This window comes from Homalodisca vitripennis, chromosome 5, assembly GCF_021130785.1.
Source record: "Homalodisca vitripennis isolate AUS2020 chromosome 5, UT_GWSS_2.1, whole genome shotgun sequence".
Taxonomy (NCBI): domain Eukaryota; kingdom Metazoa; phylum Arthropoda; class Insecta; order Hemiptera; family Cicadellidae; genus Homalodisca; species Homalodisca vitripennis.
The window spans coordinates 60,715,433-60,859,611 of NC_060211.1; the positions used below are offsets into that span (position 1 = coordinate 60,715,433).

At 31.7% G+C, this 144,179-nt stretch overlaps 2 protein-coding genes across 2 annotated transcripts; both read right to left on the reverse strand.

The window, feature by feature from the left end:
* Positions 1-6,632: 6,632 nt before the first annotated feature.
* Positions 6,633-9,099, reverse strand: LOC124363852 (neuropeptide CCHamide-1 receptor-like). The gene has a single exon (XM_046819114.1). It carries the CDS (start codon positions 9,094-9,096, stop codon positions 7,975-7,977), a length of 1,122 nt encoding a protein of 373 aa, XP_046675070.1. The 5' UTR covers positions 9,097-9,099; the 3' UTR covers positions 6,633-7,974.
* Positions 9,100-12,597: 3,498 nt separating this feature from the next.
* LOC124363489 lies at positions 12,598-68,015 on the reverse strand. The gene is made up of 3 exons (XM_046818738.1): positions 67,865-68,015; positions 63,718-63,804; positions 12,598-12,731 (listed from the first exon to the last, which is right to left on the reverse strand). Exons 1-3 carry the CDS (start codon positions 68,013-68,015, stop codon positions 12,613-12,615), a joined length of 357 nt encoding a protein of 118 aa, XP_046674694.1. The 3' UTR covers positions 12,598-12,612.
* Positions 68,016-144,179: the final 76,164 nt, after the last annotated feature.

Genomic DNA, 144,179 nt, shown 5'->3' on the forward strand with positions numbered 1-144,179 from the left:
TTCCAGTGCACATCTACTGAAGCTCGGATAGTGTATAATTTAATGAAATATTTTTGATCTTATGAAAATGGTTGTTTTTAATACTACTTTTTAATTTTATTTTCGTTCAAATATATAGTTTTCTCAGCTTTCTCTCCTACCCGCTGTCTAATCAGCATCTATAATGAATATTATTATAACCACTATGATGATTATGAAACGCAAACTAATTTGTTTTATAATACTCTTGTTGCGATTGCAGAAAGACATATTGATATCTAACTAACACGTTGTGGTACCTAACATAAATTCAAACCAAGTCCAGTCTTGTTATTATTATTTTTTTATCTGTGTATTACGAATTTTCCTATTTTTTTTTAATTAAGAAAACCTCAAGAAAAAACTGGTTATGTTTACAAAATGCAATATATGATAAGCTGTCTGTGAAAAATTTAAATAAATTGAAGATAATTTTGTAGATTTTTTTAATTAACGTAAAAGTCATGACACAAGCAATAAATAAATATTATTCATACCTTCAATTAACTCTTATGGAATACAACATTTTCTCTTTAAGTTTCCCTTACTATCATATTTTAATATGATATAAATTAACTTCATATTATATGTTTTTATATTGTTACCGATAATTCCAAAGTCTTAGGCTATGTCGTGGAAAAGTATTTAATAGCTTGCGTTGTCATATATTATATTTACATTCTCTCATAATAAGTAATCAAGTATCCCACAGCACATTTAGAGAATAAATAGACATCATTTAACTTTAGACTGAAGTCTTAAGCTAATGTTATAACATAATATTTAATGTTTTGCAAGTTAACGTATTATTTTTATAATTGATCTAATATTGAGTAATCAAGTATCCCACACAACAGTCAAAGGAGACAGACATCAATCAACATCAGACTGAAGTTTTAAACTATTTAATTATAAAATCTATAATGGTTGGCATGTTCAAATATTATTTATTGATACAATGGTACATTTAATTTAATTGGTACATCCACTTAAAATAATAAACAAATTAGTTGCTTCACAACCGTACATCTCATAAATTTAAAATATATCGAAATATTTATCATGAAACTAGATTTTTAGCAAATAAATTGTTTCATTGGCTTTTTGGCAAATAAATAATCATAAACAGCGTTTAAGAATGATTTCAAATACGAAATTCCCAATATTAATATCTCATGTATGGGACCGTTTTATGCCCTAACATATGCAAATGCATTATGAACATTTTCATCTTAATCAAATAGAATTCCCTGAAGTAAAATTAAGTTTAAGTTTACAGGGTATAAGGCTGCTTGGGGAAAACCATCACTTCAAAGATCGCCTCTGGGGAATGAGGTGAAGGCGTCATCTGAGTTGTTAAATTTCTCTTCATTCCTAAAATGTATTCGTTGACTTTCTTTCGGAAGCCTTTTATGCATTCATCACTGCTTAGTCATAGATTATGAAATATTAATAAATATTAACCTGTAAGTTAATAACTTCTTTCTTATGTTAATGTTGTCTAAATTTTGATTATATTTTAATTAAAATTTATAGATATATCTATAATATTTTATTTAATAAGTTGAAAAATACACATAATTCTTTTACTCGGACATAAATGACAGACAAAAATAAGGTAATATTAATGTTTTATTATTAAATATAATATTATGTAGTAAATAGTCTTAAGAAATAGCTTGATTAAACTTCATCTTTCGTTACGTAGAAAAATATAAAAATTTGAATAATGATGGTTAGATTTTTATATATTTCTTTCAGTCATTTTGTGTACTTCTCTTGCCAAATTAAATACTATACAATGCTTCAAAAAATTACATTGCAATTACAATAATTATTTAATCATAACCGAAGTTTTTGAAAACATTCTATGTCTCTACTTTCAAGTTCCTGGTGTATAATTACATTTATAACAAATATAATGAAAATCTATTATTTTTGGAACTAATCCAATTGTAAATATAGATAAACAACGTTTTAAGCAAATGTTGTAAAAGCATGTAAGCATTGTATTAGTTTTGTTCTGCCACCTCTGCGTAATATTTACAACAATGTTTCACTAGTATAACATTTTATTTCATTGTCGAGAGTATTAGTTTTTTATTTGTATGCTTTATCTAATACTCTTTCAGTCCTTTTTTCGTAAAGTGAAAATAATACAGTTATTTGGTCTCAATAGCATTCTATTTTCATTTATCCTAAATTGCAATGTATCATCGTTATAAAAGGCATTTTTACACAGTTTGCGGGCCAAAAATGTCTCTGTTATATCAGGAAGGTAGAATGTTTAGCAGTTAACATTATCAAACTTATGAAAAATTAGGTAATACAGTATATTATAATAACATGTAACTCTTTATATAAGACAACTTATATTTTTATTAAATTAAAATTTACAAATAAATATTTAAACGTATTGGATAGTATTTTTGTAATAAATGTCTGATTTCAAGCCGATAAAGGTCGAAATTATTTTCCACTGTATTAGGAAAGTATGATGTTTAGCAGTTACATTCATCAAATTTGTGGTATTTTTAAGTATATTTTTTTCTATAACTGATTATATCTCTATTTTAGAATATTTTCTTTTACAAAATTGAGTATTAAGTTATTAAATTTTATGGTTTAGCCTAAAATACAAAGTATAATCGTAATGAAAGGCATTTGCAAGCAGTTCTAGGGCAAAAAATGTCTCTGCTGTATCAGGGAAGCAGAATGTTTAGCAGTCTACATTATCAAACCTACGAAAAATTTCGTAATAACGTGTTATAGAATAACATGTAACTATTAATAAAAGATAGATTGTAATTTGTATTACATTAAAATTTAAAAATGATTACATATTTAAACATATTAGATAGTATTTTTGTATTAAATTGTCGGATTTCGAGCCGATAAAGTGCGAAATAAATATCCACTGTATCAGGAAGGTAGAATGTTTAGCAGTTAACATTATCAATCTTATGAAAAATTAGGTAATACAGTATATTAGAAAAACATGTAACTATTAATAAAAGACAGCTTGTAATTTATATTACATTAAAATATACAAATTATTACATATTTGGACATATTACATAGTATTTTTGTAATAAATGTCTAATTTGAAGCCGATAAAGAGCGAAATAAATATCCACAGTATCAGGAAGGCAGAATTTTTAGAAGTTAGCTTGATAAAATTTATAGTATTTTTTATTTTATTTTGTTCTATAACTGATTATATCTCTATGTTTGAATAATTTCTTTCACAAAATTGTGTATTAAGTTATTAAATTTTATGATTTAGCCTAAATTAAAAAGTATAATCGTAATAAAAGGTAATTTTTAAACAGATAAAGGGCGAAAAATTTCTCTGCTATATCAGGAAAGTAGAATGTTTAGCAGTCAACGTACCCAAAATTATGAAAATTTAGGTATTAAAGTATATTAGAATAACATGTAACTATTAATATAAGATAGCTTGTAATCTGTTTTACAACGAAATTTAAAAATTATTACATATTTGGACATATTAGTATTTTTGTAATAAATGTATGATTTCAAGCCGATAAAGGGCAAATTAATATCCACCTTATCAGGAACGTAGAATGTTTAGTAGTTAGCTCGATCAAAATTATGGTATTTTTAATTATATTATGTTATTAAATAACAGTTTATGTTTCTATGTTTGAATTTTGTATGTTGGAAAATGGAATTTTAATTGTTATTGTAATGAATTAGCTCAAATTACAAAGTATAAACGTAATAAATGGCATTTTTAAGCAGTTTAAGTACGAAAAAATTAATCTGCTGTATCAGGAAGGTAGAATGTTAAGCAGTCAACATTATCAAACTTATCAAAAAATTAGGTATTACAGTGTTATAGAATAACATGATTAATAAAAGACAACTTCTAATCTATAATTACATTTAGATTTAAAAATTAATAAATATTAAAATATATTCTTTGTTATTTTTTATAAATGTCTGATTTCTAGCCGATAAAGGGCGAAATAAATATCCACTGTATCAGGTAAGTATGATGCTTAGCAGTTAACTTTACGGTTCCATGCTATGTCCCATAAGCTTCTTAGTGAAATCTCACTTAAAACCCTAAAATGAATAGCAACCTTTTTCTTATAATGTCTGAGAAGACTCATTATGTTTAAGAAAAATTGCAAACTGAGAGCACATAAGCCTCAACTGGAGTGCAATTCTAAAAAAATGCAGGTCATCGGTTATCGGTAAGGAAAGTATATACACAATGATGAGTGCTATTCAATGAAATAAGATCTCAATTTACAATTATAAACTGTCAGAATATTTAGCTACTAATCTGGGACTTAAGTAATGGAGATTCCTAAACCTGTAACATAAAAGACTGTCCTCAAGTATAAAAAATATATTTTTCAAATGGAACTTGAATTACATTAAATTAGCTGATGTAAAATTATTTAACATGACTGCATGAGTATGTTATCTAATCTCCTGTTATAAACTTAACAAAAATATGCATTCTGAAATATAAGCATTGGCTATGCACGGACAAACGGACGTCGGTTGTATTCTATAATGTATATTATTTCTAAGACCATCAGTTTTTATATTGTTGAATCTAATCTAAAAAATACCTGTTACTTCCTTAAAACGTTTAACAAAAAATATCAAGGCCTAATAGATCATTAAATAAATAAATATTGTGATATCTCTTTGGAATATACAGGTTAATTTAGTTTTCACGAAAATTGAGGCGCATATCTTGTACAAGATGTTGCACAATATGATCATATAAATATTACCCTGCCTCAAAATTTACTCTTACTTGCTTAAATATAACACTATAGGAAAGCACTTTTAAGACACACAAGCAGTTTTAATTATTATTTATTACAAAAATATCAATTAACACATACAATCAACAGTAAGGATAACAGCAGTCTTTGAAACACATATTAACTGACTCTTAAAATAGAATATTTACCTTGACAGTATCATGAAAGAATTGTGAATGTGAATGTTGTGAGTGGTTTAGTAGGAATGAGCATGTCAGGTTGAACATATCTGGTGGAAGTGTAACACATTCGTAAATTAATCATCTTACCGTGTATAGTACACATTGAGATTCTATGTTAATCTAAAAGTTAACTTAATGCTTTTAAAATTAAAATTTTTCTGTTTTTAGACTAGTTATTTTTGTATTATCATTCACGTGCGTATTCTAAATATAGGCCGAATTACCAACATTTAAATAATTTACATTTAAAATATTTAGTGTACTCGAATTAAATTTTATTATTGTTTTTTTATACTTTACTGGAGCAATAGAATTAGTTATAATTGTAATAATGCTTAGTAACAAAAAACACTAGTTAATTACATTATTTAATAAAGTTACCTGAGTGGTGATGATGCTAAGGAATGTTTAGAATCAAATCATAACCTAATCCGTCAATAAAATAACATTTTATTATAATTATATTTAGAATTAATAGTTTTGTTTTGTTTAATTTTAAAATAAATATCTATAGTGTAAAGAAGTGTATTACCCTAAGAAATTGCATAGAATTTGATTAAAGGGTTAATGTGTAAACCTATTGGTTTCAGCCTATTAAACAGATAAAATACACAGTTTAGACAGGACCGCATTATTATGATATCCTTTCAAATCATCAATTTAATATATAAAATATGAAGAAGCCATGATTTGACGCTGCATTACTCATGAAACAAAGTGATTTAAAATGTTATAAAAGCTGTCATTGTAATTAAAGTAATGTGGTTATAAGATGTGTATACTCGTATATGCCCTACTAATATGTAGTAAGTATTAGTTTGAAAGAGTTTAATTTAAAGCGTATGTACCCCGTACTACACTAAACAATGTACGATTGATTGATATATGGTAGAAAGTTATGGAATTCACAATTAATACAATGTACACAAAACTATCTACAATGACAGTAATGGAACATTAAAACATTTAGAATAAACATTAAAATGACGAATCACACCACGTACACATTTCTGTAGTAACAAGCGTCGTTTGACAGGTATGAGAATTAGATACATTTATGTTAAATGTACGGTCTGTGAACAAGCTTCGGTAGAAAGTAATGGAGGAGGCAGAGGAAGAAAGAACAAGAATATTGTGCTGAAAGAATTTTATAGGAAATCAATCGATTGCAAGAGATAGTATAATGGATTTGATTCCATGTGATAGTAAGTTCAAATAAACAACTCTCTTAATGTTTGTGAATTGCAGCATTGGTTTTAAGTAAAGTCGCTAAAAATGTAAGTTTTGTAAGCAGAACCCTTTGCTTAGACGCGACTTAAATAGTTTTTTTTTATTGAAATACTACCTTCTTATAAAGACAGATATAATAATATTTGATAGATTCTAAAATCTGTTCCTTATGGTTGCACAAAAACTGTTTTGCCTAACAAATATGTTTGTTGCAAACTCATAGAGCAATAACAATAACTGTAACAATTTTACCTTTAAACTAATCTGAAATTCGTATGAATCACAAGACTATCACAATTTATAAACAAGTAGGTAACTTATATATATATATATATATATATATATATATATATATATATATATATATATATATATATATATATTCCTTTTATAAATATAACTGATTACCAACCAACAGTGATTTATTATTTTTCCCATGATGTACTTTTGGAAACTACCATAATTCGCTTTATAGTACAGAGTAACTATTTACTTATTTTAATCATAAGAAAACATTGAAACCTCATGTACTCGAGAAGAACTGTCCATGAATGAAAAATTTTAAATGTCTTACAGGATAGGTGAAAAGTTATTGATGGTACTCTTGACAGGTGTAGCAAAAGTTATAAAATTCGGAGCTTAACTGTAATTGTTGATATAATTTTAATACAATACATGGATGTAATTTGTTTCTTTTGATTGATTACTATCAAAGCTTTTTACACTTATTATGGCTTTTTATTAAGATGGAATGCAGATGATAGAGCAATAAAATAGTAGTAAATTGTGACCTTATATTTTCACAATATTTATTATATTAAAAATTGTTTTTGCGATGTCTCTTCTCACTTGCTCTGCCCACAAGGACCTTATTTTGAGCAAAACATAAAAAAGCTGAGGTAAAAGATAAAAACTAATTTTACAATACTTACTGCTAGAGGAAGTGAAGATATATTTAAAATAATTTTCAGAGCTCTCTCTTCAAATTATCTCTTAATCAAATGTCTAATTGGTAACTGAAAATCTAAATAAGAGCTTGAACCATGTCGTTTAGTTACAATTACCCAAAAGGCGTTTATATGACATGTGGAGAATTTAGTGTATTGCTAGTTACATATTAAATTTTTAAACTCAATCCATTTAAATAATTTTATCAAGCAATAACACTAAATCATGTTTTCATGGCTAATTATTTTGTATACGGTACTATTAATATATGACAGAAAGTTACAAAATATTCAGTAGATTTACAGCATAATGGCACGAAATAGTGAAAACTGCTGCTATGTTAAGTTGTTTTTTATAAACCTTTCTTTAAAATACGTATATTTACATTGTAGTACTGTCGGTAACCATCCCACTCTAAATGCTCAGACAGCCTAGGTAACATTCTCCAATCAGAAATGGTAATTAAAAAACCTAAAATTTTTATTCACTTACTCATGAAATTTTCATAAAAACTGTAAAAATATAATGATTAATAAATATTAAAGATTTGCTGAATTTAAGGTTTATTAATGTGGTGCGATAAATTACTATGTAAGGTAGATATCCAAGGCAAAAAGGATCAAATATATAGTGAAACGAAGAAGTTTCATTTTTACCAATCACATACTACCTGTATCAATAGACTATAAAACGTGCTGATAGTTGTATTACTACAATACATGCTAAAGTAAACCAAATAATGTCGGTCAGTTGCGGTCGAGCGTGGTGACACACCATACGAATCGTCAGGACTTGTCACTGTGGCTGATCGAGTAGTGACTGGTCATCACGGAGTTGTGTCTGCGGAAGGTCGAGCTGTTGAGATGACTCAGAGTATTGTCACCGATTTCGTTGGTGGGCCTCACACAGCAGAACAGGTACTGGTTGAAGTGTTTGCGAAACGCTTTGCTCACAAAGTACAGAGCGATGGGATTGATGCAAGAGTTGATATAACTGAGGCAGAAGCCGACGATGCGGAAAGCGTGCCAGAAGTCGTCGTAGTCGTCATGTGAAGATGGATAGAAATGGAACCACAACATGAATATATGATAAGGCAGAAAACACATTATGAATATGATAACGAAAGCTAGGACCATCTTGGCGACTTTCTTCCTCGCCTGGATCTGATTCGACTGGCTCTTGCAGGGGTTGTGTTCGCCGGGTAGGGTCCTGGTGCTGAGCATGAGATGCCTGGCCATGAGCACGTAGAAACCTGCGATCACACACAGAGGAATTGCGTAGTAAGCAAGGAATTTAAAAAGGACCATTCCTTTCTCGTACGTAGAACCGTATTCCCTCGGGAAGGGCGAGCAGTACAAGATCGTATGGTTGTCTTGCACATCCGCAGACTGGACATTGGAGAATATGGCTGCAGGTAGAGCCAGTATCAAAGACATGATCCAGATAAGTACTGCCGTGATGATGGTGAGCGGCTTGGAGGAGATGTGACTTCTGATGGGGTTGACGATGGCACAGTACCTCTCGGCACTGAGTGCGGTCAGAGTGAACACGGACACGCCGATGGAGACGTCCTTGGTCGCTTCGGACAGTTTGCAGATCAGCTCGCCCCAGGGCCACGACTCTATCGTGTACAGAGTGGATGTGAATGGCACACAACTAACGATTACGAGCAGATCTCCCAGAGCCAGACTGAATATATAAGTGTTGGGAACGTTCCTCATGGTGCGGTGACGCGCGAAGATGAAGACCAGTGTACCGTTCCCCAACACTCCCACTAGGAAGATGATCGCAAACACTACTGGCACAATGTACGTCTCCGGTCGTTCAGAGTAAGGAACGTAGCCAACCAATTCAGTATCATTCTCGTAACCGTGCATCCATCCAGAGGCGTTTCTCTGGGAATCCATAGCTGGTTCTGTAACAACAAATTGAATAGTTATTAAAATTATGATTAAGTTGTAATGGAATCTATAATGAGCTGATATTATAGTATATTTCTTCGTTTACAAGATCGGTTCTAAATTCAAAAATGTAAATTAAACAAAATAAATCCAAGCATTAAATTCATGTTATTCAGTTGTTTTATTCATAATTTAAATATTGAAGTCACGGGAGTTATGTTATATAGCCTGACTTCTTTCATTAATCGGGATTCATATAAAATCCTAACATGCACGTGTTCTCTCTGTATATGATGGGGAGCTGCCTGATTTTATTTTGATTTGTTTTTATTTCCTCCCACGACACTAATTAGGTGAACACGTAATGTTCTTGTTTTCTTAAAGAGAATTTTTAAGGATTATAATTGTATTTTTTTAGCACAGTATGTAAAGATACTATTATACGATTACCTATGTGACCACACTTGTTCTAAAAATCAGATTTACCTATGAAATCCTCGCGGCTTTTTATTTTTATTTATTTATATAGTTTTAAATAGGTATTATCATTTTTAGAAAAAATCTTTTAAAAAACAAACTTATTTAGTGTGAGAAACTATTTTTGTATGATATTTTTTTATTTTAAAATAACATTTTCAGTCAGGTACCGTCATTGTTCGTTCCTCTGTATTACTGATAAACAGAAACTGTGAGAAATATTACAGTTTAATGTTATGTATATGATTTCATATAACCTAGAGATAATCAAGAGTATAAATTGCTACTTGTGGTATTATTTTAACATTTCAATATAGAAAGCACTGCTATTTCATAATTATTTTCTCTTTCTTATGCTACGATAGATATCAGTTAGTTACCGTACTTTTGTGTATATTAAACTAGCACGATAAAAGTAGTGGGCTTGGTGCCAGAAAGGTTATACGGTGCACATATGTTAGATGAGGGATCAATAGAGAAACGGTAGACAAATACAGGCGGGCTGTCATTTGTCTCACAGTGAGACAGCATGTGGCTGGCTGATTGACACAGCTTTGAAAGGCTTGCAGTGTTTAAACAACGATTAGGAGGCAATTGTCTCCTGATTTTGTCACTGTTATTCATGAAACAAAGCAGTTCAAATTAAATTACAGTGGTTAGCTTATTAATGATATATTTATAGCCCTACATTGAAGTGGTTGTGGTGGAGTTCCTGTTTTCCTTTGTGTTTTGCCAGTTAGGAAGATGTCTGATTGTTTTGTTTCCTATGGCTCTATTCCTCAAGATATTTATTTTAAAGTGCTCAAAATTGTTTAAGTAAATATAATTTTGAATCTGCGCAAAGGAAGAAGACAAATTGAGACGTCATTGAATAAAAAAAAGAGAAGCATAGAAGTGCAAGAATTATATTTTAAGTTAAGCCGTAAAATAGTAAGCATGATGCTCCTAAAAAAGTTAATGATATGCGAACATTCCTGGGACTGGAAAAATTTCATATCTGTCTATCTGTCTGTCAGTCTATCAGCACGATGTTTTAGATTGACCTATAATCTTTAAACTATGTATTAAGCTTCATTTCTACATCAGGAACACTAAGCCTGATGATGATGCACGTCTTTCCATGGAATTCGGCTTAGCGTTAGCTAATATTTGTAAATTGGTCTTATGGTTATACGTGATGCAGCAAAAATACAACCGAATAAATAAATAAATCTGTAAAAAAAGCTAATATACGTATAAGAAATTTGAACACATGTAGCCTAATTATCCCAACACATGTAACATAATTTTATGGTAACTGGTTTTGTACACAGTTATCATTTAAACAATAATGTGAAACACAATATTATAATAAAAAAGATTAAATTAAAAACGTAACATATTATATTGAAATTTTGCTTGGAACTGTACTTCTGCATATATAAAATTATTTCTATGATGTTGCATGTCTAACCATGGAATTTGGCGGAGCGATATTGCAGCCTATCAGTCAGTAGGCTTAAACAAGTTTTCTTTTGTTTGGCGGGTGATGTAAAAATTTCTTTGATTATTATGAACCTATATAATACAAAGAATTGCAATATCACTAAAAAAATATATAGACATACACTCTTAACCGAGATCTAATAATAATAATTATGTCTTTCTTTCTGCAGTCAAAAACTAATCCTTGTAACTTCATATTTATTATTTAAACGTAAATAACGTTATAACCTGAGTATTATTATTTGAAACAAACAATAAAATACTAAATTGTTTTATACTAAGTCTATTAAGCTTCATTTTTATTTCAACGACTAAATCATTGATAGAAGGCGAACAAAGGAAAGCAATCGTGTAACAGCGAAGGTGTTTTCTACTAGGGATTTAGTTTGGATTGGATAATGTTCCCACTCCTGAGAATTCCTTATCCCTAACTCTCTCACGGATTTGAGCAAAAGAAATATTAAGTAATTCTTTGTGAATCCTTTGGGATTGATACATTATTTATGAGCAGCCATACGAAGCTGGCGAAATAAATCTCCTTTTAAAGAATAAAGGAACTCACAGCAACCCATCTAAATTTGCTATTATTATCGGTTTATTTATTATGGTCTTTTTATACGATAGCTATTCATATTTGTTGCATGATAGTATGCTATTGATACTTCCTCGCTAAATTTAATAATGTATTTAATAATTTAGATCTTTTAATTTACATATGAGTACTTCTAGCTCAGCTACCTTTAGCAACATCATGAATATTTATAGAGTTATTAGACTTACAAGTACCCAAAGCTTGCAACCACTACTACATCAAGTTCTCCCAGTTAAAATGTTATGAATTTTGTAATAGCGTTATTTAAATTTTTTGGAAATGATAAATATTTATATTGACATATTCTTTCATAGTTGTATAACAGAAATGGGTACTATGCTAATTTACTATAGATTTTACTTAAAAAGCATTGCAATTTGTTGGTATGGATATTTTATATAAATGATAATGGTTTTGAATTATTCATGACTTATTAAGGGAATTTTTAAAATAGAACTTAAATTAGAATAACAATCAAAATAATAACTTTACATTTATTTTCTTAGGTGTGGTTATTAAAAAAGTCATATGAAGGCTTCATAGGCCTTGCCGTCGAATGACCATACAAAATTAAAAGTGGAATAGTTTGTTTTTTACTCTGAATTAAGTGATTTTCTATGTATAATTTAGTTATAAAAGGTCCCATCTTTAAAATTTTTAAGAACAGTTGTACTAAATACAAAGCACGTACCCAAGGTTTTTCTGTTGATAGATTGATTACTGAAGCTGTTTCGCAAACAGATAAACTCATAACCATGGGAAGATTCTAGATATAATTATTATACACTGGTATTGTAGTTGTAATTCGTGATGTGACAATGTTGATGATCTCTAAATTAAAATACTTGTATTTACGAGTTAAAGAAGTAGATTGATGTCTTATTTTACCACGACGTGTTGTTAGGATTAAGAACACAACCAATAGACTAACGATTAAAGATGACTTAGGGACCTCTGTCAGTGTATAGTCAGGCAGGACAGGCTCGTTCAGCGGTCTCCAAAACAGCAGCTTCGCTCGACGTTGCTTGACTCTGTTGTCTTGGGATACCGCCGTACCCGTTATACTCCGTCGCGTCAGTCACACGTACTGAAACAATAATACATTGGGTTAACGTGAAGAAGATTGTGATGAATTCAAATATCTATTAAACTCCTACATGGTATTAAACATTTTCAAATCCATTTGTCCCTTACTGTATGTACCTTTGGTAAATTTCATTAATATTAGAAATTCAAGATTGATTTATTTATTTTCTTCCTAATATTAGATTGAAATAAAATATATGTTAATAGGTGAGTAATAATATAAAGTGAGTTAAGTAAAAGACGGAAATAAGAATTGTGAAATACTCATAGGCTAATAATTAAAAATAATCCAACAATGGAATAGCAAAGGATATGATATAATGTAGCAATAGAGTGATGTACAGCCCTTTTATTTTTATCCCAAATATCAATAGAGTTTTTATACATCAAAGAGAAATTACTAATAATATATGTTTTTAGTAACATGTGTTTGTTTGTTTACATTGAGCCAACATAAATGAATAACAGTACAATATTTTAAACGTCTGGTTGAAACATTATAGCTTTTACATTGACTTTCTAGTTCTTCTAAAGGTGGACTCTCAAGTAAAATCCACTAGTAGAATTTCCATAATTAACAGATAGAGTGAGAGTATTAGAGCAACTAACTCCAGTCATTGTAGCTCTGTGGTTTACAAATATTTCTTTTTAAAACGCCCTTTATTCTATAATATATACTTTCACAACAAACTAAATAAATTTATTATTTTTAATATTGCAAATAATGTTTAAATATTTGAATTCATCTTCATGATTACGATTATTTCTCAAATAACAAATCATTCATGATGATTTAATTTTATACGAATGTTTATAACAGCATTAGAGCCACGAAATTAATAACATTCTAGAGTTGCAGTTTTTAAAACAATCCAAGGATTGTATTTAAGGACTAGCATATTCCACGATGTGGATAAGAACTGCAACAACCACTGACTTAATAACTAGTACAGTACCCGACTGTCCGTGTACTTTCTACTATTCCACCACAAATTACCTGGCAATTTTCTGAGTTAGTGGGTTATGAATAATAGGAACAGTGACATTTCAATAATTCTAGAGATTATTCCCAGTAGACTGTATGTTGAATCTGTCAACAAAATTTATTCTTTAACACTGAGATACAATTTCTTGTTTTCTACAAACTTTTTTATATGCTTGGATGAAATGTCTACATTGAATGAATTGGATCTTGGAGTGCGGAAATTCCTCTGTAAAGAAGATAGGAAAAAGAAATCATGTGTACCCTAAGGGTATATTTTTGGTATAATTCTAATTATATGTATGTGTGCATGTTATACCTAATTTTTTTAGATATATTTATCCAACGGCGATGTGATGTTAGCATTACTATATTGTCAACAATTACAATGGGTATTAACTCTTATTTGAGTCTTTTATTCATTATTATTAGTTTAAAAGATGCTGATTAGCAAATAAGAAAGCGAGTTTATACATTTTATACATACATATCTATTGGTTTTTAGTTAGTCACATTTCGTGTCAGTGAAAACTGCATATATTATTGCTAAATGATTTGTCCTAATAAAAAGAATATAAATAAAATCCTGACATAGACATTGCATAAATATGTGACACTGAAAGATTCCATTTTTTATTTCTTAGCACCATTATTGTAATGGTGTATCTAGAAACAAGAACTAAATAATAGTGTTTTCTTATGAAATAAACACGTTACAGTTGAAGTAACCTTGCATACTTACGATTGCACTATAAGTGTTACCAAGAGGTCTAAAGTGACAAAAAGATCTCTCTCTCTCTCTCTCTCTCTCTCTCTCTCTCTTTTACTCCCCTCTCTCTGCTTTACCCGTGCCTTGAAATCTTACTTTACAATATAATTATCCTTAATGCCACCAGAGAAGAAATTAATTTTTGTCAAGTACATTAAGATGTAACTTTAATCTACTTATTATATATGTAATATCATTTTTCTAAACAATAAATAATACATTACATTTTATTAGGTGTAAAATAAAATAAACTCACATGAATAAAAATCTTACATCTCGTTTAGCACATTATTTCTAGTGCTTTGATGGTATTTGTATCTCTATGCCCCACCCTTACGAAATATTATGTAAAATATTCTATATCAATATATTTATTCAGATTCTAGCACACATATATACTCCGTGTATGACTTTGGCATGTAACAGAAACAGACAGCTTTTCTTTGAAGCGAGGAAAATGTAAGTTACTTGGGTTTGTTACCTTCTGTAGAAAAGAAAATTATATTCTAAGAGCCCCTCTTTTCCTATAAAATACAGTTTATACAGGTATATTGAAAAACCTTCTTCCATCACTTACCTCTGCTTGGGAAGAAGTTGTAAAGAATTACGTTACTAACGTTACTGATAAGAGTCATGTCTTTCAAAAATATAGTTCACGCCATTTCTTCCTACACGCTATTTGCGTCCTGTATTCGAAAGAGACATTAAAATACCCAATATAAACAAAAGAAACACTGTATTGCTTACTGACTGCGTAACATTTATAAACATTAATGAACACTCTCCTATAAATTCCATGGTAAATGTTACTTGCTAATTCACGTTATTTAATATTCTTGGTAAATAATGTGTATTTGTACGATTAATGTTATTACTTTTCAGCCAAACTAATCAAGTAAATAGTTGTCTGTAGCTAATTATACGTTTTAATGGATTACTTATAATAGCAATAACTAACTAGCGGACTTGATTTAATCGTATGTTCTCTGTTTATTGTACATAAAATACGTTTTTGTGTTGATACTCTTCTATGTATCTGTTTTGTGAAGCTACCTAAACATTTACTGCCTTAAAGTTAGTTGTGAAGACAAAATATTAAAAAGTTAACTTAATACGGGTATCTAGAATAATTCATTACATACCGGTGTATTGTAATAAATATTAATACATACATAATAAAAATATTAATAATATAACTAAATATTTATATTTAAAAATTTTACATGTGTTATAAAAAATAAAAACTTACATATTTTTCAAAGATGACGAAATGTATGTATAAAACAACTTAAGTTAATTAATACATAAATTATCAATTATATGATAACATTGTGGTACTAGTGGAGAAGAGTCCAATACAGTTTAATTTTATTTGGTAAAAATTCTATAATAATTTTCATGTAGTTTAAGAATGAATCACAGGGAAAACCTAAGACCATATAAACAGGTAGAACAGACAACCTCTTTATTTTAACGTCAATGTTTAAGGAGCAATTTAAATTATGATAGAGTTTTACTGGTTTTTTTAGTTTAGATTATAAAACTTATCTTGTAATAATAACTGCATAGAACAACAGTAAAATAACAAGTACTACTTATCAGTTATAATGAGGTTTAACTCAAATCACATAACAAGCTTCATGAAATAAAAAAAATTATAACAGAAAATGTAATACTTGAAATGCAGTTTTTTAAAGATTTATATTTAAATTTATATAATTATATAATATAAAAGTCTATTGGTAGCTTTTTCTGTGTTACTCATTCACGTAATAACTACTAGACCGATAGTGCTGAACATATACATTTTCATTGTTAGGATCCCTGGCTAAAGAATTTGTCTTGTTCCTATTTCGTAAAATCCCTCCAGGCTACGCTCCACTGATCTCTACTGTTGCGAAAATCCCATCGTGGTCTCTAATGTTGCATTACAGCTAAAAATATTATTAATTGAAAGAGCCTGTTAAAAGTAAACAAATTTTCTGTGTAAACAACGCGTTATGAATGAGTCACAATAGGGTTATAAAAACAGTTTTATTTTGTAAACTTACATATTCGTTCATTCTTGTTCTTTTGTAATGTATTAGGCATCACTGTATTTATTTATTTGTTCGTGTGATCTCTATACCGACTATGTATTGTCTCATACTTGGGAACGGCTGCTAGAAGAACATTCTGCAGGGTGATGAAGGACTTCCTGGATATCCTCGACGCTATACACAATTCCTATTCCCTATGGCGTCTGGCATGCACCCTGTGGTCTAAGAAGCCGATACACTCCCCCTTGTTGTTAGATAAGATCTGATTTATCTTGCACAGGATAACGCTGAAGCCTTTTGCGGAGGAATTGGCACCTGGCGTTGAAGACCCTGCCCACAATAACATCATTTACCTGTGGCTGAAGGCTTTTGATCGAGAGGGTTCTGATGATGAAGACGTCGGCGATCCTTTACCTATAACTTATACTAAAGCTGCCGCCTCCGTCTCCGGGCTACCTTCTCTGAAATCTGCTGATCCCCAAATTATTGGTTCTGCAGTCATTAAACGTCTCCCGGAATTGGCGTTGCATTGGGTCAATGGCATCATGAACTCCTGTCACTCTCTCTCTCTTGGAAAATTTCTAACACCCTGAAAGCTGGCTAAGCTCGTAGTTATACACAGAGCTGGCAAGGGACCTGCTCCAACCTGAAAACTGTAGGTCAATTTCCCAATCCCCCTACCCTCTCTAAGGTTTTAGAACAGTTTATATTGGCCAGGTTTCCTGAGAACTTCCACCATCAGATACGCAGTGATCAGTACCGCTTTCGCCGGGAGCGCCTTACTACCTCCAACTGGCAAGGTGTAACTACCCTGTTCACTACTACAGGTATCCTGGCTATTAATAAGGCTTTTGACAGGGTGTGGCATGAAGTCTCCTATACACGTTGGTTCGCAGTCCCCTGCCGCGTTAGTTGTTCCAATTGCTTCTCTCCTTCCTGACTGGACGCCGCTTCTGGGTCTCTGTTAGGACGACCACTTCCTCCGTATGACCAGTGAATGCTGGTATGCTACAGCGATCAGCTTTTGGGCCGAACCTCTTCCTGTGGTATTATAATGATATGCATCTGTTGCCAATCATCTCCGTGGCTCTCTACGCAGACGATGTCCTATTCATGGCCCTGTCGATCCGGCTGCGCCAATCATGCATTTAAAAACAGCGTCAAATACATTTATTTGGTCTCTCCATGGGTTTCTTATTGGCGGATCATGACAAACTCGAACCAACGTGAGGCGATTTGTTTCTCCTAGGAGGACTATGGCCCAGGTCTTTGCGAAGTCCTGACTGTCTAGGGTGACAGACCCCAATAAGTTACCTCGGGATGGTACTGCGCAGGCGGCTCTCGATAAAGGTTACTGAAACTCGCAGGATGCAGACTAGCCGGGCGGCATTAATGTCTCTTGCTCCGCTTCTTCGCCTCCACAAGGCTGCTCCTTACACCTTGATTAAAAGGCAATCCATAACCTACGCTAGACCTCTGTGTTACAAATAGCTGGCTGCTACCACCTGGAAACAGCTCTATCATTCCAACACACCGTTGTTCGTTTGCTATATGAAACCCCTTGATTTGCTCTGAACACTATCATGATGAGCTCCGTGAGCACCATGCTCCACTGCACAAACTGCTACGTCCAAGGGCATTGCTAGACGACACTCCCGTCAATCCTCAAACTCCACCGACCATGAACATATTCCCCATTGTTCATCTATTTGTTATAATCTTGACTCCATTAACTACACTTCAGCACTGTATACTGAAATACGCTGATACTTTTCTCTCCATCAGTCGTTGGATACATTTATTTCAGAAGCTGCTTAGAGGAGAATCACCCCGTCTAGTTTAGTTCAAACAACGCGTTATGACAACACAATCATATTCTTAATTAATTTAACCACTATTTTCAATCTTTTTATATTAACAGTCTTGAAAGCACAGATACTATCAACATTTCTCATTGTTAACCTTTTCTCCAACCGATGTTGAGAACATAGTAAAAATATCCAGATAGGAAAATTATGGTTTCGTAAAAGTATTTTATTTATACGTACGATCTAGCAAATGTAAGGTATTCACAATCCTTGGTCAGTCTGTAATACATATATAATGCTTGTAAGATTGTGGATGTATGTGGATATATTTTATTGATCAGAAAACAAAACAAAATCTATTTTAACATACACTATGGGACAAAGAATGGACAAAACATACTCAAACCAAATTAATGACAATGGCCATGAATATACAAGTTTTACCATAAGAGTAACAAATGTAAGTTGTTTTACATAACCACGACGCTGTGACTAAATTATAGTAAACGCAATTAGATAACCGCCGAAGCTACAGGGATGCACGGATAGATATGTATCCGGCATTGTGTTTACTTATTTAAACAGCTTAAGGGTATTCGCCATTTTTTTACAAACTTCTTAGTGTACATGAGTCTTTTTACAGTTACAATTTGAATTAAAAGGATATCTTTTAGCAAAGTGCATGTAATTTTCTAACAATAACTCATTGTAGAAAGTAATAAGAAAATTAATTATAAACACTAAAAATTTACAAAACTTTAGTGTTCTTAGATGTCTAATTTCATTTCATTCGTTTGCATAAATATATTGGAATACAATTCTTTTGAAGAAAATGAATCTTAATGTCGGCAGAAGGGTCTATTCTTAAGAGCTTACTGTTATCATTACTGAGATATCCAATGTAACAAAGAGACCTTTCTTAATCATCCCTTGTGCCCTACCCACGCCCTGGCGCCTTACTTTTTAAGGAGTTCTCCTGGTCTTTAGTTCTGCTGAGTCTGTAATAAAAATAAGTGTGAGTTACTTCAACATTCTTGTATTCCGTAAAAATTTTTTATTTGACATTTTTCTTCAAATTTGGATTTTTTGTAGTCAATCTTGTTTAATTGAGTCCCTCCCATTAATTAATTTGTTAAAAATATTCTATGCAATTCTCACATAGAAATTTTCTGTAATTCTCGGCAAATTTTTCTTCAAGTTTTCTGCAATCGGTTGTGTTAAAATATGATTGATGTAAAATTGATTTTGAAATGTAACAATCTAATTCGCTCAGACCTTTCTGTTGTACCTAGGCATAACAAACCGAACAAAGGAGCCAATTACGAAACGAAGATAAGCTCTTTTATTTCCGAACAAGGGAATGTCTGTTCAATATTTTCCATTTACTCGATTTTTAATAGATCCAAAACTTCTTTGTGGACTTTGTTATATTAAACATTAAATCAAAATAAAATTACATTCAGTTATCACGTTCAAGCTTTCATTTTTCATATCTGAGATTAAAATTTATTTAATATCTTTACGTTTCCTTTTCTCGTCATTTTAGAAATATTGTTGTACTTAAAACAGGGCAATTATTGTTAGAATAAGTGTTTCAAATGGGGTGTATCACATCACTTGTAGAACATATTATAGTAGAAACGTGATATAGCTGGTGTTTTTCACATAACCGATACTTGAGAATAACTTACAAGTAAATTTTAAGTACAAAGCATGAGTAACTAACAATTCAAACACTACGGAATATAGTGCAATTTTATATTGTGCATTTTAAATTATAAAGAAGTAGAATCAAAAAATATATCACATAAAGAGACTACACTCAATTTTATACAGGAAAGGTTGTGTATGATTTATTAAGCATTGATTGGAAGAGTATAAAAACGATGAATAAAATGTAAAACATTGAAATAAAATTATTTAATATAATATAAAAGCGATAAAGAATGATCATGCTCCTATAGTGTCAAAGAGATTAATTATAAATAAAGCTCCTTGGAGGAATGAGGAAATATCAGATCAATCAGAAAAGCAAACGAAGATGAAAATTTTGGATGACAAAATTGCATACAGATAATAACTGCAGAGTCTAACATACTTTAGAAATAAGCTAAATGAACTGATGATAAAAGTCAACGAAACTTTTTTATATATTGACGTGATGTAAAGATTCAAATAAATATTAGAACTGTTTGAATATAAGTGGTGTAGCAGGTAGAAAGATAGTACATTGAATGAGGAGATTAATAATATAAATATATATTTTTCTAGAATCGGATTTATATCCAACAATAGTGTAGAGATTCTTGGGTTATTCCAAAATGACTGCGCTAACGTCAAGTTTACTGTTACAGAAGTCTATCTGTGATGACATATCCATTGACATGATCAAAGGGTAAATCCACATGCGTTTACTCATTTTATAAATGAAACATTTACATATGCAGAGTTACAACATTCTGCATATATTATAGCCCTACCTCTACAAAGAATCAAAATCCGGTTAGTGTCGATCAGCTTCGGCCCATTCTTATGATAATAGAAAGAGTGACTTTACAGCAGATAATAAATTACATGGATACTTAACGAATCTTATAAAACCTTCAATCGGGCTCAGACGAAACCACAGCACATGAACTGATCTGGTTTATATGTGCGGTTATCTGTTTAAGATGCAAGAGACAAGGGCCTATGTAGCACAGTGGTTATGCTAGAATATCCTCAGGCGTTCGAATCTATCGACCATAATATGCAACTGGAGAAGTTTCACTATTTTGGATTTGGCGAGGACGACTTTAGCTGGATTAAATCTTATCTAGAGAACAGGTGCCAGGTGACTAAATTGAATACAGCCTCGTCCAGAACATAGGAAATTAAGAGGTGTGCCTCAAAGAAGCTGTTTAGGACTGATCTGTATCACTCTGTACACGGGTGATATTACTGAATCAATAATTCCACGATACACGCATATACTAATGATTTACAGCTACACATCTCCTACAGTCTTCACTCATTGCGTGTTCCCATTTCGGAAATCAATGCCGATCTTAATAGCATACATAAAAGTTCGATCAGCCTTAATGTGAATAAGTGGATCTGAAGACGCTTGGAGTGTTACTGGACAGTAATCCAGAATTGTTTGATCATGTGACTTATGCTTGCCGGGGAGTTTGCCAGGTTGAAAGGACTATACTGATACAAAACGTTGTTCTCTGAGGCATCTAAGCTGAAATTTTTTAACACCCATTATTCTCTCAGTGATTTCTACTCGTGCGTAAATTATGAATTGTCTGGTTAATCAAAATAAAGAGTACCACTGCGGGCTTTTAGAAATGTATTATAGAGAATTATTGCACGTTCTACAGATTTATATAATCCAAGCAGTTAAGTGCCCATAAGATGCAACAAGCTAAGTTCATTTGAACTTTAACGGTTTCTACCTAAACCCTTAGTCTGCTGAGCTAATTTTTCCTATTCCTCAAAACAAACTTTGCTGTTGAAATACATATTAATTGGAATATGTAAAAACAAAACAATAATAATTGTCTACATATTGTTTGTTTTAGAAAAGATTGTTATAACTGATTGTTATTATTAAAAGCATTTGTAACATCAATTTCTTGAATTTCAAAGAAACTGCCCTTATGGAAATATAATAATATGTGATAACCTGTGGTTTCCAAAACAATTCAAATAAATTAATATTTAATTCTATTTCATAAAAAAAATACAATACTATTAATATTACTCGTAATGAAATACCACAAACCGTTGCAGTCCAATATGTTGAATGCATTCAACAACCAGACCAGACCACATCTAACAGAAGTTTTAAACTCTGGAATCCACAGATTTTACAATGTAATCAGTAATAATATCTGCTATAATAATTTCATTACAGTTCCTTTAAATTGAATGACACATTGACCTAAGCAGGTAGTAAAGCATACCGTTGTATGTGTATTTTATCAATTGACATAACAATAATGTGTTACAATTTTATTATTATTATTTTATAAAACCTACCATTGTGTAGGGCCTAGTAAAGCTTGTGAATTGTGGATCAGTCGTAGACTCCACTGCAGATTATCTATGATTCTCAAGTTATACTGGCTATTTATGTTTACAAAAATGTTGATAGGGAAGCACCAAAATAAACAACAATTTTTAATCTTTATTTGAAATTAATTTATTCAAAAGTGCGTATGAGCTATAACAGCGGTTTTTGATAAACTACAAACTTTAGTATTTTTTCATTAGATCTTAGTATAAACAGTATTTTTGTTTCCATTAATTTATTATCACCACATTAAATTACAGTCTAGCTTAATATTTTTAGTATAAACCACCATTAAATATTTCAGCCAATTTGGGCTCACCTTGGCATAATGGTAAACTTAAATTAATTTGGGACTGTAAACTTTTAGTAATAGAAATTAGTTCCATTAGACAGTAAAATTTGCAAAAACACTATTCCTAATTAGGGATAAAAGTGCTGGACTTGTTCCTAACTAAGCTTCCATGGTACTTGTTGAAAACATTTGTTTGAATTAATCTGTGTTAAGAGTCCTTTAAATGAGGTACCACACACCCAATCTTCATATTTCAAACTTTCCAAAAACAACCCCCAATCTCCAAAAGTAACACGTACAGAATTTTTAGGGGGCTCAAAAATTATAAAATTGTTTGTGCACAAAGTTGGGGGTGGATTAACACTTGAAACAGAGTTTCTATCTCCACTTGTTATATTCCTACAATCAGTGGCAAAGGTGGATCGATTCACTTTAGAATATTAATTATTATCTATCGCAGAATAAAATTAAATGCTTTGCAATTTTCATGTTTAAGAAATAATATTTGTATTTACGTGTTTTTCTATCTCGTAAAATAAACTTACAAATAGCGGCCGTATACAGTTTTGAGTAATATAAAACAATGCGAAAATAAAGTAAAACGCCAAAACAGATGTAATATTTATTAGATCCAAAACGAATTTTAATCAACACATTACACATTATTTAATATAACAAGGCTTTAATGTAGAACTCGTTATCAGTTATTATGCATCGCAGAGCTAAACAAAAAACTTTTTAGGAATTCATAGTAGTTTTAAATAATATTCAAAAAAACTTTCAGAATCATCAGTATTATGCAAATTAAAGTGTTGGTAATTCCCTATAGTTTGACATATCGACATGGTATTCACATGTGAAAACTGCCTTGCTTACGATTATGCTGGAAGATATATTCTTAATTAAGATTGGTTTTATGGTTTGATAGGAAATGCAAGAAAATACGTTATTTCCCTCAAGAACACTGCTTCCGGATTCCCCGGCTTCCACGACCCACCATCAAAACACGTCAAAACATTTCGATCCCATCAGGATGTAATCAGAAGAGAGTTTAACTCGCAACCCACTATTACATTAAATCAAACTGACCTTACTACGAAGAATATATTTTTTAAAGCCTAACACTACGACATCACTTTTTTTAATCTTCTTACATGATTTTTTTTGCTAAAAACCTTTTGTTTGGAACAATTTTTAAAACTACTTTCTTTTTTCTCAATGCAAAATAATGTTTTAAGTGCAAAAAAGTGGGCAACCTAATTGGTTTCTGCATTCGTGACTCATAAAACTGAGTTAGAAACTCTCTTTAGACTCCTAGTATTATTTAATGTAGGAGACCCTGTTATATATGTAATCGGTTTATATGAGGTATTACAAAATAAACCTTTACAATTCAATCAAATAAGATTCCTTCAAACACAATTAGGTTTCAAGGTGTTTACGAGGTTTAAGGCTGCCTGAGGAAACCTATCACGTCTTCAGAGTTGAGTAAAAAGCTTGCCTCTGGCGTCCTAACCGAGTCGGCAAAATTTGCTTCGTCCCTTAAATTTTTTCAATGACTTTTCTTATGATATTGCTCCTACATTCATTATAATATAATCATAATTAAAGTAGACTTTTTTATACGATGTTTATCCTGAAGTACTCATTATTTCATAACTTGTTTATGGTGTTTTTCTTATTTAGACGTATTTTATTGAAATATATTTTTTAATATTGTGCTTTTCCAGATAGTTAATTTTTTTGTCACTATAAAACAAAAATGTTTTAATATTTATTAAAATATCAGTTTATTAATGTGTAAATGAAGTTGAAAATTTACGGAATAAAACTGCAATGGAATATATTTTATATCAGAATATATAAGAAACTTGTTATAATATATTGTTCTATCTAGATTGATTTTATGTCTATTTTATTTTTGTTTCCCTTGAACATCGAATAACTATATATTTCTAAAGCGGTTTAGATATATTATGTTGTACTTATGCCATTGAATTTTTGTACTAAAATTCACTTATAAAAATACATAATTTATTTAGTTTCAAATTAGAAGGCTATTTTAATAAAATATGTAAAAAAATAATAAAGTAAAATAAAGAAAAATATAGATGCAAAGTATAATATTTGAATTTAAAAAAATAATTTGATTACACTAGCAGTTACGCAATGCTTTGAACGCGATTCCTATTGATTAGCAGGTACGTAATAGTCATATCCTTTATAATGACGTGATACATGATAATTCCTGATAATGATTGATTGTTACTAGATGATACTCAAGTCTTCGACTTGTGTATATATGTGTGTATGTGTGTTTAAAAAAAAAAAAAAAACTCGTCGAAATATTAAAGGATTGTTTAAAGTCTTTTTCTTTTATTGTTTAAAGAAGCCTCTGCGTATCGATTTTCTGCATATAGTTTAGTTATTAAGTACACACACACACACACACACACACACACACACACACACACACACACACACACACACACACAGAATTTTTTATTGTCACTTCTTGTCCACTTCAGGAGCCATTGCAAATTAAAATATAAATGCTGTGTAAAAGACCATAAAAATATCTTTAACAACATATGATATTTTGTGCCTTAATTTCCTTATTATAAAATTAAGTTTTTTGTAAGAAATATTTTGTTTCTACATGAAAGCCTTGGGGTACACATATGAGCTGTAGAAGCCTAAATCAGTACAGCATGTGTCAAAGGATTGAATATCCTCTCTGCATATTTATGACTATGACAAGTAATCCGTGTGTGATACGTCCTTCGTCTGCCTGGAGCTGTAAACAGTAATGTAAAACCAAGGAATCTGACTCAATACTTATTCAGTGATAAGCTTTACTTTACGTGACCTCAAGTACAATTGAAACGGTTTTGTGACTGTGCGAACCCGTAAATTGTAATCGAGCTCCTGCAGAACTGTTCCCTCAACTTTTTATATTTTCACTCTAACATTTGGTATTGATTACATTTTTTAGTATTGCGTTCTTCCTCTTAACAGTTCTTATAAAATAAAAATGTTATATAAACTTAGGGCTGAACTAATGTTCCTGAACAGATTTAACGAGTGATTTAATGTATAATATTATCATTGACTATTTATATTCCAGATATCCAATACCAGAAATTCTTAAAAAAGACAATTATTTGTCATCATTTTTATATCTAAACTTTCAATAAACTTTAAAAACTGTTTCTGTACAAAAATTTTGTAATGTACTTTTTATGCTATTGCGGTTTGCAGATAGTAAACAATAAATTGCATGAAAGTGTTGATTGTGTATTTAAATTAATTTTCACCTTTCAAACAATAAGTTGTTTTTGTAAAATTATAAATTAAAATTCACTTACTGAAAAAGATACTGTACTACTGAACACAGTTATGACTAACTTTTGATGTAAGCTTAAATTTTTAAGATACATTTACAGTTTCCATCAGTGTACTACTGTACTACATTCTTGGCCTGACAACACAACACATCACTATCACTATCCTTCTACACGTTTGGCGTGACAACACTCACAGTGCCCATCACTGCTCTACTATATATATGGTTGGCCTCAATATATACAAACACATACACACACACAGCATCCACCACTGTCCAAATGCATGTTTGGCCTGACAACACAAGCAAGGTTCCAACACTGTCCTATTACATGCGTGGGCTGATATATTTAGTTTTTTAAGAATTACGCACTTCAAATAGATTTTTTGAATACTGAGCTAATGTGTCGCTAGATAGAAACACATAATACAAGGTCTGTATGTTTAAGCAAATGCATTGCTTTTAACAACTTATTATCTTATGAATTCCTTTAGAGATTAGTAATTTATAATCGTTATATTATATTAAAATTGTTTTTGCTATAATTATATTATTACTGTCTTTACGTGCCCAAGGAATAACGCAATTTGAGGATAATGATACTCAACACTAAGATGCCTGTAATTTGATGCCAGAGTTTGACCTTAACACATACTCACCTCACTAGGTCACATGAAATGAGAGATTGTTCACACAGTATAAACCAACATACTTTAGACTATTTAAAACCACATCAGAGGCTGATATCATGAGCTCTTAGGCTACTGAAATATCACATACACAAGTATTATAATTCACTATATTTATGGCAAAAAATAAATAAAGTATATCTCTTTAATCTTCAAGCTCCACCCTTTTAGATAACAGTTATGAGCTTGGAAAGCTTGCCTCCAAATATCATGTAACACTTCCTAGTGATGACGTTTATGGTTTCAATGAACTTTACTATACCAGTATCATTAAGTGTTAACATACTTATTGCCGTAATTGCTTTTTGTGTGCTAACGAAGATCATGGCACCGTTGACACCAAGCACACTCCTGGCTCGAGAATCTGTCTCACGTTTAAGAGAGCTCTTGAGGCTTCTAGAACAAAAAAGTGATGCGTGTCCTCCAAGGCAATCTCCATCGTAGTCGAGTAGCTAACGATCTTCTTTCCCAGCTTATTCTGGAAAAACAGAATCGATCTGCTCATCTTAAGCGAGTAACTATCGTGACCGGGATGGACCCAACTGGTTTCCGGACTTTCTGGGGACCACTGCCATCTGGGTCCCGAATACAAACGTGTTGGTTAAAGGTCACGGTAGGTGAGTAGAGGAATTGTATGGGTGAATGCAGCGACACAATTTTTGTGAGCTGCTATTTCTCACCTAATGTTAACAGCGGATTTTCAGAATCAGCTGGTTGACTAGAGGATATTATCTTGACCCTAGGTAACAGTAGGATAATCTTAGCTGGAGACTCAAACTCCAAGTCTGTAGAGTGGGGCATGCCTGCGACGGATGTGAGGGGTTTCCGGATTTTGGAGATGGCAGCCCGGACCGGTCTTAGTGGTCTCTAATGTGGGGAGTGCACCCACTTTCAGAAGACCAGGTTACGGACAGACCATCCCCGATGTCACTTTTTCGTCGGAGGGACTCGCAGGAAGAATCACGGACTGGAGGGTGATAGAGGATTATACCGGTTCCGATCACCAGTACATCACCTTCAGTCTCATCGGGAGCAGAATGAGCCGAATCGTACCAACTCGGGCTTCAGGCTGGAATGCTTCTAGGCTCAGTGCTGAATCCTTGTCCTTGGCGATTGACGAGGGGCAAGGAGACAGTTCTCTCTTTAGCGCCGGGTAGTACCACAGACATTGTTGACGCCACTATGAGTCTCATTGCGCGCGGTTGTGACGCCGCAATGCCGCGGAAAAGATCCTTGGGGAGAAAACAGACGCTCGGCTTACTGGTGGACGGAGGATATCGCCAATCTACGGAGAGTTTGTTTGAGGCTTAGACGGAAGGTCACCCTGGGAAGAAGGAGGGGGGGGGTCTGGTTCCCGAAGCTCTAATGCAAGAGTACAGGGATGCCCGTAGGGGTCTCAGGCAGGCGATCACGGTGAGCAAGGCCTCCAGGTGGAAGGAACTCAAGGACGATCTAAACGCCGATCCTTGGGGATTGGGCTACCAAATCGTCATGCGACGGCTAGGTGCCCAATCTGCTAGCCCTAACATGAGCGCAGCCCAACTGGAGGTAATAGTTGATGCTCTGTTTCCGTCTCACCAGATTAGACCGGAGGAGCATATCGCAGTTCGTCCCGAGGATTGTACCTCCGTTCAGTGAACCAGAGCTGAAAAGCGCCATCGCTTCGATGCGCTGTAGGAAGGCACCCGGGCCCGATGGAAATCCCAACGGAAGTACTTAGAGTAGTGGCTAGTGGTTCACCGCAGCTTGCTGCTTAAATATGTATAACCGCTGCCTGATGGAAGGCGTGTTCCCTCCTCGTTGGAAGATCCAGCGCCTAGTGTTGGTCAGCAAGGGAAAAGGAGACACCCACAAGCCCGTCCGCATACAAACCCCTCTGCATGCTGGACACAGCGGGGAAACTCCTCGGAGCGTTTGATCAAACCTAGGCTGATCCAGGCTGTTGAAGCGGCAGGAGGAACTTTCTGACCGCCAGTTCGGTTTCCGCGCGGGTTCGTTCTACGATTGGTGCTCTCGGCGAGGTTGTCAGAGCGTTCGAGTCAGTACAGCAGGGAGACCATAGTACCGCAAAAACTGGTAATGCTGGTAACACTGGACGTAAGGAAACGCCTTTAACTCGGCCAGTTGGGCTGACATGCTCGGTGCCCTACAGTCCACGTTTTTGATTCCACCGTATCTCTTGAGGCTGCTAAATAACTACCTTAGGGATCGGAAACTGGTCTTTGGAACGTTGGACGGGACCTCGTAGTAGGGAAGAGTGACGGCAGGTGCTGCCCAAGGCTCGATTCTTGGCCCAGACCTGTGGAACATCATGTACGACGGGGTTCTTCGTATGGAGATGCCGCACGACACCTTCCTCGTTGGTTATGCAGATGAAATTGCCGTAGTCATAACCGCGAGAGAGTTGGATGAGGCCCAGAGATTTGCTAAGTCTAGCTCTGAGGCGAATACTTTGTTGGATGGAGAGAAGGGGAGCTGGAGGCAGCTATCGGGCATGTTTCGCGGAGACTCTTATAGAAGAGATGTTGTCCAGTCCCGAATGTTGTCGTGGAACGCTGTCGCTGCGTTCTGCAAAAGGGTGCTAAGGCAAAAAAAAAGAAGAGAGCAGCTATAAAGCACCAGAATAGCTCATGCTGGTGGATTTTAGAATGAAGTAATGCCCATTGGGCGAACGATGGCACCCTCTTGAAGTAGTTGCAGAGATGCGTTCCCGAGAGGGTTTCCAATGCCTGGACTGGTAGGTTTTTAGTGGGTGTGAGAGTCCCACACACCAGGGCGAACACCTGTCCTGACGGTGCATAATGCATTTTCCTATCGTAAAAAAAAAAACATACTTATTGCCGTATGCCGTAAAACATCATAACCGCGAGAGAGTTGGATGAGGCGCTGGGATTGCTAAGTCTAGCTCTGTGGCGAATACTCTGCTAGATGGGTGAGCATGGACTGTCTTTGGCCACCGAGAAGACAGAGATCGTGTTTCTCACCAGAAGGAGGATAGATCCCGTCGTGTAGCTAAACGTCAACACGGAGCTCATCGATACCAAACGCTGCGTCAAGTATCTAGGAGTGAGAATGGATTCCCATATGACATTCTGGGACCAGATCACCTGTGCGGCCGAGAAAGCTGAAAGGATTGTGGCCAATCTGAGTAGGCTCACGACCAACGTCGGTGGACCCACGGAGGGTAAGCGCCGAGTCCTCATGTCCGTGATGAACTCGGTTATCCTCTACGGTTGCGAGATCTGGGCGTATGCCTTGCGGCAGAAGCGCTACAGGAACAAGGTCGTGGCGGTGCAGAGGAGAGGAGCTCTCCGGATTTCATCTGCCTATCGTACAGTTTCGGAGCCGGCCGTCCTTGTGATTGCGGGGGTAATTCCCATCGATCTTCTTGCTCTTGAGCGGAAGCGTGTCTACGATGATAATGGCACTGTCAGCCGTGCTGCTGCCCGTTCGCACACAATGGATGAGTGGCAAACTCGTTGGGAGACGGAGACTTGAGGACGTTGGTCTTTTAGGCTCATAGGTGATCTGAGGGGATGGGCCGAAAGAGAGCATGGAGAGGTAGACTTCTATCTTATCCAGCTTCTCACTGGGCACGGTTGTTTCGGCTTCTTCCTTAACAGAATGGGGAAGATCCCGAGTCCGGAATGCCAGTACGGGGATTCGGATTCGGACGATCCCCTGCACACCTTCTTCAAATGTAGAAGGTGGGAAACGGAGAGAAGGGAGCTGGAGGCGTGTTTCGCCGGAGACGCTTATAGAAGAGATGTTGTCCAGTCGCGAATCGTGGAGCGCTGTCGCTGTGTTCTGCAAGAGGGTGCTAAGGCAAAAAAGAAGAGAGCAGCTATAAAGCACCAGAATAGCTCATGTCGGTGGATTTTAAAATGAAGTAATGCCCATTGTGCGAACGATGGCACCCTCTTGAAGTACTTGCAGAGATGCGTTCCCGAGAGGGTGTCCAATGCCTGGTCCGGTAGGTTTTTAGTGGGTGAGAGTCCCACACACCAGGGCGAACATCTGTCCCTGACGGTGCATAATGCATTTTCCTATCGTAAAAAAACATACTTATTGTTCCGACATTTATGATTCAAAAAAGATTTTAATATAACCTCCAATCAGATCCTTCAGAACTCGGCTTTTACAGTTCCAATACATCTTGTGAAATCAAATACCATAATTTAATATACATAAATTAATGCTGCGTTAAAGGTAGTCACTTATCACTGACGTTGTAATTAAGTAGAAGTAGGTGAATAAGTTAACCAACTTTAACACACGCATACACAAGAATCCGCGTGCATAAGCCTTGCGTTAATGTCTACTGCTCCATGATTTAAATGAAAATTTGTATGGCAATTTAGATAATGTATTTATATATTTTATGAAAAAAATTAAGACATTGGTTCCTTATTTTATAAAGATCTTGAGCTATGATGGTAAAATGAATAAGAAAAAACAATGTTTAGCTTTAGTTTTTTCGACCTATAAGCCTTTAAATGATTGAATATATTTCACAATAACATAATTTAATAATCTATGGCTGGATATTTAATAAAATATTTTGATTTATTACGCAATAGAATTTGCCTCGATAAGTTGTTTACCGGAGTATAAATAATAATTCAACATTCTCAGAGGTTGCTAGTTAAATTTTATTTTCATTTACACTGACGTATACTTATTTGTAATGATATACGAATTGTGTTCTTAATTGATTGGGTAGGTTCAGCTTATTACGTATTTATCAAACTTTCATGAACATCATTATGAAACTGATTTTGTGACTTTATAATACTCGTATAACATAGGTAAAATGTTTTTACTAAAATATTTTTTTAATTAGGTGTAAATCTAGTTTAATAGTCTTTCCTAACAGATTATTTTAATGTATTCGATTTATTTTAGTTTTTATTGTTTCATGCCAATTTAAATACGTGTATTAAACTGTGTTGTTTCACCATGTACACGATTCTACACCTAATGTTTTTACGTCCTTTCTTCTTAAACTTTTTAGTCTCAATCGCGTTGTAAAACTTAAATTCAATTAGTGGAAACGGGCCTTCCACTTATATGGAACAAGTTTGTGGCTTCGCACGGCGATCTAATTTAAAGAAAAGTCTTTTGGATCCCTGAAGTCTGAGACTGAAGTCCCATATTACTGTTTTAATATGGGACTCATGAACTATTCCGTCAAATAATTCTATTCCTCTCCAAAGCTCTCTGGCATGGTATTGAGTAGCCTTTATGATTTCAGTACACTTGAAGTACTTTAGACTAGTATGTAAAGAATCCCAAAGTTGAAGTCATTAGCTTTGCACTTAACGTACTGGTATAATAACTGATGTTTCTTTAGGCTATATAGTTTAGAAACGGGCTTAGGCATATTTTATGCACATATTATGCCAGTGTACCTGATTAAAACTTCAGATGTGAAATAAGCTAATTTCTCTTATTTTAGACTTTGCGCTTGTATCAGCACTTCTAGTTCCAATAAACTGTATTTCCGACGTTACGATTGAGTTTGCCTTGTTTCCCTTATCAATAAAATATATATACCTGCATACACAGATCTAAGACGTCTACTTGAGTAATAAAGCGTCTACTTTCGGCCATAGTAAATTACTTCTAGTCTAATAGCAATTTTGTCTTTGATATCTATATTAGAGTACTGGACAAGCACTTACAATCGCACTTAAGTTAATAATAATAATTTATTTACCAAGCATATAGTTATAAGTCGAATCTACATATTTTAATTACATTGCTGTTTCCAATTTCATACACAATCGGCTCCCCTAGACTTAGCATGACTAGGGCTACCTTCATAAGATTACACGTAAAGACAAAATTTATGCTGTCATTTTCATGTATGTAAAATATTTCATTTAAATTACGCGCATGGAAACTACTGCTAATGAAGTTTTATTATTTTTAGTTCCATCATTCTACACAAAGTATTGACACCCAAAAGCCTACATGCAACATAGATATTTACTTTTAGATTTATAACTAATCACATTAACATACACTATCATCAGTTCTAGCCATTATAGTACTTACTTGCATATAATATATATAGGTGTGCATATATACACTTACACATATACAAAAAGAAACCAGCTAATACAGTACCCAAGTTAGAGACAATATTACTAAATTCCTCGTAATTTAATGCAAAAATTTACAGTTAAACATATTTATACTAAAACCTTAAATTATTTTAATCTGCACAAATTTGTGGTCTGCAGCGATCCCCGAAAAGATTGAAATGCTGTCAAGTGTTGTTACTATCAAGCTTACTCTATGCTTTTAAGACTATATATGAATTGAAACAAATTTAAAATTAGAATAGAATTAATTAATATACGATAGCTTTGTCATAATACAATGTTTACATAGGAAACTTAATTATATTTAAAGGGCTCTTTCAACAGACAACATGTGATTGTATCAATGAACTTTGTATGGACATTTTTGCAAGTGTAGAGGCTAGTAGGGCGGATCCCTGATGTCTAAGAGTAAAGTCCTTCCTTAGTGCGCCTCTAGAGCACAATATGAAGGCGATAGGTGATCAGTATTGATAGTGAGTCGCAGTAGTAATATTTTTCCACCACCGCCCTCATCTCAGCATCCGGAAATGCTCTGCAGCGGTCCATCAGAGTTAGTCTCGTGATAGAGAACTGCAATATTCCTGTATTTTTATAACAAAATAAATCAGTTGTATTTAACATAGCGACTGTCTGGATATATTGTAAACAAACAAGTATAACATTACTAGCGCACAGAGTACAATATCCTACATATTTTAAAGTTGTAGAATATAAAATAAAAATTTGGAAATACTAAATTAGGCTACATGCTAACGTTATTGTTGTATATATTTTTTGTTTATTTTTGAGTATTAAATACAGTTTTACGGAAATATGAAATTGCAATCAGGGCAAAGACTGAAAGCATTCATTAATTCTATATGTAAAGTAAATAAACATTCTCCAATCCAAGTATTTTAGTTTGATTCAAAAAGTAAAGTCGTACCCTTACATACGTTTTGTGTAATACTTTACGTATTACGTAATAAATGTTTAATAATAAATGTAAGTCACACTTCTTTATTGTACAGATGTAAAATTAATTATTAACTGACCCAGAATGTAGTTATCTAGTCGATTTAATAAGTACTAACTTATTGATCTCAACACACTGACTATAAACTATAATAACATTATTTATGTAAAAATCAAACAAAGTATCCTAACCTAAGCTGCTTTTAAGTTACTGTATTAGTATTGAAATAAACATTAGTGTGAAATATAGGACATATATTATTTTCTCAGGAACTGTTAGAATGTTTTTATGACAACAAGTAGTTTAAAAATTAATGTGTTTGAAACTTCGCGAAAGCCTGTAGTTATCTATTACTTTTTCTTCCTTTTTTTAATCGAATTCCACCAATTTTTAAAACCGTTTGCACTGATGTGTAGCAGTTTTTAGAGTTTAAGACAATGTGTCTTCAATGATGCAGAAGTTCCAGAACGATCTTTCGACTTCGGCTGGAACTTGTCTCTTTCAAATTCTACCATAGCGGTGGGTCTTTTTGTGGGTAAGCTTGAAAAAACTCAATATCAAGAAGAGAGCTGTTTCTGACGGCTTATCCCGTATAGTGCTTGGGTTTTGCAGCCCTTTACTAGTTCCTCACAAAACCCTTCTTTTTAGGGCCCCATTAGAAAGAGGTGCTTTCCCGCCTTTTTTGAAGAAAACCTTCCTGACACCTGTTGTGCATTCTCAAGTAAGGCGATAAAACTATATATATATATATATATATATATATATATATATATATATACATATATATATATATATATATATATATATATATATATATAACGTTATTGTTATATACTTGTTCTTTTTTATTGGTATTTTCCAAAAACGTTTAATGGTATTATTAATATTGTCATATTTATTATTGCCCTTGTTACTCGCTATTCGTTCTATACTTTTATTTTGTATGATTCTCATGTTCAAATTGCTCACAGTGTTTGATTCCTTCTTCTTCAGAAACATCTGTAACATTTATTCTAATTGTTTGTAAATTGGTAGAGTACAGTTGATAATTAAATAAATAAGTAAACTAGGGTTTCTTTTTAACCCCGCTCGACCTTCTTGCCAACAGCTGCCTTAGTGTGACACTCTGAGCATACGATATGTATTATATGTAAAAACATTTATATCATTCTTAATTTAAACGTAATAAATAGAATATTATAGCTGCAGAGTTTGGAAAGCAAGGACTTGTGTCTGGCTTACATAATACAATATTTATACTTTGAGTGAACGTAAAAAAGCTATAAAAAGGACTTAAAATAATCTTAAACATTATAATTTTTATAGAATGAATCTTTGTGCCTCAAGGAAAGCAATATTTTGTATGTGCAATTTTGTTGACATTTTTACAAAGCAAGCTGTAAGATGTATACATCTATTATATTTACTTATGTTTCAAAGTTATCGTAAGGCTTCATCAAAATAAGAGTAATTTCTCTAAACATGTTACGATATTTACTTTACGATTCTTATTGTCTACAATATTGTCTACAGTCTACAATATAGTTAAACTGTTACTGACATCGTTAGAACTGTTTCATCAAATATCATGGAACATTACGCAGAAATTTGAGTTATTTCATTATTTTTTACAAGAACTGTTTACTCTCCGAGCTAAGGTTTTGAAACACTGCTGATTAAAATTAAAGTCAGGATATGAGAATATATTTAAATGGCCATAATTAATCTCAATAGTACTGTTTATGCTATTTAAAGGAATATACGTTTAAGTTTAAGTATACCAGTTCTGTTGTTTAAGCAATCATAATCTTATTCATCAAATTATAGATGTATGTATTTAGGTATAACCGCACAATATTCATCAGATTATAGATGCATGTATTCAGATTCAACCGCACACTACTACTTTAAATTTGTACTGTGCTTTTTAACATTGAGGTTAATTAGAATTATTGATTAATTAATTAACCAAAATTAAATAAATTTTGCATTAATTAACCATACAAGACACTATTTTCGGACAATTGGAAGTTTTATCTAACAAATTAAAACTAAATATGTAGTCACATTCTAAAGGGAATACCATAGAACATGTTTCCAAGCTAGATTCTTATCAGGTCAATTATTTTTGGTCTTGGTTGGTTGTGTGTTACAGGTTACAGCGAGCGGGCAGATTGTGAATTGTGTTTATTGTTTTGTTTATATCTATAATCAGTGTTATTAAGTGCATGGTGTATATATAATGTGTATGGCGTTGACACGAATCATTGATGTGTTTTTAATTGCATTGCTTCGTAGCGTTTCAGTGTCTTTTGTTCACTTTTACATAATTTATAGTTATGCAATGTGGATGTGGATTACTTATCCATCTGAAGAAGACATCATATTCCAGATCTTATAGGGTAGTAATACAAATATTGTGGTTTTACATTACAATTGCAAATTTACTGATTTGTTCGTTCGATCATTTGGTTTTAAAAACTTATTTCAGCGCTTATTGAAATAGCTATTAGTTGATTGTAGTTGCCTATTGAAAGTGATTTCTAATATGCTTTAGTATTTTGCTTCATATTACCCTAGTACATTACTTTCTATTTATTCTCAATATTATACGCGCTAAAACTTTTTAAAAGCAAGCAGAGATCATGAAACATGACGCATAGTCACCCTTAAATTTCGTTCCGTCCGATAACGATGTTGGTAACGACCACCTCCACCAGCTAAGGAACTCCACGTCATTATCTGTGGACATCAGTTTCGCTCTTCATCAATCACTGACAAAAACACAACGTAATCAATAATGTTCTTGTCAGCTGCCATAGATAATATCTGAAAACTCTGTTACAGATAACAGTTTTTGACAGTCACAAGACATTCTGGACTTTTTTATTGGTACGTATGTGCTTGTAATAGCTCATTTTATGTAAGATAATAATAAATACAGATATTATTATTGAGATATGAATATAATGACATACACACATTGTGAAGATAAGAATCATCTCACAAGTGCTTAATGATTAAAATAAACACCTACGCAACTTTATAAGGTTATCAATCTACATTGTATATAATTCTACAGGAACCAGAATTTAGGATTATTTAAAATTTTAAACAGATATTTTAAGGAAATATTTACACTTTTATCAAATTCCTAAAATTTCAAATATTGCACACTAATATTTATACTGTCTGGATTGTATTAGTACAAAATGCAGATTTAAAAAAATTATAATTGTATCTCATATGATTATTCCAACTCTCAACACAAATATATATTGTGTATAAAAGATATAACTACAAGGCAGTGTTAATAAAAAATATTTGGAATTCTTAATTTTAAAGATATTTATTGACTGTATAATCTTATAATGTATCAAATTGTAATATAATAAATCTGTATAATTTTGGTATAAAGAAATATACCATCAAAACGTCTCACAATTTGACTACGCATCTAGTAGTTACACGTTCCAAACAAAGACATACGAATCTTCAATAGCTAGCGCTCGTCTCTCTTGGGAGTAGAATGAAAATATAGATAATTTTTCTAAGTAAAATGAATAAAAATTTTCAAATACCAGGATAACAGCAAGGTAATCTATCTAAGAGTACGCTTAAATTACTCACTTTGTATCAAATAAAGAATCCAATCAATGAGATATGCTGATTCTCTTGGTTTTCCTCCGAAAAATGACCCTTAAAATTAAAAATGCTACATCTGTAAACACATTCACGTTTACTGTATTTTTAAAACTATATTTTCCAACCTGAATGGCAGAATATCTTTGGCTATGTAAATTAAATAATTAATGAAAACTTAAAGCTTAGACCTCGTACTTACAACACTTTCGTGGTACAGAAACATACAATTAAATATTTCAACCATTATATTTGACAGTACAGAAACTAAAGGATGTTTCCTCATGAATTTGTAAGATGTTCCAGTTGAGAGAACAAGTGAGTTGAGCTAGCAGTGTTATCCCCTTATTGTATTCAAAGAGAGCATCGTGAGGAACATGACGCGTTCACTCTTCTGAGCTTTACTATTACTCATTTTATTTGCTGGTTAAAATATTTTGCAATAAACAGATAAAGCAATTGTCTGTGATTACATTAACCGTAGTTTCCCACATAAAACATAAATAAAAAAACATGCTATTATAAGATATTGCGTACGTTCCAAAATATTGAAATAATAAAGTCAAACTTTGAAATCTCACTTTGCAAAATATACTAAAATTAAAAGCTTTGTGAACGAAATTACATGAAAATGCAATTATGCTTATCTAGATAAATCAATGTAATTTAAAGTACACTCTAGACTATTTAACTGCACCGTATTACGAGTAATATAAATTAATTTTGGGACACAAAGAACCTGAATAAACGTTTTAGTTTCGTAGCTACTGAAGGAAAATCATTTTCGGTTGAGGTAATCCCATAATACCCTCACACTATTTTCTAATCTACTTCCTGTCCACATGTACGGAACCTCGGGTTGTGTATTCTTCAATGAAATATTCTTGATATTTTGAAAGTGGTTGTTTCATTATTACTAACATTTAATTTTATGTAATTTTTAAATATATATTTTTCTAAGTTATCTCACCTCCTTGCACTCTCATATGAAATTATACTGAATATTATAATAACCACTAGGATGATTGTATCATGCCAATTAATTTGGTTTATTACTGTTGCTGTTACTGTTTGAAGGAGGATTGTACATATGATATCTAACTACCAACACTTTTTATTAACTAATATACATTGTTATCAAGTCGATTCATGATATTATTTTTATTATTAAAAACTCTGTATTACGAAATTGTAAATTTGTTTTATAAAATGAATCCAGACCAAAACGCATTGAATTTACCACTTGAAACACGCTATATATTGTCAGTTAAATTTCTAATAAATTGGGAATATTTCAATAGTTTTTGTTCTTTTACGTAAAAATTATAACGAAAGAAAAATATCATGTATATGATAACTGTGGTTCATACGTATCATTACCGACTCATATTTATTTTCAAATTAATTTAATTTAATTTTTATTTGCGGAAGTTCCACCCTTGTATCTATAAATCCTATCCTTTTAGCAGTGAAGTTAATCTCTTCTACTATTTATTTAGAATCTTTGGCTTGCAGAGAGTCACCCTGTGACCTAATAGTCGAGTCCAGCCATGTTACTCTGAGTTACACACTGCTAGACGGATCTTATCCGAGCAAAACCTTTTAGTGAAAATACGGTAATACACCGACATTTTCACTACTGCTATTTTACTGAAGTTTAGAAGCTGTTTTCCCTTGTATGCAGTTTTATACGGAGTAAGCGTAGCAATTATCAATTTATTTAATATTTAGACTACCAATAAGAAAGGTGTATAAAGAAAGTTATAGTATTAGGGTGAAAAATATTTTCTTGAGGAAAAGTCCAAATCATGTACATGTATCAAAGGATGGGTGTCCATTCTGCATATTTACGACTAGAGCGAGTAATCTGTGTGCGAGACGTCCCAAGTCTGCCTGGGGCTGAAGACAGTAATGTAACACCGCAGGCTCTGAACTCACTCTTTATTTATTCAGGAGAAAGTTTTGCTATCTCAAGTGCATGAAAGGATTCTGTACAAACCTATAAATTTTAATTGAGCAACAGCTTAGCATTTCAGTTCAATTAGTTTTTTTATATTTCCAAATCAACTATTGGTTGTACTTCCACGTCTGCCTGGGGCTGAGAATAGTAATGTAGCATTGATGGCTTTGAACTCACACGATATTAATTATTCAGTGGAAAGCTCTACGTTATATAGCATCATATACTTTAAAAGATTTTGTGGTTTTACGAACCTATACAGTGTAATCGAGGAACAGCTTAGCGGTTCAATTACTATTTTATATTCCACAATAAATTTTAGTAGTAGTTTCACGTCTGCCTGGAGCTATAAACTGTTATATAAGATTGATGACTTTAAGCTCACTTAATATTTATTCGGTAGAAAGCTCTATATTACTGTCAAATGTGTGATATGTGACATGATATGCACAATCACGGAAAATATAATAAAAAATACAACTTGAACTGCTAATTTTATGCTCGAGTACGATTTACAGGATTTTACAGCCATAAGAAATCGTAATAAGTACTCCAGGTGACGTAATATAAAGCTTTGACTGAATAAATATTGAGTGATTTCAGAGCCATCAATGTAAAATTACTGTTTACAACATCAGGCAGCCGCTAACTACTACCGAAATTTATTGTGTAAATGTAAAAAACTAATTAATCTGTAAACCTGTTAATTTATTACAATGTATACCATGTTACAGCAACAAAAGCAGTATTGACACACAGTAGTATAATATATTGAATACTTTCCAAAATATCGAAATAATATTTCACTACTACAATATTCTTTTTCAAAAGGTAAAATTGTAAGCTTTGTGAAGCTTATCTAGCAAAATTAATACAATATCAAGAACACTCTTGAATATTTTACCGTAACGTGTTAATATAAATTAATTTTGGGAAACAAAGAGCTAGAATAAACGTTTCAGTTTCATAGGTACTAAAGGAAAATCATCTTCGGACGAGGTAATTCCATAACACCCTCACAAGTTTCCCAATCTACTTCCAGTGCCATCTACTGAAGCTCGGATAGTGTATAATTTAATGAAATATTTTTGATCTTATGGAAATGGTTGGTTTTTAATACTACTTTTTTACACTTTTCTCAGCTTTCCCTCCTACCCGCTCCTTAAACAGCAACTATACTAAATATTATTATAACCACTATGATGATTATGAAACGCAAAATACTTTGTTTTATAATACTCTTGTTACGATTGCAGGAAGTTTTACGTTTCTTTGTTTGAAGGTTAATTTTATCGATGGAAGGATTGTGAAGGAAACAGGATTTTTCCGGACATTTGCCATCCTTCAGTGAAACAAGAAATCAGTAACACTACGTTTCGAGATCTGCAATCTGATCTCTTCTTCAGGTAAAGAACTAACCTAATACATAATTTTAAACTAGGTTAAAATAAACAAATCTTACCAAAGCGTTGTGGCACGCCTAGGTCAGGAATCACAACCACCATGTTGTTTGTCAACTTCACTAACTCTATAAACATGCACTTAATATAAAACTATACAAAACACTAATCATTATAACTGAACTACGGAATACAGGTCCATTTTTTGGTTTTGTTTTTAGGAGACTTTGTCTAAGAGTGTTGTGTGTTTTAAACGCGGTTCTAAATTATTACGGATTTTCCTATTTCTTTTAATGAAATAAATCAAGACAAAAACTTTTAAGTTTACCAATGGCAATACATGATAAATTGTCCGTGAAAAATTTTAATAAATTGAAGATAATTTTATATTTTTTGTTAATTATCGTAAAAGTCATGACACAAGCATTTAATAAATAGTATTCATCCCTTTAATTAACTTTTATGCAATACAACATTTTCTTTTTAAGTTTCCGTTACTATTATATTTTAATATTTTACAAATTAACTTAATATCATATGTTTTTGTACTGTCACCAAGTCTAAAGTCTCAGGCTATGTCGTTTAAAATTATTTATTAGCTTGCGTTGTCATATATAGTTTTTACAATTTCTCTCATAATAAGTAATCAAGTATCCCACAGCACAGCACATTTAGAGGAGGAATATACGTCCTTCAACTTTAGACTGAAGTTAGACCCAATGTTATACAAAATATTTAATGTTTTGCATGTCAATATATTATTTTTATAATTGATCTAATATTCAGTAATCATGTATCCCAAGGAACAGTAAGAGAAAACCTAGTCATCAATCAATATCAGACTGAAGTTTTAAGCTATTTCATTGTAAAGTCTATAATGATTGGCATGTTCAAATATTATTTTTACAATTAAATTGATAATAAAAAACTTTCTGTACATAAACCTAAAATAATAAATAAATTAGTTGCTTCACAAATGTACATCTCATAAATTTAAAATATATTGAAATATTTATCGATAAACTAGTTTTTTAGCAAAGAAAGTTTCATTAGCTTTTTGGCAAATTCATAAACAGCGTTTAAGAATGATTTCAAATACGAGATTCTCAATATTAATATCTCATGTAGGTGACCGTTTAATGCCCTAACATACGAAAATGCGTTATAAGTCTTTTCAGTTAAATCAAATACAATTCCCTGAAGTAAAATTAGGTTTCAAGGTGTTTACAGGGTATGAGGCTGCTTGGGGAAAGCCATCACTTCATAGACCGCCTCTGGGGAATGAGGTGAAGGCGTCACCTGAGGTGTTAAATTTCTCTTCATCCCTAAAATGTATTCGTTGACTTTCTTTCGGAAGCCTTTTATGCATTCATCACTGCTTAGTCATATATTATGAAATATTAATAAATATTAACTTATTACTCGTAGTTAATAACTTCTTTCTTATGTTAATGTTGTCTAAATTTTGAGTATATTCTTAATAAAATTTATAGATATATCTTTATCTATAGTATTTTATTCAGTAAGTTGAAAAATACACATAATTGTTTTACTCTCCCATAAATGACAGACAAAAATAGGATGATATTAATGTTTTATTACTACGAGATAATATTATATAGATATAGAGTAAATAATGTTAAGAAATTGCTTGATCACACTTTACCGTTCGTTACGTAGAAAATTATTTTTAAAATTGAATAATGAAGGTCCTATTTTTATATATTTCCTTAATTTGCTATATTAAATTGCAATTAAAATAACTATTTAATAATAACCAAAGTTTTCGAAAACATTCTATGACTCTACTTTAAACTTTCTGCTGTTTAATTACATTTACTACAAATATAATGAAAATATATTATTACGTTAGACCTACTTTAATCATAAATATAAAAAACTGTTTGAAGGGAATGTTGTAAAAGCAAGTAAGCAGAGTATTAGTTTCATTTTGTCACACTCTGCGTAATATTTACAACACTTTTTCACTAGTATAACATTTTATTTCATTGTTTAGATGAATTGTTTTTTGTTTGTATTCTTTATTAAATACTCTCATATAATTCTTTCTGTAAAGTGAAAATTATATAAATATTTATTTTAATAGCATTGATTGCTCTACTAACATCATTATTTCGTCTCCAATTAATTAATATCTGTCTCAACATAAATAATTTTATTTTAGTCTTTAGCGTTACGCATTTACCTTCATGTCACCCACATATAAATATTTGTATTTATTAGAACAATTATGTAATATTAATATTACTCTCATAAATATAGGAATTACTTTAACGTTATTAAAGTTAAACTATATTTCTCCTAGAGAACTACCGACTCAATATCTGTGAAAATGAAAACTGTGGTACATACTTACTATTACCAAGTTTGATTTCTTGATAAAGTAATTGATTCATCTAATTTATTTTAGGTTTACGGAAGTATTTCACCCTCGAATTCTACATTCTATCCATCTCTACAAAGATCCTCTCTTTTACTATCCACTTAGACTCTTTTCCTTGCATCGAGTTACCCTCCGACCTAATAGGCGATTCCGGTAATCTTACTCTAGATTTAACCCAGATAGATGGAGCCTATCCTAGTAAACTCTATTTGCTTAAATCCGGGATGGACGGAAATTTTCACTTCCCCGATTTTGTTAAATTTTAGGAGCTGATTTTCCTTTTAAGCAGTTTTACAAAGAGTAAGCGTAGCAGGTATTAATTTATTTAATATTTAGACTGCAAAAAAGAAAGGTATAACAAGAAATTTGTATTGTAGTATTAGGGTGACAAATCTTTTCATAAGGAAAAGTCCAAATCATGTACATGAATCAAAGGCTTGGGTCTCCACACTGCATATTTATGACTAGAGCGAGTAATCTGTGTGTGGTATTTCCCAAGTCTGCCTGGGGCTGTAGACAGTAATGTAACACCGCAGGCTCTGAACTTACTCAGTATTTATTCAGGAGAAAGCTTTGCTCTACATGATCTCAAGTGCATGAAAGGATTCTGTTTCTTTACAAACATATGAATTGTAATCGAGCAACAGCTTAGCAGTACAATTAGTTTTTATATTTCCACACCAAATTTGGTAGTAGTTCCACGTCTGCCTGGAACTGTTAACAGTAATGTAACATTGATGGCTCTGAACTCACTCAATATTTATTCAGCCGAAATCCCTACGTTACGTGACTTCAAGTACTTGAAGAGATTTTGTGGATTTACGATCCTATAAATTGTAATCGATCAGCAGTTTATCTAACTGTTCATTTAGTATTCTTTAATTTGCTTTATATCTATTATGATGGTGAATGTGCAAATATGAAATTTTTAATATAAATGAAGTATTATATTTAGGCATAAATATCAGTATCGTCAGAAATATGTTTTTATAGTCATTAACTTAAAAAACGGAAAAAGACAACATGAGTGATTAACTATTAAGATAGCATATTGTACATACAATCTGGGATTAATGTATAATTATGGTTAATTTAGAAATAAGTAATGATTAGATGTTATTATTTTGACAGGTTTATTAGCATTTATATTTATAGGTAACTAATATTTGATTGTTCATCAACTCTCAGCTATTTTAAAAGTTTAAACATACTACGTAGATTCACTCAGTAGGCTGCCAAAGTTTGTATTTTGTTCTAGATGGGTATGTAAACATTTCATTCCTTGGCTATTTTCTGTCCGCAGGACATCTCCTAGCTATTGCAAAATTTGTAATGCAACGCAAAGCATATTTCGTGTTGCATCCCTTGTTATACACTATTAATAATATATCAAATAATAACTTAAAGGAAATATTTTAATAGGTCGAGTTTTTTTATTAAAGGTCACACATATTATTTCTGTAACTACTGATGATATAACCATTTGCAGATTATTTTTCTGTTGACTTTCTGTTTAGCTAAATTAAATCAATTGCTTTTTTGACGTGTAAATAATTTATTTTTTTAAACATTTTTATGTTTATGTTTTTGGAAATTATCAACCAATATTAAATATTAAGAAATTTCCCCAGGACATATAAAATTATTTCACACTCATATAACAGCGTTTACTATAAATACAAGTTGTAGTAAAAAAGAATTAATTTTGTAAACCTTTTAATTAATCTAAACTTAATTTTTATCTCCCAGGAAATGCCGTAAATAAAAACAATTACTCTTATAGACTTTATAATTAATTTTATTTTAATTTACTTTTAATAAATCATCAACTAATATCTGTTAATAATAATGTTTATAAAAATAAATTTGCACCTTATTGAAGCAGATGATGTGTTTAAAATCATAAGGAGTTCTCTTGATATAACTTTATTTATTTAGATAATTTTAAAACAAATTTTAAAATGTTTTCGGATGTAAATAATCGAAATCTAAGTTACAAATGATAACGGAGTTGTTCCAATTTGCTTTTGCACCACTAAAAACACATAAACTGTTACTCTGAGAATAACTTGAAATCGAATAACGAGTTGAAGAGGTAAGCGTCAGAAAATGTGTTAGTTTAATATTTTGTTACAGAAATTTAATTTTAAAAGCTGTTATATACGTTGTAATATATTTTCCCATCTAAGGGTGAGGGTTATTCAGTTTAATCGTATATTAGTAATGGATTTGCCAAGAGCAATTTACAGTTGAAAGAGGTGTGTTTCATGCAAAACTTATGGTTTATTGTAATAAAGCTTTGAAACAATTATATATTCTATAAAAAATATGACGTCATCTCCTATACGCTATCACGTGACTTATCGGGATCATGTTTAAATGGTAAATACATTGCAAAACAATTTAACAACACAAATTGATTAGGGCATTTCAAATAGTAAAGACAGATATGCAAAACTGGTGTTTTGAGTCTGTACACTTATTTATACAAGAATATACTTATCTAGCTAAAGTGCTTTCACTAAAAGTAGTGAAAGCAAGCACTTCTAATGAAATACAATGCTGCCCTGTGATATTTTTAAAACAGAAGTAGGCATCATTTTTAAACTTAAATCGGGTACAACTTTTTCAGTGTTCATGGTTAAGAGATCTAAGGTTAAGCTAAATTGCAAGTGGATCCTATTTCAGGATTTGAGTTTGTATAAGCATTTCTGGTTCTAACAGATTTTATAACAAATTAAATTGTAATGTGTTAACTAAATTTTCATTAATAATGATAACGCACCACCGTGCATTTGTAATACGAGAGACAAAATATGGGGATAAACTGTCAACTACATCCACAACCATGAGCAACAATTCGTATAACCTGAAAAAAAATTTTAACATCTCGTACAACATCCCAGGATCATTGTTAAACGTTTAACATCGCAACTTCAAGGTATTGAAACTCTGCCTCCTCACATTCCCAAAGTAACTCAAAAAGAGTAATGGTATTCTGGGTAGTGGACATGTGATATATGTAAGATTCAAAGCACTCAACGCACAAGACACGATATTATTCCTTTGCACGAAAAATTCCTTTGTCGAGGCTCACTTTGTTTCTAAGGAAGCTCCTTTTCTCAGGTAACCCTTTATATAAGTTCCTTGGAGAACCTGCACAGGAGTCTGGATCAACCAATTCTCCTGGCACGAGTATGGAGAATATAAATTAATATATTTAATAACTTGCACTAGGAGCTATAAACTTGAAATGAATCAATACCATACAAATTTGTATACATACAAGTTCTTCTAGCAGAAATATGGCGAATAAAATCGATTTTAATAGTTTATAATAGTTATTTGAAACAACTGAAGTCAGTATCATAAGAGATTGCATACAAATATACTTAAGTATTAAGAGGCTGATTATCATTTCAACTTTATAGATTTAGAAACGACATGAACCTTTAGAAATATACTGAAGAAAATGCAGCGTTCAAGATATTTTATTTAAATATCCATGTTGTTATTGCTTATGTTATGGCATGAAGGTTCAAATGTAGGCTAATTGCCAAACCAAATTCTATTATGTTTTTCCACTGAATGTGCTCCCCAAGAAAACAATTTGATTTTATGTCTGACCCGAGACACCCATCCTCCGACTATTACAAGTATAATTACACGTAGATGAGAAAAAATGTTTAAAGTTCTACCTCGATGCCTCATTTTATTGGAGATGTGGAATATTATATTTTACTATGAATAATTGTCCACTAATTCGAAGGAGAAAAAACTTCTCAAAATTCATGTTCTATAAACGGAACAATATAAAAGGTTATCGGATGTGGTAACCGTGTTAGCATTAGATGTTGTGACAATGACGATGGCGTATTGTATTTTAAAGTATATTGTAATTTGTTTTACAATATCGGTATATTACTGTTGTCTGTGGCTAGGAAGCTTTGCTTCCCATCCTATAACTAACACAAATAATTCAAATATTATTTCTCCATGAAAGAAGGTATTTATTAATTTCAGGATGTCGTAGAACTGGACCACAACTTGGGAATAAAATGTAATTCTTGTGGCTATTTTAAATCTGTTGGTAAGGCCTAAAAACTATTTAGATTCTTCAACACGTGCATACAAAGTGCCCACGTGTGTCCAACTGCAGGTAAAACATCTTGACAATTTTCTAGACCCAGACTATTTATATGCTCTGCTCTTTTCTGTAATTCAACTATTCCTTCAAAAGAACAGTTTTGGTGGCACCCCAGCAGTACAGTAGAGTAGTCTAACCCCTCCCCTCATTGTACGTACACAGACGTATAGTTTAGATGTAACAATTGTCGTTTAAAGATTATTTTCGATTTTGGGAAAAGTGTTTCACGATTTTAATTTTGTAACTGATGTTTCGACTGAACTAGAACTGTTTGGACTGACTGTGGTCTGAACTAGAATATTCATTAGTTAACCTAAATGTCATAATTTCTATTTTCTTTCTTACAGAAATATTTAAAAATATTGTTTGTTTAATATTCTGATTATATTTGTATGAAAATGTGGCACAAGCAAATTTTTAGTGTTTACGCTATATCTTATACTAAGTTTTATATATCTCATACAAGAAATCAATCTGATAATTTTTACCTTCCTTATTCTTAAACTCAGTATTCAATCGTCTTGTGAATCTCAAATTGAATCAATGAAACGCGCGCCTCATTTATATTCAATAACCTTACTTGAAATGCTTATTCAAGATGATTTCAGCACTCTTACTATTTCAGTATCACTAATTAATTAGTGAACTAGACACTGGCTTCGTTCATTAGCAATTTAGATCTTGATCTTTGGCAAAGTTAGTAGTAATCATTACCCAATACCACCTAATTTTGACTATTGAATCAACTGAATCTGATTTTGTTGAATTGTCATTTTTTGAGTATACCTAGGACATAAATAGTAGAAAAGTTATTTATAAAGAAGTATAAATAATATTATTTCATTAATTACTATTTATACATAATTATATTGTTACCTAATTTATTAAATTTTCATTAAATATAAAAATAAAATAAAACTGTCAAATGGTTAAAATATTCATTTAAAATTAATGGGTTTAAAATAAATTGAAAAAGCCGCAGTTTATTATAATAAAAATATTTAATAGATACAAATACAAATAACATGATATCCTCTGATATAAATATAAAAGTTGTTTTATGAAAGCTTTGATCTTTTAAAACTGTATTAGACACAAAACTTGCAAACTTCTGAGACTTTAAGTCTCAAATCTATCCTGATTTGTGCCTGAGACTCTCTCTGTATTCATTTTCCTAGAGCCTCTTTAGTATTATGCCTGTTTAACAAATTATGAGGGAATGAGCAGCAATTACATGTTTGGTGATATTTCTGACTATTTGTCACATACATGTAGTCAAAATGACATTTATACAATCAGTTATTGTAATACGGTCCGAGTTACAGAAGTTCTTTTTCCCTATGTCGAAATAGTTATCAGTTGAGCGGGCGAGTACTCAGCCTGACAACGAGTTAGCCGATGCATGTTTATATCAGAGTATAGATTACATGCGACATCATGGGGGTATAAACTATGCGAAGTATCAAGATGTACTGTCAAATTGGTAGGAGCATATGATTATTGATAGATACGCTTACAATTCCACTTTAGCTTTAGTATGAGAAACTTAGAAACATAATCACCGAACCAAAGAGCAAGTGGAAATCTGTGAGTTATCGGCTATCCTCAAAGATTGCTAGTGATGCCAGAGAAAAAGGTATATAAGGTTTTTTGTGACACATGAAGACTCAACTGGATACTTTTGATGAAGTGAAAAGACACGTGGAATGTACTTGTATTTGAACATTCCTGGAATTTTTTGTGTGTTCTAGATGGTGAGATTCTTAAAGAACTGCTAAAGTATGATAAAAGTCAGTTCGGTGGATTACGAAATTATTGAGCATAGAAGGACGACGAAATGTGAGGCTTGACACGTTAATTTGACGCTTTGGAACAATGTGGCAGGGGCCATTTACTTGGAATTCATGGAGTTCAGTAACAGCCACATGGGAAACTTTATGCCATTCTAGAGGAAACAATCATTCTGCAGTTATCCTTTAAAATAACATAGGTATAGACGGCTCACAGGATACCTTCTATGGCTCGCATCAAATCTGACTTGATTCCGGATTGGGTTGTAAGCAAATGAACCAATCATCAAGTGTATCTAAGGGTGTAGAAAGGGAGTAGGTACTAAAAAACAAAGGAGGTAATAGTGATCAGAAAGTATAATTTAATTCAAATCTTCTCTTTAAGCTAGTCATTAGTTTATGGAAACCAAGGGAGCTGAGAAATTATGGTTAACATTGGTAATATTATGGTTAAAAATTCAGGAGATATTTAAGGGACCTTTATCATTCAAACTTCGAGTGACTTAATCCAGTTATTTTTGAGTAATTCATATAGAATGTGTGGTGAGTTAAAAACGCATAGTTATATATGAGTATTGCATTTTAATAAACAAATCTTTTCTGCTTGTTATCATTTTACACTTATAAGTCACATGCTGTACTTAAAATCAATTAATTGATAAAAAACTAATTACCCTTAATAAAATACATCATTTGAGACATTATGATATAATATATTCCTAAAAGAAGTGATAAGATATTTTATCTCACAACAGTATGATTTAGTAATGTTTCCTTATTTAAATTTGAATTTATACTCTTCGCTTGAAATAGTATTTGTCAAAGATGACGTACATTGAAGACGTATGTTAAATCTTAGTTAAATATTTAGCATAAATTGATTGTCAATAAACATGTGGCAATTACTATAAAATATTTCTGAAAAAAAAACTTGTATATATTGATTATATCTAGGGATCATGTAAAAAGTGTTATGTGGTTGAACATTAGTAAAGATATCATTCTTGTAAAATTTCATTTTTTTCTCTCTGTATTTTTGCACGATATCTCGAAACATAACTAACTTGGAACTTTGTATGAAGTTTCATTTCTATATTAGCAACACTGAGTTTGATTATGGTGCCTGTCACCCCATGGGATGTGGCTGAGCGTAAGTCAATATTTTTGTATTGATCTTACGGTTATCATTATTGGAACTAGATAATAGTGGAATACATAAATTTGTAAACAAACTGTGTACTATCATATGATATTTTAACAAGTACCATTTTTATTAATAGAATAAAAAGAAAATACAATAAACTGGAGTCAATGATAGAAGGCGGCGCTTTATTAGAGTTCAGCGCAATCTGGTGTTGTAATACACTTACTACCTTATAAGAATCTTTATTGTTTAAACTCAGCTATAAAAGATAATTCACTTAATTAAAAAATATTTTGTGCTATAATGTAACATGAATTTATCATGTGGCAATAAATCTCGACAAAGATATTATCGGCAGACTTTGCATTGTGAATGAAACTTAATTTTTTTCTATTCACAATGATTTATATGATTATGTATATCCAACCATAGAATTTGACTGAACGTCATTGAAAGATATCACTCAGTAGGCTGGCAAAATTTCTTTTTTGTCTGACGGAGAAGTCACGGTCAAATTTTCTTCTCTGTATGACTGTATATCTGACTATCTGCCCGCAGGACATCTAGATAATAAAAAACTGGTATAAAGATTTGAAACGTTGCATGGAACATTATCGGAGCCTTTAAGTGTTCTCTCACCTTATAATATAGATTTAATTTCTAAATTTACTATATTTACTATCTAATGTACATATATTCATCATTATTTCTTGTATTATAACTAGACTAATAATTTTCATATACATCACATAATTATATGCCAATTATATGATTGGATTTGATTTTAAATCAATTATAGCTCCAGACATAATTTATATTTCTAATAAATACTAACTGACTATAAAGTTTACGTGAGCTTTGGAATAAAAGTAAGCCACATAATATCAAACAGGTCAAGCTTTTTCGCTTGCAATATTTTATTTATTTTTCAGTGGTTTCCGATTTTTTACTTGGAGATTTATCTCCTCTGTGAAAAACTATAGATTTAATGTACTATATATTAACTTGTAACGCGACTTTAAAGTTGATTTAGGGAGAAGGCACATAACCGACTGCTGATTTAATAATCACATTTATAAGCTGATTATTAAATGTATTTTATTAAAAATATTTTAAAATATTATTATTAATATTATAAAATATACCGATACCTATGGTACTTAGTACAAGTTAGTATATTTGTAGTAATAACATAAGAATATTAGTTACTTTTTTATGAATCTTTTCCTGAAACTGTAAAAGCACTAAGAAAATATCGTGTAAGTTTGTATGTATTAGAAAAATGTTTAACAATGTTAATCATGAAAGTTTTCTGTTTATTCATATGCCATATCTCATTCGAAACGATAATTCATTGTGGAGATATAAAATTAGAGGTAAACAATGGTTGTTTACATTAGGTAAACAGTTCCTTATTGGTTAATGTGTAGTGCAACTGAACCCTACCACCCAAACACGATGATTATTCCCTGTGGTTTGGTCGTATTTGTACTTTGATATAGTATTTTGGTTAGGTGTAAATTATGAATGGTTTGGTAAAACTCTTTTAGGGGTTTAAGTTATTTCAAAGTAAAGAGAAGTCATTTAATTGTTTTTGCAATGATTAATAAGAGTATGTTTTGTTTTATATTCTTTTACTTTTTCCTAAAAGTTTTTAATTCTACATTTTTGTATGTTTTCTGTTTTGAAAATTAATTTTATTTATTTCTTTCTTTTTTATGCTTCAAAAATTTGACTTAAAAATGTCTTGTAGGTGGGCAAGACGTATTATAATTTGATATTTAATTTTAGAAGTAAATAGGTTCATTGTATAGTGTTAAAATAACTCCAGTAGTCTATCTAGGCATAAACACAATATCATCATTATTATTAATATGAGTATAGAATATTATAAACTATTATTTCTTGCTCATTACAGTCTTGAAATTTAGTGCATTAAGTATCTGAAGTTTTAAAAATTTGTAGGAAGACAATAGCAAAGTAATTAATATCAAGCTAATAAATTATATAATTTGAGAATAATTTGTATTATACAAAAAATACTAATTATATGTTAGTTTAAAAGGTTTATTGACATTAACTGATAGTTAATCAACCATTTTGTAGAATTATTATGGTGGATTAAGACACTCAAAGTTTGTGTTATTGGTAGACGCACTACATCATTTTGTAGCATCTAATTGTGATATAAACTGTAACCTTGGTAATATATGTAACCTCTGATCGGGCTGATAATAAAAAAAAACATTAAACGCTAAACAGAAATAAATATAAAACAATCACACGAAAGAAAATGTTATATACTTTTTCCTGTTACACCTTACTTTAAGTCAGTGTGTTGTACTCTGTCCAATCGTGGTTTATGCTGAAACTATCAATTTCAGTAAATCCTTTGTAATATTTCCCTTACGGTGTTGTTTGGTTTTTTCCTGTTATTGCTGAATATCCGTAACAAATTACCAACCATCAAATCTTATTAAGTGTTTTTTTCAAGGTTTATATGAGGTACATGTTTACGTTTGTTTGAGTTCCTGGCAAATAAGTTGTTTTTGAAAACAAGAGATTAATAATGTACAAATAAACTAGCAATAAGCAATGATAGGATGGCCGCTGGTACCACTTATACTAACTCCGACTATTTGATCTCACCGCAGCCTTGAAAACCCTTATTCCATTCACATTCCACTTACTGATTTTAATGCCTGCCTTGCTGAACCACATTCAGTTCAGTAAGAAGCAGAGATGTTAGAACTGTTTTCTCCACTATTGATGTTTGTAGGATATTTAGAAAACCACAGTCAGTTCAGTAAGATCAAAGATGTTAGCTCTGGATGTTGTTCCTACTTATGTTTATTGCTTGCCTTGGAGAACCACAGTTGGTCAATAAGAGGGAATGATGTTAGGCAAAATTTCAAAAACTTCACAAGTGACTAAGCTCCGCAATTAAAGTAAAAGAACAAACTTTATTAATTTATATTTTTTACAGAAAGATTATGAAAATTTACCAGTGGCCGAACACTAATTTGTTGAAGGAAGTTTATTCTACACATGTGATAGGTATGGTGGGAAGAATTTATCGATGCGAGTTTAGCTCCTTTCACATTCCGTAAAGCCCAGCGTCTAAATTCTGACACTGTCATAGACTGGATCCTTGGAATCTTTATTCCACGTTCATCTGTAGGGATCCAAAAAACGTCGTTGATGAAAAATTTCAATACTACCTCTATGCATCTTATGGACATCAGAGACACTTGGGCTGCAAAAAAGGTCTATCTGGTTCACCCACGGCTATCCAGTGTAATCTATATGAAGAGGTGTTCTCATTGTCTCACCTGATTGTTTTATGTGCGTCTAATACTGTTTTGCTCCACTACATAAAAATATGAAGTATCAAACTCCGCTTCAGTGACAACGAGATTCTGCCTGCGGTCTAATGTCTAGCCTTGGTATTCCCTAAACACGGAATGTTGCCTATAAGAGAGGAACTCGTGTTTGGGCGATGAACTTTGCGCAGTCCACTGTAACGGTCCAGGTTTTCAAGGTTCATTGTCCATGTCCTCTTAACAACTCGTTCCACTTATGGCTCTTGCTTCTAGTCATCGCTTCCCTCAAAGCCCGCCTCGCTGTAAGGAACTTCTATGTGGAAATATTCAACCTCAGGATGGAAACACATAGTGATTTCCTCGTTCCACAATTACGCTAAGGCTCTGGCCTTTATTTTTACAGAGTCGCCGGCGTCAACCCTCACTTCCAGAACAACTTCCTTTCCCCTGAAGATAATCTCCGTTAGAGTGTCTTTAGTGTGCTATAGTGTCTTAAACACATATAACGAGATTTTAATTAAGTGGGTATTTTCATGTCACCATGTGGATGAAAATACGGTTTTGAATCGACATATGGTTTAGTTTTAGCACAACGGGTAATCTTCGCCTTGCTTCAATATAAAAGGAGGAAGTTTTCCAATTAAACTGGCATAAAATATGTTTGTTAGAAGTCTTTCTGCAATGTAATGAAATGTATTTCTTTCAGGAGGTAAAGGTTTTGAAATTTCACCTTAAACCGAAATAAATGGAATTATATTAAAAGGTGGTTGTTTGGCTAATAAAATACACAAAAAGGATATGTTCCATCAACTTTTGCATTATATTTTAGAAAACCATAATCTTGCGCAATAAAAGTTTCTGTTAACAAAGTCCAATTTTCTAAATTATTTTTATTGTTTTATAAATGGTATTACTATGTGATACTATATATCCCAAATCCACGTGTATTAGTATGTATTTAAAATTATATGTTGCAAGTACAGGGTAAACATTTTTACCTATCATGGTGACATTTTACGTAATTTTCTTACCTCTTGTTATTAATACAGCTGCATAAAAGTTTCAATTTAAAAGAAAATTTTGAAAATTTGTCCTGATTATTATACATAATAGTGAAAAGTAAAACTGTGAAGAAATAAGTATATGCATACGTAACGTCACTCATAGCCACCGTTAAATTTCGTCCTTTCCGATTACGCTTTTGGTAACGACCAACTCCACCAGCTAAGGAACTCCACGTCATTATCTGTGGACATCAGATTCGCTCTTCATCAATCACTGACAAAAACACAACGTAATCAATAACGTTCTCGTCAGCTGTTATAGATATTATGTGACAACACTCAGATAACCGTTTTTGACATATGATGCTTATTGATCCATATAAACGTGTTTGTAATTGCTAATTGTAGGTAGAATAATAATGCATACCAAAGTTATTAGATAGGTATAACGATTTAAACATAATGAGAATATTTATGAAATTAAAGTTTATGCCTACTTGATAATATCAACTTAAAATCTAAATATTTGCATAACTAAGAATCAGTTCAGATGTGGAAATGTAAAACGACATTAAAATTGTTCATCTTTCTTTCCCAAGCCACTTGATAAAACATCTTTAAATTTGAAATGTAAGAAAAATTATAAATGTATAATACTAAATACTTAAAATGTTATACTTTACAAAGTATTATACTTCACAGGACTAAAAATAGATAAGTAATCGTAAGTAATCGAAACGAGCAGTTTTGCATCTAACGAAGGTCATAAAAGATATCAGTTATGTATTACGTACGTCTTGTCACTCATTTATGACTAATAATTATGGCTAGCAATTATAACTAATAATCAGGTCCAATAATTATGTGGTAAATAATTTATTTCAGTTTCTCACACGATAAAATTAATCAGATCAAATCATACAATAACATATTACAAAATATTTAATGTTTTTGAAAAACCTAATCATATTTCAAAATTTTTCACATAATTATACTCAAAGTATATAAACATATGCAATATAAGTGTATGCAATGACGCAATGATTAACATTTTTGACATAACGTTTAGAAGTACATTAGTGTCAACTACAAGCCTGTTAATAATTGCATGAGATTAGCTATATAAATAAAAGAATATAAATAAATAAGATGTAATAATATTGTTTAACTTAAGAGATGATATCTTGAAAGCAGCGTTAGAGTAGCCAGCTAGTTTGTATCTTCTTAAACGTTTTGCTGGTTAATTTAAGTCTTTGATGTCATCTGGGAGGTTGTCGTGTAACTTTACTCCGATGTACGAAATTGATTTTTTCTCTCATAGTTACTTCTTCTTTCAAGCATTATCTTATTTCTTATTTAGTGATTAAATTTCACAGCTAGGTTATTTATATGGCAGTATTGATATTATATGTTTAGGGCTATAACAGTGTTTATGGGGGGTAGTACACCTTTCCGCTTGCATTTACAAATTTATTTCTTGTGCAACTACTGGTATACCTACACATATGAAATTTTGTGGGCAAGTTATATATATACTTCAGTTTATTTTAAAATTATTTTTAATAAAATATTTTATTCCATTACTGAGTTATAATTTTTTTTGATTTTTTACGTAGCTTACTTATTAACATAATTGTAACGCTCAAATTAAAGTTTCACACATAAATTTGGTATCATTCTGTTTTTTAGACCTAGGGCTATGGCATGAACTAAGGATATTGGTCTAATGTTAAAATAAATAATAAAAAAATATAAATTACAAAATAAACATAATTTATTTAAAAAATCATTTATTTACCTTAATAAATTGAGTTGTATTGATTCATTTCTGTTAATCCTACTTCATGCTATAGCTAATGATGTTATAAACATCCCATGAAAATTTGGTAAGGATATCTTGAATACTTTTTGAGAAATCATGTAAAAAGTAGGCAAAAAAGTAACTTTCGGAAAACCACCTTTAAAGTTAAACTATTAAAAATGATGTTTTAACTTACATTAAAAATACCCTGCTGCATATCTTACACCTTCTACTTCTTAAAATCTCCTTTGCTGGTCTAGTCTCAATCTCCTTCTGGCTTCCAAACTTTGATTTTCAACTTTCTTTAGCAATGCGCGCACACGGATCTCATCAAAATTTCTCAACAATTCTTCACAGAAAGTCCCCGGAGTCATGGATAATGAGTAAGAACCTTTAACCTACCTAAATGCCCTTCATTATAAATCAAAGATGCTTCATGTGCTGCAATATTTAAAACTGTTCTTCCAGCAAAACCTTTTTTAGGGAAGATGTTCCAAAGCACATTGCTGTATGACTCGTTAGCGTTTTGGGTCTTTCCTTTTAAACATCTTCTTAAAAGTTCAGGCTTTGTCAGATCTACGAATATTGGTTTAATGAAATCCATTACAGGGTATGGTATTGTATTTTTATGTTTAAAAGTTGTTATTGAGTCATTAGATATAGCCTGCTGGTACTTACACCAAGATTCTAGGCCAGTCGGACAAAAATGGTTTCTCATCCGAACTGGCCTTGTGGTTCCATACTGCCCAAGCAGCCTTTCTCATTGATACCAAGTCATTGGGATTGGATCTAATAGCATTACTAAAATACACACCTAGTTGGTCAATCACAGAGTCTGTCAATCTATTTTCGATTACTTGACACTGAAAACGTAAATTTTGACACTAATCTTCACTCAAGTAATGTAAACAAACAATACATTGAACCAAAGCCATAGGCTTGTAAAATAGAAATAAGAAAACAAATCACAGATTGTAAAGCAAAACACTATCTACTATCAATGTATGCTGTATGAAAACGAAATCTAAAAACAAGAGGAGTGTACAAGATTTGGATTTTGTACAAAAAGCGTCATGTATTGATTTTATTTCTTTGTCATAATTAAGCTAAAAATCAAGATATCATCATAATTTCTTTACTGTATTGATCAAAACAAACTAGTAAACAGTTATAATGAAAAAATAAGTAATGAAATTTTTTGACATTTAACGGTGTACTACCCCCCTTATGCTAAACTGAACATGTGATGTATTTTTGGCATTAAATTTGTGCTTCTAAAAATGCTTTTTGGTGTTTTATAATCATCAAACATGTTTGTTTACCTTTACACACTTGAGCTTTGTGGCCTGATAGTCTAGACTGAAGTTTTTTTAACTGAAGTAATCTGTATAAATATTGGTGCATACACCATTAATTGAGGTTACTGATGTTGTGTTACCCTATTGGCTCAATTTTGCGTCTCACCATATGATATTGTTATGAGTTCCTCAAATTAGGTATTTTTACAGATCTTATTTGTATTTTTTTAAACGTACGAATGTGACTAGAGTGACATTAAGTAAGATTGAGTGATAAATAATAATTAATTATATATATATATATTTATTAATGTTCAAGCCTGACCACTATAAATTATTACGAATGATTGCTATAAATCAACCGGTATTAATGTAAACAGTAGTTTTCACGGAGTTTTCAGTCTTTTAATCCCCTTTCCGCAATAGACCTACGAAATTAGTAAGTACGCATCCTTTATACATCCAGTCAGTAAATTTCATTATTATCCTCCTTCTTTTGAAAATTCGTGTTATATTCGTGTTATCTATTTTAATTAATAGCTCATTGCATTGAGTTACACATAAAAACCAGTATAAACAGGAATGATTTCCAACCTAGATAGAATATCCTTATTTAGCTCATTATATGAAGTATGTTTGAAGATAAAAGAAGTAAAGACCACAATAATACGCTGAATAATTGTAATTGAATTATATATTACTAAAGTAGTGCTTAAAAATATTATCAATAAGTGTAAATATAATATTGTTTTTTTAAATACAAAAATAAACAGTCAAAGGTTTGTCAGAGTCTTTAACTAATAACTATATAATACTCATTCGTAGCTCAGAGTACATAACACTTTTCAGAAATGTTAAAAGTCGACGTACAGTCGTATATAGCTTTAGCGCATGTAGTGAACTATACTTGGCACCTCGCCACTTCTGGATCGTAACATCAGATATTACAGCTTTGTCTGATATTTTTGGCGGAAGCTTTAAAATAAATCAATGTGCAATAATTACCTATGTGTACTCATGTATACATAATATATTATGCATACATATATATACATACATATATATATATATATATATATATATATACACACACAACATATCATGTTATGTATATAGGGTGTTCAAAAAGGAGTTTCACAAACTTCTTTGGGTTATTGTAAACAAAATCCCAAACAAAGAACGTCATATAAACATAGACCACATAACTATATTCATTTTTTGTTTTTTGATTCTCAAAATTTCATACAGGCGCTATTTTGTTAATTTCGAAAAGATTACTATCAATACTTTTTAATTAATATTCTGTTTTATATTACTACCGATGTGCCATGTTTTATAGATGTAACTTTATTGGTTCCAGAGGTATTAATATTTGATATTATATTTGAGTGGGGCTAAACGAGGCATTTCTTGACCTATGTTTATATGATACTGTTTGTTTAAACATATATATCTCTAATAAGGGTGTCACAAAATTCTGTGTGTGATAATACACAAACGTTTAAAAATATGTATATATATATAATGTTTGAATGTAACGTATAAGTTGAATGTATATTACAACTTATTTGATGATTGAAAAGAGTGATGATGTAGAATTTTAAGAAACACCGCTAACGTTTCGCCCTCAAAATTGTTATTGTTTAATAGATTCAAAACATCATAGGTACAGGCTGCATTATATTCCATTGTGTATATTATTTTCCTCCTCATGCTTAAAAATGATAAACATATTTTTAAGCTGTTTTAAAGCTTTAATTTTATACAAAAACTAATTGTTTCACCTTTTTAGGAACAGCCTTTTTAGGAACGCCATAATGTGTTCTCTCAAAATATTCTGAGATACATTATATAAAAAACACTTCGCTTTATAAATATTGCATTTTATTATTAATATTTTCAAAGGACGAGAAATTGTAACCTCACGTATCAATTACACCCCCCACTTACCTACGGTAAAGCAATGTATTTTTATAATTATTTAATGTTTGATCCACAAAATTACACTTCGAAGTTTATTGAAAATCGAGTAAGTAGAAAATATGGAACAGACAGTTCCCTTGTTCGGAAATAAAAGAGCTTATCTTCGTTTCGTAATTGGCTCCTTTGTTGGGTTTGTTATGCCTAGGTACAACTGAAAGGTGTGAGCGGATTAGATTCTTTCATTTTACAACTATTTTTACTTCACCAGATACTTTAAGCCTAATCAGGTGCACACGGACAAATTGATTGATGAAAAATATTAACAGAAAAATCGAAAGACGAGAGTCAATATTACTTACATAAAAATCCCATTATTATAAAATCTCAAAAAAAATATTTTAAGGGCAACGTTGCAAGAACGTCTCAGACACTCATAGTTATTTTTCATTGCAATCTCAGCAGAAGCAAAAATCTGGAGACATATTTTAACAGTAAGGCGCCAAGGCGTGGGAAGGGTAACAAAGGATGATTAAGAGAGGTCTTTTTGTTACATTGGGTTTCTCAGTAAAGATAACAGTAAGCTCTTAAGAATAGTAGCTTTTGCCAACTTTAAGATTAATTTTCTCGAAAAAATTTGCTCTCCTGATCATTTATTAAAACCATAAATAAGTTAATTATAAGACATATAACGTATTGCATGTAACATATTGCATGAGTATAATTTTAGATGGTTTTAACGCAGTATTTATTTGTATGAAATTTAAAAAGACATATAATAATACCAACAGTTTTAGCATTATTAGCAGTTATGATCAATATTCTTCATAATTTACTGATACAAGGTATTGCTAGAAAAATATATGAACTTTAAAAAGAAATCCTCTTTTCACTATGTACCAGTTATAAATGTTTAACTTAGATCTTATAAACCTCGCCAGAAACATTGACGGCTATCCTTGTACCAAATTATGTTTAATTTAGATAATTAATCAGAAGGTAGGATATAAATTTAATTGCGTATTTCTGTAGCTTCGGCGGTTATATAATTCATTTACAACCATTGAAACACAGAGTCGTAATTACCTAAAACAACCAAAAGGTATAAGACAACCCTCTACTGTATAAGACTGCCAGAAACCAGTATTGATTCATAACAATATAACAACAGTTTGCTCAAAAAGGATTGTTTTGCTCTCTTAAAAAAATATTTACCCAAAACATTAACATGTTGTAAAAATTTAACAGAATCTTCCAATTAATATTTCTTTTTGATACAATGCAACTTTAAATACATAGATGGGTATATTATAAATATTAAAGGCCAGTGGCGCATAAAATGGAGAAATTTCCCTTATAAGAGTTAACCAAGGACCCTAAGTGTGTTCAAGTAAAATTTCTGTACAATCGGTCTAGTAGCTTTTACGTGATTGAGTAACATACACACGAATACAGACCATTAACATTTTATATAATAGTACAGATGAGGACAATAATTGAATCATAATCTAAAATAAATCCAAATGACCAAATATCAAGAGTTCGTCATTTACCATTTCTTATGGGAACAGTCATTTAAATGTAGGTAAGTCGAATTTATGAGAAGTAAAACACTACAGTTCTATTACATTGTACTTCTCCATTTTTTTAAAATATGTTTGACACTTTTATTTTTCATGTAAATACTTTATTTATTTGGAAAAACGACAAGCATGCACGAGTTAAAGTCATGCTGGAGTAAAATCTGTTTCTTGAAATGCCTTTGTGTGGACCACCCGTTCTAATCAACCTCAGAATCCCTGTAAATATTTTTCTGTGAACTGTCATTGTTGTTCTAATATTAATTTACAAAAATCTTATATTCCACAGTAAATCTATAAATAGTAAAATATTTAGTTTTATTATTATGTAAAAATATGAATTTATTTCATCTCCATATGGAGTAAGAAAGGGCCATGAGGCAATAATTTCGCCTGAATATTTCATTTTATGTTCTTTTAGAAACCTGTGTCGATTTTCAGGTTTTTACAGCATTGAATATTCTTCCTTACCTGTCCATTAAGAATTCCTTATACGTAGTTTATTTCTTGAAACATAAACAAAGAAGTTGTGTTCATTTACAATTGCTCTTACATTAACCGATAGAAAGTCCAGGTATTTCTATTGGTTTGCTTAAGACGCCCTTTTTTTAACAAACAAAATTCACTTAGATTATCAAAGACTCATCAAAATAACAGTCTTCAACATTAAACTATAAAATGAACACACCTGTTAAAACTTCAGTACAAAATAAGGTAAACATAGTATAGATAAAATTTCTCTGCCAAAGACTGGTGCCTCAAAATATCAATTAAATAAAATAAATCTGAAAAAAAACCTACATGTTTACTCGTCAAATCTAAACGCTTAACTATGTTCGAAAATAATATATTTCTTACACAATATACAGTGTATACATTATTGTATCCATTAGTATAAAAAATTAAATTTTAGTGTTTAGTAACAACTGTTGGAAGTATATTTGTAATTTTCAAAATTCACTTTAAATCAAAACGTTACCTAGGAAAATGCCATATGTGTTTTGGTTAAATATAATTAAAACATTGATTGGGGAAGAACTGACTATGCATACCAATTACGAATCATAAACAATGTTTCTATTGTAGGTTGACTAAGTTCACCCTACAGACTAGTGACGAAAAATAAATCCTCGTATCTAGTGTTTATTTTGTAAACTCTGTAATACTTTTTTATTCATGGATCACTAGAACACGTTATAAGAGCTATGGTATTACCATGTAAAATTCAATTTAATTTAGTTTACATGAATATATAGAATATAAAACTATAACTATGAAAAAAGAAGTGAAAACAAATAGGAACAGAAGAATTACAGGATAAACAGAGATAAACTAATTGGTCTTTTAGGGTGTTTACCCTACGGTTTTAATAATATTTTAATAGTGTGTTAATATATTGGATTATTGAATTAATTTGTTTTGTGCTTAACGTACTGTTCAGACTTCGATTATAACTTATTTAGTCTATTTTAATTTTTTTCATTAATATTAATTAAAAACCATAATTAAAAAAGGGAGTATTAAAACAAGGCTTAAATTAGAATATACGCCATGTAATTTATATTAAATGCAGTGAAATCTTGAGTATAATTAAAGATTTTATAATGATTATCATTATTATTCCTAATAGTATAAACTCTTTATAATCTTGTTTTTATTAATATGTCTCCCAAACATGAGAGTAATCGTCAAAAGCATGATGACTATTTATTACTAAAAGAATTTGTACAAATGAGTTTTAAATTATATTAAGTTATATTTATTATTTTAAACTGTTCTTTTTATACCCATGCAATTTTATAACTATAGTAAGACTATTCGTTTTAGACACTGAAAATAATAGTGTTATTGTCTTTGTCTTTGAATTACTTTATGGCAAGAAAGTACTAAAATCTGTGTGGAGGTTACTACTTTTATAGGCAATTTTACAGCTTTGTATTAGAAATAAATGATTTATGTTAACAAGTTTATTTTTCCACCACACAATACAATAACAACACACTCTAGTAAGCACTTTTAAGGTAATACAATTTTGTAAACTATATCTATGTGACCATGATGAGATAGATGTATATTTATAGTTTTGTTTGAATGGCTCTGGCCCGAAATTTGACGGAAGATAGAGAGAACCGTACTGAACCACTGTAATCCTACGTATTTTTATGGCTGTTATGTACTACACTTACATTGATTTATTGAACCGTATAATATAATATGTAGATAATTTTCTCGCTACTTAATATATATTTAGAAATACAAAATAGAAAATAGATTTATTTATGAATGAATAAATTATAATTGAAAAAACTATAACATTAATTATTTTGAAGGGACAAATAATATTCAATCAAATTACGTTACAAAGCTAGGATAATATCATAAGTAGATTCTAGACTAACTTTATAGTTTAATTAATTAACTTTAATCATCTAGTTAGCTTGAGAATCTTTGAATGGAATTTGATAATTGGGATTCAGTGTATTTGTAAGCTTTAACTAAAAATGTTATAGCACAAACATCTTACCGGTTGTTATCGTACAATCCGTACTAAGAAATTGAACAGCTGATGTTGAAGGTACGACGGTCGCGTTGGTACTGAGTGTCTCCCGTCCTTACCCTTGCCACCCACTCCGGCCGCCTCACGTACCCTTACTGGCGTGTACCATATCCTGACATGTATTTCATGGAGTGCAAAATCTACAACATGCAGTACTTACTGAGTGTTAACATTATGTTACCTCTAGTGCAGTTGCAGAATTTACACTTCCTACTTGGAGATAAAAATGTATTTACTAACCGTTCACAAATCCCGCTCCTCCTCACGTACCCTTACTGACCTTGTACCCATATCCTGACATATATTGCATACAGTGTATAATTTCTGGCATTGTAATTACTGAGTGATAAAATTATGTTATCCCTAGTGCATTTTTAACAATTTAAGTTTTTGAAATAAAAACTATTATATATATATATATATATATATATATATATATATATATATATATATATATATATATATATATTTATATTTATATATGGATAAATCTTCCGTAGCCTGATTATAAAGTATTAAATGTAGTAAACTATATTTATTGTTTTAAAATTACAGGCATTTGGGTATATTTAAAGTGTAAGTATAATGTATATTTATTGCATTTTCATTTGACTGAGTAAAACAATGTTGCCATGCGGATTAATTTTGTGTTCTAAACCCTGGTATTGCCAAAATAAATAGGCCTAGTTAATCCAATAACGTACTACAATATAGTGTGCAAGATTTTATTCTGTACACTCAATCCTATTTACTTTTACTTGAAAAATACGTGACATTTTAAGTTAGCTTACTAGGCTATTTACAGCTTTGTACAACACAAGACTTAGTTGTTGTGCTGTAATCGATCTGTTAGTGCTAAGAATAACTTTATTCTTTGTTTTTGGACTATATGGAAGTGCCCATACGAGTGAAGGAGATCAAAGACTTAAAAACTGGTCTTCGCGAGTAGTTTTGCAAAATTTATGGAAATTCCTAAAGAAACTATCTTATGGGCATTAGTGTCTTACCCATGGAAAGGCGCCGGCATTGCTCTTTTGACGATCCAGCAAGTAGTAGACGGTAAGCAACAGTTTCCTATCCCGTTCCAGATCAGGTTGGAAGTATAAGAAAGGTATGTAAGAAAACCTTTTTAAACATATTTGGAATTTCTCCACACAAAATCACTTTGCTTCTTTAAATTAAAAAAGGAGGGGAAATCTGTATACATAGAAAAAAAGGTGGGCCAAAACACATCCTAATGAACGATAGAGTGCTGATTCGGGAACACATAAATTATTTCCATCGGCAAGAAATCCACTACGGCAGAAATCAAAATGAAAAAGAGTACCTCAGTCCTGATCTTAATGTTTAGCAGGCTCTTTTCAGCATTTAAAGCAAAGTTCCCTGAAATTAATGTAGAACACAAATTGTATACAGGTCTTTTTTAAATATTTCTCTTTCCTAAGTTTTAAAAAAACCAAGAATCGCTACTTGTAAGACCAGTGATCTTTTGATGTGAAGTCTAAAAGTAGTTCTAATCCAGATTCTAGAGAAGCTAAACTGAAACTTGACCTACAACAGGAAAAAGCTAATAAGGCTTTTGAAACTATGAAAAATGATGCAATTAGTAGCACTAGACCAATAAGTACTACTACAAATATAGTTCTGGAATTACAAAAAGAACTCTTTCCCATCCCTAAGCAAACACATAGTGACAATTATTATAGCCGACAACTATCATGCTACAATTTCGGTACCGTATCCATATTAGTAATACCGCAGATGCTATTATGTGTGTTTGGCATGAAGGCCAATCGGGCCGTGGTGGCAATCAAGTGATATTTTGTCTCTTTCAGGCAATAAACTCTGATCTTCTATCCACTGACAAAATAAATTTAGTTGCATGGTCTGATAACTGTGCAGGTCAATTGAAAAACAGAATGTTATTTTTTTTATAAATACTTGGTAGCCATTGGTATGTTTGACACTATCGAACACAAGGTTCATGTGACCGCGCGCAACTTCTCCCGACAGAGATTTGATGTATCAGAAGAAAAGTATATTACTACAAAAAAACTGATTATTTCTTCTCTATCAATGATTAAAATCTGCAAAGACGAACCTGACAATGGTGTTTAAAACATCATTCTTTGGCGATTGGAAAACACCTTATGTACTCAAGAAAGGAGTAAACATTGAGGGTCTCACCACCATGATCTTAGAAACACTTCTGACAATAAGAAGAAAGATCTACGTGGGATGCTCAACTTTATTTCAGAACCAAACAGAGGATTTTATGCTACTTTGTGTGCCTAAATCTACTGGACCTAAATGACTTTGAAAGAAAAAGGCCTTAGATATAGATCTTTCTGCTGACAAGATAAATTAAATTTTTTTTTACCTCTTGATCATTTATTGATATTGTTTTTTTCGCCACGAATACTTGCTTTTATATTTGTAACTTATGTAAAAATAATTTTTCAAACTGCCAAAATCTAATATTTATGAAACTAGGACGTTTTCATTGATTTCCCAATAGTTTATATTTTACAACTTAGATCGCTTTGAAATTAAAGCATCCATATATAGGTCACTGGCATCGACATTATCACGTAGGTTTCACACTAATCAAAGTATTTACGCCGACTCTACAAAGAACTAATTGCAATAAGCTGATAAATGTGCCAGTCTGTCACTGCAATCACGGATATTGAAGCCGCTGTTAACAGGTCTCCCATTGTTGATTGGAAATACATAAACAGATGGAAATTCTTTCGTGACTTGAAAGGCTATAATTTTATAAAACTAATTAAACCCAATAATATGGAGAAGAGAATGAATAAACTGATGTAACTAAGAAACTCTTTTAAATAATAGTTCAAAAGAACTATAAGGTGTTATTTAATGACGCGATATAATAAAAAAGAAGGAGAACCGAAGCATTCCAAAACATCTAAATATTGATAACATAAATAAATAATAATTCTTTAAAATTAGGAATGATTCTAAAGAAAGTAGAAAAAATGCAAGCGAAATTTGTTTAATTTTTTTCACGTTACAGAAGAGAAAGTTAAAGCAGCAATTAATGAAATTAAAAGCAGAGCAGTTTGCAGTGATGGTCTCTCTCAATAGGTGCTTACAGCTGTAAGTCCGTATGTGTTAAAAGCGTTTTATACATCACATGAATAAGTCATTAGTAGATTGGAGCTACAAAAAAGCTGGAAAATAAATGCCACTCTCTACTAAAACTAATTACTCCTAGAAATGTCCAGCAGCTGAGTCAAATCTCGATTTTACCAGCGTTTCTAAAGTATTGCATGTATTATTCCTTTTTTTAATGATAAAAAAATTACACCAAAGCTGAAATCTGGATTTAAAAGAATCACAGGCCCTGAAAAGTCCTAGTAAATCTATTTAGCGATATCTTACATGGAAAAGACAAAGGATCGAAAAGCTTACTGGTTATATGGTTCTTCGCTTGCCTTTGACACAATCCGCCATGACTTTTAATTGGCCAATATGAAATCTTATGAATTTGGTATGGGATCAGATGACTACATTGTATCTTTTTTTGAGGATAGAAAAGTAAGAAGTGACACTCTAAAGCTCCCACCAGATAACTTAACATATATTACATATCCTAATCATAATGAGAGAGAATTATAAATATATAGAAACTTAAATAAGTAATTTTTATCATGTACAATAACAGGTTTCTACCTTAAAAATTAAATGGGCAAATAATGATACATCAGGAATATAACTTAACGGGATTTTGCTTTCTTATACTCATCCTTTATGAGTGATCGATGCGGGCCACAGTAACCATTTGTCTGTCACTTTTTACAACCAAGCGTAGCGTATCCCTAACGTACTGTTATCATATACACTACTGTGCTACAACTAGTCAACCGGAATTTATAATACCATCTATTCCTTTCCTTATATAGCTTACTAGCAGTTATAAAAACAAACATGGTTACCTACATGTATTGTTGAAATATGTGGATGCCTTAGACTCATTCAGTCACGAGCTTTTATTAGCCAATATGTAATTTAATGAATTTGATATGAGATAAGTTAACTGAGTTAAATAACATTCGGAGGATAGAAAGGTGAGAGGTGACACTTCTACTATTCCCATCAGGTGAAGAGGTATGCCGCAGGGAAGCTGCCTGGTACCGGTGCTTTGGTCTCTTTAAATTTGACTTCTCCAGCTTTGTGCAGACTGCACTGTACACAAGTACGAAGATGATAACAATCTCCACCTGTCCTATGACATTCATCGATCCCTAATTTATGAACCACTTAAAAAAATTAGTATTCACAGTAATAAGGTTACAAGTAATGACCTTAAAGTTTCGTTACAACCAAAATTAATATAAAGAGTTGTAAATATATTAGATTTATGATTGTAAGTGTATCTTTAATCGGTAAAATTTTCACTTTCGTAAACCGTACGGTTAGGGGGAATACTGAAATAGGACGATACGAAATCTGTAAATATGTTTAAAGTTTATTACAGTAAATATATTTTAGGTATTTAACAATTTACCTCTTACAAAGGTAAACGTATTTAGTAATTTTAGTCTATTTCAACTTATATCCCTCGGTTTAAATCATACGGTTTTTATTTAATTATTCTAGACATTTTGGTTGAATGCAACCACGTAGTCGTGGCTGATGTGAGTGATCTAACTATAATGATATAATATAACAGCAATACTGTTAGTACAAGAGTGTTCAGCTCGTTTTCTTTTAAATTCAATACTAAATTACAAATTAAATTTATTAACCCAGCCTGAAAGGCTTTGCACTGAAGTCCGTTGAACATATAGATATGTAGCGAGGCGTTCTCGTAATTCAGGCTTAGCCATAACAGGTGCTACATTAAAAAAAAATTGTTCAAGAATGTATACAGTTACGCGATTTAATGAACAATTTTTAATTTATGTTTCCATTTCCCCTCACAGATTCATGAAATATTCTGTATCTGTTTATATACTCACTACAACGAGTGAACGAATCAGTATAAATGCAGCGTTGAGTCTATTTACACAAGTTTATCACAATGAGTTTTGTGTGTCGGTTGAAATGAATGGGACAGCTTAAATTATAAACAGCCACGAAATGAGTCCTTTGTCATCGTTGCAATGATAACAATAGGATTTTAAAAATACCATGGTCTTTAATTATTGTTCTATAAATGGCGTTCTGTTGTAAACTCACTCGAGATTTAGTTTACATTACAGAACTCGTCTAAGAAACTGATAAATAAACATATATTAAGTCGTAATGAGATAGAATTTATAAATGTACAGAAAGTTTGATAAGTAATTTTTCCCCAATACAATATCAGGTTAGTCACATTTCAAAGTGTTGACTTCAAACACTCAAAGAAATAAAAAATAAAAAATAATGGGATTCTTCGTTTTTACACTACCATTGTGAGTGATAGATGCGGGCTACAATAACCATTTGTCTGCCACTTTTTCCAGGCAAGCATAGCGTATTCCAAACGTACTGCTCTCATATACGCTACTGTGCCACAATTGGTCAACCGGAATTTATGTTACCATCTATTCCTTTCCTTTTATATAGCTTACTAGCAGTTATAAAGACAAACGTGATTGCCTCCTTGTCTCTTTAAAATGTTTCCCGTTCGATACCTAAGACCCACATGAAAGTTAAATTCAAATAGCAAATTCAAGATATGTTGGTGAGGGCAGCTATGATATTTACTTTTGATAAAACGTAATTTTATTGCCATCTTGGTAATGAGAACGTATAAATATGTTCGGGTAGTGGAATGAAAGATTGCTAACCTTACAGCTTTACGTTTTAAATACTTAACGAATCGATGGTTTATTTAATAGTATATACGTAATAGATACTTATGAAACATATTTAAGAGCACAATTTTCTAATGAGATTAATACACATGTTAACTGACAGCTAGGTGGTACTGAGCTGTTCCAGCTATCAAGGATTGTTATCAGGTAGTTTTCTCTCACGGTAGAATCAACATTGTCAATAGTGGCCCTGTCCGGTCTGTCGTATCTCCAGAACCCAAACTAGATCCACATTGGACGGGTGTCCAGAACCAATCTAGATCCACATTCGACGTATTTCCAGAACCCAAACTAGATCCACAATGAACGTGTTTCCAGAACCCAAACTAGATCGGTAGTGAACACACTATTGTTAGAGGCTTACATTTGAACAAGCTTCATATTCATTTAACTTTCCAAAGGTAGCATTAATCCTATGTCTATGCGGCAGATGTTAACCTTCTACAACAGTCGGTGTCAAGGCACGTTTGTACAAGTAAATCACCAAACGATAACGCATTTAAGTTGACATGCGATGATCACGATAAAACAATGAGAAATTTGATTCTTTGACTGTATTTTGTTAGCTAGAACCCGCTTAGGCGTCAGAATCTCAGAGAAGCATGGTAGCATTGACAGGAGTTCATATTGACAAAAGTCATACCTGAAACTATCATGTGGACGCAGTCTGTACCAGAGTGTCCCAAGGCATCTTGGACATCTTTGCCTTGACGAAATTAGCTGAATTTCGTGAAAGTATTGAAAATGGCATATTATGTCCCTGTGTACAAACATATTTCATATGTCATAAAAGTGTCAAGAGGATGTGCAAATCCCTATTTCCAAAGGTCTTCCATCTTGTAGAAGAAACAACCCAAATAGTGTCAAAAGAACGAATCAGAGAATTTTGCAGGGATTACTTTAAAAAACCTACATTACTAACATTCCGAACTAGAGAGCTTGTAGAGACAAGTACGAGACTGCCTTGTACTTATGATAAAAGTTCGAAGGAACGAGAGTCAGAGTGCGACACTAGAGGGTGGAATGCATTGGGATCTCAGTACAGGCCCTGCCATTTGAGGTCGGGACAAAACTTATTAACTTATAAAGTTGCCTATTTATGTACGGACTGAAAATAGGAAATTAATGATTAAGAGGAAGTTGAAGCACCTATTATTTTAAGGGACCTCTTACTATGTTGGTGAATTCCTACGTAATTAATTTTAGTTGGGTCGGCATTTGAATGGGATTGTTGAGCCATACATTGTTTAGGGAAACACTATACTCATATTATGTTTATTTTAATACAGAATATCAATTATTTTATTTGAGACTAGTAATTATAGTATTTCTTACATGAATTTATATTATCTTATTCGTGTAATTATTTAACACATGCAATGAAATAAACATTGTGGATACGGCGATAAAGCCGTAATATATTTACTATTAATATAAAGTTGATAAAATAAAACAAACAATCTAAAAGTCAGCAGTCTTACAACAGTAATAACTCGATTATGTATTTTAATGTGAAGGATGGCGTTTAGTGAATTCATCACTATTCCATGGTTACTATCACTGGCTCATAGCAAAATAAAATGGTATTAAAATTGTAACCTAAAAATGCCCGATTTTGAACTATTACAAAATACTCTTAAAATGTCCTATTTTTTAGTTATTACAGTTAAAAAATTTTGAACAGCCATAGTTTTCAACCTAAAATTTTACTAAACCTAGGATAGATGGCAACAACCTATAAGCTAACTTAGTCATAATTAAACAAAATACCTACAATTCTTTAAAAACTAAATCTATAATCTCATGTTGTTAAATATGCAGGCACATATACCCTATCAACCGGTCGGCACTAAACGTTAGAATTTGCTTCTCTTGTCTGTAATATCAAACGGTATATAACACTGATATTTTCAAAGAATTATAAAACAATGTATACTTAAAATGTTTGTATATTTTAAATTTTAGAATTAAAAGTTTATGTTCAAAATATACCTAAACCACTAAAGTGCGTACAGTTCTTTTTACTTTTTCATAAAATAATACTTAAAACAAAATATTTTACATGATGTTGATAAAATCTCACGAATTGAGAAAAGATGGTAGAAACAAAACAGAATAAAAGTTTGCAAGTGCTTCTTTATCCTGTGAGCACACAATGTGTGAAAGAGAACAATGCTTGTTTAAGCTGCTTTACTTCCAGGCCGAGAAACATTCTAAGTGTTAAAGTACACTGATTTTTTTCATATTTAGATTACATTTAGCTTGTTGGCACAAAAGGTCTGGTTATAAATATTGCATTTACCAACTTCTAGTATTTACATATTGATTTTAAAACAAGAATAGCCTAACTATAATGTAATGAAGAGGAAATCACACACTAAATAAAAAATACATGTGATAAACACGTCTCAGTTACATCTTTATTTAATTTCGATCTGTTACTGATCAAAAATTGTACTTCAAACTGTTCTACAAAAGTTATTCTACAACATTAATAGCTCTGTTTTTTTATAGTATTAGATATAATTTCAATGTTAGATTAATGTTCGAAAATTTTTAGTTTTATACATAATATTTAATGGGCTCCCTGCAACAGGCCACATAGAAGCAGAATCAGGTAATTGCTCTTTGACTGGTCAACGCATTTGACAGTACCCCTCTATCTAATAATGACATTACATGATAAAGTGTATAGTTACACTTATTGGAAACTGACCATAACTACACAAATATTGAAAAGAACATCAAAAATTTTAGATATTGAAAGGAAAGAAGAGAAATTAAACACAAAAGAAGAATTAAATATTTATATAAATTATAATAAAGATCCTCAAAACATTTTAAATAGTAATCTAAAAAATAAGCCAAATCCAATTTTAGAAAAAATTAAAATATTAAATACAGATTACTAATAAGAAAACTACAACTGTGTCATTTAAATGTAACATATTTAAAAGGTTCACATGTGTATATCTAATTGTTTATTATTTATTTATTTATTTAGAGGTTAATGTACACTGATGATGGTTAAAAACCGAAACACGAGTATGTCAATAAAAAGATTTTTAAAAGGGTTTTAGTTACTTTCATTACGTTAATACAAACACACACACACACATATATATATATATATATATATATATATATATATATATATATATATATATATATAGATAACCCTATAAGTGGAGTTAATAACATTATTTATTTAAATATATAAGTTTATATATTTATATAATGTATATATATATATATATATATATATATATATATATATATATATATTTCAATAAACATTGAATCGCAAAAAGTACTTGCTCCGCCGGGAGTCGAACCCGGATCTCTCACTTGCCGGGTGAATGTGCTACCATTACACCACAGAGCGCTTACTTTTTCCAATTCAAATATTTAGTATTTGGCCGTATCTGTCACATATGTGTTTAAATAAGCAAACTAACATATGATCGGAAGACCAAATACCTGTCAAACGACTTATATTTACTTTAAATTGTATAAATGGCAATAGCCTTATTTTATTTCAATAAACATTGAATCGCAAAAAGTACTTGCATATGTATATATATATAATATATATATATATATATATATATATATATATATATATATACACACATTTAATATGAGTTTATTAGAAAATACAAAACTTATTTTAGTTTTTTTTCATTGTCATGGTTTATATAAAACAAAATTTTCAGAATAGAACCTCAGTAATGTAAGCTGTATGTTTAACTATGAAAATTATTACGAATGAAAGCACTTTTATTAAGGGGACCCGGACAGTAAAAAATTTGGTAAAAATTACGTTTTCACTTTTTTATTTATTTTTGTAGACAATTTTCTTGTGAACATTTTGATATACAACACTTTATATTTTAAATTTTATTAGCACTCGTAAAAAAATAAATTCGAAAGTGTGTTTACGTAAATATGGCAAGGAAACAACACCTCATAGCTGAGCAACGCAACTTATTTGTTGTAGTACTCATTACTTTATCAGTAAAAGAGATGATGCCTTATGGAGCAGATGTCCTAATAGACAAATTAGATTGTATTAGACACATACAAAAGCGGATGGGTACTAGGGTACACAAACTAAAGTCCTATAATAATTCCATAAAACTTGCTGATGGTAAACCACTGAATAGTAAAAACCGCCTTTCATCAAGTGCTATAGACCAGCTCCAGGCCTATTATGGCCAAGCCATAAGAAGGAGCAATACAGTTGAAGAGATGAAGCAAGGAATATGGGCTTTATTTCATCACAAGTCATCCAGTGATGAAAATCCTCAACATGGTCTTTGCCCAAAAGGCGCTGAAAGTTGGTGCAAGTATCAACGACCTCTGGTAACTGCTGAGACATACAAATATAAAAATAATATCCCCTCAGTTATTATGGAGTTTATTAGGCCAGTGTTTAGGAGCCTGTTAGATCCTGATCTCTTGAAAAAGTGTTTACACAAAAAGAACTAAAACCCTAACGAAAGTGTAAATAGTGTGATATGGGCTCGCCTCCCAAAAACTGGATTTGTGGGTATAAAGACCTTATATTTTGGAGTTTATGAAGCCGTTTCAACTTTTAATATCGGACAGATTACTAAAATGTAAGGTCCTACAGAAATTGGGCATTTCAATTGGCAAAAAACACTGTTTCTACAATGAAATTACTAGACACCGAGAGGCTTCGAAATTCAATGCGCGCTTCTTCTGAATTATAGAAAAGGGCAAGGCAGACCAAGAGGCAATCTAAAAGGAAGCTGGAGGACAAGGAAGAAGACACAGACAATCCAAGTTATGGGGCTGGCCTGTTTTAAACACAATTTGTAGGTAAAATCAGTTGTTTTACAACATTGAAATGGTACGCATTACTTTAAATCGCGATTCCCGAAAGTTGCATTTTTTTACATTGTGGAACACTTTTTTCAAGAACCATTTGAGATATCAGACTGAAATTTTTACCACATCTTCTAGGCTATTATTTGAACACTTTAACACGAGGATTTGTTAATTAGCACATTAGTTAATATTTTATAAAATATTATATGTGAAATTTTAAGTAAAAAATTAGCAGCATATAAAAAAAATTAAATTTTTAAAACAAATGTGTATTTTTTAAAATCCCTGTGTTAAAGTGTACTAATAATGCCAAAGAATGTGTGGTAAAAATTTCATTTGGATATCTCTAATAGATTTTGAAGAAAGTGTTCCACAAAATACACAATTTAACATTAGCGTAATAGGACTGTCCGGGTCCCCTTAATTTATAAAACTTAACTTTTAGCTAGTTTCATCCATATGAATGGTATTGTCAAAATCAACTATCGATTGGTGGAATTTATTTGCTGAGAATACACAATTTCCAGCGAAAGTTGTATATTCCTAACACATGAGATGGGTGATGTAGTTCCATGCGGATATAAGCAATATGTTTCCAATACCACCATTAGCGTATCGCCGGGAAAAGGGAGGATCAGGGTCTTGTGATTGATTCTCAATTGAGAATCTTGAACCTTATCTAGGATGTCTGGGGCAAACCTTACACTTGTCAATCATCGATTTATCTTTGCTGTCCCTATTAATAATACTAATTCCAGGGAGGACAGCAAAAGGGTTAAGTTTTTCCTGTTAACACGATGCTTTGTATAAGTTAGTTACTAATATCTCTAGAAACTTTCGGACAGACGACCTACAGATATTATTTATGATTATTTTTAATTTAAAGACCTTACTCTATGAAAAACGGCTTCGTCTTCATATTAATATTATTTAACCCAACAGGTTTTGGATATAGAATCTCTTTTTACTACAACTACTAACGTTTGAAACTATGAGTAATGTGTTTCTTTTCCTTCATAATTATATATTGCGGTATATAAGGTCAGGCAAAAAAGGACTTTGATCTTATAATGATTATGGGATAGTATGTACACTTTCTCCAAAACGAAGGGCCGGATAGGCTCCCGCAGGGCCTTATTGGCAGTTTAAAAAAGCAAACCGCGACCATATTCATAGTAAAAAATGAGAAAATCCCTAGCTATGGCATTACTATCGAAATACTCCTTTATTTTAGGACGATAAGTAGCTATTAGCTCAACGTAGACTTTTGTTTGTATATTATAAAGTTAAATATTGCTTATATACCTTTAATCAATTTGATGAATTATGATTTGTTGTAAATCCATGTTTTTTTTAATCAGCAACCAAAGGCTAATTTTGCATGATGGTCAAATGATTGATTATGATAAAACATTTTTAATGAATGATTGCGGAGTCGCTGCACATTTTAAACAAATATAAACCAATAATATATAATACCAACCACCGTTTCCTGATTTGACGATTGCTATTTACTATTGGCCTCTGGCCGGTTCTCTGTGGTTGGTCGGTCAGTAAAGACCTATTGTAACCGTATTATTTAAATAATTTTGAATAATTAGTGTTTGATTTTATTATATTTTAAAAATCATCAAGTATGATTTGTTTATTTAAACATAAATTAGTTATATGTTCGATTAATTATTCAACTGAAAAGGAGATCATATTGCAAATTTGAAACCTTCTGCTTCTGAAAATTTTTATTTCGATAGCACAAATGCCCGTAGAATTCAATTTCCTTCACGATTCTTTTCGCTAAAAACAAACTTGCCAGAAATACCGGTTTCAAAGTTAAACAATAAAGGGACATTACTAGATTATTTAGACTTTGTTATTTCTGGAGTATAAAAGTTAATATTAAAAACATTATATTTTTTATATTTTTTATAAACTTTGATCAATTGCACTTGAGAATATAAATATAAATCTGCTTTTTATTAATTCTTCTTGGATACTACACTTAATTTGCATTAGTTTCTCGCAGTTTTTGTTTAATTTATTTAAAATTGTGAAATAAACCATTGGTGATATATTTTTCTAGGGAAAATTTTCATACTCAAATATTTCATAGAGCAAATTAAGTTCACGACTGCATATCTGAGAAGTATATTATTAGGAAGAATCAATACCTCGGTCACAAAATACTGTTTTCTTTTCCGTTCTTTTCATATGTCCATAATATTGCAATAAAAATATAGTAACATTTATATATTTAGCAAAGTTTGCAGAAAGTTATAGTGATACGCTTACATTACCTTTAATAAAAAGTGTTATGCACTTTTTCCCAAAAAATAATGGTAATTTATCGGATGCCATTGTGGCTTCATAGTCCACACTCATAACAGTAAAAAGAAGTTTATTCTCTAATTTAGTCAATTTTAACAACATAGGTGTTTATTTTACAATTTATCCATTTAATTGTGCGTTTTATAATCAACATAACATGTATGCATGTATTATTATACTATATCTAATGTTTATCTTTCTAATATTATTTTAAATTGACAAAATGATATCCTGTAATGAGACCCTCTCCGTTACCGGTGAATCATCTGGTGTTTTCTCAACGTTTTAACGCTAATCTCAAAAGAAGTTGGCAATCCTGACATGATACTGGGTTACACAGAGTTGAGCAGCTACACAGATATACGCATACTTGTTGTTGACGATTTTATTGGGTGTCGCTGTCAAGCTCAGGCCTGGTTATTTCCAATATTGCGACGAGTATTTGTATTCAAGTCTTGCTGTGAAATTCATGAAGTAGCGAGACGCGTTTCTAATGCAATGATAAGACAACCTGGTTACGCCAATATATTTTATTTATTCGTAAACATAAATAAATTAGAAAATTTGAGGTAATGCGTCATAAATAAGGTCGCGTGATTCAATTAATTTCGTTCCATTAAGTCATTCCAATTGTAATTTAAATGTACTCAAAGGGCTCATCGTGTACAAACAAGTAGTTTGAGGAAGATAAATTTGCGCAGATATAATAACAGTTTATATCACAAAGGTAATATTCTGAAGTAGATAAATGTCCTCAGGTAGCCCATATTCTATACGTTTTTCGTTCAGGTGATAAATACTTAAGGGGTGTCGGACAGTTATGTCTCTACATTGCTACACGAAACGGCATATTATACAGAACAATGTATTCACCGTGCTACATCATGTTATATCAGAACTGGGGACATGGCAAATTATATAGAACAATGTATTCCCCGTACTACATCGTGTACATCAAGTTACATTCAGAACTGGAGACACGGCACATTATATAGAACAATTTATTAACCGTGATACATCATGTCACATTCAGAACTGGAGACACGGCACATTATATAGAACAATATAGTAACCGTGATACATCATGTAACACTCAGAACTGGAGACACGGCACATTATATAGAACAATGTATTAACCGCGATACATCATGTAACACTCAGAACCGGAGACACGGCACATTATATAGAACAATCTGGTAACCGTGATACATCATGTAACACTCAGAACTGGAGACACGGCACATTATATATAACAATGTATTAACTGCGATACATCATGTAACACTCAGAACTGGAGACACGGCACATTATATAGAACAATTTATTAACCTTGATACATCATGTCACATTCAAAACTGGAGACACGGCACATTATATAGAACAAAGTATTAACCGTGATACATCATGTCACATTCAGAACTGTAGACACAGCACATTATATAGAACAATTTATTAACCTTGATACATCATGTCACATTCAAAACTGGAGACACGGCACATTATATAGAACAATGTATTAACCGCGATACATCATGTAACACTCAGAACTGGAGACACGGCACATTATATAGAACAATTTATTAACCTTGATACATCATGTCACATTCAAAACTGGAGACACGGCACATTATATATAACAATGTATTAACCGTGATACATCATGTCACATTCAGAACTGGAGACACGGCACATTATATAGAACAATCTGGTAACCGTGATACATCATGTAACACTCAGAACTGGAGACACGGCACATTATATAGAACAATGTATTAACCGCGATACATCATGTCACATTCAAAACTGGAGACACGGCACATTATATAGAACAAAGTATTAACCGTGATACATCATGTCACATTCAGAACTGTAGACACAGCACATTATATAGAACAATTTATTAACCTTGATACATCATGTCACATTCAAAACTGGAGACACGGCACATTATATAGAACAATGTATTAACCGCGATACATCATGTAACACTCAGAACTGGAGACACGGCACATTATATAGAACAATTTATTAACCTTGATACATCATGTCACATTCAGAACTGGAGACACGGCACATTATATATAACAATGTATTAACCGTGATACATCATGTCACATTCAGAACTGGAGACACGGCACATTATATAGAACAATCTGGTAACCGTGATACATCATGTAACACTCAGAACTGGAGACACGGCACATTATATAGAACAATGTATTAACCGCGATACATCATGTAACACTCAGAACTGGAGACACGGCACATTATATAGAACAATTTATTAACCTTGATACATCATGTCACATTCAAAACTGGAGACACGGCACATTATATAGAACAAAGTATTAACCGTGATACATCATGTCACATTCAGAACTGGAGACACAGCACATTATATAGAACAATTTATTAACCTTGATACATCATGTCACATTCAAAACTGGAGACACGGCAGATTATATAGAACAATGTATTAACCGCGATACATCATGTAACACTCAGAACTGGAGACACGGCACATTATATAGAACAATTTATTAACCTTGATACATCATGTCACATTCAAAACTGGAGACACGGCACATTATATAGAACAAAGTATTAACCGTGATACATCATGTCACATTCAGAACTGGAGACACGGCACATTATATAGAACAATTTATTAACCTTGATACATCATGTCACATTCAAAACTGGAGACACGGCACATTATATAGAACAATGTATTAACCGCGATACATCATGTAACACTCAGAACTGGAGACACGGCACATTATATAGAACAATTTATTAACCTTGATACATCATGTCACATTCAAAACTAAAGACACGGCACATTATATATAACAATGTATTAACCGCGATAGATCATGTCACATTCTGAACTGGAGACACGGCACATTATATAGAACAATATAGTAAACGTGATACATCATGTAACACTCAGAACTGGAGACACGGCACATTATATAGAACAATGTATTAACCGTGATACATCATGTCACATTCAGAACTGGAGACACGGCACATTATATAGAACAATATAGTAAACGTGATACATCATGTCACATTCAGAACTGGAGACACGGCAAATTGTATAGAACAATGTATTCACTGTACTACATCGTATTATTTCAGAACTGGAGACCCGGCATATTATATATAACAATGTATTTACCATGCTACATCAAGTTACATTCAGAACTGGGGACATGGAAAATTATACAGAATAATATATTCCCCGTACTACAACGTGTACATTATGTTATATTCAGAACTGGAGACATGGCACATTATATAGAACAATGTATTAACCATGCTACATCACGTCACATTCAGAACTGGAGACATTACGGCACATTGTAGAGAACAATGTATTAACTGCGATACATCATGTCACATTCAGAACTGGAGACATTACGGCACATTATAGAGAACAAAGTATTAACCATGCTACATCATGTCACATTCAGAACTGGAGACATTACGGCACATTATAGAGAACAAGGTATTAACCATGCTACTTCTTGTCACATTCAGAACTGGAGACATTACGGCACATTATAGAGAACACACTATTCCATTGCTCTTTAATGTACAACTGGTAAATTTCGGTATGATTTATTGGGCCTTTGAGAGTCTGTAACCGATCATCGGAATTAAAATTATCACAGAATGTAATTCGAAATAATAAATTGCTTTATTTTTTGTTTGGTTGGAAAGTAACTCCCTTTTAAGTTATAACTGATCTCCTGGATTCAAGTGACTTTGGATGATATTTGTGTTACATTAATCTTTAATATTGAGATGAATCTCAATTCATTCATAGTAAGTAAACTGGAGAAGATGAGTTGTTATGATCAAAGAAACTCCTCTTGGTGTTGATTTTGGTTTGTGTCAAGTAAATGTGGAGAGAGAGACTTATAATGTATAATCAAAAAGTTATTTAAAACTTCACCCAGTTTCATTTTCATTTTCTTCTTTTCAGCAATATTTTTCTTTATGTTTCCGGTTTGTTTATTAGTTAGTGAATAACAAATTCAATTATAAATTAGAATTTTTAATACTAAAAATTACGAAAATTTATGAGGAAACGTCCCGGCAGAAGGTAGTCACAGAAATACCAATCGGAGTATCTACTGATTATTATAACTTTCCAAAATTATACAAATTAAACTATATAAGATGACTACCAGCTGATGCAATTATTAAGTTCGAGTTTTTTAACGTGAGGGACAAGAATGGTTTGTTAATGAGCTATTCCACACGAATGGTAAACCATGTTCATCGGCAAGTTTCCACAGGATACTGAAATATTTGGAGTGATCTGGCTTTTTACCACAGTATTCCCGACTAGGATCAGATTATCAATAAGTGGTTGCCCTAACAGATACTTACCTGGGAAGTCTAATGTGAGAAGCGGCCACTCAGCTCCCATATACGGTGAGACTGCAGACTGACAGGAACTTGACTATACCAGATCTCATTATAGTCTATCAATTCTTTCGTTACTCAGCCTTTCGGTTATTTTTAATTTTAGCCATTTTTCTCACAGAAATTATTTTACATAAACACTTATAACCGGGAATATAATAGAATAAATGATAACTAGAATAGTAATGTAGTTTTGGTCTAAATTAAATATAGCATAATTTATGGCTGGTACTTGAATGTGCATTTCTATAATAAGATTTCTGTTTTGGTGGAGTACCACAAAGTATCACATTTGTATGGTTATGATTGTGGCTTATATTATTATCTTAACTAAATATACTTGAAAGATTGTATTTTATGCGTGTTTATTTTGTAACCAAGTAAACATTTTATAAGTGGGAAAAAATTACAGTATGGTGTTTAAATATTAAAAACTTCACAGCAAAATAAAGATTGTGGTAAAACTTATAAGTCAATTCAAAAGTAGCGATATGATCGTTCAGGTTTGATACATTTTCCCGTTATCCGCTCCATTCTTTTCTTAATACATCTACGTCAGTATACGCATTAACATGTTTTATTTCCCAGAGGCATCAACCCGTCAGTTATATTGGAATCAGAAAGAAAATAAAAAAAGAAACACTTCTTTATTAAGGTTAAATTAGGACCGTATGGTCCTTTCTTATATTTAACCTCTTTACGGGATTAAATCACTACAATTGTAAAGCAACTAAAATATAATAGAGAAACATTTATTTAAATAATATTTCAAGTATTAGTTAAAATACGAATGTACTTATCACAAAGGTAAGAACAACATTAAGTGTATTAACATTGTATTATTAAGTTATTTTTATAATGTAATAACTAACGAATTAATTTCAAAACATATTTACATTAATGTATGTTGAAATTTACATAATGTTCCTTCTAGTTGCAATTAGTTGAGCTTCATTTAACTCGTTCCAATTACAATGTTTAGTTTGTTTTGTCAGCATTTTAAAGCTATGATAAATTTATTTGACAAGATATGCCAAATTTACTATATATGTTATTAGAACATTTTAGTGTGTTTTAGAGCTCACATTAGCTGTATTAAGGTGAGTTTCCATAGTAGAAAAAGTTAACAAGCCACTTAAAGAGAAGAATGGAAGAGAAACATTTAACGTCAACTTTCCTATACATACAAACTTCTAAGGATACTTGACTGTATTGTAGGACTCTCAGCGTCTCTATTAAAGGATGTGTCTAAAGCAGCCAAAGTTTACAAGCCACTTATACTGAAGAATGTAAACTTACAATGGCCGTATATTCGTCTGTACCCACAATCGTTATATCCCGTGTACTAACGTGATATTGAAGTTTATTTACCTGGTACATCAAGAACGTAATGTAACATAATTTACTCTTTTACTGGTGGCTTATTTCGCCTTATATCTTTACCATAATAAAGTATCACGCTTTGATAAACATGTGTAAAATACATTTTAAGAATATAAATAACTGTAAATTCACTTCGTTGAATTAGAGAATCTACTGAGAGTTATTTTAACATGATATCTAATTTCTTCGATACACTTTTGTGTTTATTCCATTTGAAATAGAACATATATATATATATATATATATATATATATATATATATATATATATATATATTAATAATTCTTATTTCTTTAAAGGTAAAAATTCGGGTTATTAACTAACTTAGTAAAAAAAAATGAAACAATGGTTACGAAACCTAGAATATAATATTTAGATAGTTATATATTATTTTTATGTCGATATTTTGTAAGTAATTCATTTGATTAGGTGTTACAGTAAAATGATATTGATCCATAACCGTTAATTATTCCAAACAAGGTAATAATGTTAGATTAGATCCCATAGTCTGACACTGCCCAGATTTTTACAGTACTTTCACAGTATTATTCATTGCAATTCTATATTTTCACATTGACTTTGCTATAGACGACTGTTGTTTGGCGTTATCAACCTAACATAGTTTAGGAGGGTTCTTAGCTACAATTTATGAAGGGGTGTCAGGATCTCGTATACTTTATGAAACTATGTTAAAGTTGGTTTACCGACATCACACGTTAAGTGTATGGTGAGTGTGATAGTTCGCTCCTACAACCTTCATCTACTTTTCATATTTATATCCAGTAGCTAGTAAAATTGATCAGGTTGATTGCTTCCATTATATTTTCTTATTTGTGTAAGTTATCTTTGTTTATTATAGTATCATCAGTAATTAATATTAGACTCAATGAAGACGTAATTTAAGGTACAATTTGTAAACCTTTGAAAATATCACATTATATGATAAAGAATGTTTACTTTATTTTTTAATGCTTTGTAAATGCATTATAAATACAACTGTATGTTAACACGTTACATATTCCAGCTGTTTATAATATACAATTGTTTCAAATATTGCCTTCTTAATTGAAAAGCGCTATAAAATCGTATCGACAAACACTTAATAACAAATGAATTCTCTAAACAATATCATAAAATATGACTTTACTTGTCCCGGTTTACACTGAGATGCTCCTTTAGCTCAACTACGTCACCGACGACAGTTCTCTCATTTATAATTAGCTATAACGAATAATTTTGAAACATTGCCTAAACAAATAAATTATACTAATTTTTGGTCTAAATGTCATCATTGTAATTTATTATTTAAGTGGTACGTATAATATTTAGGTATTTTTATAAAATCATTACGTTTCAAAGGTATTGTAACATTAGTTCGATTACAATTATGCAGCCTGTACATTTTTGTGTGTACTACTGTACAGTAAAATTAGATGATGTTGTAAATGCCACATAGTTTTGCATATTACACATTTTTTTGTAAAAGTAAAGGTGGATTTATAGATTAAAGTTAATTTTCCAAAACAATTAGAGGCTTACCAGACTTTCCGGCGTCTCTTCAATGTTGGAGATAATGGTGTAAATAAATACAAGGATCCCAGTCACTGCTGGAGTTTGAGTAATTTAATTAAAATAATTATACCTCAGTGGGTCCTGGACAAATGTAAAGACTAAGCGGGAAATCCTTATGTTCCACAAGACTCTTCTTTGTTTTAATTCTTAATTAACCTTTCAATCTCCAAATTATTTTTAATACATAAAATACAGTCTTTTCAAATTTTTAATGGTAGTCATCTTGAGATATTTATCCAAATGCACAGTATAAAATCTTTTTTAAATATTACCCGACAATAAAAGATGTTGGAAAAAATGAATTCACATATGCATTTTTACATCTAATTTAATCAATAGCAATTTTGGGAAGAAAAAAAATCTATAAAAAATGTATTAAAAACAATAATAACAGCAGTGTTAAATCTAGAAATTTTCTCTGGAGGGTGTCCGACACACCACGGAGTTGGCGTATAGATAACCTCTCAGAGCAGTATGTTTGAAATATTAGGTCCTAAGTAAGTTATGTTATAGTACGTCTTACCTATATAAGAAGGAGACATGTGGTTTATTTAGAGTTTAGTCCAGTATTATAATTTGTGGCCCCATATAATCCAAATTTAACCGCAGAGTAATTTATACCACTTACCTTCATATGCAAGTATATTAATTCGACTTATTGCACTTTAACTGTACATACCAAACAGAAAAATACATTTGGAAACATATAAAAAATTATTGAGTAGTGTGGCTCATCAAGGCCATACATAAGGAGAAAGCAATCAGCATATGCAGAACACAGACCTTGAAATTCCTGCATAGGTGTTATCAGGACTAAGTTATGACAGAGAAGCTCAGCCTCTAATCTTTTGAAAGTATAATCAGTAATAAGTAATAGAATGTTTTATTCATAAAACTGAGTTAATGCTGGTGGAAGTCCATCCCTTCTTACCCTCATAAAAGACATTTTTAAAGCCATGTCTTTAATTGATTTTGAATTTCATTCCATTGCCTCTTCTAAATTTTATGTGCTTTATTGTAAAATTGCAACTACCAGTTTATAAACTGAAGAATGGAATCTTCAGTATATGTATCATACTCAGATTATGACTACCATTTTTTAGAATTTTCTTATACATTATATTTTTTAAGAAATTTAAATTTACTGTAGAGTTACATCCTAACAGTTTGGAATGTGGTATTTGCATCATCAAGGTAGTTAAAACACTCAAAAAGAAGGAAAGAGAATGTTATACTTAAGTAATAAACATATTTTTCCATGATCTAGATGAACATTTATTGATACTACTACTTAGATAGTAAAAGTCACTATATAATTTCTTAAATTGAGTCTCCTTAAAAATACAATTTCTTATCAGAACTGAGCTTTCATAACTCTAAACATTATTTATACACATCACATATTATTTTTATTTTAAATAATAATGATTTTATTAATACAAAAATTAAAGTATACAAGTAGATTTTTGCCATATTCATTCATGTTATTGTTTCGAAAATTCGTTTATTTACTAATATGTACCAGTTGTCATTGGAGCATTATTAGATTTAAGTAAAACATAAATTCCATAAAGTACTGAATACATTTTAAATACATATTATTTCTCAAATCTAGTGGAGGCTTACAGGCAGAACAAGACTTACCTTACTGGTCACGTATTCCATAGTCTCATAGATCTCAGGTAATTGTGTGATAAGATATAAAGCTTTACTATATAAAAGTCTTATTTTAACTATCGATGGAAATATCACTAAAAAATAATTGATATACATGTTAGAAAATAACAAAATGAGGTACAAAGTGGTGAGTTTTATTTTCTTATTAAGTTGCATGTGAGCCACCTTCTGTACCTTATATTAACCACCAACCTAAGTCAGAACTAATGTATATAATTAACAGGGCTACTATCATAGCTGTGTACCACTAGTCTTGTCCTGTAAATGAAACTTTGATATTGTTGCCTGATCCTTTGCTTACCTGACCAATTATTTCATTAGGAACAGTTGTTTGCCTTTCACTTTACTTAGAACACTATCCCATATTTGATTTGGTTGCTCCTCTTTGGTAATACACAATTTATAGAACCACAAAGAGTTGATTAAACAATCTTTAGAAATAATATGTAATAAATAAAGGTATTCGAACAAGAGGTTATAATTTATATTTTCTTTGAAGTTTACCGTTGTAGGTATATTTTGGATTTAGTTTACTCTGTATCTTTACTCCACTTGTAGTAATGATTGCATTTCCAAATTACAGTGTTAAAAACTTAATAAATTCTTAACAAAAACTTTTTACTTCTAATATTATCCAGAAAATAGTCTAAAAGTACATCAAAGTATAATATGGATTGGAAATTTGTCTTCTAGTTTAGTTTTAATTCATTAATAAGCATGGAGTTGACTAACAACATAGTTTTTGTAATTCTGGAGGTTTGTGTGTCCAAACGCTCTCGTATGACTTCTTTATTCCTAGATTGTAGTTATGTCTTGGTTAGTTATGCGCCTGAGAAAGAGATAAGTTTGCAGATTTCGAAACTTAGCGTTATTAATTTCGTTCGTATCACTGAACGATAACAAATGTCCAGGAAGACATGTTATTTTTACAATCTAAGCAAAAAATGGTAATAAAGAATTTCCATTATTTCCTAAATTGCAACGACCTATACCTCTTAATGGTTGGAGTTAATCTAATTAATTTCCTATGGTTGCTTATTGATAAAGGCACTTCACCTAACCTATTGTTTATTACGTTAATAAACAATATTAACGTACGTCTCATATTGTTAGGGGTTGTCCGGGTACTGGGCAGTTACACAGCTGGCTCCTAGCCAGGTGTCTGGGTGGTATAGGCACATGAAATAACAGCAACCATTAGCACAAGTAATAAATTGAAGTATAAAATAAGTAAAAAAGTAAATAAGTACAAAAATTCATCATAGTCTCTAAGTTGTGTAATATTATTTTAATTATAATTTATTATGTTTATCTAGTTAAAGCGTGTTTAATTTATAGTATTTATGTTTCATAATCAAAATTTATCTGCTTATTATTTCCTATTTTTAAATTTATACTGAGTAAAATATCATTCTAAAATATAAAAAACGTTTACTATAAATTTAAAGACTTATATAAAACCTATTCTATTTCTCTTTTGACAAAATTAGACTTCTCTTATCTGTAATATTTATATACGTATAATAAAAAATTCCTAAGTACTAATTACAATAGCTATAATTATAAACGTTTTGAAAGATTTTCTTCATCGTGGCAACAAGGGGAACTCAACATTGGCGTCATAAATAATATAATTCAATTGAACCAGCAGTGGTCATACACGTGCAATGCCTACTAAATTGTGTGCAAGGAGCGGGTAACTTGTAGCAAGGATGATTTAATATTCAATGTAGTCTACATACATTACATTGTTTTTACTATACATTTATGGACTTTTATAAAACACATCCAAGTTGTCGTTTGATATAAGTAGGCTTCTTATAGCTGTGTATGTACATACATACGTATTTTCGGAGTAAAATATAAAAATATTGAACTAGATTGAAATGACCATAAATATACAATTTCATTATATATGTTCTTGATCATGTTAACAAGGCAAATTCAACATTACACTCGAAAATATAATCAACTCGAAATACAGTAAAAATGCTCATACATGTACAAAAGTTACAAAATTTCGTGCGATTCACAGGGTAACTGCTAGTAGCATATAAAAAGGTTATATAAATAATTTAAATTCGAGGGTGGTTCAAACTAAATGCTCTTTCAGAAATTTTAGTTTTTATTTGTTTAACCATTATACAGATCTACTGAAATGTTAGGCATACGGAATCATATGGCTGAACAATCATGTATAATTTTAGTACAGGAAGCATTCCAGCTATACATAGCCCGTAATTATTTAAGCGGACAATCCCTGTTGAAGGTAAAATTAGTGACGGATAATATAACCCAGGCATACAACAATGAATTGGGTAGTTACAATCGGACTTATGTGGTAACAGTGAACTTAACCCTCACTACTGCATATTAATCTATAAAATTCGGTTAAAACAATCCAATTGACACATCATACAGAGCGATTCTGATAAAAGTTTTACATTTTTCAGGGATGGGTATGGTTATTAATGTGTACATTTTCTGCCAATAAGCCTGGTAGTCACCAATGCCGTATTTTAAATAAAATTCACTATTAGTTATGGACTCAGGGCCTGCATGTTTTGGTGTCCGCTTAGAAATTTGCATGGGATTATAAAGAGCTAAATGAACAGATTGTACTTTTCTAATTTTGTAGAACAAAACAATTACATCATAATCACAATTTAGTAGTACAGAAAGGTTTACATTCCTCCCGTTTTCATCCACTCAAGACCAAACTCTTTGCTACATGTGTAAATGTGTAGCGTTTAACCATAACTTAAGTTTTCCCTCCACTTCTATTGCTGAAAAGAAATTATACACTACGACTATATCTGCATTGTATACTGTTGTATCGTACACCAAACCTTTTAGTTAGCCCTAAAGGAAAAAGTAAGTGGGATAGGATTAGGGTATCTCAAAGGCACTGTGGATGGTGGTATCTATTAAAACCATTCATATTGAATACTGGTCTTCGAGTAAATATTTATTTATAGATGAAAGATTAACCTGTAAAATTTCAAAAAAGATAGGAAAATATGTATCAAAGAGAGCAAAAGCGAACGTATACAAAAGAAAGTAAAAGAAAGACATGTACTGTGCTGATTTCCGGTTCAGACAGGGCAAAATCGTATGAAATATGGAAAATATTATGATTAGAGATATAAGTTACCTTCCTACGACTGTAAAATTATTCAGCAACGTTTAATACATTTTACAAGTCTCTTTCAGTTAATACTTCAACACTTTCGAAACCAAAATAAAATTATATTACTTTAGAGCGATTTAACCATGGACGTAGTCCCGGGGGATTTCAGAAATAATAAAATTCATATATGAATAGCAAAGGCTCTGAATATGTCCATGTAACATTTAGTACAATCAGTTACATAGTTTACAAACAAAGATAATTTAACATTTATAATACTATTAGGATATTAAGAAAATTCTACTAAAATTTTATAAATTAAGTAATACGTAAATATTTCCTTGTTTAATTGGGTTTTAACTAGAACACTTATTAAAGAACACTTTTAGGTTTTCGGAGAAGGAAGGTGCTATATAATAATATATTCTTTAATTCTGCAAATAGTAAGGTACTGCAATATCGTTGGAAATAATATGTATTATCTGTATTACTTTTTGTAATAATAGTGAATACTTGATACTTAGGATACTTTCTACTTGAGGTATTCTTGAACAGGTAAAAGGAGATTGTCGATAGACGACTATAGCTGAGCTAATTTCACAAAGTCTACAATCATGCTATCCTAGTAATTATTAAAGCGAAAGTGCCTTTTATTTCCTTGTTTTTTTCACGCCTAAACTACTCAACCTATTGTACTGAAATTTTACATAGCTATTCTTAGGGTTCCTTAAATGTATATAGCCTTATTCATATTTCGAAAATCCCCCCAGACTACGCCACATTGGTCTTTATATTAGTTAAAAATCCCATCTTGGTTTCTAAGTGGTGTAATATTAATTTTATTGAGGGAGCCTGACAAATTTAATCAACTGTTCTACGTAAAAATGGTGTTATGAAAATACGACAGTTTGTTTATTTAGTTTAACCACTATTTTAATGATAATACTTGTGTTTTATAATTAAAATTCAACTAACACTGAACTCCTGTTTCTAAACCTAAGATGTATGTATATATTCTCAAATATAAACTAAAAATTCACACTATAAATACATTATACCGTTGAAATAAACAGCCTTAAGTTATTGATTTCTTACAGGAGTAGGTTACTTATATTTACACACACCTATATAAACAGTTTGTTGATCGAGTATATAAGGCGAAATTAACTGTCGCACTGTAAATACATTTGACTTGGAGTGAATTTAAACGCCAGGAACAATACACTTTTTGGCCGAAGTAGGCTTATCAGACATAAAAGCAGGTAAATATATTTCCTTCTTCGGGACAGCGAGGCAAACCCATCTATAGCGCTCAAAATGTATTAGACAAAAAGTACTCGTAGATCACAATCGCTGGAAATAAGTGGTTTTCAACCAAAGTAGTTTTTTGAGACGTATGTATATATTCTCATTATGAGGCCATCGAGGCAAACTCAGTTGAAACATCAGAAATATAATTAACTTGAACAATAATGTTTATATACAAACCAAATTTTATATAAGCGGTAGTTCCCCAACCTCTGATTGCCTAATCACAAACAATTAAATAATATATAACTGAACCTACTTACATTTGAAAAATATCATAAAGCACCATCATATTATATCATAGAATTTTAGATAAGGTGGGTTGACAAAACTCACGCGAAATTCGCTTGAAAAAAAACAGAACTCGCCTAAGAAACTAATAAATTAACATATATTGTCATAATGAGATAGAATTTATAAATTAGTATTTTCCACCCTATACAATATAGTTCTGGTCAAATTTCAAAATGTTGAATTGGAAAATAATAAGAAATAAAAAATATAAAATAATGGATTCTGCGTTTTTACACTACCTTTGTGAGTGATAGATGTGGGCTACAATAACCATTTGTCTGTCACTTTTTCCAGGCAAGCATAGCGTATCCCTAACGTACTGCTCTCATATACGCTACTGTGCCACAATTGGTCAACTGAATTTATGTCCCCATCTATTCCTTTCCTTTTATATAGCTCACTAGCAGTTATAAAGACGAACGTGATTGCCTCCTTGTCTCGTTAAAATACGTCTCGTTCGATACCTTAGATCTACCTGAAAATTAAACTCAAAGTAGCAAATTCATAGTATATTGGTGAGAGTATCTATGATATGTACCTTTCATAAAATGTAATTTTATTGCCATCTTCGCCAATATTTTTTTTAGGCGGTGGAATGAAGGATCAATCATATTATAACGTAACATTTGTAAATACTTAATGAGTCAAAGGATTATTTTATAGCATTTACGGATAAATACTCTTGAATAATTTGGAGAGCACAATTTGCTAATAAGATTAATAAACATGTTTTCAGGTCGTTTTATCTCACGGTAGAATCAACAGTGTGAATAGTGGCCATGTCCGGTCTGCCGTGTCTCCAGAACCAAAACTAGATCCACAGTGAACACACCCTCTGTTATTATTGTTAGAGGCTTACATTTCAATAAGCTTCTATCTTTATTTAACTTTCTAAAGATAGCATTAATCTTATGTACATGTGGAAAATGTTACCCTTCTCCGACAATCGGTGTCATGGCACCGCTTGTACGAGTAAATCTCCGCACATAATTCATTTTAACGGTCTATATATGATGATAACGATAAAACAATGATAAATTTTACTTTTTACTGTATTGTGTTACCTAAAACTCGTTTAGCGATCATATGTAATATAAGGATGGTAGGGTTGACACAAGAGGAGGTCACATTGACAAAAGTCTGACCTAGGACAATCTTGTGGACGCAGTCTGCGCCAGAAAGACCGCAGGCATCTTTGCCTTGGCAAAATTAGAGGAACTACTTCGAACTGTGATATTGAAAATGTCATATTATATCCTTGTGTACCCAAACATGTCATATGTCATAAAACTATCGGAAGGATGTGAAAATTTCTATTTCCAGAGGGGTTTCATTCTTCAAAATAAAGCAGTTCGAATAGTATCGACAATACTAATTCGTAATTGCATTGTTGATCTATTGTTATCTTACTTCATAATTTATTATATGTTACTTGTTACTGTCTATAGTTTATATTGTTACCCTACTCATGTTATTATTAGTATCCTTGTTACTTATGAAAACATTGTTAATTACTTTTATATTATATATTTTGTTCAAGCATGCTATCTCTACTATAATATAATCAATAATTGTAAAAATGGGTTACCGTTGGAAATAAAATAAAATAAAAATAGGAATTAGAGAATCTTGCAGGGATTACCGTAGAAAACTTATATTACTAAAGTTCCCAGCTCTCTACAAGGACGAGATGATCTGTACTTTTGATACAAATACGAAGTAACGAGAGGCGTCTATGACTACAACACTAGAGTGTGGCATGCATTGGGATCTCACCACATGCTATGGTACATTTGAAGCTCTGCCATTTAGGGTCGGGATAAAACTTATCAACTTATAAAGTTTCCTATAGACGTACGGGCTGAAAATATAAGACCAATGATTAAGAGGAAGTTTAGGCACCTATTATTTTAAGGGACCTCTTACTCTGTTGGTGAATTCCTAAGTAATGAATTTTATTTGGGTCGGCATTTGAATGGGGATGTTGAGCCATACTCTTTTTAGTTAAATACTATGCTCATATTTGTGTAATTATTTTAAGCATGTCATGCAATATTTTCCAAACTGTGGATATGGCGATAAAGCAATTTATTGGTAATATTATTATAAGAAGTTGATAAAAAAGTACAGATAATAGAAAGAAATCAGTCACACAACTTTAATAACTCGATTAGTGTATTTTAAGTGTAGGATGGCGTTCAGTAAATTCATCACTGTTCTGTGATTATTTATCATAGCAAAATAAACTGATATTAAAATTATCACGTAAAAGTACACTACACCAAGCGAGATAGTACATATTCCAAATAAATTTACTTACTTATATAGTTCTGAAAAATGAAATTTAGAACGTGTTAATAAAGATATTAAAATATATCGACTTTTGGTGCATGTCAGTTTAGTTCCAATAAACCTAATGAGGCAAATTGTTGATGTATATGTATATACACAGACACATATTTTTTTTTTATTTTTCAGAAACAATATTGAAATATACACATTCTTTCTAAAGAAAACTGTCCTTCCCATTACCAACACACCATTTAAGAATATTATCTAAGATTATTAAGAAAAAGTATTTTAATGATTAATAGGTAACAACATAAACACATGAAGTATTTGCACACAAACACGCGTGCTAGGCGCTGTCCACTGTATTTTCCCAAAATTAAATATTACAACAAAAGCGTCTTTAATAAAGTATAATTTTAGTTTTGGTCAATATTAACAGGTGTGTTTATTTCTTAATTAAATTCAAAATACTTTCTGGGTGGTCCTAGAATCAGACAGCAGATTCGTTTTTAATGAGCGACTTCATCATGGAAAGAATGCACAAGAAAATGTGTATTTCTACGCATAATTGTATATTTATCCTAAGAAAGTCACAGATTATTTTTAGATTTTAAAATTCAACTTTGTTGTTAAATCTAGTGAAACAGCTTATCACATCAAATTAGAGAATTTTTTTAAATTAGTTTCAGAAGACTGAAACTCTTTAGTTTTTAATTATATAACCTCGAAGTGTTCTTTCCCTAATTGGCTTCTTCTCATTACATTACATCCCTACTATAATCATATTACCATCTCTACAAGTGTGTTCTATATGTACAATACTCTTATAGACATATCACATGTGTTCTTGAGATCTTTAATATTGTATTACTTTTACAAGCTCGAAAGCCTTTTAATATATGTTACTACATGCAACACAATTACTTTTTATAACAGTAATCCTAAAGCGCTAGTAAGCTCATTCGTCACAATACTGAATATTACCAATTTTATAATTCATCTTTTTAAATATAGACCAATAGGTTCTCACCAAAGTTTCTTAAGTATCATCTATCCGTATAAATATCCTATCCTTGAAAATTCTCCCCATGGATGATGGGAGCCGTTAGTAAAACAATACTCCGGGTGTTCTCACACCACAACATTCATAACGCATCCCTGACTTGGGCGAGGGGTCATTGTATCATTTTATTAGTGTTTTATTTGTTTATATACTTAACTTTATGACTTAAATTTACCACCTATTAAAGAGCATAGATGGCAACAACCTAAAAGCTAACTTATGCATTAATAAATAAAAAATACCTACAATCTTAAAAATAAAATCTGTAATCTAATTTTGTCTAATTTGTGCTTCCACGGATACAGAGGGGTAGGCACACATACCATATCAACCGGTAGACACTAAACGCTAAAATTTGCTTCTTTTATCTGTAAAATCAAACTGTATATAACACCAATATTTTCAAAGAAGAATAATTTCAAATATATTTATAAAATCAATAAATTGTATACTTGCAATGTTTTTAAATTTAAAAGTTTTTGAAATTAAATATTAATGTTTAAAATATATTTAAAAACTAAAGTGCGCACAGGTTTTTTTACATTTTCAAAAAATAATTCTTACAAAATATTTTACACGATGTTGATAAAATCTCACGAATTGAGATGTGTGAAAGAGAACAATGCTTGTTTAAGCTGCTTTACTTCCAGGCCGAGAAACATTTTAAGTGTTAAAGTACACTGATTTTTTTCATATTTAGATTACATTTAGCTTGTTGGCATGAAAAGTCTGGTTATAAACATTGCAGGTAATAACATCTAATATTTACATTTTGGTTTTAAAACAGGAATAGCTATCATATTCTGAAGAGGAATCCACACTCTAGTAATGTAAATACTTGTAATAAACATGTCTCAGTTACATCTTTATTTAAATTCAATCTGTTACTGATCACAAATTGTACTTCAAACTGTTATTTTATAACATAAATAACTCAGTTTCTTCATATCATTAATACGATTTCACAGTTGAATAAATAATTTATTTTACTTTTCCATTTTGATATTATACTCAATGGGTTCCCTTCAACTAGCCGCATAGAAGCAGATTGTAATAATTGCTCTTTGATTGGTGAACACATTTCAACGTACCTATATATCTGTAAATGACATTACATGATATAGTGTTGGGGGATCTGTAAATAAGTATGTATATATATATATATATATATATATATATATATATATATATATATATATATATATATGAATAAATATATATATAATATAATATGAAATAGATATACATTTATCGTGCGTTTTTTAGAAAACATAAAATTTCGTTAAATTTCTTTACGTTTTGAGAATGTAAATTTAATGGCCTTTTTCTCAATGGAAACTCATTAATATAAGCTGTACTTACAACTATGAAAATTACTACAAATGAAAGTACTTTTAATAAGTAGTAAACATATGTCTTAGCTAGTTTCGTTATTATTATATTTCTTATATTCATATTATCATAATGTGATGAATGGGAATTACAAATCAACCTTTCGATTGGTGAAATTTAGTTGCAGAGAAAATACGACTTCCAGCGAAAGTTGTATATTCCTAACACATGAGATGGGTGATGTAGTCCCAGGCGGATATAAGCAATATGTTTCCAATACCGCCATTAGCGTATAAAGGGAGGATCAGGGTCTTGTGATCGCTTCTCAATTGAGAATCTTGAACCTTATCTAAGATATCTGGGGCAAACCTTACACTTGTCAATCATCGATTTACCTGTGCTGTGTGTATTAGTCGTGCCAAGTCCAGGGAGAGTAGCAAACGAGTTACGTTTCTCCTGTTAACTTGATTCTTTGTGTAAGTTAGTTACTAATATCTCTGGAAACTTTCAGAATGGAGACCTACATATATTATTTATGGTAATGTTTAATTTAAAAACCTTATTTGATGAAAAACGGCTTCATCTTCATATTAATATCGTTCAAACCAACAGGCTTTATATACAGAATCTCTTTTTACTACAAATACTAACATTTGACATTATGAGCAATGTGTTTCTTTTCCTTCGATTGCGGTATACAAGGTCAGGCAAAAAAGGACTTTGATCTTATAAGGATTATGGGATAGTATGTACACTATCTCTTAAACATGCAATTCGTAAAAGCTAAACATAAACTATTGAACCGAACTATAAAATACAGACCTCAATAGGTCTGCACTGAAGACAAATATATATATATATATTAATCAAGTTCGTATAAATGGCAATAGCCTTATTTTATTTTTATCAATAAACATTGAATCGCAAAAAGTACTTGCTCCGCCGGGACTCGAACCCGGATCTCTCACTTGCCGGGTGAATGTGCTACCATTACACCACAGAGCCCTCACTTTTTACGATTCAATTATTTTGTATTTGGCCGTATCTGTCACATATGCGTTTAAATAACTAAACTTAACATATGATCGGAAGACCAAATACCTGTTAAACGACTTTTGTTTACATTAATCAAGTTCGTATAAATGGCAATAGCCTTATTTTATTTTTATCAATAAACATTGAATCGCAAAAAAGTACTTGCTCCGCCGGGACTCGAACCCGGATCTCTCACTTGCCGGGTGAATGTGCTACCATTACACCACAGAGCCCTCACTTTTTACGATTCAATTATTTTGTATTTGGCCGTATCTGTCACATATGCGTTTAAATAACTAAACTTAACATATGATCGGAAGACCAAATACCTGTCAAACGACTTTTGTTTACATTAATCAAGTTCGTATAAATGGCAATAGCCTTATTTTATTTTTATCAATAAACATTGAATCGCAAAAAGTACTTGCTCCGCCGGGACTCGAACCCGGATCTCCCACTTGCCGGGTGAATGTGCTACCATTACACCAAAGAGCCCTCACTTTTTACGATTCAATTATTTTGTATTTGGCCGTATCTGTCACATATACGTTTAAATAACTAAACTTAACATATGATCGGAAGACCAAATACCTGTCAAACGACTTTTGTTTACATTATATATTATATATATATATATATATATATATATATATAATATAATATATATATATATATATATAATATATATATATATTACTAAGCTGATGGGTAAACTGAACTGTTATAATACATACAACACTTTTTTAAAGATAACACACTTTTTTCAAATTGTTTGAAAAAGTCACTACAACTAGCGTATACTTGTACCCTATTAATTTAAAACCTGTGTTGAGCCATTATCACTATTTCATACTGTATGTCATTATGCTGTCACTATAGAGATATAATAAATTAGAACGCCCCTAAAAAAGGTTAAAATAGGATTTTTTTTTTATTCTTTACAGTACCACAGGATGTAGAATTAAACTATGTTATCTGTATAGTTATATTTCAGCCATAAACTGATAATAAAATAACATGTGTTAAGTGTGTTGTAAAATTCAGAATTGTAAGCTTTTAATATGTACTGTAATATATAGTTTTGGGACTCGAAGGGGCGGACAGGCTCCCGCAGGGCCTTTGACAGTTTTAAGTTTATGTATATATTTTATAAAGTTAAATATTGCTTAGAAACCTTTAATCAATTTGATAATTTATGGTTTTTTGTGAATCCAATTTTCAAAATCAACAACCAAAGCACCTAGTTTTGACTAATAGTCGAATTATTGTTGATGATCAAACAGTTTTAATTAATCAATGCGGAGTCGCCGTATTTGTTTTGACGCATTTGGTTTTACCATGTTAATACATGGTAAAACCAATAATATATAATACCAAAGACCGTTTCCTGATTTGAAGTTATCATGTTTCTGCTGTAACGAATGCCATTTATTATTGGTCTCTGGCCAGTTATCTGTGGTTGGTCGGCAGATCCTTTGTGGCCGGATTATTTAAATAATTTTGAATAAGTTGTGTTTGATTTTATTAAATTTTTCCAATTATCAGGTAAGAGTGGTTTATTTAAACCTAAATTAGTCATATGTTTGATTAATTATCCACCTGAGAAGGAGATCAAATTACAAATCTAAAACCTTTTGCTCGTGAAAACTTTGATTAGATAACAATAACAAATGCTCGTAGAATTCCGTATCCTTCACGATCCTTTATCACCAAAAACAAACTTCCAGGAAATAACTGTTTCAAAGTTTAAACATTACCAAGACATTACAAGATTATTTAGACTATTATTTCCGGATTATAAAAGTTTGATATTAAGAACATTATTCGTTTTGTAATTTTTACGAATACTGATGAATAATATTCGTACAAATTATACTTAAAAAAAGCATACTTGAGTATATAAACCTGAATCTGCTTTTTAGTAATTCTTATTGGGTACTACGCTTAGCTTGCATTAGATTCTCTAAATTTTTTTGTAAATTTATTTAAAAGTGTAAAATAAAACAGTGATGTAAGGAACAATTTGTATATTTAAATGTTTCCTAGAGAGCGAATCAAGTTCAAGACTGCATAATATCTAAGAAATATATTATTAAGAAGATTTAATAATTATAAATCGATCAAAAAATACTTATACGTATTATTTACTTTTTACAGAATAAAAAAATACTGTTTTATTACCTCTTCTTTTGATATGTCCACAATATTTCAATTAACAATTAGACTAACATTTATATATTTAGCAACATTTTTTGAAATTTATAATGATACTGTTATATTACCCTTCGTAAGTTCTATGCAGCTTTTCCCAAAGAATAACGGGAATTTATCGGATGTTAATGTGGCTTCAAAGTGCACTCCTAACGGAAAAAAAGAAGTTTATTCTCTAATATAGTCAATTTTAACAACATACGTGTTTCTTTTACAACTTATCCATTTAATTATGCTAATCACAAACAATTAACAATATTTATTTTTTATACTATATCTAATGTTTATCTTTCTAATAATCTTTTTAAATTGACAAACTCATCCCCTGTAATTAAACCCTTTCCGTTACCGTTGAGTCCTCTGGTCTGATCTCAATGTTAGAACGCTATTCTCACAAGAAGTTGGCAATTCTGACATGATACTGGGTTACACAGAGTAGTTGCACAGATATATGCGTACTTGCTATTGACGATTTTATTGGGTGTCGCTGTCAAGCTCAGGCCTGGTTATTTCCAATATTGCGGCGAGTATTTGTATTCTCAGTCTTGCTGTGGTATTCATAAGGTAGCGAGATGCGTTTCCAATGCAACGATAAGACAACCTGGTTACGCGAAAATATTTTATTTAGTCGTAAACATAATAAAAAATTAGAACATTTAAAGGTAGTGCGTCATAAAGAAGAAGTCACGTGATACAGTTCATTTCGTTCCACTGAGTCCATCACATTGTAATGTATCAATGTACTCAAAGGGCTCATCGTGTACAAACAAGTAGTTTGCGGAAGATACATTTTCGCAGACATAATAAAAGTTTATATCACTAAGGTATAATATCCTGAGGTAGATAAATATTCTAAGGTAGCACATATTCTACACGTTCTTCGTTCAGATAATAAATAGTTAAAGGGTGTCGGATAGTTATATCTCTACAACGATATATTTATATGTTTTCTACCTGTTTCTCGGGTAGAAGAAATAGGTGTAAACTTTTAACAACCCATTTTTATATAATTATTATATAAATGATTATAACATTTGGTGAAAAAATATTAACTTTCATTTCATAGCAAATTATACAGAACACTGTATTCTTCTTGCTACGTCGTGTTAAATTTAGAACTGTAGATATGGAAAATTATACAGAACACTCTATTCCCCGTGCTTCATCGTATTATATTCAAACCTGGACACGGCAAATTACACAGAACACTGTATTCTCCGTGCTTCGTCGTGTTATATTCAGAACTGTAGATATGGCAAATTATACAGAACACTCTATTCCCCGTGCTACATCGTATTATATTCAAACCTGGACACGGCAAATTACACAGAACACTGTATTCTCCGTGCTACGTCGTGTTATATTCAGAACTAGAGACATAGCAAATTACACAGAACAATGTATTTACCGTGCTACATCATGTTACATTCAGAATTTGAGAGATTGCAAATTATACAGAACACTGCATTCCCCCTACTAAATCGTGTTATATTTAAAACTGGAGACACGGCAAATTATATACAACAATTTATTCACCGTGCTACATAATGTTACATTCAGAACTAGAGACACTCAGCACATTATAGATTACACACTGTTTTAATGCTTATTAAGGTATAACAAGTAACCGTATAAATTTCTGTATGTTTTATGGGGCCTTTGAGAGTCTCTAACCGATCATCGGAATTAATATTATCAGAGATTGTAATTTGAAATTAGAAATTACTTTTTATGTATGGTTGGAAAGTACGTAAGATTTAAGTTAATGTCAAATAAATACCTTCCTTTTTAATTTATAACTGATTTCCTGGATACAAGTGACTTTGGACGATATTTGTGTTCCATAAATCTTTAATATTGAGATAAATATCAATTCCTTCATGGTAAGTAATCTGAAGAAGATGAGTTATTATGATCAAAGAAACCCCTCTTGGTGATGGTTTTGGTTTTTGTCAAGTAAAAGTGGAGAGAGACTTATAATAAAAAAGATATTTAAAAATTCACCCACTTTCCTTCTAATTTTCGGCAATATTTCTTCTTTATATTTCCATTTGGTTTATAGTTAGAGGGCAATAAATTTATTTATAAATGAGAATGTTTAATGCTAAAAATTACTAACATTAATGAGCAAACGACCAGGCAGAAGATGGAAATAGTTAATCTACTGATTATTATAACTTTTCAAGATTATTAAAATTAAACTATATAAGTTGAAAAGCAGCTGATGCGATCATTACTCATCCAAATTGAGAGAATGACTTTGTTGAGGCGAAGAGTAAAATATGTTTGTTTGGTTATTTACTTTTAAATTTTTATGATATTGATTTATTCTCTTTTAAGTTTCATAGTTCAGCTATTTTAGTTGTTACTACGTCCCTCACAAAATAGGTACTTATTAATCTACTTGAGATTGATTAAGTTTGAGTTTCTCGTACGTGAAGGACACGAATTGTTTGTTACTGAGCTATTCCACTCGAATGATAAACCATCTTGATAGGCAAGTTTCCACAGGCCATTGAAATAGTTGGGGTGATCTGGCTTTTTAAAACATTATTATATATACTAGGATCAGGTTATCACTAAGTGGTTGCCTGAACAGATTCTAAACTGGGAGTTCTAATGTGAGATGCGGACACTCAGCTCCCATATACGGTGTAGCTGCAGACTGCCAGGAACTTCATTATACCAGATCTCACCTTCGTCTATCAGTTCTTTCGTTACTCAGCCTTTCGTTTATTTTTAATTTTAGCTATTTTTTATCACTTTAATTATTTTACATAAAACACTTATAACCGGGAATATAATAGGATAAAGGATAACTAGAATGGTAATGTAGTTTTGGTCTGAATTAAATATAGCGTAATTTATGGATGTTACTTGAATGTGCATTTCTATAATAAGATTTCTGTTTTGGTGGAGTATCACAAAGTACCACGTTTGTATGGTTATGATTCTGGCTTATATTATTCTCTTAACTAAACATACTTGAAAGTTTGTATTTAATGGGTATTTTGTAACAAATTAAACATTTTATAAGAGGGAAAATATTACAGTATGGTGTTTAAATATTAAAAACTTCACAGTAAAATTATGGTAAAACTTATAAGTCAATTCAAAAGTAGCGATATGATCGTTCAGGTTTGATACATTTTCCCGTTATCCACTCCATTCTTTTCTTAATACATCTACGTCAGTATACGCATTAAAATGTTTTATTTCCCAGAGGCAACAACCCGTCAGTTATATTGGAATCAGGAAGAAAATAAAAAAAGAAACACTTCTTTATTAAGGTGAAATTAGGACCATATGGTCCTCTCTTAAATTTAACCTCTGTACGGGATTAAATCACTACAATTGTAAAGGAACTAAAATATAATAGATCAACATTTATAAAAAATAATCTTTCAAGTTTTAGTTAAAATAGGATTGTACGTATAAAAAAGGTAAGAATAACGTTAAATGTATTAAGATTGTATTATTAAGTTATTTTTATAATGTAATAACTAACGAATGAACTTCAACAAACAATTACATAAATTTATGTTGAAATTTACATAATGTTCCTTCTAGTTGCAATTAGTTGTGCTTCATGTAACCCGTTCCAATGTTTTACAAACACCAAATAATATGCATTATATGAACTAGAGCGTGAATTCAGTTCTGAAAGCGGACATCTGTTTCAAGCATATCATCTAGTATAAAAAACATTCACTCTATTTTGTTATGTTTTTAAACACTTTAAAAAATTTAAAAATTCTTCGTGTTAACCTAGCCATAGTTGTATAAACAAAGGTGGATCCCTTAGTGTTGTCTTCTCTAGGGTATAACTATGCGTTAGTATATGTTTGTTTTGTTTTAACAAAGTATTTTATTGAAGTTATTTCTGCAGTTTGGCTGAAAATTTAAATTTTAAATTCATAATTTACGACAGAGAGACACATCGTTTATAACTAAAGCAGGTCAAGTAACAAGGTAAAAATTTTAGATGTTTTAGAGCTTGTGGTATATGTATGGATTATGTGTAAGAAGTATATAATGTTGTTGCTATTCCTTTCTTAGTGTCTGCAGTAAGATAAAATCTGCTGGTAAATCATAGTTAAATAATTAATATGTAAGGAATATTATTATTTAAACACATAACATGTATTTACAATGTTTACTGCATTTTGTCAGCATTTGAAAACAGTGCTTAACTTGCTTGACGCGATTTACATAATTTACACAAAAAAGTGTTTCTATTAGTAGTTTGTTGAGCTCTCAATATCTTTATTTTGTCAAAGCAGACAAATCACTTACCTTACAAGGAGTAAAGAATTAAAATTTAAATTAGACGTCAAATTTTCTTTTACGCCAACATGTAAGATTATTTTAGTTTGTTGCAGGGCTCTTAGTATCTCTATTTAAGGAGGTGTCCAAAGTAGCCAAAGCTTGAAAGCCACATAGAGTTAATAATAGTAACTTAGTATGGACATCAAAATCTCTGTAGACACAAAAAAGGAATGATATATTAGTGTGTTTTAGTGCTCTCGGTATCTATGTTCAGAGTAGACAAAGGAGAGAAGAATATAAATTATATATAAAAATATAAAGAAAAATCTGAAACTTCAAAAACAAGCGAGTTCAACTTAAAATTTCATGAAAATAACAAAATTTTCAAAAACTACCCCAATCATCCCTTATCTTAAAACTCTTATATCTCGAGAACTATTGGAGCTTTTTTGCTGAAATTTGGTATATAGGATCAGTAAAATATTAAAGTATTTTTTAAAATCATAACTTCCGGTCCAACCCTTAAGATGACCTTGGAATAGTTTTTTGTTAATATCATCCCCATTTTTTAGATATTCTTTTGAAATTAAAAATGAATACTTATATCAATGTCTTTAATAATTCTGTAAAGTTGTAGAATTATCCAATGAATAATATAGACAATAAGACGATTTTTTCAAAAATTTTACTGAATTTCTCTAATATCGTTCTTAATCACATCATAGGCTAAAAATTTCTCAGAGACAACAACAACATAACAAATCGCGTTTGTAACAGCTTTTTGAAAATCCATATTGATAATTATATCGTTCTTTGAACCAGAAATATTTGTCAAACTCTTTGTTGTATCAATGACATAAATAGGTCTATTCGCTAAAAATTCTTTAGGATTGTAATACATTTCCTTATTATTACAGTAAACTTTCTTAAAATCTTGATACATCTGAGACATGATTCTGAAAAGACCTCCTGAAATGTTTAAGTTTTGTAATTCATCTGGATAATAAGAACCGTTCAATTTTACTCTGATATTTTTTACATCCAAACTATCAAACTTTGAAGGATTTTTTTCTTGATTATTCTGTCTACCTGTTTGAAAACCAATGATAACGAACTTGGGATTGAAGATATTTCTATAAATATTTGTAATATCGAACGAATAAGTTGTTCCGGAAATACCTTTTTGTTCAATACATTGCCAATCTAGAAAATTAAACATAATGTTTTGACTTTTTGTAATTTCATCAATCAACCTAATTTTACTCGTGGTTTTATAATCAATCATTGGAACTCTAATAAAAAAATCTGTAATTGTTATTTTTCCATCAACAGGCATAACATTTCCAGTTGCAGTCTTCAGAATCACATCATCGTCTTCTGCTCTTATAAAACTTAGATAAAATCCTCCTTTATAGATCGGAATAGTAACATTTTCAAAAAATCCTAATCCAAAATGAGATAAATTTCCAGCTGCTTCAAAAACACCAAATTTAAAATCTGATTCAAAGCCATTAGAAGTTTGAGAAATAACATCACTTTTTGAATACGAAATAGTTCCTTTAATTGTGCTTAATTGGCCACAGTTTTCGACTTCTTCTATCAATTTATTGTGTTTTCTTACTTCAATCTTAGAAAATAAAAACGGTATAAAATTATCGATTAATCTAACATTATCAGTTCCAAGATATGCTTGACCATCTTGTTTTGTTAAAGTTCCAGAAATATAAAACTGGAAGTTAGACGAGCAAAAGTTATCTCCAAAATCAATATTAAACTCAGTTCTTTTATTCGGTTCATTCAAATGTTGTTTTACTAATTGGATAGAAATTTTTAAACTCCGCCCTTTCAATATCACTAGCATATTTTCTGTAGTCCGCCATTTAATAAGAGAAAATTTAGAAATTTTAAACATCGTGTATCATTTTTTCATCGATCTAATGTACGTTTTTATAAGAAAAGATATAAATTTTAGTAAAATAATTAAAAAGATTAGAGTCATTTTTAATGATCTACTTCGTCATATTCAGGATTCTCTTCCTTAAATTTTGCGATCTCGGTCACATATTTCAATAAAATTTGCACAGGATAGTAACCGCTATCTATAATATTGTTCCAATCAACTGTATCTTTATTTTCATCCAAAAACTTTATACTCAAGTGTTGATAGAGACAAAGAACAGACATATGATCTTTTAATTGATAATGTATATTTTCTTGAATGAACTCTGATGATAAAGTTTGATATTTAGCAATGTTATACCAATTCAATTTGTTTACGTATAATCTCATCATATCTTCGGATAATTCATATTTTTGAGAAATGTCATCCCAATGTTCTTTTTTCAAATCTCTTTCGTGTTGCATGATAAAAAGATCGAAAGCACTGTAATGTCCCGCCATCTCTATTTATTAAGAAAAAATTTCAAAATCAAGTTTTTATAAATTGGCTCTTTTTTGAGTTACATTCAGCACATTTTCCAGAAATTCTCTTAACTCCGTTAATGTTTGCATAGTATTTTATATCGTTTGTGGCAGTTTTCTCTTTGCACCTCACACAGTATATGAGCGCCATTTATATAAGGAAAATTAGTCATCGTAACCACCTACTCCATTAAATCTGTTGTCGATGTTTTCAAAAGTTTTATCGACATCTTCTTTAAATTTATTAAAGTTTTCTTCTAGTTTATTTACTTTATCGAGATATAAAGAGTATCGATCATCTATACTTTTAAGTAATTCATTATTATGTGTTATTTGCTCATTTAAACGTGTACCAAAATCTTCAAAAAAGTTTATTTTCTCATTGAAATGTGTATCAAAATCTTCCAGAATTTTGTTAATTACTTCACCAACTAATACATTAACACTATTTTTATATGTATTAAAGTTTTCTTCTAGTTTATTTACTTTATCAAGTAATTCACCAACATCGTCTACTGATCTTCTATTTCTGGCTTCTAACTTGTCATAGACTTCTGTTGTAAAATCTTTAACATGCTGTTTATGATTCTCATAATTTTGTTTTAGTTCATTAAACATTTTAATAGGATCTTCTAATTGAATCATTACAACAACATCAAATGGATTAATTCCTTTACTAACACCGCTAATTCTTTTTCCTTTAAAATCTAAGGCATTTTTAACATTCGGATCATGTAAATCAACAATATCGATGTTTTCTGATAATTTTAGAGGTTTCAAAATTTGTTCTTTAACAACAACATCATGTTTGTCAATACCAGGTCGAACACCGACAATTCTTTTCTTATTAGCCAAACTAACATAATTCTTTTCAACTTTGATCGCTTCAGTAATTTCATCAGCTTTTTCGATATGAGACATTAAATTGGTAAATAATTTTTTTACACCATCATCAACTTCTTTTTCCAATGTTTTTATTTTATCAGCAACTTCATTTGAACTCATGAAATTTGCAAGTTTGTTATCATATTCTGCTTTAAAATCTTCAATCTCGACAGCAAACATATCTGAATCTGGAAGGTTTTGTAATAAATTTTCTAACTTGTTATCAAACTCATTTCTCAAACTATCAAAATTCAAACTATTATCTACATTTTGAATAATTTGTGTTCCAAATACGTCAAAAATATTTTGTGAATCCATATTTATTAAGCAATAATTTGTTAACAACTTCTTTAAAATCTTTACCATTACTCAGTTCATTCAAAACAAAAACACATAAATGACCACAAATTGGGGGATCTTTATAGTCTTGAATCTGAGAATCATTGTAGTAGACGCTTGATTTTTTCAAATATTTAATCAATTCTATAGGTGGTTTGTCCTCAATTCTTCCATACGAATCAAAATAACATGTATTCTTATCATTTTTATAATAACAAACCCAATGCGTTCCACTTCCCATAACCGAGTCTAAATTCACAATTCCACATTCAAATTTCTTAACTTTTTCAGGTAATGTATCTCTCATGAAGATTCCTCTAAAATGTTTAATATTTTTGCAGATTTCTTCAAATTCCCCGAATGTTAAAGGTTTAAATTTTTTTTTCAATGTTTGATTTCACGTAATTCAAAGTTTTTTCATCTAATCCAGATCCTGTAACATCTTCCAACTCTTTATCTAACCAATTTAAAATGTTTCGAACAATAGGAATCACATCCTTTTTAACGATTGGAGCAGCTTTACGAACATAAGGAACAACATTTTTAACAACTGGAATATTTTCTCCAAAATCTAATAAATCTTTCAAAAGTCCACCATTTTTGAGTTCTTAAAACTGATTATAAGAAAATTCTATTCTGGTTCCTTTATTGTTTTTCTTATGTTTTTCGAGTTTATTGTATTGTCTATTTGTTAAAAATATCTTATCTTCGCCATTTTTTAGTTGATCTATTTTAAATTGAATACTAACGGGTATTTTCTTCTTAAAAGCGGATTTTATTTTTTCTTTCTGATTTTTGCTGAAGTTTACGTTCACCTCCATTTATATAGTTAAAATTTCAAGTTCTCTTCGATTCCCATTCCTAGTTTTCTCTCTTCAAAAACATTGCTCCAGCTGTTGGAAGCGCAACAAATCTTTCACCTAAACTAGCATCTTTTGATAAAAATCTATCCATTGCCTTATCTTGCAAAACTTTATCTGCGATATGTCTGGAATTTGTGTCTCTATGTTTTGCATAAAAAATATCGTGTTCCATAGCAGCTTGATCTAATTTATTTATACCAGGATCTCCTCTTTTTAGTCTTTTTTCGAGTTTTGTGCCAGGCCCCAGATACTGATAAGTTGGTTACGTGTAATTCAAAAGGTAAATTGTTGATAAAATCATTCAAAAGTCCACTACCTTCAATCATAGATGAACTTATTGCCGGCAAAACTCGTTTTAAATATTTAATTCCATCAGGTTTTTCAATCATTTCATCAAGTTTGTTCGAAATAAAATCTTTAATCGCTTTCTTTTCGTTCAAAAAATTGTTGTTTCCAGCCTTTTCTTGAGCATAAATATAATTAATAATTCCATCGAGTTTTGTCAAATCGTCGATATATCTGTACTCAATCTTATTATCATTGTATTTTCTCACACCTGATCCTTCGATTCGTTTTTCCCAAATTGGTTTAATCAAATTGAGATATTTTTTACCTTTACTTGACTTTGGTTTCTTAGTTGATGGATCATTATTTTTGTAAATTGAATCAGATTTCCATAAAATTTCAGTATACTTTTTCAAGTCTTCTTCAGAATATAAACCGTCTTTTGGAACATCAGTGCCTGTTAATAATCTCCATAAACCTTGAGTTCCTTCATATGTTTTTTCATTAATAATGATATCATTATGCTCAAAATTCACGGGCAAATTTCCAATCATAAAACTTTTCTTTTTTCTGTCCCAATACAAACCAAATTTATCATCCTTTGCTCTAGGAAGAAATTTTTTACCAATTTCACCAATTATTATATCCGTTGTTCCAGGACTTATTGGTTCAACTATGGTAGAGTCTTCAATGATTCGAGGTCTAAATGGTGTTGAAGATGGTAATTTTGGCAATTCAAACTCAGATTCTGGAATTGAAATATCAGCAAATTGTCGTACAACTGGAACCAAATTCATCAAATTTTGATTATCGCTTAAAACATTTTCAATTTTGCCCTCAACATTTTTTATTGCAGATGTTACAGGTTGATTAATTTTTGGAATAAATTCTTGTTCTTTTTCATCAATTCGAATCTGTTCTTTAAATTCTTTGATTAATTTCTTTTCTATTTGATCAAGTTTTTTCGCTTCTTCAGAAGTTACGTTCGCCATTTATTTAGGAAAATTTTGAAACGTGGAACGTAAAAACGTGAACGTGGAACGTAAAAACGTGAACGTGGAACGTGAAACACGAACGTGAAACACGAACGTGAAACGTAAACACGACCGTGAAACACGAACGTGAAACGTAAACACGAACGTAAAACATGAACGTGAAACATGAACGTGAAACATGAACGTGAACGTGGAACGTGAACGTGGAACGTAAAAACGAGAACACGAAACGTAAACGTGAACGTAAAAACATGAAAACAACTAGATTATCACACGTTTTATATTGGAAAATTTATTCAAATATTTACCATTTTTAGGCTTCAAAGTTAGATTAATAGTTAAAAATCCGTAGTCTTCCTTCCAAATTTTATCACACAATTCATTAAAGTGGTTAAAACTCATATCAGATCCCACATAATTGTTGTAAATCTTTCTCGAATAGTGATCGTCTTGCTTAAAAACACACAACATATTCAGGTTATTTCTTATAACTTGTTTATCAACCTTTGAAAAGCATTGAGAAAGATAGATACAAGATATGTTTTTGTGACGGGACATTACGAAATATTCCTTAATAACGTCTTGATTTTCTAAAATACAATCATCAAAAACGATTAACGAATTGGGTTTACATTCGCTTAACGGAACTATGTCCTCGGAAGCATTATAAAAATATGATATTTTCTTACTTAAGTTCTTCTCAATATTTTCAAATCTTTCTTGTAATTTTTTATAGGCGTCTTGTTCTAAAGATTTACTAAAAACATACAAATTGGAATAAGGAATCAACCTATTGTAGATAAAATTCAATAATAAAGTTGTTTTTCCACATCCACTTGAACCAACAATTAACAATCTGATTGGTTGATCTTTCTTATTTTCCTTCAAACGTTTGAAGTTTTATCTGATCTTTTTGCTTTAAAAATTTCTCCATTTAAATAGAAGATTTTCATCTTGAAGCAACGCTTGCGAAAATGAAGCTGTTCAAGTTGACTTCAGAAAGCTCTAAATTAGTTTTAAACTTGGAACATCCTATACACTTAGAGGAAGAATCAAATTATTTTATCGGTTTAAGCGGCTTTTATTCTGATAATTTTGTAATAAATATTAATGAAAGTTCTCCTTATTGTATAGGATTTAGTGAGAAGAACGTAACAAAATATTATGGTTTAAACAAAGGATATTATACTTTCGATCAAATAAAAAATTCCCTTAAAAATTATCTGAAAACATTCAAACAATCAGATAAATCTTTAAACTTTGACGAAAACAAGTTTGAAATGCAAAAAAAATTATCTCTCTAATAAAATTCAAATAAAATCACCAGTAAGAATAATGTTTTCAGCAATTATTGTAGATTTATTAGGGTTTGTTCAAGAAACTATTGAGCCAAATCAGGTATATTTAGGAAATAAAACGCCAAAATTTAGACCGTTCGATGTAATTGAAGTACATTGTAATCTCGTTGAACCTAGTTTTGAAAATCATACCGAACATCTTCACAAAGAATCTGAAATTTTGTACACTTTTTTCCCAAATGTTGCTTATGGATCAAAAATCAGTGAAAAACCAAATGAAATCGATTATATTCCAATTAGAAAAAATATTAAAAGAATTCAAAAAATCGTTCTGACTATTCAAGACTCTGAAGGAAATCTATTAAATAATGAGAGTAAAACAACAATATATTTAAGATTGCAAGTAACTAGTTAAATTTCTTTTCTATCTAAATGGAGTCAGTTGTAGACCTACTCAATAATCAACTTAGATTTAAAAGCAAACATATCTTTACAATTGTTGACGAAAATAATGAATTTTGGTTTAAGGCTAAAGATGTTGCAGAAATATTGGAATTTAAAAATACGAGACAAGCTATCATAGATCATGTTAAAGAAAAATACAAAAAAAGCTTTGAAAACATAGATTCTGACAAGGGTATCGAATCGCGACTCTTACAAAAATTACATCCAGACACTATTTTCATCAATGAACCAGGCATATATTCTTTAATACTGAAATCTAAAATGAAAATAGCAGAAATGTTTCAAGATTGGGTTTTAGAAGAAGTTTTACCAAGTATTCGTAAATTTGGTGTGTACAAACTTGAAAACGAAAATAAGCAGTTAAAAGATGAAATAAAACAGTTACAAATTAAAGATGAAATGAAATCCTTGAAAATAGAGAATCAAGAATTGCGAATGGAATTAATGAAGAGAGATATGATATGTAAAAATTTTGATAAGAAAAAGCACCATGTTTTTGTATTAATTAAGAAGAATCACATGTGGGAATGGCCTTATTACGTTATCAGAGCTCAAAAGAGAGAAATACCAAACCGATTAAAACATCTAAAAATAAATTATCCTGAATTAGAGATTTTGTTCATTGATGACGAACCAAATTCTATCAATCTGTATAACCAAATGAAAGAATCTTTGAATATTTTATACAACGGAAATCATTTTACTACAAATATGGCAGAATCTCGACTGATTTATAGAATATCTAAATTACACGATGAAAATGTTTCTAAATTTTACTAAAACTCTCGATTTATTATATTTTGTTTGTAAATGTTTAGCATAACTAGGTAACCATTGTAGAATTCTTTTTTCATATTCACAAGGCATTTCGTTTTTATAACTTTCGCTGAAAATGTTTTTAGCACAATCTTTGCAAAAAGCATCTTTTCTATCTTTACTATACTGCCAGTTATTAAATTCAGAAATATTTTTAATTTCTTTACAAAAGTAACACTTTTTCTCTTCTAAAGTTAATTTGTTCATTTTAACGTATAATTCCTTACAATAACAGTCTTTTCTATTCTCTTCTTGACACTTTGTACATTTCTTTTGAGACTCCATTTATATAGAACAAATTATTACACGATGAAAATGTTAAACTCTTGAATTATGATATTTTGTTTGTAAATGTTTTTGATAATTATTTAACCATTTTATAGTTCTTCCACATTCACATTGAGTATCTTCATAATATAATCTATGGTGATTCTTCTTTACACAATCTTTACAATATGAGTCTTTCTTATCTCTACTATAGTGATCACTATTAAACTCTGAAATTTTTTTAGTTTCTTTACATTTAAGACATTCTTTATCTTCCAAAGTTAATTTTTCTATTTTATCATATAATTCTTTATGATATTCCCTTTCACAATCTTTGCAATTATAATGCATTCCATCTTTCCTATTTTTATCTTTATAAAATTCATTTAAATCTTTAAATTCTTGACACTTTGTACATTTCTTTTGAGACTCCATTTATATAGAAAAAATTACAGCTTTGACTTTCTCAATTCATATGCATAAAACTTTCCGGTTATTTCTTCATTATTTAAATCTTTTATACTATAAGTTACAGGATCTGTGTTATTAATTTGATAAATCACAAAGATTTCTCTTGACCAATTGTTCTTATATTTGTTCGAAAATGTTTGTTTTTTACTAACAATTCTTACATGATCATTGACTTTAAATTTAGTTTTCGTGTGAATTTCAGGTGGAACATACTTGAAAACGGTCTCTAATAACTCCTTTTCTGCATCCTTATCTACGTCTTTCGGTTTCATTTTGATTGTGCTGTGAACTGTATCGTTATAATTGTTTACGATTTTTTGAAGAATATCGATCCATTTAAAGTTTTTATTAATCTCAAAAATTACTTTCATTCTCTCATTTTGAGTTCTGTTATATCTCTCTACAATACTTGATTTCTCTTCGTTTTCAGTATGATAAATCTTAATGTTGTATTTCCTCAAAACATCGTTAAATTCTTTATTTTTTAAACTCTAAACCCTTATCTGTATGAAGTAGGTTAGGAGGTTTGTGATTGATCCTTATGGCATCTTTTACTATATCTTCGAAAGCTTTTGAAATATCCCCCTTGCCGTTTTTTCTTTTGATAGCTCTTGACCAAGCATATTTTGAGAAAGTATCAATAACATTTAACATATACTTAAATCCATCATTTTGATCTGAATAGTTAGACATTATAACTAAATCTGCTGCCCATAAATCGTCAATTCCTAATGTTATAATTTTTCTCTTTTTAAACTTTTTTCGTACTGGTGCATGAATTTCTCGAGCTTCAATCTCTATCTCATCTTTAGTCTTCAATTCTTGCTTAACAGGTTTTTGGATTTGGATTCTTTATAAACTTACTCTTGTTTGTCTTACATTTTGAACATTTTGCAGCAATTCTATACAATCCATTTTGAGTTTGAACGATTTTTGAATCTATATTTTTCGTTTTCTTTTTACACCTGTGACAGTGAATTAAATCATCTTCCATTTACATATCAAAGTTTCCAAGTTTATTTAATTCGTCTAATATATCAGATTTTGCTTCATTTTTATAGCCATACGGTACTGTATCGATCTTATTTTCTAGGACAATTCTCTTATCATCTTTAGCGTTCAGTGCCAGCTTGTTTATGGTAACAGTGTACAACTCATGTTTATAACTTTTGATGACTGTCATCTCCCTAAATTCTTCTTTATCTTCGAACAAACATCTCTTCAAGTTTTCGATATTTTATTGTTTTATTTACAACGCTTCTCTTAATTCCTTTACACCTAACTGGGTTTTTATCTAGATATTTGTACGAGTACATCTTAGACCTTAAACCACAAAATTCTTCTAAAACTTCGCTATTTAACTCATCTTTGAATTTCCCTATTACCTTCTTATTTTTAGTAGTGAAACATTCATGATCTTTTGGATAATCACTTGTATCAAAGTCATCTATATTTTTCTTTAATAATTTTAAAAGGATCTCGTTTCAATTCTAGAAAATAACTGTCTGTATCCATGTAACACAGATTCAAATCTGGATCAAACTTCTTTAATTTGTTGTAATAAAACTCGTACATTAGCAATTTTGAGAGGTCGAGAACTGAAAATCCTATGTAAATCGGTTTGTTAAATTTAACCTTTTGTTTGTACATGTGACTCGCTATACAGTTGTCGTCAAAGATGTTAAAGCATTTGAAATTTGTTTTCTTAGCTTGTTTCATTGAAAATTCTTCATTTCCTAGTCTAATATCGCATCTATTTCGCACATTTTCCATACTTTTTCCAAAAACTGAGTTGTTCATCAGCTTATAAAAATCCTTCTCAAAGTCACTTGTAGCTTTGGTCCTCATATTAGTATTTAAAATCAATGTACTCTTTCATAAAAGGCTTCTGATCGAATGCAATAACTCTATTCACATGTTTCAAAATCATACCTTGTTCCAAATAGAACTTCAAATTTCTCGAATGAACAACGTATTCAGTTTTATCCAGTAGAAGTTGTGCAAAGTTTGTTTTTAAAATGTTCTGGAGCAAGAGGTAAATCCTTGTGATGTTCGTGTAAATTTGTTGGATATCCAAGATCGACTTCGAGAATATAGCCATAATCTTCGTCGCCAGTGAGTTCTAAAATTGTTTCTTGCCACTCTTCTTTTGTATACGTTTTAGGATCCATCCACTTGATATCGCCGTATGGTAAACTTTGCATGAGGCCATACCCATAAAGGTTATTAGCATCGAGATAGAGTAAATAGTTTTCGGGCTTTGTCTTATCAAAATCTTTTAAATATTTGTTATTTGCTTTCACATACCGTTTAATACACTGAGAAATGCCCCCGCGAATGCCTTTTTCAATCATCAAATACATATTATAATCGTTAATTAGCTGAAGCTCAATTTTCGTTAATTTTAACATTGCGTCCCATGCGAGACTGGGAGCTGTTAGATAGTGTGCTGGATCAAGCTTATAGCAATTCAAACAAATATTCCTAAAATTTTCAAAGATATCAGCGAGCAATAGAACATCTTGAATGTTATAGAGATCAGAGTAATTTCCTAGATTTTTCTCTTTTAATTTGTTCCAAACATTTAAGTAGTGTTGAAAATCTTTCTCAGATATGCTCTCGTCTGTCAAAAGTGAATAGAAATCTTGAATTCTCAATTCTTCTGTGTAATCAAGTTTTTCAATACTGTCGATAAATTCATAGGGAAATATTCCTTTTCCAGATAGAATTTTAAAAATCTCGTCGTCGTCATTTGGTTGTCTATCTATTATCTCATTCAGTCCATCCTGTATAAAATGATTTGTATGTTTGAAGTCTTCTCTCTTTAGATTTTTAGCTAACTTTTCTATAGACGAGGCCATGAATCTGAACGTGTCTACAAACGAAAACTTGATGAATTTTCTTGGCTTATCACCTTCGAATTCATAGCCATATCCAGAATTTACAGAATAATTTATATATTTTTCATCGGTGTTTGCAATCAAATCAACATTTCCATATTGTTTAGCCAATTCTTTTATGTACAAATGAGTATCGTAATTTGACATATTGTGGCAGAAAACGGGAATATTCTGAGGAAATTTCAAATTTAGATTGCAACATGCATGAGCTGCGCCTCGAAACTTGCCGGTTTAAATGACAATGATCTCTCACTTTATTATAACTCTTATCTTTCCAACTATCAGGAGTAAAACCATACTGAATTGACCCAACATCATAAGCAGACCATTCACAGATATGACAAACGTTTGAATTTTGATACGAAATTTCTTCTTCTTCTGTCAATTTTCATAGGTTTCATGTTCTTAGAATTATATTTTTTCGCTATGTATTTCGATAATTTATTGAGTTCTTCAAACAATTTTGTCGGGACGTTTTTCAAATCTTCTTCATTTTTGGCACGATAACATATCGGTTTGTACATGCGATTGGTCACATTCGACACTAAATATAGAGTAAAACCATAAGGAATGTGCCTCTGAATCTTGGTTGTAGTCGATCTTTGTGGATTGTTTCTTGCATGTCGGAATTTTTTCTAATATGCTCTCAAAGTCCATATAAATTACGTACGGATGGTTAAATTTCTTTTGATAATTAGTTAAATTTAGTTGTTGATGAACCTGGAAACGGCATAATTGGCTTACAAACTTCATGATTTTTACAAATTTCTAAGTGATCTGTTAAATCTCCAGATTTGTAAAAATGGCTTAAACATCTTCTACACAAAAATTTTTCTTTCTTTATGTTTAGACAACTGCGAAGAAACAAGCTTATTTAAATCGGTTATCAAAACATAATGAGATTTATCATCTTGTTTAACATACAATAAATCAATGTTTGTTTCAGCGTCATATTTTTTCAGAAATTTGTAACGGAACAATGTTAATATTTTCATCAAAACTGTAGACATTGATAGACATTGTTGGATACTTATACTTGGAATTGTAGCTTCGTTTTTCAAATATTTGTATATCTTTCAGAGACATTGGATACTCAAAACCTGAAAATATTTCGTCATTCACAAATTTTTCGTATTGCTTTACACGTTCACAGTCTCTTTCTGGTTTTTCAATAGCACATCTTATTGAGTAAATAAAGCAAAAATCATCTCTATTTTTTATATTTATACAAGCTTTTTTATCTTTGATATTCTTTGGTAAATCGATGTATGATCCTGCATTCATCATTTCGTGTTTGTTAAGGCTCAAAACTAGTTGTTTACAACTTTTAAATGTCCATCGGGAACCTTTATTTGGATTATTCGTTTGTTCTCGATGTGTTAATTTATTAAATTGCTTAGTAATAAAGTCGTTTACGTCAAAGATTTCGTCTGCTTTGATAGTAAAAATACATTAGACATGTTTGCGGTTCACCATTCACTAAAGTTCGTTCGTATTCACATTCCAAAGAGAGATAGCCCTTCATATTTTTAACATTTTCTTGAAATTTCTCGATTAAACTTTTAATTTCTGACCGCATAATTGAAAAGATATTTGTAAATTGACATGGAATTGTCGTTCAAGTTTGTTAAAATGTATTGCTTGAAAAGACCGTGTATTGAGGATAAAACTTCTACATCAATGATATTTTCGGATTTTACTTTAAGAGTTTTATCAATTTCTTCGATCATTTCAGACTTGGTTTTATCGTTAGTACCGATAGCCAACTTTTCAGCTATTGAATGAAGTTTTTCATCATTAAATAAGTCGAGATTTTTCTTTTCAACTTTGAAATTTCTCTTTAATTCACGTAATTTCTCAATATTAAACATGTTTTCGTGATCGGCAATTTTATTTTCTCTAGCCCACTGTCTTAAATAATTTAGTTCATTATTGTAAATTTGCTTGTTTTTTTCATGACTTTTAGAATTATAATGGCGATCATAGTTTTTTCTTAAAATTTCTATTTTGCAGAACGGACATGATATTTTATCGCGCTCCATTTAGATAGAAAAATTTATTTAACTAAATGGTGCTTGTAAACCAACGATTGCGCCTCTCACGGCGTGATATCACTACGGATATGACGCAGGCGAAGCGATTATCGTGATGGTCGGTCTGTAGTAGCACACCTCGACTGTCATTGATACACACAGCGCAATCTTTCGGAACTAAAATGTCGGTAATGCAGATTTGCTTTTAAGAATAAAAATTGTGTTCCCGTTTACTATTATAACATTTTCTTTTTCAAAATGTTAGATAATTTTACCTATTTTAAATATGCGTACATTTTGTTACTTGTAATTTTCAAATTATATTTTAAATTAATTTCTTAAATTTTTACTTCTCGATGGGCTGTTGTATTGTGTTGCTGAGTATATATGTCCGCGAATTCGGTTTGGTCGGTTAGGAAGTTTACTTCTGAACTGTTTCAATGCGAGTGGCCATAGCGGAGAAACACCAAGTTCAGAAGTATTCAGATCGTATTCCGGAACCATTTCTCTATCCGTATCTCGCTCTTCTCTCTCTCTCTAGCCTGAATATAGATCCTAGCCTATAAACGGCAGAAGTGATCGTGTCATAGGCATAAAAAGAGAGGGAGAGAGAAAGAGACAGAGGGAGGAGAAAAGGTCGACCGAGAAATGGTTTTGCACTTTTTGACTTTGAAATTTTTCTATTTAAATGGAGTTCTTGGAACAGATTTTTGACTGTTTTGGATGAAAAAAAGATTAAAGAATTAAACAAAAATGAAAAATTACACTTGGTTGTTACTGGAAAGAAGACTATAAAAGATAAAGAAATTATAACAATTAACTTTGTAGAATAAAGTCTTAACTCTAAAACTTGCAGTCCCTCCCCACGTCATAGTACTGTTTTGATAACCATAGTTGGTGTCTTTCTTCATAGGAATCACATGGAATATTATCTACAGTAATACCTTTTGTTTCACACAAAATGTGGCTATATTCTATAAGAAAAATTCTATAATGCTCTTTAATGAATTGTGTTGATAAATCTTGATACTCACAAAAAATTCCTAAGAAATTCATCAATTAAGTCTTGATTATCTTGAAAGAACGTATAATATGGGAAAAAATGTCATAAAAAAACGATGAAAACTCTCTGTTTGTTTATTTTTTACTTTCTTTTCAATATCTTTCGTAATTATATTAAATATATAATCCCTTACTTTTTTAGTTTTTTGTGTGTACACGTGTGCAGTTTTCGTTCTTTCTGCAAAAGACTCTACAAGTTTCTTTTAATTCTGTTTCATTTAAAGACGGTATCAACTGTTGTTGAGAATAAACCGGCAATTCACTGAATTCATCTTTGTTGCACTGTTTTTAATGCTAGAAACTGAAAGAGAGCTTGGTGCGTTCATGTTGTTTATTTAGTAGAAAAGTTTTTTATTAAAGTACAGTATGTTTTTAGTAAAAATGTTTTAAATTGATTAAATTTTATTAAGATTTCGAAGATTTTTCCTTTATTCGTAGCAGATTTGACAACATTTTACAAAGCACAGCTTAAGAAAGTAGAAGCTCAGATTCCGGTTAATTTTTCATTCCACAGAGTAATGTACCGATCGCTTTTGGAGACGAACGACTGTAGATTCGGTTAATTTTTCATTGAGATTTGCTGTGTTATTTCTCAGCTTCCTTTATGGTACATTGAACAGTATTTTACATTGCCTTTTCGGTTGGCTCCGAAAGTGCGCCAGGAACCCCATATTACTATCTACTTATATATATATATATATACAAGGTGTTTGAAAAGTATGGGTACGGCTTAATATTTTTAAAACCATAGGAGATAACATCTATAAACTTTGCACAGTGTCATATGGCTATGTCAACTATTTTTTCTTGCTATTACCATGACATGCCAACCATGGGGGGACGGCCCACAGAGGAAATCATGGAAATCTTAAATGAAAGATTTTCAATCTACTAACTAATGGTTTCATTGATTAGTATTTATAAAAAATAAAAAAAAAATTTAATTCAAAAATTAACTATTTCACCAACAAAGAACAATGGTAGAACTTAATTGATTCATAAACATAAAGACGATGAATTCATTTAAGTTTTATTTATTGTGTTATAAATTTATGACATAACTTGCTAATTTAAAAAAAGTCAGTGAAAACACATCGGTTATTAGAGTGAAACGCCGCGTACCGCATCAAAATATGACGATCCAGTCAGAAATGGCAGCGCATAATGTACTTCACAATGTGTACCTAAAACAACCCGCCATTTCTGATTGGATAAACCTTTTGAGATGCGGTTTGCGGCATTCAACTCTACTAAGTGAGATCTTTCAAATGAGTTATCACTCGACCCATGCTTCCATTTAAGATTTTCATGTTTTCTTCTGTGGGCCGTCCCCCCATGGTTGGCATGTCATGGTAATAGCAAGGAAAAATATTTTACATAGCCATATGACACTGTGCAAAGTTTATATATGTTATCTGCTATGGTTTGTAAAATATTAAGCCGTACCCATACTTTTCAAACACCTTGTATATTAAATATAGCTGCCTCAATCATGAAACAAAGAGTTTCTGATATATTTCCCAATCAGTAGATAGGCAAGGACCACATATCAGATTGTGTACACAGTTTTGTCACCTCATATATTTATTAAAAGTTTAATTTGTGACCAAGTCAAACCGAAACGCATCTACTCTTGAAACCTATACTTTGAGTCAAGTGGGGTTATGTCTACATAAGATTATTTTGTAATATAACAACATAGTTTAGCAATATCTTTACATTTGCTAACTCGAATTGTCAGCACAGATACTGCCACGCCTAGCCGGGATAGATGCTTACATCTGCTAATATATAATTCATCGTTCTTGAATAATATACAAGTTTAGTTTGTATATACATATCTTAATAATAAAACTGTCAGAGTAAATACATGAATTTAATTAGAATAATCATACTAAAATGTCTATAAGCAATAATATGTAACATACAACTTTAGATATTACAGCAATAAACTTAATCATTCTCGACGCTGAATTATAATTTAATTACCAATTAACAAATATTATGTGTGAGAAAATTATTACATTGTATGCTAACACACATAAATAGTTTCTATTTCTATGTTATACGTTTATAAATCCATTTTGTTTATTTTTGATACTTTCTACCTGAATGGTTTCAAAAATAAAGAAATGATCGAGTGTGGTTAGTATGGGCGGTCGTTTGTAAAAATGTTCTGCGCATAGCAGATGAGACTATTATTTAGAAATATTTTATCTATAGCCTATTACATTTGTCAAATATTCTGTCAATTTAAGTACGGTAATTAACATGAACGTGTGTTATCATAAATATAGTCCTCGTCGGTACACTAGCACATTTTACAGGCGTGATTCCTAGCCCCATTTTTAATTGTAAATACATATCATTATTAGTTTACTTACTTCAATCACACTATATTTTTGTTCATTATGATTTAATATAATTCATATAAAGGAAACAAACAAGAAAACTCTGGACTATTACAGCCACTGTGTGCTGCTTGAACGTTCAAAATATGTTATTTTAATTTATTTGTCTCCTTTTAGTTCAATTACTACTTTATAAGTTAAGCCGCTTATAAAATACAACAATTATTAATAATTATTTTAAGTGTTAAATTTCATAAGCTTTGACAAATTAATAGTTTTTATCATAAAAAATAAATATATTTTAAGACGACCATAGACTTTCGCAGCCATTTATAAAGTAATTTTTATTAAGTTACACTAACACAGAAAATGGTGGTTCCCTATTGATGGAACACTGCAGCTTTTCGCAAAAAAGGGCAGTACAGATCTGCTTTCGCTCTGTTGAACAAAAAGCAAACTCTAGTAGAAAGCGAGTGATGCAGATTGAGATAAAACAATTGAGTGAATCAAAGTTAGGCCGAGAAATGTTCATTGCCGTCATTGCACTACGGGGGACTCGTTTGTGTTCGTTAACGATACAAGTATGGTAACATAAGTCAATTAGGGATTTCCTCCCTATCACCACTTTTCGATATTTATATCTCGAATCCTAACTGCGAGTCTCATTTTATATAACAATATTTGAGTAATAATGAAGCCATATCTCAGGGAGTGACTGTGCGCTGATCAGTGCGGTCAAATTCCATAAAAAAATAATTTTCAGATCCTAACATTTTATCCTAACTCCATATGGTTTACCACTCGAAATTGTGCCTTTCTGATTAACTCAGTATCCAACTATCAGTGTAACGCCTCAATGCTGGCAGCTGTCAGTTTATAGAGGGCTTTGATAATAACTGAAAGTTTTAAAATATTACGTGTTTCCGATTTTAGATTAACTTCGCATCTTAGTAAACACTGATTACATGTTGGTGAATGTCCTGATATTTTGGACATTATAGGTACAAAATCTTACTAAATTATCTATTTACAGCAAAAAATCTCAAATCCCCTGTGCTTTCTAAGACTTGGGTGAGGGTAGAGTAGGATGTGGTGGTGGTCGGTAATAACCGAGTTACAGTTGACGCTCAGCTGGTATCGGCGTAGTCTCCTCGACCTTTCTTGTAATCAACTTACAAGTTTCAAACCTACACATTATCTTCGTTCATCCCAAAGTTTTCTCCAAGTTTGTTTCTTCATATAGTTTAAAGTTTCCTTTCCGATTGTTTGCTCCAATTGTTTCTCTTGTAGTACATAATTTTGGAAACAACCAAATACAGGGTGGGCCATAAGTCAGTTGTCAAAAATGCATTTGGTGCAATAATATAGCAAATAAGCGAAAATACAAATACATTTAGTATTTTACTATGTAGTACAAATACAATTTATTAATACAGGAAAACATGTAGTATTCAATGAACCTACAAAAGATGCTCAAAGTGGTCTCCATGCTGTTCTAAGCAAAGATTGCATCTTTTTAACACAGATTTACAAATTTTGTCGCAAATGTTCCTGGACTGTAAGTTTTCAAATTCTGATTGGATTCGTTCCTTCAAATGCTCAACATTACGAATCTTGACTGAATAAACCACATTTTTTAGTATACCCCAGACTGAAAAATCCATCGGTGTTATATCTGGGGACCGTGAGGCCATTCAATAGTACCTCGTCTGCCAATCCATTCATTAAAGTTATTATTTAGAAAGTCTCTCACAATAAGTCCATAATGGGGGGGGGGGGGTGCTCCATCTTGTTGCCATATCAACTTTTCCTTAACCGGCCGCAGATGTTCATAAAGTGGACTATTTTCCAGTTCTAACAACACCTCTTGAAGCATATCTAGGTAATTAAGAGAATTGACAGTACCGTCAAAAAAATGAGGCCCGATTAGCCCACCGCTAAAAATACCAGCCCATACACTCACGCCAGGAGCGTTTAACTCTGTCTCCATCGTCAAATGGGGATTTGTAGAATCCCAGTAGACACAGTTGTGTCTGTTCACTCTACCATTCACCTTAAAGTTGCTTCGTCGCTCCAAAGAATGCTTTTGTAAAAATTGGGATCGGCTTCTTGTCGGATTGTGTACAGCTCGCAGAATTCCACACGCCTGTCCGGATCATCTTCATTTAGGCCTTGGAGTAAAGTAGGCCTATATGGTCTCAAATGCAGCTGTTTCTGTATCCTTCATAGGCTTGTTCTTGCTATTCCATACTCATTTGATGTTTTTCTTTGCGATTTCGTCGGTGATTGCACAAAACATTGCGCGACAACATTCAGATTCTCTTCTGTAGTAACAGACCTTGGCCTACCTGAACGAGGAAGCTCCGCTACCGACCCAGTCTCTTCAAATTTTAAATTTAATTTGCGAATACCTTGTCGAGATGGAGGCTGGATATTTGGAAAACGTTTCCACAAACAAATCACAAACATCACTATAATTATGCTCATGTTTCCACCATGTTTGCAAAACAAACACACGCTGTTCTGTTGTTAATTTCCTATTCATACTTTCTCAGATATCGACAATAAACAAACATAACCTCAAACTGCTAGTGTTTGACTTAGTCAAGTTCACAACTACTACGCTAGGAAAAACAAAGTCTAAGGATTGCTAGTGACAACTGACTTATGGCCCACCCCGTATTTATGTATTACATCCAAACATTATATTCTAAGGTAACTTAATTTAGACCTCAGAGGTTCAGAAGTTAATTTAGAGGCTTACTTATTGCAGACTGCCGAATTAAATACTTCAGCGATATATCAGTTATCCATTCTGGTAACGATCTAAATTCGTACGTTGACTACTCCGAGACCTAAAGGCTATCGGTTTTAATAGTAGGTACAGAAATTTAGCAGTTATCTATCCTACCAATTTTTGCCAACATATATATTTTTCCAGTAAAAATCACAATTCAGCATCCATTGCTCATCGAACTAAGTCTAATTTACAATATTGTTGACTGAAAGTTCAAATAGCAGAGTTATATATCTATTCTAGTGACAACCCATCGTCAGCTATTGATTGCTCAAATATCTTACTCTAAGGTTACAAATGTATCCATTGTGTTAAACCCCCCGGTATTGTAGACTGTAAAGTTTAGATAGTCGAGAAATATTGTATGATCCATAGTAGAATGTTCCGATGTGTTGGATAGTTTCTTCTATCGAATCTCTGAAATTTACGCTGGACATTTATCAATGATAAACTTCGGTCATATTTCAGAACACAAAACTGTTTTGCTGATTCGTAGCCTAATGGCTATTAGTTACTAAGTTTAAAGATTGATCACGTATTAAAAAAAGGACAAACTTATTTGCATTTGCATAGTTCTTCTTCAGTCATATTTCATAATTTTGAGCTCGTTGATTAAAAATATTGTTAACTATTGATCAAAATTTAATGGGGACCAAATTAAACTATTTACGAGTTGTTTAAAGCGGTAACCTCCAGTTATAAGTATCAAATGTTTCGATTGTAATTTATTATTGCAACATCTACTTAGTTTACAAAAGGATTATATTCATCAATCATCATAATATTAATCAATAACGATAGTGTACCGGTTTTATTAATTGGTAATCGTTATGACAAAGGCATTAGCTTTTTTCTGAAAGTAGGAAGGAAAGAGGAAGTATTACAAGTAATGTTTACTACAACGAATATTTGTTAGACTTTTAGAAGTAATTGAATAGATCTCGTTGAGTTTAGTGCAGACAGACAGGCACACAGGTCGTGGACTCTGCCTATCGCGCGGACTCGAGATATTGTAGAGACAGAACAGCTGATTAGGATGTCTGTACATTGTTGAAAAAGTCTAGTTACCTGTTAGTACCTTTCTTCTGTCCTGGCTGTGTCCTACCTTCGGACACCTCCCTTCTTCCGCCTACACGCCCTTTGTAAGAATTTCATGTCGAAATCAGTTCAGTTGCTAAGATATGTTTTAGTGAACACACGTCTTGTCTCTACAACCGGTAAGTATTTTATATCCAAACGAATAATTAGGACCTATGTTTATATATATATATATATATATATATATATATATACAGGGTATATATATATATATATATATATTTTATATGGAATCTTATCTTAAAATTTGCTAACGTTTTTTAGGGACCTGTTGTATATTATATAATACGAAGACGCTTTATGGATATATTGCTTCTGTCAAGTTGTGTGAAATTATTTATCACACTGCTTCGCAAGTTTCTCAAGTAGACCTCTGACATATGACAACGAGCAAAGAAGCATTAAAATTATAGGCCTCAATGTTCTAAATTCACATAAAGACATTTATTGCAGTTTTACATACTGTGACAACTGCCGTGTGCTCATAAATGTAATGGACTAAACTGGTGTGTTCAAGTTTAGCGACGTCAAACCCTGTTTAATTTTTCCTGCAGATTTAGGTATGAGATCCCTAACTTCCCGGACCTTGGGAGTGACTTCGATATCAATACGGAACAAGATGCTAAAACATGCAATATTATCGCAGGTGTGACGTTAAGCTGGACATTTCTTGAAGGAGATACCAAAAATATTTACAAACAATAAAATAACTGTTTTACTGTTTTTATTGTTATAGTTGTAATACGTATATGAACGTTACAAGTTTATAGAAGAATAAGTACCGAATTGATTAAAAGCGTTACGAGTATATTTAACATTTACAGTATTTCTAATATTAGTTTTATACAAAAAAATAATATAAATCTGAAAGGAAAATCTAAGTTTTGACATTTTTCCATCGTATATCTTACTGAAAATATGGAATCGAGTTGTATGTAACATATAACGGTGCTTAATATCCGAACTTTTATTACTCATTCAAATCACCCATCGTCAATTAAAAAATTAGTACAAGATAATTTTCCTAGCTTATTTATTTTTCAAAATTATAAACCTAAGTAAAATATACCTTTCTACCAATTTTGTAAAATGGATGTTTTTTAAAACTGTATTGTAAAAGTGTAGGCCTAATTATTTCCATATGTCTTTGCAATTTATACATTTCTGGATTTATTACTTTCTGCTGAAGAGCCGTATATTTTTAGTACAACCTACTTCTAATACTTCCCAGATCTTGACACACAATACAAACACTCGCCTCACGTTTGACAGGGCAATAGCCCACTTAACACACAAAAGGCTACTCTCCATCTTGTATGTTTGGTTATTGATGGAGATCCACTCGCGTAGATAACGATAACACTTATACTGATCCAAGTACATTTAACGTGATATAGAATCTACGTACCACTGGTAAATTAAAATGAATGGTTTCATTAAATGAATTAATTATGTGTGTACTTCATTTATGAAAAACTAAATATATTTCATGTTAAAAGTATTTTTTGTCATTATAATGAATTATTTATGATTTGAGTGGCAAGAAACTAATGAAGGATTTACTGGATTGTTTTCAAACTAAGTAATCTAGAACAAACTAAACTAGACAAGTTTTAATAAATATTAGTACTTTGATAGATCATTTACGTCATATCGTCATACTCAAGATTTTTATATAACGAAATAACCTTACGTTGCAACATTAAGGACTACTATACTGTGCTGTAATACGATTGTCAGGCACTACATGATGGGACAAGGCAGAGTGTCGGACATCATATCATTGTCAGTTACTGTAACTGAACTGGACATTGAGGTTCGTCATCATGTTTCCTATATGTTGCTTGTCACACCCCTGTTTAGTCCATTATTAAGACGAACTCATAGTTTCTTCTGGCTTGGTGGCCACTTTTTCATGTAACCATCGGTTTTAACCTTTTAAGAACAGTGTTCAACTTTTTGTTTTCACGACCTTATTTTTAGTTTTTAGACTGGACAACTACTATGACTTTTCCCTCCAAAAGATATAAATAAAAAAGCAAAATACAGATATAAAAAATTAATTTACTGACCACTTTACAAACAATACAACACTTATATTGAGTCAACCTCAGAATGAAATTAATAAATAAAGCCGCTATTTGTAATGTTTGCATGAATTAATTTTTTTATTATTGGTAAAGTGAATTAAATTTGTAAATTTTTTCTGAATAAGGAATACAAATATTGAAAAAAGGTATATATATATATATATATATATATATATATATATATATATATATATATATATATATATATATATATATATTTCGTCACACACACACACACACACACACACACACATATATATATATACAATACGCAGTGTGTTACAAAAGAGTACATAAAATATCTATATCTGATACAATCGTTAAAAAAAACATTTCTTCTATAAACATAGGCCGAGAATTACAATTTGCCAGCCTTTGGCAACCATACATCTAAAGTGATCGCGCTCACTTATGCGTTGACGTGTTTCAGTGAAAAAAATACCGTTGTAGCTTTTATACTTATTACTAAGTAGGTAGCATATTTTTCATGTTTTATACCTGTACGGTTTTTTATTTGACTTTAAAAGTTTTCACCAGCCACCATTTTGTTAATATTATAACAAATCACACCGTTATTTTTATTTGATTTATTACTGCCTTAGTTTGTCATCTGTATATTTACTAGTTGTAGATATATTAATTTTTGTATAAAGAGTAAACAATAGTAGCTAGCCGATAATGACACATTTCTTGAACTACGGTTATGGAAATTTTTTTTTTGAAATAATGAGTACTATCAACAACAGAAGTTTGTGACCCCCTTTTTTAAAACCCTTCTTTATAATATAAACTCGTTAAATCAAGGTCGTCATACGAGACAAAGTTGTGAAAGAATTTCTTCAATTATTTGTAACAATACTCATATTATTTTTTATACCTAAAGACCCTGTATTATTACGGACCTTTTATGTTTTATATTTTCATAAATTTTTTATATTTCATATATATATATAAATATATATACAGTATATACTGCAGGAAACTTTTTAAATTACGTCACACTAAATGATAAAGAATGTTTAATGTGAATAAAGCTGTAAATTAAAACTGAAATCCGAATAATAAAACAATATAACGGTAAAACAACTTTAATCATTTGTAACATTTAACAATTAAATAATAATGTTTATAAATTCGAAATCGATTAACTTATTTTCATTAATAAAAAAACAACCACGTTTTAAGTTTAATGATAAAAAACTTCTCTTCTGATATTTCATGAATTGACGGGAGACAATCAAACTATGTTTCAGTCAACTCATATGAACTAAAGACATTGAAAAGGCCGTTTGGAAGGAACAGATCTGTCAGAGAAGATTTACGATAAGAACTCAGTAAATAAGTTAGTGCCCTGCTTGTAAAAGAGAAAGGATGTGATTGAATTCTTTTTAGTATCTCCTTCTTTTGACGGGCTATAGATGTATGTTTTGGAAGGTGGAAAACTTTAGCTTAACGTCGCGGAAAAGTATCGTCACTTTTGTTTGCTCTGTAGCCGCTAAGGCTTGGAATTTCACTGCCATTTTGATGTCGGGGATGGCGTTTTCCCCGTTTAGTAGCTATCAAGGCGTGTTAGTGAGAGGTTACTGTTACTCCTTATTGAGGTGACTACTTCTTTTGGAGGTTTATATATGTATGTGATGATAATGTACAATATTGATAAAATATAACACTTTCTATGTTCAAGAATTAATGTCGCATAATATTGCAAAATTTAAAAAATAACCATTTAATAATTAGCTGACGCGCCCTATTTCACGATATATATATTCTCAGCCGGTTATAAGAAGTAGTCACTTATGTCAGTCAGTGCCACTATTGCCTTTCCATTTTCTTATTACTTATGTTTTATACATTTCAGTGACGGTAAAAAGTTAAGAATTATCGATTTTGAGTCCTAACCGAACGCAGTTTACCAGCGAGCATAACTTAAGATAGGCAGTGGATACCTTAGCAGCAACTAGAACAGAAGTTACTCGACCATTGATAGTGTGCTGGTCTTGTACATGGTAGAGGGTCTACGATCAGCAATACGAAACCACCTCAGTATTGTGGTATGTGAGTGGGAAAGGCTTGTTTTTATGGAGTAATATCCAAAATATCAAATCTGCTAAATGTCAGCAAGGAGTTTGCTACTATGTCCACTGTTATTAAAACATTACAATACTAACTGAGTTTCAATATGACACTCAGAAAAGGTTGAGGCTTTACCTTTAAGTTTAGCTTAAACATTCTTAACGACTGCTCAAACTAAGCGTCAATGCAGTTATTAGCGGTCTTGACATAATCTGCTCGCAAACATAATAATTTTCACTACATTTGTCTTTAGTAGTGAATTGTATTCTATAATTATTACGAATCATTTGGCAAGTTTATATCCTACAAATTAATTGCGTACGCTAAATGATTTCTTGTAAATAAGTGAGGAATATATAGTTACTGGAAAAATTAAATGAATGAAGCAGTGAGTTTAGATTATTACCACGCCGATAAACTTTCACAATTGAATAGCTTAGCTGGTAAGGTAAGGTTGTACTGTAGTCAGGATATTGCAATACGAGCGCTATCTCAGTAACTGTAATGTAAGGTACCTTGTAATCGTTTTTCGCTGTAGGTTTCAATATTTTATATATATTATTATTATATGTTATACGGGTGTCATTATACTATGTATTCTACTCTTTCATTTTAGGTTTGAATCTGTATAAGAGAAATTCATAATTATTCACTAGGAAATGTAGGAAATTTGATGATTAACTTTGAATATTTCATCACAACACGAGTATGAATGTTTCTATGACGTCTCAAGGACGAATACAATTTACAATCATCATTAGTATTTTACTTCGGTTTTGTGTTTCTAAGAATATATTGAGTTTATGCAGTTTTTATGTTCAAATACACATTATTTACAACTTTTACTATTTACTTTCCAATGATTTCCATCACTCGACAAAATCACAGGTTTGGAAAATATCTCATGTCTTAAATCTGCACTGAGCAGCACAAGTAGACATTTTATTCTGAAGTGATGATAAGGTATACATCTTCTATGCGTACGAATTCCTAAGCAACCCTGTTTCACTATTGCGGTGCTGTTAGTTTCTTCTCATCCCTTATTACGTTTAGCGGTAAGAGAGTGTAAAAAGTTATTTAGGTATGACGTCAACCAAAGAAAACTATTTACCTCCAACAAACCGCCTCATTGCGGATCTCAGGATTTTGCATACGGGCAAATATTCAGTAAGCTTAACGTATATATTTTCCTTTTGCCTTGTTAAAGCTGTCAATGACTGCTACCTTCAAACATAAAAATTTCCAGGTATCATTTATTTATTACATTGCCTCTATAATGGCATTTCTGAGATTATTTCATCAGTTAAACACGATGTCCCTACCGATCAACCACGTTTACATCACTTTAAAAATATTAAAAATATAATGCTGTTTATATCTAGTAGTTTCTCATGTATTATCAATCTTGTCGTGTGTTACAGTACAGGAAAAAGGTGTATATTAAAATTAATATGGAAAATAATATATTACAGAGAATCTTACAACAAATTTATGAAATCAAAAGTGCTATTATAAATTCAGTACAATCCAAATTATTAAACTAGCAAACCAAACTGTTCATTCGAACTCTACCGAACTGCTCATAACGTTGTTTGGTGTACCAAATGTATTATACGAGTATATAACTAACTATTAATCTGATATAAAAATATAAAGGAAAATGTATTATCAAGGATATGGTATTTTCAATCTATATAGACATTTGTTGTCTCAAGCCGATATCAGTTATCACCAATATTTAACAAAATATTTGAATCACAATGCCAATACTCTGAAGGCTTCATCGACTACGTCACTCCTATGTTGCGTTAGGTGACCATGTCAGGTGACTGCGTGAGGCAACTGTATTTAGTGATCGTGTCAGGAGACCTAGTGAGAAAACCGTGTCAGATTACGTTATAAGGTGACTGAGTGAGGCAACTGTATTTAGTGATCGTGTCAGGAGACCTAGTGAGAAAACCGTGTCAGATTACGTTATAAGGTGACTGTGTGAGGCAACTGTATTTAGTGATCGTGTCAGGAGACCTAGTGAGAAAACCGTGTCAGATTACGTTATAAGGTGACTGTGTGAGGTAACAGTATGAAGTTACCGTATCAGGTGACCTAGTGAGGCGATCGTGTCAGGTAATCTACTGAAGTGACCGTGCCAGTTGACCTAGTGAAATTACTGTGTGAGGTGATCTTGTCAATTAAATGTGTGAGGTGATCTTGTCAGTTGACTTTGTGAGGCGAACTTGTCCGTTAACTGTGTGAGGTGACTGTATGAAATGTCATTGTGTGAGGTGACCTTGTCAATGATTTTGACCTAATGAAGTGAGATGTAGCTCAGATCGAAGTCATTGCTAGCTTTGTAAGGCTGAATGCCATGATGAATCTGGATGTACTCTTTTTAAGGAACCTTGTGTGGTATCCTACTTTTACGACAGCATTAGGAGTTTTTGAAGATTCCCAAAGAACTTTGATATTCGAATTTTATCAGCCAATATTTCTATCAAACTTAAAAATGGTGCAGACGTTTCAATTTTTCATGAACATTTGTTAGTCAAAAAATTCATAAAAAAATTGATGCCGCGTTTGGTAACAAAGTACAGTAAGATCAACCGTGGTCGACCGCCAAAATAGATGAATTAAGTTCAAAACATTGCAACATCCGCCCATATTCACCAGGTTTGGCCCCCGTTGATATTTTCCTGTTTCAGAATGTTTTAAAATGGGTTAGCGGACGAGGCTTCACTTTAAACGATTAGGTTATTGAACGAACAAATGTTTATTTTGAAGAAATTCTAAATCGTATATTTTGGACTGTTTAAAAAATTGAAAATTTGAAAACATATAGAGCGGATGGGAAAATATGTTGGGAAAAAAAGCTTTTGTCTTGAAAATTAGATTTTCTATATTTTTCTAAAGACTTATTGAACGACCCTTCTGTATATTCTATGTTCACTAAGATACATACATACATACATAGGTAGCTATGGTCCTAAATAATTAGTAAGCATGCAATTTAACTCAGAGCTACACATTAAATATCTAGATGCCCACTATAAATATAATAAAATAATGAATTATATTTTTTTGTAGCCGAAACTGTTTAATAGCCTTAAATAACTAAAAAGGGACCGGCCTATATTTTTTTCCAAAAACGAAAGTAAACGGTGCATGAACGATTACTGGACTGCCTAAGTTACCTGCTAACACTATGAAAAACTTAATATACTTTGTACTGGTGGCAATTTTAGCGGGCACTAGTCTGGCCTAACCTCAAAGTAGGAGTAAGTAAGCGCAATAATAACTTAGCATTAGCTTTGTAACTAATAGCGGGAGATAACCACATTGACCACTCACTGTCTGGGCACAAATTAAAATCTGATCAGAGCTTTGACGAAGTTACAAGCTGAAGTGTCTTAAATTGTAATTCATAAAATATCTCGTGTCTGTATCCTTTCATTTTGGTGTTAACCTATGGTACTGCGTTAAAGATTGTTTTAGAAACTACTAAAACATTAGTCAGTGTGTATTAACAGTGTTGTAAATTAACTTCCTACTTACCTCTGAATGGAATTGGCAGTCGGGTTATCTTATAACACCTAGATCACTGATACAAAGATGTGCTTAATATGTCTTAAACCAGGACGTAAGGCATACATTTTTAGACATTTCTTAACATTTATATATTTATTAACATTTGCTAGATAATCAAAATTAATATTAACTACGTATTATAAATTGCTATGGTGGCAAGAGTAATGAATAATTGCGTAAATTAAACACCGTGTGAAATGTCAAAATAAGAAAACTACCAATATAAAAAGCGAATACCAATACCAACTTAAGGAATACTTTTCTATATATCTAAGAAACATCGTTTGATGTTTTAATGTTTTGAGAACCCCCTATTTGGATCTTATAAAATAAAATGATTTATTTTGAAGGAAAGTCCTCTATCAGTTTTATGCAATACGAGGTTGTGTGCTTCAGCAATGCAAATTGTCTCTCGTCTCGTATCACAGTTTAAGTTATAATCATTCAGCTTATTTACAATTATTTGTTTTTCTTCTTTTCTGATATTTCAAATCCGTATTGATATAATAATAACATTATAAAAAGGCCCCTTTTCCGATTTGCCACTCTCTTGTTTCTAACATTAATTACCGTTTACCATTTACTTTCCGGTCAGTTTTGAACTGTTATCTGCTTAGTGCAGACCTATTGTGACCTCTATAATTTAGTTTGGTTTAAACAATTAGTGTTTGGTTTGTATAAAGTGTATGTTTTAGAGACAGCGTGCATACTCATGTCAAAAAGCTCTTCTATGATTTGTTTATTCTAAACTACATCGTTGCTTTTCTCTCTCATTCTTAGGATAAGAATAAATTCCATTCTTACCTAAAAGAACCAGGTACTTTTTATTTAATCCGTCACAATTTCTTGTTAAGATATGTTTCGCCATGGTAATTAATAGAGTGCAAAATGAATATTTAGAGTGCTAGATTAGATTTAATGAGTGACTTATTCTCAAACGGTCAATTGTATATTTCCTGTTAACTTGTAAGCCTCCTGATAGTCTGTTAATATTTCAGATTGAAGAGCGATCAAAACCCATAATATCAAAAAGTTGCTATCAGAATTCTCACGATAGTGGTGTAATCAAAAATATTATTTTATCCTGAAATGAAACCAAGTTTATCGCCCACACACGTAATTAGTAGAATTTTTTTACCATGGATTTGCCGTGGGTATTGTCAGCGGGTAATATAAAAAACAAAAGATTATAAATACAACATTTCTGAAGGAAGTCTATTAATTTTCACACTTTCTGTACAAAATATACAGCTGGTATTTAAACAGCAGAGTGTAAGGCTAAAACTCTACACAGAGCAGCTGTGCTGTGTTTTATTGTCATCGTAAATGCTTTTAATGTTTCCATTAACTCCACGCCACATAAACTGGTTGCCATCCCATCGTATTTTCTGCTTTCAACTTGCTCGTAAAGAGTATATTTTTGGAAAAAAAATGTTCATTTTTAAGGTAGGAACTATTTGATAAAAGTTGTTGCTACTAATAACCATCTTTCAGTGGCGCTTTTTATTCCAACATTCTTAAAAGTAAATCACTTATTGCTGTTACATCAGTTAAAGGATTTCTTTTACTGGATATTGAACATATTTAAATAGTTTGCGTAAGCTTTTTCTTATTACTAACAAACCAAACCATAGGTTACTCCGCTCTCTCTCTCTCTCTCTCTCTCTCTCTCTCTCTCTCTCTCTCTCTCTCTCTCTCTCTCTCTCTCTCTCTCTCTCTCTCTCTCTCTCTCTCTCTCTCTCTCTCTCCTCTTCTCTCTCTCTCTCTCTCTCTCTCTCTCTCTCTCTCTCTCTCTCTCTCTCTCTCTCTCTCTCTCTCTCTCTCTCTCTCTCTCTCTCTCTCTCTCTCTCTCTCTCTCTCTCTCTCTCTCTCTCTCTCCTCTCTCCTCTCTCTCTCTCTCTCTCTGTCTGTCTGTCTGTCTGTCTCTGTCTGTCTCTCTCTCTCTCTCTCTCTCTCTCTCTCTCTCTCTCTCTCTCTCTCTCTCTCTCTCTCTCTCTTCTCTCTCTGTCTCTCTCTCTGTCTCTCTCTCTGTCTGTCTGTCTGTCTGTCTGTCTGTCTGTCTGTCTCTCTCTCTCTCTCTCTCTCTCTCTCTCTGTCTCTCTCTCTGTCTCTCTCTCTCTCCTCTCTCTCTCTCTCTCTCTGTCTCTCTCTCTGGAGAGAATTTCAAGTAAATATGATAGATCACTGTTACCGCTACAGGACGGCAGCGGGTGCAGATGGGAGGCCGGGAGGCATCGTGGTCCGTTTCGTCCGTAAGCTGGACCTTGAACAATTTATACAGAAGAGAAAAGATAAGAGAAATCTCAATACCAGGGACATCGGGTTCATGGAGGGACAGTCAAATCCGATTTATGTCAACAACAGTCTCACCCAGGCGAACAGGAAGCTACTCAACAAAGCGCGAGAGGTCAAGCGGGAGAGAAACAGTACACGTATCTTTGGGTCAGAAATGGAAGGATTTTCATGCGCAAGAATCCTGGAGATCGCTTTGTGGTGATTGACTCAATGGAAGTGTTAAGTAAGTTGTAAAAATTATTACGCTACAATTTATTGATTTGTTACATGATAAAAATGTGTATTTGCTATAGTTTGATTGCAGTGTTATCTGATCTATTTGAGGATCTTTCAGTTGGTATTAACAGTTTCAAATGAGTTTGTTTTAACGTGTTTATTTTTCTTGGGGTTTTTTATTTAGGATTTTACAAAGGGATCTATATTTTAATGTATTCTCAATTACAAATAAATTTTAATGAGCGTTAGTGTAAATAATCAGGGACCATTTGTTTCATTAAAAGATAAATTTATAAAGTCTAAAAATTGCTTAAAGATAGGTCATACCAATGTAGAGAATTTGATGGTCAGAAGAGAAACTGTCTTTAGTCTGTTTAACGAAAATGTTTTTGATGTTATTGTGTTATCTGAAACATTTTTAAAGCCTATTATACCTTCTACTCCATATCTTGTGGATAACTATGAATTGATACGCCATGATAGGGAGGGGTAGGAGGGAGGGGGTTTAGCCGTCTATTTGAGGAAGTGTTTCAGTTATAGGGTGATAGCATCTTCACAGGCAATGTATTGTATGAAACCTGAATTCTTAATCATAGAACTATCGCATTGTAATTGGAAGTTATTGTTGTGTGCAGTATATCGACCTCCTAAACTAGGGTATATTTCAGAATTTTTCGATGTTTTAGCCAATTTACTTCCAGTGTATAAATATGTCTTAGTAATAGGAGACTTTAACATAGATTTAAGTACTGATCGTGTGTTTTTCGAAAAAACGTATTTATTGGATACTGTTAAAAATTTTAATATGTCTATATTACCATTAAACCCAACATACCACAGACCAGAATCTGAAACTTGGCTAGATATCATGTTTACAAACGATTTGAGTAGAGTGAACGATTATGGGCAGATTTCTATATCTGGGCTTTCTTATCATGATTTCATTTATACAGAGATAAATTTAAAAACTAAATTGTATGTAAATAAAAATATAAGTGTAGTAAGAGATTTTAAAAATGTCCAGGTTGATGAACTTAAACAGGAGTGTGTTGGGTTATTATGGGATAATTTGTATACCTGTAATACTATTGATGATAAGGTAAAAGTTCTGTCAGAGACATTGTCAAGTCTGTATAACAAATATATTCATCTAAGAAATGTAAGTTATAAAAGAAATGTATGTCCGTGGGTCAATGAAGATATCAAAAAATTAATTGTAAATAGAGATAAGTTGTATAAATGTTACGTTAGATCCAAAGATAGAGAAATATGGGAAGAATATAGGGTAATGAGAAATAGAGTTAAGAGAATTATTAGGGACGAGAGGAATAAATATTTTAAAAATTATTTAAGTGAGGAGAGATCAAGTCGAGATATGTGGAAACTCATTAGAGATCAGGGAGCTGGTAAACAATCGAAACAGCTAGGTGATCCGGTTGTTCAGTTGGATTGTCTCAATGATTATTTCTGTGGCATAAATAATGAAATAGACAGGGATTTGATAGAATATTATAAAAATAAGAGATGTTTGGAAGCAAATAATTTTAACTTCACGCAAATAACTGTTGAAGCTGTTTACAAAGCAATTATGGATATATCATCTAACGCTGTGGGTAATGACGATATACATATAAAGTTTATTAGATTGATTTTTCATGAAATACGAGATGTGTTGTTACACGTTTTTAATTTTTCTTTGTTATATAGTAGCTATCCAAGTCAATGGAAAAATGCATTAATTCTTCCGTTACCTAAAGTTAAGAGTCCTATAGAAACTAAAGATTATAAACCTATTAATATATTGTGTGTTTTGGGTAAAATAATGGATAAGTTGGTGTATCAACAATTATCTATATATGTTAATGAGTGTAATATTTTATGTAAATACCAATCTGGATATAGACCAATGTATAGTACTCAGACGGCTCTGATTAGGATTACGGACGATATAAGGTTGTCAATGGATAAAAGGGAAATAGTAGTCTTAACACTTCTAGATTTCAGTCGTGCTTACGACTGTGTAAATCATGAGTTGTTATTAGCAGTTATGGAGTCTTATAATATCAGTGACAATGTAGTTCAATGGTTCAGATCATATCTATTGAATAGAAATCAACGAGTAAAAACTAGTGGTGGAATGTTATCCAATTGGAAGATTAATCCTGTAGGAGTTCCCCAGGGATCAACATTGTCAGCCTTACTTTTCTCACTTTATATAAATAGAATATATGAAATTATTATGTTTAGCAAATTTATATGTTATGCTGATGATATGCAGCTGTACATAAGTTGTAATATAAATAAGGTAAATGAAGCTGTTGATGCAATGAACGCCGATTTATGTAATATTTCTAGCTGGTGTAAAAGTCATGTGTTAAATTTGAATGCTTTAAAATGTAAGTCTATTATATTGGGAACCTCCCGAACCTTAGCAAATATAGATTATGAAAATGTATTACCGATCGTGATTGAAGGAACAGTACTGAAATATGAAAATAGTTTTGTAAATTTAGGTCTTAATATGTCAAACACTTTATCTTGGGCCGAGCAGGTGGATAGTATAGTTAAGAAAGTTTATCAATGTTTATACCAGTTTAAAAGACTTAGTTTTAATCCATCAGTACATGTAAAGAAACTAATGAATTCAGACATTGGTGTTCCCATTTTTTGATTACGCTCAAGCAGCATATTGTGATTTAAATAACTCACTAATGAATAAATTACAGGTAGCACAGAATGCGTGTATAAGATATATTTATAACCTAAAACTTGATGATCATGTAACTATTTATTATTGGAATTTAAGATGGTTAAAAATTAGAGAAAGATTAGAATATTCTGTGTTAACAATGTTGTTTAAGATATTGAAATATGAAAAACCGGATTATCTGTTTGAGCGTTACTTTAATATGTATAATGTTCATCAAAGAAACACTCGTTTTGGAAGCACAACTTTGCTCTTTCCTATTCACAGAACGGTGATTTATACAAATTCTTTTCATGTAAAATCTATTAGACTAATGAGTGTTTTAGACAATAATATAAAAAATGTTCCCTCAGAACAAACTTTTAAAAAATTATTGAAGGACAAGTTAGTAAAAAGATATGAGTAATGTGTTAATGTACGTCATCCGTAAGCAGGAAAAATTAATTCTTATCTTGTGATGTATGATTTTATTGTAATACACGTTTTATTTGAGAATCGATTTGTTAGCTTTAAAGGGCAGTCTAAAGTTGAAAATTTAAGCATTGTACGATAAACTGATTTAAATCATATAGATTTATATTAATTGTCTAGAGTAACTCCACTTATGTTTGTTGTTGTTAATTTGATTAAGTAATAGTTTATTATATTTAAAACAGTAAAAAATGTGTTTTTATGTGTGCAATATAAAATGTAGAAACATTTGCGCATTTAAGTTTTAGTAAATAAATTAAATAGATTAATAAAAATTGTGTAAACTTTTTCCGTAGAAAATAATTGTAGCTAGTGTTTTTAAATCGACCAAAATTATAAAGTAAAATAATTTTAGTCGAATAATATATTATAATTAACAATTCAATTTAAAGTTTGGATAAAGTTAAGTAAGATTATTATGATTTAAATAATACTCAATGTTTCATGGTGTTAGTATAAAATTGTGTGCCACAACTCTGTAAAAAAAAATGTAATTGTACAAATTTGAGCCTGTCCCGGTGTAAGAGTGGACCTCTGGTCCAAACCGGGGCAGGGTAAATAAAGAAAGTATCAAAGTATCTCTCTCTCTCTCTCTCTCTCTCTCTCTCTCTCTCTCTCTCTCTCAGGTTCAATTACGATATTTTGGTGTTTAATGATAAACTACAAATTACCTAGTCGAACAGATTTAATAAGCAACTGTATAAAAACATATTCTTTTATATGTGAAGACTAGAGAGTTATGAACTAGTAGGTAGCTTATCGTCTGAGAATGGAACAGGTAAACTAACAGAAGAGAAAGCTGCTACACTGGTTTACAAGAACTCCCATTTACTGTATAAAATAAATCCTTCTGTGGACACCAAAATAAGGTTCAAATGAACAAAATCTTTCTGCAATGTTATTTAGGATAAAATAACTTCTTAAGTATTTGATTTAAATGCACAGAAACTTTCAACATTATTACCTTACTAAGTCAGAATGATGCATACATATTACAAAACTTTACAGAGTGTTCATATAAAACTTAAAATTATTGTTTCTAACTATTTATAATAACGCGCTTATGCATAATAATTACAAAAGTGATGCTATGAGAAAGATAATTTAGTATTTTAAATATCTTTAAAGGGTAGTACGTTAACAAATAGTTTTACTATTAGGCAATTTTTGTATTAAAACTAGAATAATCGTAATATAACGTAAACAATAAATGAGCAAGTGAAAACTTTTTCTCGGCCTTTTTGGATAAACAATCACTTTATGTAACATTGAATTTTAAATGTTGGGGTTATTTATTTGAATTAGAAACAAACATTGCACGCGATCTTCAATCACCACGCGCACCGCTCCTGATATTCAAGCTTAGGATGAGGAAATGAAAATTACAAGTTTATAAAACAGAAACGTTGGCTCTGCTAACATTCTGCGGAGGCACGTTCAGTAGAACGACCGAATCGCTGCGGTGGTCCAGGACATTACCGTCACTAATTACGTTATTGACATGAGTTAAACTTCTTGCCATTACAAGCTATCAGTGACTGTCCCGGGCTTCAACAGTCAGTTTATGTGACCATCCAACATTTGCTATTAATTCAAATTATAAGGTGAATATTTAATAAAAGCAATGAATTTTCATTTATCTATTCTATTTACTGTCATCAAAATACATGAATGATTTTAACAACTAATCGCAAGTACATTTTACTGTTTAACAGTTTAGCACTGAAATTAAGAATGTATGCGATCTCGAACTTCTTAGTTTAACCATATATATAACCTTTTTTATGCCACAGTTCCAGATTAAGTCTATGAATATTGTCACGCCTCCTGCTCAGCTGGGGCGAAGGGTGTGTACTCAGGAATCAAACGCAGCTCAGATTACAGCAAATTTATTCAAACGACAACACTTCCGAACCCATGGACACCACGCGTCACGACCATCACTAGGCTAAGCCCTACACTAGATCGGCCCTCAGGGAGCTCGGACGTCCGCTCGCGCCGGAGTCCTCTCACGTACACACCGCCTCGGGCGCTCACCTTGCTGACCTCCCCCTCCAGTACTTCCAGACGGCGGGAACATGGGCCCCGACGTCACACACCCCCAGCCAAATTAAGGGTGGTTGTTGGGGTGGATGCCCTCTAGGAGTTCGTCTTCTTCATTCTTCCAGGCCCTGGCAGCTGGTCCCTTGGTTGTGTTCAGCTGGGCGGCTGGGTCACGTGCACAAGTTACCATGGCGTCTACCCTCACGTTTCGCCGCGTATCGCTAATAGTGTGGCTAGCGGTCGGGGTTCTCAAACAGTCAATAGTTGTCTTTAGATGTGGAGGAAACACATGGGGAACAACGACACTGCGGCAGCCACTTCTCAGGGACAGTCATTTACAATGGCACATAAAGTCTCTGGCGTTGGGACGGCTCGATCACACATAAAGTCTCTGGAGTTGGGACGGCCCGATCACGAGCCTCAGTCGTTCGCTCCCATCGGTACCGCTTCACTAATACATTTCTAGGGAAAGTTTATTAATTTTTAATGTTATTCCAGCAACAGGCAATGAATCGTTCCTCACAAAGGTTTGCCTTCTACAAAACATGTTGTCCTACGAGAGCCTATCTACCTACTCTAGTTAGCAATGTTTGCTATTGGTGTAATCGCATTTATTTGACAGAAACATTAGTTCATATAAACTTACTCTTAAATACCCGCGGTGGTGTCCATTCCCTTATATTATACATATATCCTTACGTGTAGGTATATTCGACATTTTATATTAAAATACATTAATCAACTTTACATGTCTTTATAACTACTTGAAGCGAGAAATTATAATTGTATATGAATAGATGAGTTCATGACACATTCCGGAACCATTCAGCTGTTCTGTGAGAGTCATACAAAACAAAATATATTAATCCTCTATATTGCCCTTTCTTATGATCTAGTACAATGACGATATTCCAATTCAAACATGATAATATTATTATTAGAACTGTTTACCAAATTACTAACTAGTACATTAATCCTTATTATCTACCCATACTATAACTTACTATTGAAAAAACATTTTTTTTATAGATAATAACCTTACAAAGTGGATATTATTATAGGGACCCAAACTAAATAATTGTAATTATAAGTCCACGACAAGGCTATTCTGGATATTTGACATCTTCCTACTCATTAACATAGACAAGTGAAACAAACTATAGTAGGACATTATAAGCGTAACCATGTACTACAGGATACAGATATTTTACAGTGCAAGAGGTGGTACAAAGTTTTGTAACTGAAGTTGTGCACAGCGGCATTGTCTACGTGACAAAAGTAGCTGTGGTCAGCAGTAGCCGTCCGGCCTCTCTGGTCACCTGACCTCGCAGGTCACCGGCCTAGCTCTGAGCTACTGGACTTCCCACCGGTGCTCTAAGACTTAGCATGAAATGACTTCGTTTTTCAACAAAGCTTTTATCTCTTAAATTTTATTCTTTACACACATCTAACTACCTTTCAACATAACTACCTCAACACCACACAAGAATATGTTAATAGCTGACTATACCCGAACATCTTATAAGTTACTTTGTATGCATTGACAAGCTAATACTTGATTATTTTTATTCCCCAATTTACAAACAAATTACAAAAGCAAATACTTATTTCTTAACATCGGTTAGCATAACCATATACAACATTTGGTTTCGTATACAGTGTTACAATCTTAGAAACTAACCTGTCAACGCTTAATTCATAATTACGTTAATGACAACTGGAAGAACAACATAAATTATTATTAACTGTTTTACATCAGTGTTATAATACAATAGGCAATTATATTTTACTAACAAATTATTATGTCATTGCGACGTACCAATCCTCTTAAACATTAAGTCTTAACCAAATCTAGGAATTCTAAAACTATTTCAAGGGTCCCCTGTATTTACAGAATAATTATGAGTTTACAATTTAATTATTATTAGTCAAAATCAACTTCTAACCATTCCACGCTGATATTGGCGTATGTATACGTACCGCTGAAAACAGAACATGTATTTCACCTAGTCAATCATAATAAACAGTTTTGAAATATAAACTCTTATATTTGCTAATAATCATATTCACTCACATTCACTCTGAGTGGCCACTCGTTTTTTTTTTCATTCAAACTTTCACACTTCCCACATTTTTATTCACACACTGGACTTACATATTTACGAATTCATGATAACAATAATCTCCTGAAATAATATATTTTAGACATTTTATTAATCATACACTATAACGTTCACAGTTATACAGTTTACCTCGAAGTTTACCTATGGTTACAACGATTACCTGGTATCCTTTATACCTGATCACGAACTTGGTCCCACCATTCAAGAGTGATTCTCAGCTCCTTTCCATCGACCTCCGTGATAAGCAAGTTCTTTGGCAAGCCATCGTCTCTGACGTCACGTTTGGCGGTCATCGCTATGTCGTCGCCTTTTCGTCTCGATACCTTGGATCTCCAGTTTACCCATAATCCCACGACGTACCGACAACCAATCAGAACCAATATTATTATAATGCCACAAAATAAATCCACAATAAATTGTTCCTGATTCGGGGAGAATATTTCATTGTCTGCTCTCACAAATGCTCCTATACCTAAGCCTACTAGATGGGGATTTCTCACAACAATTATGGTTAGTAAACAAAAATAAATGGAGTGCAGCACGGCTGACAGTGATGTATACATGTCCCTCTCCACTGACAAAATCTTAAGCGTCGGGCTCTCTAACTTTCTATGTTCTGAAAAAGATAAATTCCAGTGCGGCAGCTGACTAGGCCATTCGTTGTCTAAGCATTCGTCTAGTGTCTCGAAAGTGCTGGAAACATGATTAATTTTAGAGGTGATTTTCAAAGTTTTTAATTTTGACCACGAAGCTGGAAGTATGTGTGCCACAGCTAACTTATCCGCTTCCTGTCTACACGGATAGCTTTCTGAAACCAAAATGTTGGAGTCAGCGACTAAGCTACAATCACACGGCACTCTCACGTGTAGTGCACCCAGGCTCTTACGCTCTGTTATCTTAACTGTAGTGTTCGAAGTGTATCTGCACACAAACTCTAAATGCTCAACAATATGGGTTAGTACATAGGTGAAGTCGTCTATCTGGGTGATAAGTGGCACGTCACCTGATACACATGAAAATACACATAGTGAGCTCAGCTCTTGTATGGTCGCACCCATAAATGTTTTTCTAGGGCAACGTGATCCGGACACAGCATCACCGGCGTATCTAGGGACATAGCATAGTGGATTAATATTCGGCTGACAGTGCTGCAAGGCTGCTCCCTGTACCATACCACCATACTACCATACTGTCTTCACTGTTAACCAAAAATGACGTTTCCTGCTTAATGGTACAAGTCTGGTTATTCCATGCTAAAGGTATTATTAAAGGGGTGTACAATTTCCATTGGGACGTAAGTTTCTTGATTGGAATCTGCAAATTTATTAAGATTGAGTTACCAGAAATTACACAATCAGCTATTTCTAACTTAAGGTATTTAGACACTTCCTCCACTGGTATCGCTAGGTCATAGCTGTCCGCTTTTAATGCAACTGTCAATTTTGTTAAATCCTCTCTTAGCTTATCTACAGTTATTATAGAATTCGGGATCTTCCCCTCTCGACATTGACTCAATATCTCTAGGCGTGTAACAAGTTGTAACAATTGTAACTGACGTACTGTATGGTGCGCGCTCACCTGTAACAAACTAAAACTCTTGTGATCATTTCTCTGTTCGTTTGTGAATTCCTGCTTCTGAAATCGATCGATTAACTTGGTTATGTTAACGCCAACATCCACGACACGTGCGAAGGTCCTCTCTACTTCTGCACTGTAATTCTTCATACCTAAATTGACATTCTCTATTTCCGAAAAGGCTTCAGTTACTTGCTCACTTAAGCTATTTTCAAATTTTGACATTAAATATTGATTAGTGAATAAAGGTTTTAACTGTTGTTTAGTCGTTACTCCACAGCACCAATGGGCGAAATCTCCTATCACACTTAAACTCCTCTGGACTCTAGCAGACATACTATTAGACTTTACATATACATCGGATTTCCCACTGAGGCTCGAGTTCAGCCATTTCACTTGCTGTCCTATTTTTTTTTTCGGCCTGAAGAATCCATGCGAACAACATACATTGGGGATCATTTAATACTCTGTTACAAAAACCATTATTCTGTGGCAGTGACAAATGAGCCATATCGACCTCTGGCAACACACTTTGATACACTAGAGGAATTGATGACTCGTACATCACCATCTCGGGTATCTCTTTCCAGTACACCCCTGTAGTTACAGATATCGGCACCCGGGTGTCGCTGTGCATCCCGGTAACTGCGACTGCAAACAAAATACACTTACACGTAACTAGATACATCACCGCTATCTGGTATTCCATAGCCGCTCACCTCGTTCCTGTCTCTGCCAGGACTTAGGTACACACACAAGTAACACAATTAAACAAGAAATACAATGTTAAACACTGTACGATAAATAGCAATTATTTGAAAATTATTAAATCAGTTCTGAGAATAAACGTATATATATATATATATATATATATATATATATATATATATAT

Excerpts from the sequence above, each read along its gene's own strand:
- LOC124363489 (XM_046818738.1), bottom strand. The coding sequence starts at position 68,015 with ATGAATGTCATAGGACAGGTGGAGATTGTTATCATCTTCGTACTTGTG. Across the intron at positions 63,805-67,864 it reads CTCTTCACCTGATGGGAATA|GACGGGAGACACTCAGTACC; the intron begins GTAGAAGTGTCA and ends GGCAAGGGTAAG. Across the intron at positions 12,732-63,717 it reads GGATTGTACGATAACAACCG|TACGTGTGACTGACGCGACG; the intron begins GTAAGATGTTTG and ends TTATTGTTTCAG.
- LOC124363852 (XM_046819114.1), bottom strand. The coding sequence starts at position 9,096 with ATGGATTCCCAGAGAAACGCCTCTGGATGGATGCACGGTTACGAGAAT.